Here is a 144,179-nt window from a genome sequence, read left to right as displayed (position 1 = left end):
TTTCATACTTGAAAGCATCACTATATTATTGATGCCTTATCCTTGTATATCTTTCTTCAAATGTAATATATCTCAATTTCACACAAAAAATGACCATCAAAATAATATCTGTGATTATAGATCTCATTTACTCTATAGCATTCATGATATTATTTATTTTAAAAAAATAGTTTAAATAGTATTATATGATGTTATACAAAGTCCTCTACATGAAATAACATGAACTTTTGGCAAGTTAATGGAATTAGATAAATAAATTATTAGTGGAGTCATTTATATAATAGTATAAACTATTGATAAATCAATGGAGTTGAATAAATAAGTCATTAGTAGTCAAATTCTTATATAAAACCCATGATAATAGATATAATTATTAAATATCTCTTCAATGTTTTTCTATAGCTCAAAATGATACAATATATTATTTAGTAAATATAAACTATATTCCATAACTCTTCAAGAAGATACTCTCCCTAAAATAAAAATATTTATTGAATTGATAGAATGATTAGTAAATAAATTATTAAAAATATATATTATCTCAAAAATATATAATTATTCAATATCTCTTATATATTTTTAAAGCTCTTAAAGAAGATAGAATTTCTATAGCAAATATATACTAATGCAATATATATTCAAAAAGATAGTGTATTTTGGATCCAAATTATATAATGATAGGTACACCAAAAAGCAAAGGAATAGCACAAAATTTTTTAAGCTTTAGGATAATGGACACATGTGACTCTCTAATAATGTTATGATCTTTGTTTTTAATAAGACCTTACACCTATCAAAAAAAATTCAAAACTATTTCATAAAAGCATTAGACTCTAAAAAAATTTAGAAATTTTTTAAGAATTTTTTGAGCTCATTTGTTATTTTAAAACTATTTTTAAGAAAAAAAATGAGAAGAGAATCCTCCTTATATGTTGTAAGGGATAAGAGAAGCTAAGTGTGAATGATCTTGAGGGAAAGGGAAAACCCTAAACCCTAAAAAGCACCAAAAAAAATGTCATCATGATATGATGCGAATAGGGGGTTTGGATGATGACCCAACCCCCCTATTCGCGCCATATCATGATGGCCTATTTTTTGATAGCCTTGATGGGAAGGGAAAACCCTAACCCCAAAAAAGTATTTAAAAACACAAAAAATACGCCATCATGATATGGTACAAATTAATAGGGGGTTGGGTCATATCATGATGGCCTTTTTCATGCCATATCATGATGGCCTTTTTTTATGATTTCTTTATGCTTTTTTCGGTTAGGGTTTCCCCTTCCCCTCAAGACCATTCACACTTAGCTCCCCATTTCCTCTATGGCATTAGGAAGATTCACATGCATACACTCTCAATACCCCCCCTCAATGCCAAGTGGCATTAGATTACAAAGCATAATAGGATGCTCTTCCTTAATCCACAATAAATACCTTTATAGATCAAGCTACAATAAAATGAAATATATATTCAAAAATATAGTCTCCTTTGGATCCAAATTATGTAATGATAGGTAGAAAAAAAGTAAAAGAATAGCCCAAAATTTTTTAAGCTTTAGGATAATGGTCACATGTGACTCTGTAATAATTGTACTATCTTTATTTTTAATACGACCTTATACCTATCAAAAAAATTCCCAAAAAAATCATAAATGTATTAGGCTTTGAAAAAAAATTTAAAAAAAAATTAAGAATTTTTTGAGCTTTTTTGCTATTTTAAAACTAATTTTTAAGTAAATAATAGCTTAAATTACCAAAAAATCACCCAAAAATAGCATATCATAATATGGCATGAATAGGGGGGATTGAGTCGGGCCATATCATGATATGCTATTTTTGGGTGATTTTTTGTGCTTTTTCAATCATTTTAAGTCTTTTTTTGCTTAAATTTTATTTTAAAATAGCAAATGAGCTCAAATAATTCTTTAAAAAATTAAAATTTTTTCAAAGCCTAATAACTTTATTGAATTTTTTCAAAAAAAATTTATAGGTATAAGGTCTCACTAAAAATAAGACATTACTTGGGGGTTGTACTTTGCACGTACATGTTTACTTCTCCACGATACGGAGCAAGGACCCCTACAAAGATTTTGTTGTACCACTCTCGCACCATATCAAGTCATCCATGATATGAACCGAGAACTATAGTGCCAAATATTATGCTTTGCCACGCTTGCGTCGTATTAGCTCTGTTGCTCCACAATACGGCGTGAATAGGACCTGCAGAGATTTGGCTTCACTGCTCTCCCGTCATATCAACTTATCCTCTCCGTGTCATATTGCCGATACCAATGAATAGTTTTTTATTACTCTTCTTGTTATTTTCTCTCAGGCAGCACAGTGATAACAAGGACAAAGCAGGCAACTTTCAAGGTTCCAATCTCCCCTGGAGTACCTGATCAGCCAACAAATCAATCTAGACCCTCTTTTGCTCAAGGAAGTGAGCCTTCCAAACCAAGGGAAAGAATAGATCTAGGTCTTACTATATGTAGAAGTGTTTTGGTGAGATATATGTAGAAGTGTTTTAGTGAGATATATGTAGAAGTGTTTTACTGAGATAAGGAAGGCCGAGAGAGCTTTATAGCATGTCATTCCAAAGACAACTTTTACCAAATTTGTCAATGATATTTTTGATAGATTATCAAGAGTGTTGACTAAAACTGGCCTGCAAAAGAAATTGTAGCTTGCAGCGATTCTTTCTCTTTAGGAGGTAGTTGAAGACTTTATTATTGACTTTGTGAATTATGCTTATGTTTTTGTTGCTCATGCTCATAAGATGATATGTTTGCAAGAGAAAAATCAATGAGCTTGGCCATGTTAATTATAAGAGAATGGGTGAGTTGTATGGAAAAATGATTATCAATGTTTCTTGCATTTCTCAGGAATAGGACTATCCTAACATATCGCTTGAAACAAGTCCATGCTAGTTGTTAAAAATGATATTTAATTGTTAGATTCTATAGTTTATTGCTGCATAAGGTAAGGCATTTTGACTCTCAAAATTTTTATTATATAGAATGATTATGATGTTGATTGCAAATGACACGCCTTTAATTTTTGCTATTAGCTTTAGGGCATTGATTGCATCTCTTAGCCAATAAATCTCTAAAATTATATGTATTGTTGATCCACTATTATCAATGGAATTATCTTCGAGATCTAGTTCAAACATAGCAATGTCTCTCAATGCTTTTGATTCCATCACAAACTACCATATTTTTTTTCATTATATTAGATACACTCACCATAGAAATTATCCTCATGAACTCTCTAAGTTGTATCCATGGCCAAGCCAGAACTGTTTTCTTTTTTGTTAATTGTTTATTTTATTTGATTGTCTATTTTAGTTACATATTTCCATTTGCAATGCTGGTAGGCTCGTGGACTGATGCCAAGAGACATATTCCATGGTGGATTCCGTGAGGTTTCTCGATGGATTCTGTAAAACTATATTTATTTGCCAGGGCTCGTACACAAGGTGGGTTTCTTGTGCAATAAGTTGATGGGGACGCCTATCCTTTTCGAGCATCAGATTAATTTAATGTGCACGGGGGTGATTCCACAGAGGGTGATTCCACAAAGTACATATCAAATTAATATACCATATCAATGGATGCTTGGACAGGATCCAAAAGCCCTAATACATTGCGTATTAAGGGCCAAATTCATGGGAAAGATGTGTTTATACTCGTGGACAGTGGTAGCACTCATAGTTTCATTAACAGAGCAGTCATGAACAGGCTGAAGTGTTTTCCCACTAATTTACAGCAACCATTAAAGGTGCAAGTTGCCAATGGGGATGAAGAAATTAGCACACAAGTATGCCCTGCTGTTCATATTCAGTTTGCTGAAAATTTTGGACAGCAATTGGATTTAATTGCATTAGAAATGGGGCCTATAGACATTGTCTTGGGTTGTGATTGGCTGAAAACTTTGGGCACTATAACCATGGAATTATCCTTGCTGTATATGGAGTTTGTCAGTGCGGGACAGCTCATTCACTTGCAGGGAATTCAAAATGATAGCGAATTTCAGCTCATTACCAGCAAACAACTCAAGAAGGAGTACAAGAAATGGTCCCAAATCTTTGTATTGTAGTTAAATAAAGAAAATCCAGATCAATCCACTAAAACAGTCAAGAATTCATCATTGAAAACTCTTTTAGAAGAGTACAAGGACCTCTTCCAAGTGCCCACAGCACTACCCCCTAATAGGGCGGTTGATCATCCCATAGATCTGGAGCCTCATTCAAAGCCTGTGAACAAGCCACCTTACAGATTGTCTAGGTGCGAAAGAGAAGAAGTTGCCAGACAAGTCAAAGAATTATTGGACATGGGATTCATTGAGCCTAGTTCTTCACCGTATGCTTCCCCTGTGTTATTGGTCAAAAAGAAGGATGGATCTTTCAGGATGTGCATAGATTACAGGGATCTTAATAAGATCACCGTGAAGAACAAGTACCCTATTCCGTGCATAGATGACTTGTTGGATGAGCTCAAGGGGGCTAAGTACTTTACAAAGATAGATTTGAGGTTAGGCTATCACCAGATCCGCATGAGGGCAGGGGATGAAGTCAAAACAGCATTTCGGACTGATATGGGACTTTACCATTTCTTGGTCATGCCTTTTGGGTTAACTAATGCACCGGCCACCTTTCAGAGTTTAATGAAAAAAATACTTCAGCCCTTTCTTTTCAGATTTGTGTTGGTCTTCTTTGATGACATCCTCATCTATAGTAGATCACTGAGGGATCACCTTTGGCACATGAGGCAGGTGTTTGATGTATTGAGGCAGCACATGCTCTTTGCCAAAGAAACAAAATGTTCTTTCATGCAGACGGAGGTGGAATACTTGGGGCACATCATTAGTGAAGATGGAATTAGGGCTGATCCTAAGAAAGTGCAATGTATTAAAGACTGGCCCACACCTGCAAATACCACTTCACTTAGAGGATTTATTGGTCTTTCATCATTCTATTGCAGATTCATTAGGCATTATGCCACTATTGCAGCTCCCCTGACGGATTGACTTAAGAAAGAGGCCTTCTCCTGGGATGCCATAGCTGATAAAAGCTTTAATCAGCTCAAAGAATTACTTACCTCGGCACCCATCTTGGTTTGCCCAGATTTTTCGAAAGAATTCACCATTCAGTGTGATGCTATCGGCAGAGGCATAGGGGCTGTATTGTTACAAGAGCATGGGGTTATAGCATTTGAGAGCCGCAAACTTGCTGAAAATGAGATGACCATGAATGTATACGACCAAGAAATGCTGGCCATCCTTCATGCCATTAAGAAATGGCACCACTACTTGTATGGCAACAAATTTAGGGTCAAGAGCGACCATAGGGTCCTCAAATACTTCCTCTCCCAATCTAATCTTACCCCCAAACAACGCAGATGGGTAGCTACATTGCAGAACTATGACTTTGACATTACATATATACGGGGAAAAGACAATGTAGTTGCTGATTCATTATCAAGAATGTGGGCTTGTAAAGTTTCAGCCATTACGGAACTTCATAGTGATTGGATAGAAGAGCTTCAGGAGGCCTATTTGTTAGATGCTGATTTCAACCACATTTTTCAGAAATTATAGCAAGGGCATGTAGAAGAAAACTCTCCATATCAGCTCAAGAACGGTCTCTTATGGTTTCAGGGCAGGATTGCCATCCCATACACTTCCCCATTCAAGCAAAAGATCATGCAAGAGATGCATTCTTCACCTACAGCTGGTCACTTGGGCATTTTTAAAACTTATGACAAAATTGCTAAAAGCTTCCATTGGAAGGGCCTATGGAAGGATGTAAAAGATTTTGTTTTGAGCTGCATGTCATGTCAACAAAACAAAGACAGCACCTTAAAACCAACCGGTTTACTACAGCCATTGCCTATGCCCGAAGGCAAATGGACGCATATCACTACGGACTTCATAACCGGCTTATCAGTGACCAAGAAGGGGTGGAATAGCATCTATGTAGTTGTGGACAGACTCACCAAGGCAGCCCATTTCATTCCTACAAAGATTCAATATAGTGCTTCTCAAGTAGCTAGCCAATTCATGGAACATGTTTTCAAATTACATGGCTTACCACAGGTCATTGTGCATGACCGGGATGCTAAATTCATGAGCAATTTTTGGCAGGCAGTTTTCAGCTCTATGGGCACTCAGTTAGCTCCTTCCACTGCTTATCATCCACAAACTGATGGCCAAACATAGAGGGTTAACAAGTGGCTGGAAACTTACTTGAGGCATTTCTGTTATAATGTGCAAAACACTTGGGACTTGTGGTTGCATCTGGCTGAGTTTGCCTATAACAACTCTATACACTCTAGCATTGGAGTTTCACCATTCGAGGCATTGTATGGATATAAGATACCCCTCCCCACGGTTATCTTCAATGATAAAATAAACCCACAAAGCAAGGAGGAATTGGATAAAATGTAGGCCTTACTTCAGCAGTGCAAAGTCAACTTGAAGAAAGCTCAAGATCAAATGAAGCTTTATGTTGATGATAAAAGAAGGGATGTTGAATTCCAAGAAGGGGATTTAGTGCTCTTGAAGGTGCCCAAGTCCAGATATGCCACCCTTAAGGATGGATCCAGCAATAAGTTGGCACACAGGTTCTATGGGCCATATCGGATTATCAAAAGAGTGGGAGACTTAGCATATCAGTTGGAACTACCACCATCCACGAAAATTCATAATGTCTTCCATGTGAGCCAATTGAAGCCCTTCATTGGATCATCAGTGGATTATGTTGAGGACCTACCACTGATAAATGAAGAAGGCATCATTCAATACATACCCGAGCAAATCATTGGACAAAGGGAAAAGAAGCTTCGCTCTCGTTCCATCATGGAATACTTGATTAAGTGGCAAGGTTTACCACTTGAGGAAGCTTCTTGGAGGCCAGCTTTAGTTTTGGAAGAGTTTCCATATCTATTAGAAGCATATTTGGCTGAATCTAGCTAACTATGGCCCTGTTTTTTCTCCCAGAATGATTGCAGACAGCTCTCTATTTCAAAGCAGATTTTACCATGCACTATGGAGAGCAATGGACATCATACATGGGATGAAATTACTCTTCGAGAGCTCCGTTTTGATATATGGCCCACCTCGATCGAAGTCTCCTACAGAAAGTTATGACAGATTTACTACAGCAGGGTCCTGTAGTAAACAGCTTGCTGTCCACTGTCTGCAACTCACATTCACTCAAGATACTTGGGCCAAATTTTATTTTTTATAATTTCCCAATAAGATCCATATAACATACATACCCCAATGATCCGACATACGTAATAATATCTCTTCATTCATTTGTAAACCCCTGTAATAATGCAGCAGAGTAGTACTCTGATCTGCTCTACCCAGTTAGCATAAGTGTCCAAATTGTTTATGAGGGCAAAAACCTTCGGGTGGGGATGGAATGTAAGAGAGGGGGATTTAATAATGGGGAAATACTAGCTACACTGGCTAGTATATAAGGTGTTAGGGACTTGATTTTTCATTATCATATTTTAATACAAGTCTCCTTTCATCTTCATCTCCTTCTCCAAGCTCTCATGGCTTCTTTCTCTCTCTTTTTCTAGTCTTTCTCTCTCCTCGTCACTCTCTTTCTCTCTCTTCCTGCAGTCTTTCTCTCTCTTCTACACACTCTCTCTCTTCTTATGCTCTCTCTCATGTCTCCTTCATTACATTTCTTTCACAATTTAAAGATTGTTTTGCTGCTGATTTACCACCTGGTTTACCGCCTACATGTCTTGAAGACCATAAAATAGACTTAATAGTAGGTTCTCAACCACCATGTAAAGCACCTTATAAACACAATCAGATTGAGCAAAAAGAAATCCAAGCACAAGTTGAAGAACTGTTGAGCCGAGGACTCATTAGGCCCCATAGTTCTCCTTTTGGTGCGCATGTCCTATTAGTCAAGAAGAACAATAATACTTATAGGATGTACATTGACTATCGTACCCTAAACAAAATCACTATTAAGAATAGATATCTGATCCCTAGGGTAGACGACCTCATGGATAAACTACAAGGGGCCACTATTTTTAGCAAGATAGATCTCAAATCTGCATATCATTAAGTACGATTGAATACACCTGACATTTTCAAGACTACATTTAGAACTTGGTTTAGTCATTATGAATTTCTTGTTATGCCTTTCGGTTTGACCAATACACCAGCCACATTCAATCGTATGATGAATTGAATATTTTTGAAGTATCAGAATTGTGTGATTGTTTTCTTTGATGATATATTGGTTTTCAGTAAGAATGAGAATGAGCATTGTGAACATCTATCTTTAGTTTTCAGATTGTTGAAAGAGAATCAATTGTATGCTAACCCTGACAAGAGTGAATTTTTCCAAATCCAAATTGAATACTTAGGTCATATTGTTTCTTCTTATGGTATTTGTGTTGATCCTAAAAAGATAGAGGCAATTTTCAATCGGCCAATCCCTAAAAATGTGCATGAGTTACGTTCTTTCTTAGGTCTTGCCAGCTTTTATAGAAAATTTGTGAGAAATTTTTCATTGCTTGCATTGCTTTTGAAGAAATTGTTAAAGAAAGGCGTTGTATATCATTGGTCTAACAACCAACAAAAGTCTTTTAATTTGTTGAAACATGCATTAACACATGCACCTATCTTGCAATTACCTGATTTTAAGCAACCATTCTTTCTAGTAGTCACTGATGCTAGCGAATCAGGAATAGGAGTAGTCCTCGTGCAAGATTCACATCCCATAGCCTATTCTAATTGCAAACTTAAACCTACTGAATGGAAATATTCCACCTATGATAAAGAATTGTTAGCTATAGTACAAGCCTTACGTCAATGGAAACACTATCTAATGGGATCCGAATTTGTGATCGAAATTGACCACAACAAAGTATCAAACATCTCCTTAGTCAACCATAAATTTCTGACCATCATATTAAATGGGCTGCTTTTATTCAAAATTTTCATCCACTTATCCAATATCAACCATGTAGAGAGAATGTTGTTGCAGATGCATTGTAGAAGACCAACTATCCATAATATTTCCGTTCTATCTTTTGATTCCCTTATTCTTATGAAAGATACCTATGACCATGACCCCAGTTTTCAAGCTAATTGGAACAAATTAGTTGCTAATAATTGGATTCCAATTGATTCTTTGTCTTATTCTGATGGATTTTTGTTTTATGAGAAAAGATTGTGTGTCACTGTTCAATTTAGATAATTTGTGTTGCATGAAATTCATTATCCTCCATATCAAGGCCATAGAGGTATTATTTTCACTTTAAGAACATTGGTTGAAGATTTTTACTGGCCACAAATGGAATCTGATGTTTTTAACTTTGTTTCTAAGTGTTTAATTTGCCAAAGAATCAAGTGACACTATGGTAAGCAATATGGTTTGTTAATGCCTTTACCAATTTCTGATCGACCATGGGAATATATTTCAATGGATTTTATACCTGGTTTGCCTAATACACAAGCTAATCATGATATAATTTGGACTATAGTAGATCGATTTAGCAAACAAGCATATTTTCTACTATGCAAGAAAACATTAATTGTATATCAAGCTGTACAATTATTTTTGAAGACTATTTTCACTAACCATGGTTTGCCAAAAGTTATTATTTCTGATCATGACTCTAGATTTTGTAATAATTTTTGGACTACTTTTTTTGCTAATTTGGGTACTAAGATTAATTTCTCATCTGCATTCCATCCTGAAACCAATGGGCAAACAGAAGCTACTAATAGTACAATTCTAGATCTTTTATGTGCATACGTAATTTCAAAACCACAAATATGGGATATACATTTGCATCTACTTCAATTTGCATACAATAATACACCACATACAGCTACTCAAAAAGCACCTTTTGAAATCATTTATGGACATAGATTTTCTACAACTGTCACATCATTATTGAACAAAGTTAAAGCTGTTGATGATATTGCCAATACACATGCTACTATTTTTGCTCAAGTTAAAGATATGATTGCGAAAGCCCAGCAATCATACACTAAACAAGCTAATAAGAAAAGAAAAGCCATGAGTTTCAATGTTGATGATTATGTTTGGTTACGCATTGAAAAGAGAAGATTGCAAAGTATTGAGAAACACTCTATTGTTAAATTAGCATGTAGGTTTTATGAACCTTTCAAAATAATTCACAAGATCAATGACAATGCATTTAAATTAGAACTTATATCCCAACATTGGAAGATCCATAATACTTTTCATATCACTTTACTACGACCTTTTAGAGGCCAATTACATGACCACCCTGTCTATGAAAACCCTCCTTTGTTAAAAGAAGAAACAGAAATTCTTGAACTCGAAACTATTCTAGACACTAACTTTATGACCATTAGAACTTGCTGTAGATATTCTAGATATTTGGTTAAGTTTAAAAATCATTGTGTTGAAGAAGCCCAATGGATGCACGCCCGCGATCTAAGTGCTTACCCCTCATTGCTCGCTACACATTGAGCTAATAGCAATTGAGGACAATTGTTATCCCACCCTGAGGATATGATACCAGGAGGCATATTCCACAGTGGATTCCGTGAGGTTTTTTATTCCATGGTGGATTCCATGAGGTTTCTCGGTGGATTCCATAAAACTATATTTATTTGTCGAGGCTCGTACACAAGGTGGATTCCTTATGCGAGAAGTTGACGGAAATGCATGTCCTTTTCAGGCGTCAGATTAATTTAATGTGCACGTGGATGATTCCAGGGCGAGTGATTTTGCAAAATACATATCAAATTAATGGACGCTTATGAGTTTAGAGTACACACTCAAATTAAATTAAGGTTAGCACAAAGTTTCAACCTATTTAATTCTTTTGTAGCTGAAGATTGCTAGGTATTCACTTTTGTGGATTTTATCTTATTATTTTCTAATAATTATGAATGGTTCAGTTGATGTGTAAAGTAGGCAGCAGTGGCGTTGGGTAGCACTGCACGATGGCATGAATTTAAAATGCCTAAAAAATTTACTATTTTTTTATGGATGCGCACCTTATCACTAAAGGCGTGGCACCAATATTTATTTAGGTGCGCTTATTTATTAAAGCGCTTGACAAACATTCATTATTTTATATGCTCATAGGCACTCGGTTAAATATTCCATTATTTGATATTTGTATTTGGGCACAATCCGAATTTTGGGATGTCCAAACGCTTTACTCTTTATTTTGGCAAAAGCAAACACAAAAGCCAAAAGCATGCTAATTGTAAAGTGGGCTATTTTTTATCTTGGAGATTAATAAATCTATAAATACATGCCTTGTGAAGCACTCACACGAGGCATGGGGGGAGATTGCACCCAATTTGTCTTTTTATCTTATTTCGTGCAAAATCTCTTTTGCTTTTTATGAACAATTGTAGAGTTCTTTGTTCTTGGGGACCTTCCGGCATTCACTACGTGTGCACACAACACCCGATCTGCGCACAAGTGACTACCTTCTTGGACACCACATATGAGGATATTGTTAATCCTAAAAAACCATATAACTCCATTGCAAAGTCATACATATACTTGTGGAAAGAGAGTGATTTTAAATGTATGCATGACAATAGATTCAAAGATACTTAAGATAGATGGGGTGAATGTAAGTCTCTTTCATATTGTTGGTTTTTTTAGGGACCCTTTTTCAGTTTACTAACTTGTTACATTTTTTCTCGTAGTGCTAAGATTACCCTAACTCATATATGTGGTGGATAAAGGAGCAATGTATTGAGTTGATTTTGGATAGGGCAATCACACTAGTTGATTCTGACTCCCCTCCACAAAACCATGAAACATGCATAATATATAAAAAACCTTCCCTCAATAAAAGAACCCACAATCTGATCACCATAAATAATGTCTACAAACACCTTATGAATCGCATGGAAGATTCCACTTAAGCTTTCCATAAGTTTCCATTTAGTACTTGTTAATAGAAATATATCTACAACCAAGAATTCAAATTACATACGTTATCAACTCAAGTCTTACAATGTGTTTGTTGTGAAACACGCTCATTTGGAGGCAAGTACATATCCTTAGCCATGTAAACATGTTGCAGTTTGATAAACCACCCTTCATGCATAATTTCGAAAGAAATGATACATCCCTTCCAGTGATGTTTTATATCCTCTCATTTTCTTCTTTTCACCTTGTGAGAGTCCTTACAAGAGGGCAATATGGCAACCTAATCGTTTATGCTAAAGATATTTGGCTTCCAATTTTCGTCAGCTCCGTGGCTATAGACAATGCAAGAGTTCACTAAACGAGAAGGGTGCCTTTTCTGGATGCCATACTTAAATTAAATTCATCAAGAAAGGAGCTCATCGAGAAAGATGAATGAACTAAAAAGCAGAGAAAGAAGCTCACTGAGAAAGGTAAATTAACTAAAAGTAATATTGATGCCAGGAGGCATATTCCACGGTGGATTCCGTGAGGTTTTACGGTGGATTCCGTAAACTTAGATGACCGGGGCTCATACGCAAAGAGGATTCTTTGTGCGAGAAGTTGATGGGGACGCCTGTCCTTTTCGGGCGTTTCATTAATTTAGTGTGTACATGGGTGATTCCATAGCGGGTGATTCCGCAAAATGCATATTAAATTAATAAACGTTTATGAGTTTAGAGTGCGCACTCGTAATAAATTAAGGTTAGGATTTATTTCTAACCAGTTGATTTATTTATGTAGCTGAAGACTGCTAGGTATTCACTTTTGTCGGTTTAATTGTGTTATTTTACTAACGATTGTGAATGCTTCAGTTGATGTGTAGAGATAGCAGCAGTGGCGGAGGAAAGCATTGGAGTCTAGCGGGTTTTCGACTTTTGGATTAGATTTTGATAGGCGCCACGCCTATATTTTGTTATGTCTATTGAGACATCGATTATTTATTTATTCTGATTGGCAAAAATTAATTCAAAATAATTTCATTCCTGTTGATTCATTATCATATAATGATGGATTCATGTTCTTTGAAAAGAGACTGTGCGTTACTATTCCATTCCGATCTTTTGTTTTGAATGAAATTCATTGTCCCCCATATCAAGGTCATAGAGGTATCATCTCTACATTACGTATGTTAACTGAAGATTTTTATTGGCCGCATATGGATGCAGATGTGTCTAATTTTGTTTCTGAATGTCTGATTTGTCAAAGAATAAAAAGACATCATGGTAAACAGTATGGGTTATTAATGCCTTTATCTATTCCATCTAAACCTTGGGAACATATATCTATGGATTTCATTACTGGCTTACCAAATACTAAATCTAACCATGACATGATTTGGACAATTGTAGATAGATTTAGTAAGCAAGCATATTTCATTGCATGTAAGAAAACTTTAACAGCATCACAAGCAGCACAGTTATTTTTGAAAACTGTTTTTACTAACCATGGATTGCCGAAAGTGATTATTTCAGATAGAGATTCTAGATTTTGTAATAATTTCTGGATTACACTGTTTGCAAATCTAGGCACAAAGATTGATTTTTCATCTGCATTTCATCCAGAAACAAATGGACAAACAGAAGCCACAAATAGCACTATTTTAGATCTTTTACGTGCATACACTATCTATAAACCTCAAACATGGGATACTCATTTGCATTTATTACAGTTTGCTTACAATAATACACCGCACACATCTACAAAGAAAGCACCTTTTGAAGTTATTTATGGACATAGATTATCTACACCTGTTGCATCTTTGTCTAATAGAATACAAAGTGCCGATGATATTGCTGTTATGCATAACACTATTTTTGATGAGGTAAAGGATATGATTGCTAAAGCCCAACAATCATATACCAAACAAGCCAACAAGAAAAGACAAGCCATGAATTTCAAAGTTGATGATTATGTTTGGCTTAGAATAGAAAAGCGTAGACTGCAAAGTATAGATAGACATCCAGTTGTCAAATTAGCCCCTAGATTCTACGGACCATTTAGAATCATTCATAAGATTAATGACAATGCATTCAAGTTAGAACTGCCATCACATTGGAAAATTCATAATACCTTTCATATTAGTTTATTGAGACCATTTAGAGGACAATTACCTATCCACCCTGTCTATGAAAACCCACCTTTATTAGAAGAAGAGACTGAAATCCTTGAACCAGAAGCCATTATAGACACTGATTACATGACCACTAGAACTGGCCGAAGGTACTCTAGATATCTTGTGAAATTTAAGAACCATCCTGTAGAAGAAGCACAATGGATGCACGCTAGAGACCTAAATGCTTTCCCCACTCTGTTAGCTCCACATTGAGCTAATAGCAATTGAGGTCAATTGCTATCCCACCCCGGGGGTATGATGCCAGGAGGCATATTCCACGGTGGATTCCGTGAGGTTTTACAGTGGATTCCGTAAACTTAGATGACCGGGGCTCATACGCAAAGAGGATTCTTTGTGCGAGAAGTTGATGGGGACGCCTGTCCTTTTCGGGCGTTTCATTAATTTAGTGTGTACATGGGTGATTCCATAGCGGGTGATTCCGCAAAATGCATATTAAATTAATAAACGTTTATGAGTTTAGAGTGCGCACTCGTAATAAATTAAGGTTAGGATTTATTTCTAACCAGTTGATTTATTTATGTAGCTGAAGACTGCTAGGTATTCACTTTTGTCGGTTTAATTGTGTTATTTTACTAACGATTGTGAATGCTTCAGTTGATGTGTAGAGATAGCAGCAGTGGCGGAGGAAAGCATTGGAGTCTAGCGGGTTTTCGACTTTTGGATTAGATTTTGATAGGCGCCACGCCTATATTTTGTTATGTCTATTGAGACATCGATTATTTATTATTATTTTGTATGCGCTTATGCGCCTGAATATGTTATTTCTATTTGGACATTGAGATTGGGCGTGCCAGACTCTTTGGGCACCGTCCATTAGCTTTATTTTCCTATTTTTGGTAGAAAGCAAACTCAAAAGCTAAAAGCTTGTCATATTTTTGTAATTGGGCTATTTTTGAGCAAAAAGATTGGAAATATATATTAAATACATGCTTTGTGAAGCGCTCACACAAGGCATGGGGGAGATTCAACCCAATTTGTCTCTTGTCTCATGTCGTGCTTGTTTTTACATTGGTTTTTGTGCTAAAAAGTAGAGTGCTTTGTTCTTGGGGACCTTTGGGAATTCACTACGTGAGCTACCTGCGTCCGATCTGCGCATCAAATATTAAGAAGACTAATGAAAATATATTAGGTGCCAAAAAGTTCTCAACTTTCAAAAAAATCATCATTAACTTTACAACATCTTTATTATGGCATTTGTTAGATTTTATAAGTAAATAAGGACTTCGGGACTACCAAAACATGTCAGACTTTTGAGATTTTGGCTAAAAAGGAGAAGAGAATCATGAAGTGGACTCTACTATCTCCAAAAAAGAGAAGACAAGAATACCATATTCTTGCACACGTAGCAAACTCTCTTTGGCCCTTTTCTTAATCCCGTGATTAACAAAAGTCCATTTTTTGAAGTGTTTTTTACCCTAGTTAAGACATTGTCATGCAATCTAAGAACTATTTTAGGAGGTAGTCCTAGTGACCCTGTTCTACTAGCTTGCTAGGCAGCTGTTTCTTGGAGCTTTTGTTAGTAGTGAGCCAGTTAGAGAATTTTGTCTAAGTAAAAAGAAGAGAAAATTTTGAATATACTTGAAAAATAAAAATATAAACGTGTGTAAAAAGGGATTCTAACCCCTCAAATAGAAAAGGAAAAGAAAGGAAAAACCTAAGAGCAGTTGCCCATCGCCTTGCGAGGGTGTGGTAGGTTCCTGGTGGGGGACGAGTCAGAGATGCCTTGTCTTCCTAGGGGTGGCACCTAGCTGGGAAAATACTAAGGAAAGTTGGAGCGAAAGTAAAAGTGAGCAAAAAAAACAAGATTTAAGTGTCGTCTTGCAAGGGCTTGGTAGGTTTTTGGATACCAAGTCAGGACCCTGAGGCCAATTCCATGTTTTCCTTCTTTTTACACACTCGAGTATGGAAACTTGAAGGAAGAATAGTATAAAATGAAAATATATGCTCACCAGGCTGCTATAGGAGTCCTCGCCTAGTAGGAGTTCCCGGTCTAGTTGTCCTAAGTTGGGTAGAGACTTCGGGCCACCACCTAGGATGAGTTCTTTGATGGTTCTTTTTAGCCAGTCTGTGTTAGAGCAATTGGTTAGCAACTCGCTCTGGATTTCTATTAGATTATACTGGACCTCTCCCTCATTGGTTTCATGCCTTGATTTTGTTTAAGGGGTGTAGGGTGAGAGTCGTGTTTATGCATTGTTGTGTATTTTGTGGTAGCTTGATGCTTTTTATTGTTGTTGATTTATGCATATCAATTCTAGGATTTGAGGGTTGATTCACCCTATCCCATGGTCGCCAATGAGAACAGATTTTTGGAGCCCGATTTAAGGTGTAAAAGTGGCCTAAGATGTGTAAAAAAGCATTTTTTTCATGGATAATAAAATGAGTGGGGATCGATGAGCTAGAGTTTTCCTAGATAGATTTCGATGCCATGAACCCAACACAAGTCTTCGTTCATCGATCGGAGTCTGTTTGACCCCCCATTTAATCCCTGCAAGGTTTCGCGTTATAAAGCGGCTACTGGATCTGGAAGTCGAAAAGTGCATGACAGAGGCCAAGTTGATAGATTTCAATGCCAAGCATCTAGTCTGTTTGCGATTCCCAGCTCGTTTGGCACTCCATCTAGACCAAAACCACTTCCAAGAAATGTAAACATAAAAAAACTAAACCGGTCCACTTTTAATAAGCTAGGGGCTTAACAAAAAACGTTTTTTATTCCCTGACGGGGAGCGGGGGGAGGGGGGGAAGGGTGCCTCAAATTCATCGATTTCCTAATTTTGCAACTATTGGAGATGAGAAGAATGGGGGAATTGAGATGAATAATTTCTTCGCCATGTTTCAGCACAGACCATGCACAAAATGATGCACTAAATCAAAATCTATGATTCTAGTATTTTTCTCTCCTCTCTCTCTTCTCTGAGTGCTTGTTCTCCCATGGTTGATTCTATGCCACAGAGGGGTGGACTGAGATGAAAGTATTTGAATGTGGAACGATGTTGAAGCAGTGTGGAGCATAGATCGATGGTCAGAGAAGTGTCATTAGCCATGGATGAGAATCAATGGCTTCCCGAATGTGAGATACACGTGGATTTATATGTGGTTTAATGCATAAGTGGGATTCTTCATTGTTTTATGATGTATTTTGGTTTCATATGATTGGAAACGATTCCTATTACTTGGAAATGTTTTTTTTAATCAAAAACATAAAAAAACAATTATTAATCATTTAATAATTTTATGCTAAACGCACAAAACTCGTAAATTGCGATTTAAGGCAAATCATGGATTTTGGGATTTTTGATGTGTTAATGGTGTTCACATGGGATGGAAAAAGGAATGAAAATAATTCTCAAAAATTCTAATCGAGTCACATTTAAAAATCAAGACATATCAGTATTTATTGATAAATAAATAGAAAAAATAGAGAAAGATAGAAAAAATAGAATTTTGTGCTTTGAAAATAGAAAATAATAATGTGTCTGTGGATGTATGGTATGGTTGAAGCATAAGGTTTAGCCTCAGTTTCGCCTTATCTTTATGTTAAAGTGAGTATTTATCGCTTTTTATGAAGAAAAAATACATTAAAATGCTCTCTAAACCTACCACCGAATGCAAAACTCTAAACAGTAGGGAGAGGAGAGGGTAATAAGTGCTAATTACATGTTAAATTTGATTTTTTTTAATGTACTTTGATATAGGATACGTGTTTTTTGAAAATTAAAAGGGTTTAGTAGCACAAGCATGATCACTACTGTTGACCCTATGCAACGCACCAATTACACTTTTAATGAAAGCATAAAAAGAAATAGCTTTGCACTATCACAATGTTATTTTAAATGAATAAAAATAGTTAAGCACTATGAATCATTCACAATTGCATGGCATACAACACAATGGTATCATCATGGATGCATGCCAACTATCTTTATAAACATTGACGCACGCTGAGGCTGAGGTATCCCAAACTGTAGGGTTAGTGATTCATTTCCTTTGGGGGACTTACTCAGTGAGGATTATCTTTTAACTCCTAGAATGATTGATTAAAAGAAAGGATTATGTATCATACGTGCTTTCAATATGTTCTTTCATGCAGACGAAGGTGGAATACTTGGGGCACATCATTAGTGAAGATGGAATTAGGGCTGATCCTAAGAAAGTGCAATGTATTAAAGACTGGCCCACACCTGCAAATACCACTTCACTTAGAGGATTTATTGGTCTTTCATCATTCTATTGCAGATTCATTAGGCATTATGCCACTATTGCAGCTCCCCTGACGGATTGACTTAAGAAAGAGGCCTTCTCCTGGGATGCCATAGCTGATAAAAGCTTTAATCAGCTCAAAGAATTACTTACCTCGGCACCCATCTTGGTTTGCCCAGATTTTTCGAAAGAATTCACCATTCAGTGTGATGCTATCGGCAGAGGCATAGGGGCTGTATTGTTACAAGAGCATGGGGTTATAGCATTTGAGAGCCGCAAACTTGCTGAAAATGAGATGACCATGAATGTATACGACCAAGAAATGCTGGCCATCCTTCATGCCATTAAGAAATGGCACCACTACTTGTATGGCAACAAATTTAGGGTCAAGAGCGACCATAGGGTCCTCAAATACTTCCTCTCCCAATTTAATCTTACCCCCAAACAACGCAGATGGGTAGCTACATTGCAGAACTATGACTTTGACATTACATATATACGGGGAAAAGACAATGTAGTTGCTGATTCATTATCAAGAATGTGGGCTTGTAAAGTTTCAGCCATTACGGAACTTCATAGTGATTGGATAGAAGAGCTTCAGGAGGCCTATTTGTTAGATGCTGATTTCAACCACATTTTTCAGAAATTATAGCAAGGGCATGTAGAAGAAAACTCTCCATATCAGCTCAAGAACGGTCTCTTATGGTTTCAGGGCAGGATTGCCATCCCATACACTTCCCCATTCAAGCAAAAGATCATGCAAGAGATGCATTCTTCACCTACAGCTGGTCACTTGGGCATTTTTAAAACTTATGACAAAATTGCTAAAAGCTTCCATTGGAAGGGCCTATGGAAGGATGTAAAAGATTTTGTTTTGAGCTGCATGTCATGTCAACAAAACAAAGACAGCACCTTAAAACCAACCGGTTTACTACAGCCATTGCCTATGCCCGAAGGCAAATGGACGCATATCACTACGGACTTCATAACCGGCTTATCAGTGACCAAGAAGGGGTGGAATAGCATCTATGTAGTTGTGGACAGACTCACCAAGGCAGCCCATTTCATTCCTACAAAGATTCAATATAGTGCTTCTCAAGTAGCTAGCCAATTCATGGAACATGTTTTCAAATTACATGGCTTACCACAGGTCATTGTGCATGACCGGGATGCTAAATTCATGAGCAATTTTTGGCAGGCAGTTTTCAGCTCTATGGGCACTCAGTTAGCTCCTTCCACTGCTTATCATCCACAAACTGATGGCCAAACATAGAGGGTTAACAAGTGGCTGGAAACTTACTTGAGGCATTTCTGTTATAATGTGCAAAACACTTGGGACTTGTGGTTGCATCTGGCTGAGTTTGCCTATAACAACTCTATACACTCTAGCATTGGAGTTTCACCATTCGAGGCATTGTATGGATATAAGATACCCCTCCCCACGGTTATCTTCAATGATAAAATAAACCCACAAAGCAAGGAGGAATTGGATAAAATGTAGGCCTTACTTCAGCAGTGCAAAGTCAACTTGAAGAAAGCTCAAGATCAAATGAAGCTTTATGTTGATGATAAAAGAAGGGATGTTGAATTCCAAGAAGGGGATTTAGTGCTCTTGAAGGTGCCCAAGTCCAGATATGCCACCCTTAAGGATGGATCCAGCAATAAGTTGGCACACAGGTTCTATGGGCCATATCGGATTATCAAAAGAGTGGGAGACTTAGCATATCAGTTGGAACTACCACCATCCACGAAAATTCATAATGTCTTCCATGTGAGCCAATTGAAGCCCTTCATTGGATCATCAGTGGATTATGTTGAGGACCTACCACTGATAAATGAAGAAGGCATCATTCAATACATACCCGAGCAAATCATTGGACAAAGGGAAAAGAAGCTTCGCTCTCGTTCCATCATGGAATACTTGATTAAGTGGCAAGGTTTACCACTTGAGGAAGCTTCTTGGAGGCCAGCTTTAGTTTTGGAAGAGTTTCCATATCTATTAGAAGCATATTTGGCTGAATCTAGCTAACTATGGCCCTGTTTTTTCTCCCAGAATGATTGCAGACAGCTCTCTATTTCAAAGCAGATTTTACCATGCACTATGGAGAGCAATGGACATCATACATGGGATGAAATTACTCTTCGAGAGCTCCGTTTTGATATATGGCCCACCTCGATCGAAGTCTCCTACAGAAAGTTATGACAGATTTACTACAGCAGGGTCCTGTAGTAAACAGCTTGCTGTCCACTGTCTGCAACTCACATTCACTCAAGATACTTGGGCCAAATTTTATTTTTTATAATTTCCCAATAAGATCCATATAACATACATACCCCAATGATCCGACATACGTAATAATATCTCTTCATTCATTTGTAAACCCCTGTAATAATGCAGCAGAGTAGTACTCTGATCTGCTCTACCCAGTTAGCATAAGTGTCCAAATTGTTTATGAGGGCAAAAACCTTCGGGTGGGGATGGAATGTAAGAGAGGGGGATTTAATAATGGGGAAATACTAGCTACACTGGCTAGTATATAAGGTGTTAGGGACTTGATTTTTCATTATCATATTTTAATACAAGTCTCCTTTCATCTTCATCTCCTTCTCCAAGCTCTCATGGCTTCTTTCTCTCTCTTTTTCTAGTCTTTCTCTCTCCTCGTCACTCTCTTTCTCTCTCTTCCTGCAGTCTTTCTCTCTCTTCTACACACTCTCTCTCTTCTTATGCTCTCTCTCATGTCTCCTTCATTACATTTCTTTCACAATTTAAAGATTGTTTTGCTGCTGATTTACCACCTGGTTTACCGCCTACATGTCTTGAAGACCATAAAATAGACTTAATAGTAGGTTCTCAACCACCATGTAAAGCACCTTATAAACACAATCAGATTGAGCAAAAAGAAATCCAAGCACAAGTTGAAGAACTGTTGAGCCGAGGACTCATTAGGCCCCATAGTTCTCCTTTTGGTGCGCATGTCCTATTAGTCAAGAAGAACAATAATACTTATAGGATGTACATTGACTATCGTACCCTAAACAAAATCACTATTAAGAATAGATATCTGATCCCTAGGGTAGACGACCTCATGGATAAACTACAAGGGGCCACTATTTTTAGCAAGATAGATCTCAAATCTGCATATCATTAAGTACGATTGAATACACCTGACATTTTCAAGACTACATTTAGAACTTGGTTTAGTCATTATGAATTTCTTGTTATGCCTTTCGGTTTGACCAATACACCAGCCACATTCAATCGTATGATGAATTGAATATTTTTGAAGTATCAGAATTGTGTGATTGTTTTCTTTGATGATATATTGGTTTTCAGTAAGAATGAGAATGAGCATTGTGAACATCTATCTTTAGTTTTCAGATTGTTGAAAGAGAATCAATTGTATGCTAACCCTGACAAGAGTGAATTTTTCCAAATCCAAATTGAATACTTAGGTCATATTGTTTCTTCTTATGGTATTTGTGTTGATCCTAAAAAGATAGAGGCAATTTTCAATCGGCCAATCCCTAAAAATGTGCATGAGTTACGTTCTTTCTTAGGTCTTGCCAGCTTTTATAGAAAATTTGTGAGAAATTTTTCATTGCTTGCATTGCTTTTGAAGAAATTGTTAAAGAAAGGCGTTGTATATCATTGGTCTAACAACCAACAAAAGTCTTTTAATTTGTTGAAACATGCATTAACACATGCACCTATCTTGCAATTACCTGATTTTAAGCAACCATTCTTTCTAGTAGTCACTGATGCTAGCGAATCAGGAATAGGAGTAGTCCTCGTGCAAGATTCACATCCCATAGCCTATTCTAATTGCAAACTTAAACCTACTGAATGGAAATATTCCACCTATGATAAAGAATTGTTAGCTATAGTACAAGCCTTACGTCAATGGAAACACTATCTAATGGGATCCGAATTTGTGATCGAAATTGACCACAACAAAGTATCAAACATCTCCTTAGTCAACCATAAATTTCTGACCATCATATTAAATGGGCTGCTTTTATTCAAAATTTTCATCCACTTATCCAATATCAACCATGTAGAGAGAATGTTGTTGCAGATGCATTGTAGAAGACCAACTATCCATAATATTTCCGTTCTATCTTTTGATTCCCTTATTCTTATGAAAGATACCTATGACCATGACCCTAGTTTTCAAGCTAATTGGAACAAATTAGTTGCTAATAATTGGATTCCAATTGATTCTTTGTCTTATTCTGATGGATTTTTGTTTTATGAGAAAAGATTGTGTGTCACTGTTCAATTTAGATAATTTGTGTTGCATGAAATTCATTATCCTCCATATCAAGGCCATAGATGTATTATTTTCACTTTAAGAACATTGGTTGAAGATTTTTACTGGCCACAAATGGAATCTGATGTTTTTAACTTTGTTTCTAAGTGTTTAATTTGCCAAAGAATCAAGTGACACTATGGTAAGCAATATGGTTTGTTAATGCCTTTACCAATTTCTGATCGACCATGGGAATATATTTCAATGGATTTTATACCTGGTTTGCCTAATACACAAGCTAATCATGATATAATTTGGACTATAGTAGATCGATTTAGCAAACAAGCATATTTTCTACTATGCAAGAAAACATTAATTGTATATCAAGCTGTACAATTATTTTTGAAGACTATTTTCACTAACCATGGTTTGCCAAAAGTTATTATTTCTGATCATGACTCTAGATTTTGTAATAATTTTTGGACTACTTTTTTTGCTAATTTGGGTACTAAGATTAATTTCTCATCTGCATTCCATCCTGAAACCAATGGGCAAACAGAAGCTACTAATAGTACAATTCTAGATCTTTTATGTGCATACGTAATTTCAAAACCACAAATATGGGATATACATTTGCATCTACTTCAATTTGCATACAATAATACACCACATACAGCTACTCAAAAAGCACCTTTTGAAATCATTTATGGACATAGATTTTCTACAACTGTCACATCATTATTGAACAAAGTTAAAGCTGTTGATGATATTGCCAATACACATGCTACTATTTTTGCTCAAGTTAAAGATATGATTGCGAAAGCCCAGCAATCATACACTAAACAAGCTAATAAGAAAAGAAAAGCCATGAGTTTCAATGTTGATGATTATGTTTGGTTACGCATTGAAAAGAGAAGATTGCAAAGTATTGAGAAACACTCTATTGTTAAATTAGCATGTAGGTTTTATGAACCTTTCAAAATAATTCACAAGATCAATGACAATGCATTTAAATTAGAACTTATATCCCAACATTGGAAGATCCATAATACTTTTCATATCACTTTACTACGACCTTTTAGAGGCCAATTACATGACCACCCTGTCTATGAAAACCCTCCTTTGTTAAAAGAAGAAACAGAAATTCTTGAACTCGAAACTATTCTAGACACTAACTTTATGACCATTAGAACTTGCTGTAGATATTCTAGATATTTGGTTAAGTTTAAAAATCATTGTGTTGAAGAAGCCCAATGGATGCACGCCCGCGATCTAAGTGCTTACCCCTCATTGCTCGCTACACATTGAGCTAATAGCAATTGAGGACAATTGTTATCCCACCCTGAGGATATGATACCAGGAGGCATATTCCACAGTGGATTCCGTGAGGTTTTTTATTCCATGGTGGATTCCATGAGGTTTCTCGGTGGATTCCATAAAACTATATTTATTTGTCGAGGCTCGTACACAAGGTGGATTCCTTATGCGAGAAGTTGACGGAAATGCATGTCCTTTTCAGGCGTCAGATTAATTTAATGTGCACGTGGATGATTCCAGGGCGAGTGATTTTGCAAAATACATATCAAATTAATGGACGCTTATGAGTTTAGAGTACACACTCAAATTAAATTAAGGTTAGCACAAAGTTTCAACCTATTTAATTCTTTTGTAGCTGAAGATTGCTAGGTATTCACTTTTGTGGATTTTATCTTATTATTTTCTAATAATTATGAATGGTTCAGTTGATGTGTAAAGTAGGCAGCAGTGGCGTTGGGTAGCACTGCACGATGGCATGAATTTAAAATGCCTAGAAAATTTACTATTTTTTTATGGATGCGCACCTTATCACTAAAGGCGTGGCACCAATATTTATTTAGGTGCGCTTATTTATTAAAGCGCTTGACAAACATTCATTATTTTATATGCTCATAGGCACTCGGTTAAATATTCCATTATTTGATATTTGTATTTGGGCACAATCCGAATTTTGGGATGTCCAAACGCTTTACTCTTTATTTTGGCAAAAGCAAACACAAAAGCCAAAAGCATGCTAATTGTAAAGTGGGCTATTTTTTATCTTGGAGATTAATAAATCTATAAATACATGCCTTGTGAAGCACTCACACGAGGCATGGGGGGAGATTGCACCCAATTTGTCTTTTTATCTTATTTCGTGCAAAATCTCTTTTGCTTTTTATGAACAATTGTAGAGTTCTTTGTTCTTGGGGACCTTCCGGCATTCACTACGTGTGCACACAACACCCGATCTGCGCACCAGTGACTACCTTCTTGGACACCACATATGAGGATATTGTTAATCCTAAAAAACCATATAACTCCATTGCAAAGTCATACATATACTTGTGGAAAGAGAGTGATTTTAAATGTATGCATGACAATAGATTCAAAGATACTTAAGATAGATGGGGTGAATGTAAGTCTCTTTCATATTGTTGGTTTTTTTAGGGACCCTTTTTCAGTTTACTAACTTGTTACATTTTTTCTCGTAGTGCTAAGATTACCCTAACTCATATATGTGGTGGATAAAGGAGCAATGTATTGAGTTGATTTTGGATAGGGCAATCACACTAGTTGATTCTGACTCCCCTCCACAAAACCATGAAACATGCATAATATATAAAAAACCTTCCCTCAATAAAAGAACCCACAATCTGATCACCATAAATAATGTCTACAAACACCTTATGAATCGCATGGAAGATTCCACTTAAGCTTTCCATAAGTTTCCATTTAGTACTTGTTAATAGAAATATATCTACAACCAAGAATTCAAATTACATACGTTATCAACTCAAGTCTTACAATGTGTTTGTTGTGAAACACGCTCATTTGGAGGCAAGTACATATCCTTAGCCATGTAAACATGTTGCAGTTTGATAAACCACCCTTCATGCATAATTTCGAAAGAAATGATACATCCCTTCCAGTGATGTTTTATATCCTCTCATTTTCTTCTTTTCACCTTGTGAGAGTCCTTACAAGAGGGCAATATGGCAACCTAATCGTTTATGCTAAAGATATTTGGCTTCCAATTTTCGTCAGCTCCGTGGCTATAGACAATGCAAGAGTTCACTAAACGAGAAGGGTGCCTTTTCTGGATGCCATACTTAAATTAAATTCATCAAGAAAGGAGCTCATCGAGAAAGATGAATGAACTAAAAAGCAGAGAAAGAAGCTCACTGAGAAAGGTAAATTAACTAAAAGTAATATTGATGCCAGGAGGCATATTCCACGGTGGATTCCGTGAGGTTTTACGGTGGATTCCGTAAACTTAGATGACCGGGGCTCATACGCAAAGAGGATTCTTTGTGCGAGAAGTTGATGGGGACGCCTGTCCTTTTCGGGCGTTTCATTAATTTAGTGTGTACATGGGTGATTCCATAGCGGGTGATTCCGCAAAATGCATATTAAATTAATAAACGTTTATGAGTTTAGAGTGCGCACTCGTAATAAATTAAGGTTAGGATTTATTTCTAACCAGTTGATTTATTTATGTAGCTGAAGACTGCTAGGTATTCACTTTTGTCGGTTTAATTGTGTTATTTTACTAACGATTGTGAATGCTTCAGTTGATGTGTAGAGATAGCAGCAGTGGCGGAGGAAAGCATTGGAGTCTAGCGGGTTTTCGACTTTTGGATTAGATTTTGATAGGCGCCACGCCTATATTTTGTTATGTCTATTGAGACATCGATTATTTATTTATTCTGATTGGCAAAAATTAATTCAAAATAATTTCATTCCTGTTGATTCATTATCATATAATGATGGATTCATGTTCTTTGAAAAGAGACTGTGCGTTACTATTCCATTCCGATCTTTTGTTTTGAATGAAATTCATTGTCCCCCATATCAAGGTCATAGAGGTATCATCTCTACATTACGTATGTTAACTGAAGATTTTTATTGGCCGCATATGGATGCAGATGTGTCTAATTTTGTTTCTGAATGTCTGATTTGTCAAAGAATAAAAAGACATCATGGTAAACAGTATGGGTTATTAATGCCTTTATCTATTCCATCTAAACCTTGGGAACATATATCTATGGATTTCATTACTGGCTTACCAAATACTAAATCTAACCATGACATGATTTGGACAATTGTAGATAGATTTAGTAAGCAAGCATATTTCATTGCATGTAAGAAAACTTTAACAGCATCACAAGCAGCACAGTTATTTTTGAAAACTGTTTTTACTAACCATGGATTGCCGAAAGTGATTATTTCAGATAGAGATTCTAGATTTTGTAATAATTTCTGGATTACACTGTTTGCAAATCTAGGCACAAAGATTGATTTTTCATCTGCATTTCATCCAGAAACAAATGGACAAACAGAAGCCACAAATAGCACTATTTTAGATCTTTTACGTGCATACACTATCTATAAACCTCAAACATGGGATACTCATTTGCATTTATTACAGTTTGCTTACAATAATACACCGCACACATCTACAAAGAAAGCACCTTTTGAAGTTATTTATGGACATAGATTATCTACACCTGTTGCATCTTTGTCTAATAGAATACAAAGTGCCGATGATATTGCTGTTATGCATAACACTATTTTTGATGAGGTAAAGGATATGATTGCTAAAGCCCAACAATCATATACCAAACAAGCCAACAAGAAAAGACAAGCCATGAATTTCAAAGTTGATGATTATGTTTGGCTTAGAATAGAAAAGCGTAGACTGCAAAGTATAGATAGACATCCAGTTGTCAAATTAGCCCCTAGATTCTACGGACCATTTAGAATCATTCATAAGATTAATGACAATGCATTCAAGTTAGAACTGCCATCACATTGGAAAATTCATAATACCTTTCATATTAGTTTATTGAGACCATTTAGAGGACAATTACCTATCCACCCTGTCTATGAAAACCCACCTTTATTAGAAGAAGAGACTGAAATCCTTGAACCAGAAGCCATTATAGACACTGATTACATGACCACTAGAACTGGCCGAAGGTACTCTAGATATCTTGTGAAATTTAAGAACCATCCTGTAGAAGAAGCACAATGGATGCACGCTAGAGACCTAAATGCTTTCCCCACTCTGTTAGCTCCACATTGAGCTAATAGCAATTGAGGTCAATTGCTATCCCACCCCGGGGGTATGATGCCAGGAGGCATATTCCACGGTGGATTCCGTGAGGTTTTACAGTGGATTCCGTAAACTTAGATGACCGGGGCTCATACGCAAAGAGGATTCTTTGTGCGAGAAGTTGATGGGGACGCCTGTCCTTTTCGGGCGTTTCATTAATTTAGTGTGTACATGGGTGATTCCATAGCGGGTGATTCCGCAAAATGCATATTAAATTAATAAACGTTTATGAGTTTAGAGTGCGCACTCGTAATAAATTAAGGTTAGGATTTATTTCTAACCAGTTGATTTATTTATGTAGCTGAAGACTGCTAGGTATTCACTTTTGTCGGTTTAATTGTGTTATTTTACTAACGATTGTGAATGCTTCAGTTGATGTGTAGAGATAGCAGCAGTGGCGGAGGAAAGCATTGGAGTCTAGCGGGTTTTCGACTTTTGGATTAGATTTTGATAGGCGCCACGCCTATATTTTGTTATGTCTATTGAGACATCGATTATTTATTATTATTTTGTATGCGCTTATGCGCCTGAATATGTTATTTCTATTTGGACATTGAGATTGGGCGTGCCAGACTCTTTGGGCACCGTCCATTAGCTTTATTTTCCTATTTTTGGTAGAAAGCAAACTCAAAAGCTAAAAGCTTGTCATATTTTTGTAATTGGGCTATTTTTGAGCAAAAAGATTGGAAATATATATTAAATACATGCTTTGTGAAGCGCTCACACAAGGCATGGGGGAGATTCAACCCAATTTGTCTCTTGTCTCATGTCGTGCTTGTTTTTACATTGGTTTTTGTGCTAAAAAGTAGAGTGCTTTGTTCTTGGGGACCTTTGGGAATTCACTACGTGAGCTACCTGCGTCCGATCTGCGCATCAAATATTAAGAAGACTAATGAAAATATATTAGGTGCCAAAAAGTTCTCAACTTTCAAAAAAATCATCATTAACTTTACAACATCTTTATTATGGCATTTGTTAGATTTTATAAGTAAATAAGGACTTCGGGACTACCAAAACATGTCAGACTTTTGAGATTTTGGCTAAAAAGGAGAAGAGAATCATGAAGTGGACTCTACTATCTCCAAAAAAGAGAAGACAAGAATACCATATTCTTGCACACGTAGCAAACTCTCTTTGGCCCTTTTCTTAATCCCGTGATTAACAAAAGTCCATTTTTTGAAGTGTTTTTTACCCTAGTTAAGACATTGTCATGCAATCTAAGAACTATTTTAGGAGGTAGTCCTAGTGACCCTGTTCTACTAGCTTGCTAGGCAGCTGTTTCTTGGAGCTTTTGTTAGTAGTGAGCCAGTTAGAGAATTTTGTCTAAGTAAAAAGAAGAGAAAATTTTGAATATACTTGAAAAATAAAAATATAAACGTGTGTAAAAAGGGATTCTAACCCCTCAAATAGAAAAGGAAAAGAAAGGAAAAACCTAAGAGCAGTTGCCCATCGCCTTGCGAGGGTGTGGTAGGTTCCTGGTGGGGGACGAGTCAGAGATGCCTTGTCTTCCTAGGGGTGGCACCTAGCTGGGAAAATACTAAGGAAAGTTGGAGCGAAAGTAAAAGTGAGCAAAAAAAACAAGATTTAAGTGTCGTCTTGCAAGGGCTTGGTAGGTTTTTGGATACCAAGTCAGGACCCTGAGGCCAATTCCATGTTTTCCTTCTTTTTACACACTCGAGTATGGAAACTTGAAGGAAGAATAGTATAAAATGAAAATATATGCTCACCAGGCTGCTATAGGAGTCCTCGCCTAGTAGGAGTTCCCGGTCTAGTTGTCCTAAGTTGGGTAGAGACTTCGGGCCACCACCTAGGATGAGTTCTTTGATGGTTCTTTTTAGCCAGTCTGTGTTAGAGCAATTGGTTAGCAACTCGCTCTGGATTTCTATTAGATTATACTGGACCTCTCCCTCATTGGTTTCATGCCTTGATTTTGTTTAAGGGGTGTAGGGTGAGAGTCGTGTTTATGCATTGTTGTGTATTTTGTGGTAGCTTGATGCTTTTTATTGTTGTTGATTTATGCATATCAATTCTAGGATTTGAGGGTTGATTCACCCTATCCCATGGTCGCCAATGAGAACAGATTTTTGGAGCCCGATTTAAGGTGTAAAAGTGGCCTAAGATGTGTAAAAAAGCATTTTTTTCATGGATAATAAAATGAGTGGGGATCGATGAGCTAGAGTTTTCCTAGATAGATTTCGATGCCATGAACCCAACACAAGTCTTCGTTCATCGATCGGAGTCTGTTTGACCCCCCATTTAATCCCTGCAAGGTTTCGCGTTATAAAGCGGCTACTGGATCTGGAAGTCGAAAAGTGCATGACAGAGGCCAAGTTGATAGATTTCAATGCCAAGCATCTAGTCTGTTTGCGATTCCCAGCTCGTTTGGCACTCCATCTAGACCAAAACCACTTCCAAGAAATGTAAACATAAAAAAACTAAACCGGTCCACTTTTAATAAGCTAGGGGCTTAACAAAAAACGTTTTTTATTCCCTGACGGGGAGCGGGGGGAGGGGGGGAAGGGTGCCTCAAATTCATCGATTTCCTAATTTTGCAACTATTGGAGATGAGAAGAATGGGGGAATTGAGATGAATAATTTCTTCGCCATGTTTCAGCACAGACCATGCACAAAATGATGCACTAAATCAAAATCTATGATTCTAGTATTTTTCTCTCCTCTCTCTCTTCTCTGAGTGCTTGTTCTCCCATGGTTGATTCTATGCCACAGAGGGGTGGACTGAGATGAAAGTATTTGAATGTGGAACGATGTTGAAGCAGTGTGGAGCATAGATCGATGGTCAGAGAAGTGTCATTAGCCATGGATGAGAATCAATGGCTTCCCGAATGTGAGATACACGTGGATTTATATGTGGTTTAATGCATAAGTGGGATTCTTCATTGTTTTATGATGTATTTTGGTTTCATATGATTGGAAACGATTCCTATTACTTGGAAATGTTTTTTTTAATCAAAAACGTAAAAAAACAATTATTAATCATTTAATAATTTTATGCTAAACGCACAAAACTCGTAAATTGCGATTTAAGGCAAATCATGGATTTTGGGATTTTTGATGTGTTAATGGTGTTCACATGGGATGGAAAAAGGAATGAAAATAATTCTCAAAAATTCTAATCGAGTCACATTTAAAAATCAAGACATATCAGTATTTATTGATAAATAAATAGAAAAAATAGAGAAAGATAGAAAAAATAGAATTTTGTGCTTTGAAAATAGAAAATAATAATGTGTCTGTGGATGTATGGTATGGTTGAAGCATAAGGTTTAGCCTCAGTTTCGCCTTATCTTTATGTTAAAGTGAGTATTTATCGCTTTTTATGAAGAAAAAATACATTAAAATGCTCTCTAAACCTACCACCGAATGCAAAACTCTAAACAGTAGGGAGAGGAGAGGGTAATAAGTGCTAATTACATGTTAAATTTGATTTTTTTTTAATGTACTTTGATATAGGATACGTGTTTTTTGAAAATTAAAAGGGTTTAGTAGCACAAGCATGATCACTACTGTTGACCCTATGCAACGCACCAATTACACTTTTAATGAAAGCATAAAAAGAAATAGCTTTGCACTATCACAATGTTATTTTAAATGAATAAAAATAGTTAAGCACTATGAATCATTCACAATTGCATGGCATACAACACAATGGTATCATCATGGATGCATGCCAACTATCTTTATAAACATTGACGCACGCTGAGGCTGAGGTATCCCAAACTGTAGGGTTAGTGATTCATTTCCTTTGGGGGACTTACTCAGTGAGGATTATCTTTTAACTCCTAGAATGATTGATTAAAAGAAAGGATTATGTATCATACGTGCTTTCAATATGTTCTCACGATGCATCTCACGGCCAATCCCCTCTAGGTGTAGGAGAGCCATAGAGGGGCTACGGCAATTAGTACAAGGGGTGCCCCCTATGTCTCTTTTACATGGTGTATAACACCAATATGTCTAGGGGCTCCTTGTGAGCAGTTTGCGAAGGGTTATCAATTGAACTACAAGCCATACAAACACAAATATTTAAATTAGAGGTTAGATCGGTGTCTAGCCTTCGGATGCTCCTGGTCATGAGACCGTGGGGTATTTTGGTTGAGCATAGAGGCCTGGCTAGAGCCTTAGAGCTAGTGTCGGACCTATCTTAGGTCCTGACAACAAGCATATCAAGACTTTCATTCGTTTCAAAGACATGTGCCCAAGGCAACAATGCCATAAAGATACATGCGGAATATTGGTCATAGCCAATACATGGTCAACAAATCCAAAAATAAGCAAAAGGTAGAGGCTACCAACCTTTGCATCTCTAGCAAAAACCAAACTGCCACGGGTTATCTTCCATGAAGAATCACCAAAGAATACATGGTACCTAGTATCATCCAACTATCTAGCCAAAATAAGGCTTTTCATCAACAGCGGGACATGGCATACATCATGAAGCACAAATGGAGTGCCCATACTAAATTGCAGTCTAACATCACCTATGCCAATGATATCCAATGCAATGTCATCCCTCAATCTAACAAAACCCATAATAGTACAATGGTTGTGAAACCAGACGGTGTGGGGTAACATGAAAGGAAGCCCCCAAAACAAGAAGCCAACATTGAGAGTAAGCAAATGATGTATCGGTCAACTTAGTAGCATCAAGAGATGAGGCTACAAGAATAGCTTGATGCCCTCTAACTTCAATGGTTTAACTTTCCTCTTTGGACTAAGATTTGCCATATCTACATCTTCCAAAATTTGAAGTTATTGCTATCGTCAAGCTTTTCAACATTGAAAATAGCACTATCAATTGATGAACTTGCCACAATGACTGCAAATGTTTGCAAATGAGAAGAGTATGGGCTGCTATAATTACAGCAAAAGAGACCCAAAACTAATCCAAAAGGGCAAGCAAAAGGGCGGGAATAAATGAGGGTAGATTTATCCACAAAGTATAGTCAAAAGAGTTCAAAAACAAACTATCTGCTCTCCAAAAGGGTGTTGAAAATTGTAATTACAACAATACTGAAACAAAGACATCAATATATATCAATCCAATTGTGGCCAAATAGCCAAGAAAGTAAGCTTCCACTGCGAAGGATATCTAGGTGGCAACCCAGATATAAAGAATGCAACTAGTAGTGAATGAGCATAAACCACCAGTACCAAAGGCTGCCACGAACTCAAAGTGTCGGTAAACCATACATCCCATCAGCATATACATCATGCATGTAGAAGATCTCAAGATCAATTTCAAATATTGGCCAAATGCACATTTGACTAAGTAGAGATCAATGACACTTAGTGTATAACCAATATGCATGTATACATCATTGTAAGTTTTGATGTCCAAAGCATATGAAATCAAATCAACCCACAAGCAAAGGTAAATGCATCTAATAGCATATAGGAGAGAATATATATAAACCAAGAGTCCCATTGTCTCAAAGAACCAAGCTTTGCCAAGTAAGTACAAGTACAAGTGTCTCCCATTAGAAGCAAATTGAGAATGTAAAGTGAGCAAACAAAGCCCAACACATATACATCAAAGCATTTAGGAAGCCCAAGCACAGCACAAATACATCTAGGATCATAAGTGTCCAATGAAGCTTCAATACTACCCACAATAAGTGAGTAAGCATGGAAGCTCAAAGAAACCGATAAAAGCCCAAATACATTTAATGTATCCCAAATCCAAGTGCCAAAGCATTTCATAACCATATCTAGGCTCATATATCAATGCTAGACATCTCCGTTAGACATGTAGCATAGCTAAAAGACTAGTAGGTGCAATAGGCATAAACACTTCTCAGTAAAAGCTTGTTGTCCACACTATTACAGTAATGAATAGCCTATCAAAACTGAGCCAAGAAATGTCAAAACACCTCAAGAAGCACTTCAATATATCCTCCAAGAATCTAGGCAACAATACATGAGATATGAGCACCAATAGAAGCATGAATGAACTCCAAACACTGAAGGGAAACTATCTCGAACCTATGTCTTGCAGTTTTGCTATATATAACTGCAATATTAAAGAGGTTGGGGAGCTCTTAAACGATACCCAAGCATAAGAACCAATGCCAAGGAAGAAGCAAACTATATGACAAGTGTTGGAGAGGACCAAGAAGTGTTTGATGGTGGTTGATTATCAAAGAAGAAGGCCTGAAAATCAAGTGCAATTCACGCTACCTATGTTGGTGTCTTTATTACTCCTTCTACTTACTTTAGAGCCTCAAGAAAGGCTCAATGAAGCCCCTAGAGCAAGCCTTGAATGGTGGGAACAAGCTAGCAGAAGAGAAATGGTCAATGCATACCTAGGGGACAAGAAGCCATGAATGCCATGAAACCTTGAGCTAAAGCTTTAAATCCAAGCTGAAACAATTGATGAAGAAGATCCTCAAGTACTTGCTCTAATACCAATTGAAAGGTAAGTGGAAGGTGGAAGCATAGGCGAAAGCAAGGAGAGTGCATGAGCTATGGAGGTTCAAGCAAGAAGAAGAGAGACCAGTGTGTGGTAACTCCAACAGTCACAATGTGTGACATGCCTTTCCTTATTCTATTTGTCACTATAAAGAATAAAGAATAAAGTGATAGTGATGGGCATCCACCACCACATGCAATAGTGTACAAGTGTGTGGGTCTGTATATAATAAATGTAGGTGGCTAGGCTTAGGTGGCCTTTAACCCCCAACGTGCAAGACCTATTTATGAGGTAGTCTTTGGGAGCTATATGAATGATAACAATGGCATTTTGGATGCACTCCATGATGTTGTCCTCTTCCAACTGCATGAATGGTCTTATGGGCACCATGAAGGAAGGATATAGTAGCATGTAAAGCTCCTTTGATGATGGCATTCAACACACATTGGGAAACTAGCAATTCTTTGGAGCAATTATTTTCCCATGCCTCTTCTTGAGTCCCCATAGATAAATGCAAATACCAAGTACCTCCCATGGATAAGGGGAAAGACCATGTTGCTTGTATATTGCTTTTGACAAACAAGTATCCTCACATATGCATAGACCTTAAATCCAAAATAAGTTTAGTATGTATAATGACTCTTCTTCTTCCAAGGATGAGGAGAGGTGAGGATTTCAATGGGCCTCCATATTCCTCATATCATTCATATGGGATTTGGAAGTACTTGTGATACAAATGGCACTTGCCCTATTGGGCACTAGTTAATAGAACTGTTGGGTGGACCAAATGTTGAAGAGGCAAGAGTTGTGTGGCCAAAGAGGTAGGAGTTGTGTATTACAATCGTGTCTATAGGGATTTGTGCTGATTGAGCAAAATGGTTGTAACCGTATGCAATTTAATGAACTATAAGGTGATGTAATGCAATCAATATAATGTGGAATGCAATCTAATGAGTTATCTATTCTATGCCTCAATATTCTATGTGTATTCAAAATAGTATGTTCTATGCTTATTCTATTCCTCAATTGAGCAATGAAGTAATGTTCCGTAAGTGTGCACTTCTCTATGTTAGGTTCAGATAAGTGTCAGATTAAGCAATAAAGCAATGTTCCTTAAGTATGTGGTTCTCTATGTTAGATTCCTATGTTTCTTAAGTATATCTATTCTCAATTACTCTTCTTTGGTTGTGAGTTTTCATGCACACATGTTCTCAAGGTTTGTCGACACCCCCCCCCCCCCTAGTACTCCTGTGGTTGGGCTGCATTCACGGTGTGAGCAACGCAGGTAGACACTTTGGAGGTTCCAGGATTGTTCATCTCCCACAATGATGAGGAGTTGGACAAGCATGGGATTCTTGCATCATTGCATCCAAAGTGGTCATGCCTTCTTTTACCTGAAGATCTACACCATCTCCATCGATCGCCCCTCCAACACCATGAAAGTTCATTGGTCAACAATTCTCCTTGGCAATCCCAATTGTCATCCCTTTTATCCCCCCTTACAACATCTTGATGGTGGATCAAGTACCCCTTTCCAAGTTCACGAGATCGGCATCACAGGATTTGGATGCCTTTGTTTGACAAGTCAAGGTGGCCTAATCCATAAATTTCCCCACTCAAGATTATGCATCCCATCAAGAAGCCGTGTTTGAATCCTACATGTGGAAGAAGGTGGTGGCATGAATGGCAATGGAGCAAGGTGGGCTACTTATGATGTGTCCAAGGCGGCATTTGCAAATCGGTTTCAGCAAGATCGAATGGATACCTAGAAGCTAGACTATTTCTAGAGCCTTAAGCAAGGGGATTCCACTGTCCAAACTTGCACTACCTAATTTTGGGTGCTACAGGTAGAATTACCATTTACCACTCAGGCTAATAAGCTTGTGGGAGAGATGTTAGATTCTATGTATGTCCAAGGGCTACACCATAATATCCGTAGAGCATTGGCTAGAAAAGATCCAGTAGCCAATGATTTGAATCGCCTTGTTCAGCAAACCCTCGGGTGGAATTGGTTACTTCTAAGAATAAGAAAGGGAAGGGAAAAAAGTCCAGCAACTCCACTATAATAAAAGTCATAGTTTGGATGATAGTGACTCAGATTTGAATGAGGACCCCGAGGAAAATAGTAGCAACAATGTGAAGGAATCTAAGGAGGAGGATAGAAAGAATCCCAAAAAGTCCCAGAAGAAGGAAGGGTTGTGAGTCCTCAGAGGGCACTCACAAGCCCACACCAAAAACCCTCTAATGTACCAAGTATAATAATATAGGCCACTTGGTGGATCATTATGGCTTAAATCAGTGATGGTGTGAGATTTGCAAGACTTCTACTCACACTATGGAGGTCTATCGGTATAATTCACATAGTCCATTGGCCCACACAAGGGGATGGCAAGGCACGAGATGAAATCAACTTGCCAACTGGAGTGCTCTGATACCATCAACATTGTCGACACTGGCAATGTTCTGCACTCCATCTCCCGACATGGACCATGGAGATGAGGACGTGGTTGAGGCAGTCATCAAGGTGGTGCTCCCTGCCACTATAGAAGAGAATGTTTATTCTATATGCTAGAAGGGAACTAGTGGGTGGAATGTCCAAATGCCCAAGATTATGACACTCAAAAGCAAAAAGGGCAAGATAAAGGATCCATGTCTTCAATGAGTACAATGGAAATTGAAGAACTTCCAGATCCAATAGTGAATATGATAACCCGCTCTGGAAAATAGATCAAACCTACTAATCCTTCTTATGTAGAATAGGAGGAAGTATGCCACCAAGTTGCAAAATGGTCTACAAATAGAGCTGGCCATGATAGAGGATCTGCAAGCCAATCCCTGTCTCGGGGGTCAAACAATAGCAAGAAAATTTGGGAAATCTACCAATGTCAAGAAGTGCGGCGACTCCATGGTTAGGGGCCATTCTAATGTCACCATCGACAACATATGGGTGTCTACCATTTTCAATCATGATTCCTTTGGGTCATCTCTTAAACTTGGTTTCAACATTCAAATACACCTTCTAAACATGATTCAACCACATCACCATGTTCACTTGGTGTAGGAAGTAGTGGCCATGATTGCCAAAGTCCTCTCAAAGTTAGTGTGAAAAGTGTAGTGTGAGCCGGTTCCACCAGATCTTTTGTCTAATCTAACAATTCCAATGGTTTCTATCAAATTCCAAGGCTAAGTAATCAATAACGTCCTCCTAGATAGTGAATCAAGAGTGAATATTATCATCATGGCAACCTATAAGGATTTTGGTTTGATGGATTGGGAGCCGATCCCATTTTTGGTCAAAATGGTGAATCAACAAAGAGTGTGGCCACTTGGAATCCTTCGCTCAATTTTTATTGAAGTGGTTGGAATTTCCTTATTGGTTTCACTTGTGGTCCTAAACATGAAACAGGCGGCATGAGAATATAATCATCTCCTATTGGGATGGCCTAGTTGGAGTAGGCACGGGTTGATCATAATCGGGAGGATCAAGATTAATTAGGGCCATAATAAAGTCCAATTCTCTTTGAATAAGATTTCTCCTCCACCGATAGCATTTAGGCTGGTGGTGGCAAAAACCATTGATATGTGGAGAGTTTAGATGATAATGAGAAAGCAATATTTTTGGCAACTAATGTTGATTTTGAACCCTTTTGCCTTCTAGATGCCTTATACATAAGTCAACAATATCTCAATCCTTCTAGATGCCTTATACATAAGTCAACAATATCTCAATCCACAATCTTTGGCACATCTTCCTCTGAATAAAATTATGAAGGCTACAGAGTTGGTGTTGGTATAGGTACCATAGAATTCAATTGTCCTAAAATCTAGGGACGCAAAAGCAAAAGCTGCAACTATTGTGAATTTGGATGTGATAGAAGTGTTAAGGCAAGAGCCGATATTGGAGGCCTAGCTTCAAACAATGACAAGGGTCATAGAGGCTAAATTATCTGTAGTTTACCTTGGTCCATGTGAAACCAAGCTAGTAAACATCAACACTCATTTGGATCTAGAGCTCCCTAAAGAGGTGTGACCAAATTTAAGGATATGTTTGCATGGGACTATTCTGAGATGAAGGGCCTAGATCCTCGTTTCTATCAACATCGCATCCCTCAAGAACTAGATGTAATCTCTATCAAAATGCAAAGATATAGAATGAATCCACACATGGTAAGCTAGTGAAGGAGGAGCTAGACAAATTGCTTCATGTGGGGTTCATTGCTCCAGTAGTTGACTATGCGGAATGGATCTCTCCCATAGTCATTGTTCCAAAAAAGAACAAGAAGCTTAGAATTTACGTGGATTAACGAAAGCTTAATGAAGCAACTATCTTAGATCCCTTTCCCCTGCCATATTTGGATAGTATCCTAAATGAAGTACCTGGTCACAAGATGATGTGGATTACTTAGCCCTAGTGTATTTGGTCAAGCAACAGAATGCCATAGATCATTTGTCTTGATGGATTCTTTTACTTCAAGAATTTGAGTTTTCGGTTGTGCGGGGTCCAACATGTGGTGGTTGATTTCCTTTCTCAACTAAATTTTGTTGAAGTACCGACAAGAGTGACTGATGACTTTTCTAATGCTTAGCTCTTTGTGATGATGGTGGCCAAGGATCCACCAAGTGGGCCTAATAATCCTCCATGGACTTGGTATAAAGAAATGCCAACATTTTTTACTGTAGATGAAGTCCCAAACCACCTTCTAATGGTTCTATGTAAGTGCTTGGCACTCCAAGGCAACAAGAGGTTTGAATCCATTCTGGGCCAACTTTATCATTAGACTTTGTCCAGAGTTCTACAAAGGGTGGTGCTACCAATGGAGTAGGAAGCAGTTATGGATGAGGCTCATTAAGGTGTCTCCAATGATCATTTTTTAGCAAAAGTAACAATCCAAAAGATCTAACAAGCAGCATTGCAGTGGCCTACTATGCATGGAAATGTACAAAAGTGGATCCGCAAGTGTGACTCTTGTTAACAGCAAGCTAAGGTAGCCATTGGCTCAAGATAGGCTACCGCTCCACCCAATTCTTCCACTAGACCCATTTCAAAAGTGGAGCCTAGAGTTCCTCAACTGATCAAGCTAGTGGGTGGAAGCATGGGTATTAAAATATAATTTCACCAATTAAGTAGCCTCCCATCTTTTTAAAATATATCCTTGCCCAATATGATTTTCTAGTCAAGCTCATCAATAATGATCAAGGAGGTCACTTCATCAACAAGTGATAAAGTGCCTAATAGTCTTCTTTCTAATGATTCATAAGAAATCTTCCCCCTACTATCCTCAGGCCAATGGATTGGCTAAATCCACCAATAAAACCCTATGAAAATTTCTTACAAAGCTAGTGGAACATCATAGAAAAAACTGGGACAATAAACTTTTGGCCACATTATGGACCTATAGGACTTCTTTCAAAGTGAGTACTGGTTTCTCTCCTTGCAAATTGGCCTTTGGGTCAGAAGCTATCACTCTGTTAGAGTTTCTAGTACCCACAATGCAAATGACAATTTCAAATTGACTTCTTCCAAAGGAGTCCCTACCCTTTTGGCTACAAGTGTTGGCATAGCTGACTAGATCTAGAGTGATTACCTTGGCTGGATTTTCTGGTACCCAACGTCACCCCACTAGAGTTTCTAGTACCCATCATGTGGACCATGGTTTCAAATCGGCTCCTTCTAGAGTCCCTACCCTTTCATCTAGAAGTGTTGACCTCTCCAAAGTGCATATCTTCTGCCTAAACTACAATTGCGATAGAAGCATCAGACTGATCACTTCTCTAAGAAGCACTTGTATGAACATGGCCAAGCAGTTTTGGTATGCTTTCTACCTCACAATTCTTCAGGGTAATCTCCTTCTCCACATCATCAATGGATTCTGGTTTTGGCAGTATCATGCAAATGGGATGATGTGCTCGTTTCCTCTATTGGATGAGTCCAATGAGTCTCAAGTTTCTTCTCCTCTTCAATCTGGAGATGGATCTCTTGATGAACTAGTTTTGATGATAGGTGGTATTCAAGTCCATATGGCTCTAGTGGTAGATGGCGACAGTTCGTTTTTTCGTAATACTACGGGTGACACTTATGGCTCGTCATGGGAAAAATGGTTGAGGTGGTGACCATGCATTGGTGAGACCTTTTCAACACTTGTTCCTTGGAACAATGACATACAAAGAGAGTTTTCTTTTGTCCTTATTCACATTTGCAAATTGTTGCATACAGCTCACTTTCTCTCATTGTCTCCTTACTCTCTATGTCTTGTTTCTCTCTGTGAGCTTTTCTCTGCAACCATGGTGGCCAACCAAGTTGTGTTTGACAAAGTCGTGCATGTTCTCCCTGAGTGCCTTGAAGATGTTTGTGACTAGATTAAGTCCCTATTTTTAGAGACTTTATCTTCTTGTCATGAAGCACTACACATGTTCATCCTAAGGCCAAGGCCATCATTAGTCAATTGCATCAAGGGATGGTGGTGTAGCTTAGTCATCTACACTATGAGCTTTTAGTGTAGCACATCCGAGAGCATCTACTACTGCCTTTAGATAGTGATCGTGAGCCCTTTCTATTGGTCAAATGGAGGCATTGTTTGGGCCCAAGATAGTGGGTGAAACCGTCTTAGAGATTTATATGAGGGGCACAAGGCCAAACATGATGTTTTGAAGTTCTTTCTTGGAGGTTCTATACTTGCATGAGAAGACCTTCAATGTGTCCAAGTAGGTGGCCTCTATGTTCTTCACCGACGACCACCGTCAAATCAACTAGGGAGGAGTTCTGCAGGAGGGGATGTTTCATGAATGCAACTGGGTGGCTACTCGTGCGCCCACTATTAAATCAATGAAGGTGATGTGTGGGTAGTACTTTACCTTTTTGTTTCTTCCTCTTGCTGCTAAGGACTCAGGAGCCGCAGCCTCTGGGTTGGGAGCAGTACTGCTGGAGGCTTCAAGTTCCAACATCATCTAGAATCGCTGGCTTGGGAGGTGCATGATAAACTGATGCTAATGTTGCAGCGCAACAGTCACAACCTTGGGGGGCTATTGTGACCCTATTTCCATTGATTTGGAAGACACATAGCAGTCAACTGGTGCAGGAGGTCCACCTGATGCGCCAAAGGGCAAGGCATCAGAGTAGTAGGTACCGGACCGAGATTCTACTCTTCAACAGAACATGGATCGACCCCGTCCTACCGCACCCTTGATGTGTTTGGTTTGGAGACTGGCAAGCTCAATGTTAAGACCCTCTTAGCTATGCTAAAGTGCTCCCCATGGGCTCTCAAATGGTCTCGGGAGGAATCGACATTCCAGTTTGTTGGCACAGTTTTTGGTGTGACTGCCACAACCACACAGACATTAGCATGCTTTGCCCTATGCTCGGCTCGAGCCCTATGCTTTGCTCCGGTCCCTATGTTACATTTTTTAAGGATTTTGACCCCAGAGTATGCCCAACGATGTATCGCATACTTAGCTGCAAAGATTGGGCACAATGCAAATGTTCGACAAGACCTACAGGTTGAAATGGCGATGGTGCATCAGGAGTTGGACACCCTATAGATTGGGCACAGTGCAAATGTTTGACAGGAGTTGGACACCCTACAGGTTGAAGTGGCGATGGTGCATTAGGAGAACACAGTCCTACAGGAGTAGGCTCTCTGAAGCTCCGTTGAAGTGGAGGATGACAATGGTGCTATGCCTATCTCTCCAGGCTCTCTGAGGGCTCTGCAACAGTCTTTCGAAAGATTAGATGCAGGAAGACCGAGATGAGGCATTGCGAAATTTTCATGCTAGATTGCAAGATCCTTGTTTTGCACTCCCCCCTATCCCCTCAGATGATGGAGACCCTAATGTCGATGTGCAGTCACAGCACCAAAATCTTTTGTAGACACAGGTCTCGCAGCTCCGCAGGTCCCCACATCTATGACTACCATACCCTCAACCTCGGCACCTGCCACTTCTCCCTCTGTTGAGTCAGTAGCACAGATCAGGATGGCCCTTGTCTCTAGATCCCGTTCCAGCACTCTTTGGATTAGTGAAGTTCGGTGACTCTAACCCTTACTCTGACTACTACAACTACTCGTGGGGATACAACAGGCAAAGACAAAAACAGCAATACCGGAGGAGCCCATGCCCCTTAGCGATGATGACGATTGTCCACTTCCAGCAGTCAGTTTTTGGGACATCTATGATTCCCTTGTAGGTGGCATGAAAGTTAATCAAGATCAGTCCGGTGGGCAGCAATAGTTGCCTGAGAAGCAACCAGGAGAGAAAATGTAGGGTGATGATCAAGAGCTAACTCTTGACATCAGGAAGCACTCTCAACTGGTCCAGTTGTAGGGAAGGCTAACTACAGTGGAGGCAACATCTTCCAAATGCCTCATGCGGATCTATAGACTACACGAGGACCATACCCGCCCAATGCAACGTATTGAACATCTTGAGCAACATCTAACAATGACTCGCATGGAGTAAAACCACTTGCACTATGAGGGTTTATGGACAATGAAGCTTTATGGAGTGTGATGTTTACCGTAGTATTCCAACCATAGCCTAATTTTCCACAACAATATTCCAGGCATAGTAATTTTAGGATTTGAATTTAATATGGAACCACTTACATGGCTGGAATGACATATTATGAGTAGAGAGAGGAAAGAGCAAATTAGAGAAAGCAGAGAGGAAAGAGGAGAGTGAAAAGGGACAATAGAGAGAAGAGTACAGTGTGAAAAGAGAAGGTAGCTAAAGGGAGTAGAGAGAATAGAGTATGGAGACAAAAGAGAGAGAGGAGAGAGAGAAGGGAATAAAGGAAAATAGAGAGCAACAATAGAGGGTAGCTAAAGTAGAGAGTAGAGAAAAGATAAAGTAGCTAAAGCAAGTAGAGAGAGAGTAGACTGCTCATAAAAGAGAGTAGAGAGAGGAGAGAGGATAAAGGAGAGATAGAGAGAGAGGTACTATGGTACAATTGAGACATAATAGGGTATGATAGAAAGAGTAGAGAGTAGAGAAACATATGAAGTATCTGTTTAATGGGCATGTAGAGTCATTTATGATCGGTCTAACTCTTTACTATTGAATAAAAAATGCTAAATAAACTACTTGACCACCTTCCAATCAAAGGATTGGCTAACTCTCCCCATAGGTTAGTAGTTTTAAGACACACGACTCTGAGTGGTCTACACTCTAACAGTAAAGACAACACTCATAATAAGGCCCATAACCTTTCATTTTGTGCTTCACTAAGCTACTTATGGAACACTCTATTTGATGACTTCTATATCCTCTTTTCACCCAACATTTTCAACGCTAATCAATGAAGATTTTGTGTCTTGTAAGTATGGAGTATATAAGGGCCTAGTTAGAAAGATTTAGGCACCTTTTGGTTTATTTCATACCTTTATGGTTATAGAGAGTTCCTTCTCTCCCACTATTCTTTGAGTGTATTTGAGCTCCCTTGCCTTAAGTGTCTTAAGTTAGTCATTTTGCATATCCCTCTCTTTGGTACATAGTGTTTCATGGTTAGGCTTATATCTTGTAGGAGTAAAGCTCTATTTATGTTGCTAGAGGTTAATCTCATCTCTACCAAAACATTCTTTGAGATCACAAAGCTAGTGCAAAAGCTGCCAAAGATGTAATCGAAAGTTTGTGAATTGACACTTCCATTGAGCACGCCTATTGAAATACATCTTAGTATTATTCTAGATGCCTCCACATAACAATATACACTAGTCATCATTAGAGAAGAAATCAACTCCATGCATTATCTTGTATTATATTCACACTACCTTTAGGGGTTCAAAGTGGAATCTGAAAGAATCTCAAATGAAATACCATTGAAACCCATAGCCTCCAACCAAACCCCTATATGCCCACTCAAGGAATCCTCCTTATAGACTAATAGATGGTTGCCTTCTCATTAATGGTAGCAATTTGTTGCAACACTTAGTAAGGTGTCCAATTGTGAACTGGTGTAAAAAAGAAAAAACTTTAGGGCTAGTAATGGAACAAAAAGAGGGAAACTTTACTGGCTCACAAGTGTACCACTACCTTGAGAAAACCCCCCTCCCCATATTTTATTTTTTTAATTACATGATAGATTAGAAAAATTAAAAAATCAATATTAGGCTCATTCAATTCCTCTTTATGCCCCTACATGTTCATTTATTCAAATCTCAAAAATAATACAAAATGTGAAATTCCCACCAAACGTACATCTTTTCATTAGGTGTTCTGTAGTTGGCCCCCTTACCCTAGTGTTTCCACCAATACTATCATAGCATGTTCCCCTCTTGTAAAACTATTTTTCCATTTAAGATCAAGTTGTAGATTCTCAAATTCCACATCTATGCCATCCAAGTCTTTCTTTTGAAGGGTTGGGGCAAATGATCAAACCCAACCCTTAACACCACACAATAATAGAGCAAATAATTTTTGTACAAATAATCCCTAACACTAACCAACCACAAACAAAAGCATATTAGATGAAATCTTAGTATTCCTTCTCTCAAGCAAAAGTTTTCTATCTTACACATGAAATGATTGCAAAATAGATGTTGATATTAGTTTATTTATCATTCAATTAGTCTCCTCTCAACAAAGTCTTTCTTTAGTGCTATGTGTGGGGTTGTGGAGTATGTCTTTTGGAGTAACAAATTTGAGTCCTATTTTTTTAGTACTTATGGATCTTTAAAATTAAAGATGACGTAAACACTCCACATATACCAAATGTAATGCTTTTGCATTAAAAAATTTGGAAATTTGTATATACTTTAGCACAATATTTGTAAGCCTTATTTCCCACCATCACTATTGCTTTTGCATAGACACTCTAACACATTAATTGCAAGTCTTCTTTGACACCTTGATTATTATGTTCAAATTTAGCATTTTGTTATATTTGTAAGTCTCTCAATTCATGGTAAACATTATTTTTCTCATCGTGAATTTTTGCTACTTTTTTAACACGTGTGTGATTTTCAAACTTGCTTATAGATTAAATGATTTCTTTGTCATTCAAATAACTAAAACACAGAATCTCATTTTTACATACTTTTGTTTATAACCTATACATACCTATATTTGGATACTCCTATTTCTCTTGCATTTTTATATCTTAGGTGAAATAGTGCTTTTAACAAACTGATTTTTCACATATGTAATAGTTGATACTCCCACCAACTAAATGTATGATCTCATGCTACTAGATGTTCATGTGATATTATAATGTCACATAACCTGTAATGCCAATGTTTATTTAGTAACTTTATGTGAAAATACATACATGCATTTGAAAGTTGCCTTGATTTTCAAGTTTTTTTCAAAATAATAATCAATATACAAAGAAATACAATGTACATAAATTGGATTTTTAGAAATTAAGATGCAAGTTCAATTGATATGTGATGTGGCATCATCAAACTAGGACAATCTACAAATGCTCACAAAAAATGGCATTCTAATATATTCATATCTAAAATACCAATTGGATTTTCATTATTCCTTTACAATTAAGGGTGAATTTTACAAGTATTTTAGTTATAAAATCAACATTTCATGTAGATTCTAAATAGCAAAAATTGGTTGCTTCAAGAGCTCGTCTTTATTTTTATTGGTCATAAAAAAAGTTTTTCATGCATGTTGTGGTCTACACCACAATGACAAAGAACCACATGTGGAAGACAACCACATCATGGAGCTAATAGAATAACCATATATACTTCTTAATGAGATAGACTTCTTGATATAACCTTTGTAAGAAATATAATAAGGTAGAAGTGGGGAGGCTTGTCACAAATCAAGAGAGTGTAGATATTTTTATGGTTGCACAATGTCCTTAATCAAATTAGGCCATAGCCTCATGTTTATGAAAAACCAAGGTTTCATGTCAAATGACTTGTAAAATGTAAATAAACCTTTAAGCTTTAAATAAGAATGTTCAAAGATTTGAAGGTTTGAAATCTTAAACTTCACAAAAATTTTAGTAATAAGAAATGCCATATGCGTGTATTTCAATTCAAAAAATCATTTCAATTTTTTGAGCTAAATGTTTGTGTATCTAAGAAGGCTTTCTGTGAATGCTATCACAGCCATGACTTTGAACATCCATCCCCACACTCCACCAAAAAGGTAATTGCTAATTCCCACTGTTGTACCTTGAAATGGTCACTTATATCCTTATTTGTTGCATTTCATGTTCAACATTGCACCATCAATGAAAGCCACACTGGAAAACTTCAAAGGCTCCAATGTCCCTTCGAAGTTCAACCTTTCTTCTACACATTTTTTTTGGGATACCCTTCAAACATAGTTTTAGATGCATAAAAATGCACAAGCCATGCACAAAAGCAATCATGGATGCAAATAACACAATAGGTACATATCCAACATGTAATCAAATGACACATAAATGAACCTAGATTGTGTGCGTGTGTGCGCACGCACACACACACACACATGCAAATATACACGCGCATGCGTGCACACATACAAATATACACACACAGTACATGTAGATTGATGGTGCAAAGTACTATGGCACCTAATGGTGCCCTTTAAATTATTAGTTCTTTTCAATGATTTGGTAAGCTACAAATCAATATCACATTGCAACCCCTAGCCATAGGCCCAAAAATTTTATAAATGTTAGTTTGATGCATGTTCCTTATTTCAATGTCTTTTGGGTTGAAAACCTTTGCTACAAAATAACCCATTATGATAATGTAAGCAAGCACCTTTCAAAATAGTCAAGTTGGGGGATCCAAGAAAACAAGTTTTGAACTTCAACCAACCAACGATATTACCATTTACGTTTTTAATGGCCAATAGTACACATATATATGCATTGTTATTAGGTCTATCATGCATCAAAAAAGTGTAACATTATTGGGAGCTACTTCATTACAAGTTCCCCTTACTCTAGTAGGACTTTATAAACATATGCAACCAAAACACATTCACTTAAAAGAATATGAGAAACCAAAAATCCCCACTATTAACTAATATATAGGTATTTCACATATGTAGTTGTGCTCCTAGAGAAAAAAGCATGCCTTACTATATGTAAAATGTCCTCTTAAAATGAATACAATGGTCACACGTAAAGTGTGCTTTTGAAGGTACACAAAACCCATGGATATAAATAAATGTACACTAGCCTAGACTAGAAATGCAATGTCTAATGCACATCCAACCATAGAGTCCATCAATTGAATTAGGTCATTTATCACAACTCATCTCTTTAAAATTGAAGGGCACTCCTCTCACCACCAACTTACACCCCTCTCTTTATTAATATAATGGTTGATAGACAAGTCTCGCCCCCTCCCCCCCCTCCCCCCAAAATCTCTCTCTCTCTCTCTCTCTCTCATATTGATCGATTATACCCTTCCTAGCCGCCCCATGTGAAGCCATATGTGATATACATGCATGCACAATTCTTTCTTCTATGTCTTATTGCTCAATAATAGTGTGCTCTCTATACTTAAGTCCAATCCAATGCCAATATCTATCAATTGAAAAAGTTAATCGATACCTTATAGTCTCCTTATGGTGCAGTGATCAAGTGTATTTGAGGACAAGGACAACCCATCTCAATGAATGTGCATAATAACGATCGTATCTATACAAGCTTTGTTGGATTACGAGAAAAGTTGGCATTTCACAAAATGTAGAACTTTCAAAAGATACATCTCAAGAATTTCAATTCTAAAATCTTGAAGACGAGAGTTCAACATTTAGTTCAAAAAAGATCACACGACTTTTCTAAACATCTAATCCACATTCTTTGCTTCATATGCATTAAATGATATTGAGTGCCTCTATTGGTAATCAATGGTTAGAAAATTTCCATGTTCATCACATGACCACTCATTTCTAGATTTACTTCTTACCCTCTCTACTTTTAATTCATATGTTTTTGGACAACCTTTCTCTACTTTTAATTCATATGTTTTTGGGCAAACGGTTGTCGTATAAATGGATTTCATTTTCTTGCTTATCTTGGAAACCTAGTCTACTAATTGGGTCACAAAACACTGTACAACTACTAGACCTAAAAGGTTTTCCTCACATGCAGCTTTGTGTGCGCGTGCGCGTGCGCGTGCGCGCGCGCGCGCGTGTGTGTGTGTGTGTGTGTGTGTGTGTGTGTGATGGCATAGCTTTTTGCTTTTTAAACTCTGTTTGCTTTTTCTAATACCTTCTTTCATTAAATCGAATAAACTACACTAGATAAGCAACAAACTTCAATCAATAGAAAATAGACACTACAAGGATTGACATTGTGAATTTTGCCCCATGATCCATAATCCTAGTCCCAACTTACTTCATTTTCTACTGTTTGCAGTTCACACATGCAAATGCACACACAACACAATTCCTAAATGAGAGAGACTATACCAAGAACTTCATTGAGTGCTAACTATAATAGAGAGAGGGCACCTAACAAATGCAAATTTCATCTTTTAAAAAGAAAAAAAACTTAGCAAATAATAGTTGAAAAGAGATTAAAGGTATTCTAAATTCTATTTCACAAAAATGGAGCTTCATCAATAGAGGAGAGGGGAAGCCTACATCTGGCAATGCCATGCCTCGCTTTGTACTACTCTTTTAAAATGTGAAACTTATAAAAGCATAGCTGTGTTTTTGCAACAAATAAGCTTACATTTGGAGTGCTTGGAGTGCTTAGTTCTTTCATGGCTTTAGATCTTTACATCAACCAACATCAAGCTTTCAGGGTGGCCATTTGATTGCAAATCTTCTCCTTGATCTATTAGTTTCATACATTATTAGCCATCATCAGGAACTAGGTGATCTATCAATGATCATTAAAATACACTGAAAATGAGAATAGTTAAACTAACCACAGTTTGATGCCATAAAAAAGAGCATCAAAATTAACAGTTCTCCTTCCAAATGGGAATGCTGTCTCTTGTTATATGAATGTAATAATATGATACATCAAGAGAACATTAATCCCCTTACACAATACATTGCACTTTAGCCACTAGAATACAAGGGCTCTACAAAGCAGGCTTGACTAAACTTCAGGGAAAGTGGCAGGATCCAGGTGAAGTTTATCAAAATGTCAATGGCACCACTGCACTAAGTTATTCAGGAGCTTTTGACCTCCGGACACTCCTCACCTGCACTTGCATAACAAATAACTGTGATATAAGTTTAAGGGAAGACACATTTGACATGCATGCACAAGGAACAGCTATTTTCTCAAAGCATGAGCATTTTGAAATGACCACCAACTTCAAGCTAAGTTTTCACAGGTTTTGGTGAGCCCACCTCGTGTGCTTTAAAACTAAGCAACCCAAAACCAAAGTTACTTATGGTTTATTGTTGTTTGTAAGACCCATACTTTTTTGTGTGTGAATCCCCAGTAATGCTAAGAAATTTCTCTCAGCATGAATAATGGTGATTTGAGAAAAGAACAGCATGCACAGTGAAATAAACCAATTAGAAGCGGTGTTCAAGCAAACAAACTTCTAGAAAGGACAAAGAAAGTGTCACTCTTTTGGGTGGCGTGCCTGTGCTATCCGTGGGGGTCTAAAAAGTTATACCCTACTGCTACCACTTCTGCTTACATTGCTTGGTGCTGTTGTACAGGATAAACCAATTTCCTCTTGTGGCACAACTACTATCTTCACCACATCTTTCGTTCCCTGAAATTCCCCCTTAGCTATACCAGACATGTGAATGCTGTCAAACTTCAAAGTTAGCTGGCACATTTATACTCTCATCTAGGACTATACTTACTTTTCACTGCAATGCCATCACAACATTTTCTCACAAGCTCTTCCAAGTTTTGACTACATTCTAGGTATCCTATTCAATAGCTGTGTTGCCTATGCTCTTTCCATGCATCCAGCAGCCTATCAGCACATATAAGCTCTGCTTTACTCCTCGCAAGGCTGCTTGTATGCTTCAAAAAAACTATGAATTTCTACCTGAAACTTCTGCAATTTTCTTTAATAAGTCTCCAAATAAGGTGGCACATAAAGTATGTGCACAAAACTGTGATGTTTAAATAGTATCATATGAATTTCATGCTCTAAGTGGGAAGCTCAGCACATAATAACATACCATTCTGGATACGCAAACTCATAATTCATTTGTAGGCAGTGAGCCAGATTATCTTGTTTCAAATCACAAAGCACTAAGCTTGAGCATTTACAGTAAAAGGTTGCAAGTTATTAAAGTCCTTGTCTAACTTCCAAAAAGCAGTCGAACCTGGTTTTCAGCACTCTGTGCATGGATGCATACTTCAGCAAGCATGTGCACTGCTTTAAAAAGCATAAAATCCAGTTCAAGAGATACCATTCTAATTTTTTGCACTATACTGAACAAGGTGAAATGGAATGGGTTTTCATTGATTAGATTCTACTTAAGGTATCCAGCCAGAAGGCTACAGTTTTTGAGTCTGACATAAGACCTAAAAAGTTACTAAACAACACTATTCTTCAACCTACAGTCTTTAATTAATATGACATATCAGATGGATTTTTGGGTGTGATGAATTGATAAGCTGTGTTCAGCTAATCAGATGTGGTCAATGGCAAGCTTGATTGAGATCATTGCACAAGTTGCAATTAGGACAACCGAAAACACCTGGAGCTACGCATTGAGTTTGCAGCTGTGGATTGGCTATCACTAAAATCTTGCATTGCTATAGGTCTTGCACATTTTCTTTTTTTTTTATTTTATATCACAATATCACTCATTCAACTGTCTGGGGCAGAATCTATAGAGTCCAAAATCCTTCTTCAACATTAGAGTAATCTTTCAGATGTTGCATAAGCAGAACAAACTATCAGATACTTGCACAAGCCATGACGTTTCTTCTGGCAATCAGAAAGCTAGTAAATCAGAACATTTAAACTCCTTGAGAGCTAATGCAAAATGTAACCAGCCATTGGAGGAAATAGTAAGTTAATAATAGATGTACAAGTGCATACCAAAGATTCGGATTAGCAGCTGCCTGTCAGGTTGACTATCGCAATACCAAGAAAATAACAATAGCAATCAGCACTACTATAAATATTACTATTAGCCAGCATACCTGTCACAAAAAAGAAGAGGGATGATAAAAGCTTAGCATCAAGTGAAGAAAGCTTAGACATGATCCACATATACACTCTCTTTGGGAATACTCAAAATTACTGCATGGAAAACACACACAGTTTCCTCAACTACTTAAAACTTACTACTGATGATTTTGACTTTTGGCTTTTTGAAGCTTTAACAAGTTGAGACGTCGCTTGTGTTGTAGTTGAATAGGAACTCTCAATATGAGAATCAATATCATCTGCAAGCAAAAATCTACAAGAATCAACATCCAATGGTTCAGCAGCATTGATACATGGTTTCTGCACAAAACGTAGTTGATCCCACTATTATATGATAGAAGTCTGATGGTTTGTTCCTCAAAGAAACCCAAACACTTTCATGGCATGATAACAAAAAGGCGAATATAGAAAGTATAGCTTTGGAATAAGGAGAATTTTGAACCACCACCGGTATAAGCTGTTGTACAAATGACCACAGAGCAACTAATAAAGTTAACGGACAGAGAAGCAAGATGCCATTAAACAGCTGTGACAATGATGTGTAAGACACCCAGAAGACCTAACTAAATCCATAGCAATCTGCTTTAAAGATGATTCTATCCAAAGCTCCTTCTCTGGCCTGCTGCAAGCTGTCTGCCATTCCTCCACCCACTGCTCTACCCCAATGTTATCATGCACTAACCCCTAATTTAGTCTCCTTGAAACACTCCCAAAAAGCAATTGCTGCAAAATAATTGAAAAAAGAAATGGCTTATTTTTTATACTATGACAAATGCAACCCCAATCCAGAATAGGAGTATTGTGTATCCTCAATCCCCTCATTCCAGCCAGCTATACTCAGCACTCTTGTCCTCCACTCATATTCCCACAAAACACACTTCCTACAGCTGGGAAACGTTAGAAACATCCAGGTATTTCTGAAACATAGGAAATGGCTGAATTGAAATCTTGGTCCTTGAAGATTATAGTTGGCCCAGTTTTGCATGTGGGATCAGATTGTCCTTTTTTCCCTAGTCAAATCTGGCCTATAGAGAGATGGACTCCGAGATTGAACATATTTAATAGCAACTTTTGTGATCCATGTGACATGTGATCACATGGTCCATCGAATCATTTTGAAGTCCTGCAAAGGCATGGATTGCTATTGATTGATTGCAATCTGTATGTTTAAGCAGTTTTTAATCTGTCGCATTATGCTTCTTTTACGAAATCTGCATGACAAATTGTGAAATATGGTATGTCATGTATGTAAATTGTTGATCTACTGATAAGGGCTGTGGAAATATGCCAGCCAAAGTCTCACCTGCAAAACATACAATCTGAATGATATGTGACCATGGGTTGGGCTGAATAAACAGCAGACAAATAAACAATAAAATAATTAGGTCGACCAACAACCATCCATCTCAAAGGTGGTCAAAAGCTCCTGCACATACCACTACTAAGAGATGAAAATCCCCGTTGAAGCCTGCCAAATCTCATGACCTAGAAAGAATTAGAGAAGTCCCATATCCGTCATCTTGAACATCTCATGTAGTGCCTCCTTTGTTTGCTTAACCTTCTAAACATGGTCACCTAACAGAATAAGATTCTCCATGTAAAGCACGAACAATGAGTGCCCTCCAACTGATGTGTAGGCATTCAACTGGGGATCAATAGAGGAACAACGATACCCTAACTTCCCTTGAAGGAACAAGTCTTATCTTCTTGTTCCAAGCATGAGAAGCCTGCTTGAGGGTGTAAAGGGCCTTCTTCAACCTATAAACTTTGCCATCTGATGAGGAAAAGCAAGGCAACTAGACAACATAGATCTCCCCTTCAAATTACTATTAAGGAAGGCAGGCTTCACATTCAACTGATAAACCAGCCATCTCTTATGGCTAGCCAAGGCAAGAATGGCCCTAATGGTAGCCATTCGAGCTATAGCTGCAAAGGTACCATGGAAATCCACTCCAGGCCACTACATAAATCCTTTAGCAAACCAACCGCACCTTGTGCTTATCCAGAGTTCCATCGCTATGGTATTTGGTCTTGAAGACCCACTTGACTCCAATCGCCTTCCTATGAAGGAGCCACAGCACAAGATTCCAAGTGCCATTCCGCTCAATAGCCTCCAATCCTATTCCATAGCCTTCTTCCAATGTTGTGACTACAACACCTTTAGAAATATGGACTCCCTATCCTGTATGGCACAAGTCATCAAACAACAGTTAGTACAAACAAGCTTGGTGGAATGTGCCTCATTCCTTGCCTCATTCCTCCGAGATCATTGTGGGGCATCATGTGGCTCCCACTCCTCAAGCACTCCCTTGATCCTTGCATCATGGAATGTATCATGTGCCCAACAAGGAAGAGGCCGACACTCTCCTCCTCGCTCTGCCTCTGATGAAGTCTCTTGAACATCCACTTATACTGACTCAACGGGTGAATCCTATGGTGGAGCAATCTCCTCGTCCACTATTGGTGGAGCCTGAAGAGGCATAGAAGAACTATCCATCTCTCGCCCCACTCCTCTCACTACCTCTTTCTCCCCACCTCCATCTCTGTCTCCTCTATCACACGGCTCATCTCCTCTACACTCTAGTTGTGGGGCATGGGCCCTCTCCCCCGGATGAGGGATGTGGCCTAGGAGTCTTATCTCCTCTACAACATCTTGAGGCAATTTGATGCAAGGTGGCCTACCATCCAATAGGCAAAGCACTATCCTGGGAGACCATTGTAGCATACAATCTAAAGCATAAACCCTCCATGCACCGATGGAATCCTAATGGCTCGAGAAAGGGAGCCCAATGCAAAAGTAGGGACCATAACCCTAACTGATGGGTGCCTAGGGCATCCCTCCACAACCACATCAATTAAGGTCATATCCCACTAAATCACACGCCTGAAGCTCTACCAATCTGTACTGTATGAGACAAATACTCATCGAGGCCAGGAAAATGTATTCTAATAGTTGTATCATCTCCCAAGTGTGGAATAATCCTTGCCCTCAGTCCATCTATCAAAGAAGGCAATTGCAGTCCAAACATCTAATGTGCTAGTGGCAAGCACCACTACAGATTGCTCTAGTGTGCTAAAGTTGACCTTGAATCACCCTTTCCCTAAGAGGGTTACTTTCGTAACTCTCGCAGGGGTGCCTATGAACACTGCATGTATCATGCCTTTCAATGCATGGATCGGTGGTCCGTCACCTACCGATTCACACACCACAAATGATGCCTCTAAGGTCAGCACTCCATCTCTAATGTCGAGCTCTACATCAGCATTGAACTTGATCTATGGGATAGTATCAACCATGGGAACTATGGGGGCTGCATTGGATCCCCCAAGGTAGAAGAGGAACTAGCTACTATCTCATGGATTAAGTTCTCTCCTTCTGGCTGCTATGGGAGTTCTTGTGTTGTTGAGTTTTTGGCGCTCTGTTGGGCCCGTGGCAACTCTTGTGATGAGGGAGTGAGTGACAAGGAAAGCAAGGAGGCCATTGCATGGAACAATGCTACTAGGGCAAGGGGCAGAAGCCATTGAGGCACAAGATGGCTGACCTGTTTAGCAAGTGACTGAGGGTAAAAGCAGGTGGCTGAGAAGAGCAGAAGTTTGGGCAGGGCTAAGCTGAGGGGGCTATAGCATGAGGCATCAGGAAGGAATAGCAGGAGGTAGCAGGCTGGTGGCATGCAGGTGGTGGGCAGGCAGTAAGATGGCGAGCAGCCGTGTGGCATGCAAAGTGAGAGATGACGGAAAAATGTGCATGGAGAAGCCAAAACGGGGATGCAACAAGCACATTTGACGTGCATGGAGAAGCCAAAATAGGAATGCAACAAGCACATCTGATGTATTCACAATCAGTTGGGCTGGGTTCTAAGGAGCCAATGTTAAGTGGGTCATTGTCAGCATGTTGCAGCCTCCTATTTTTCAACACAATCTCACGAAAATTTTGAACGTCTTGTGGACCTGAAGCTGCCCTCCTGCCTAGATCAAGGATGCTGCCCCCCTGCCTAGAGCAGGCTGTCGACATGATGCTGACAAAACCAGTGAGGGTGAAGCGCTGACCTGACACCACCAACAGCCCCCTGACAGCCTCCCGACAACCTGGTTTGATGCTGAAAACACTGCATAAGTCATACAGGAGATGGGCAAGTCCAGCAGTGGCAAAGGTGCAGTGTTGAGGAGCAAGAAATTAATTAATTGTTTAATGTGCAAGTTTTACTTCCATAGTATCATTGGCCAAAGTTTCAATTGAATATATTAAATTCGGAAATAGGGCCTTAGTTGGGGCTAGGACACTATAATTTAATATTTTTGGACTAAAATATGCTTTTATGCAGAAATGTGAGGAAAAAGCTGGGAAAAACATAAGTACAGTGAGTGTGCCAGTTTGGGGCTGTTGTGCTGATATTGCCGCAATCATGTGAGTCTTGGCAGCAGCTGTGCACTTCTAGAGATCAGGGCAGCATCTTGAGCAAGATTTGGGCAAGGCAAGTTGATCTGCAGTATATCATGGCGAGAGGAGGAGGAGTCAGACTATTGGGCTTCACCTAGTTGATAGGCATAAATACAATGTTATGTACCTGGAACTTATCCTGAGTAAACCACACAGAGAAACGAGCAAGAAGAGTTGACAGCAAAGGAGAGATGAATAAGACAAAGACAAATAAAAGAACAAAGGCTCAGAAATACTAAATGGAATATGAAGCACATACAAGTGGGCCTATAAAGAGGCAAAACTGATTAAAGCTGGGCTGACCTGTAGGTGTGCCATAAACTGGCTGACCTCAAATGCATGAAATGGTCAGACCTGCCCGAATAAGGCCAAAAATTTTGGCAGACAAAACATATATACTCTGTGCCCTGATATGGAGCTGTGCACATACTCTCAACACGGAACAGCCCTTTGATTACAATTAGCAGGCTTTTTCAGAGGAAAGCCTAGAACTTGGTTTTTTCCTCTTTTTTTAAAAAAAATTAAAGACAGACTAGCAAGTATATACAGCTGGGCTATGAAATATGGATTTTAAGAAAAACCCAAGATTAAGTTATTATAGGTGATACAAGAATTCTTGTATAACAACAATCGATATAAGTGAATACTGAGTTTTTCAAGGGTTTACTCTGCACTGCAGAAAGGTCTATGCTAGACTGACTGAGTAAGAAGCCTGAGCACTTCCAAACTTTACCAATACCAAAAGCAGCTTGGAAAGTTATCAGTACAGAGCTTGCTACTATTGCATACATGTTCATTTTGAATGACTAAAAGGAACAGTAAACATTGTCATCATTTTTTAAGTAAGTAAGACTAAGATGTTACTAAGGTTTGCACCCAATCAAAGGTTTTCAAAAATTTTGCCCCACAAACTGAACAAGATCAATAGCAATAAACACAAAAGCAGATACATACTACATGCTACTCATAAATCATTATCATGACAGACAGTCATCTATGTATCTGCAACTTTGCTCTTTTTCTTCATCAGACTGTTGGAAACAGGTATGTGTGGCTACGGAGCTCCTCTGTCTGTCAGTAGGATTCTGGTTGTCCCTAATGTGCAATAGCCAGCAGTTCCATCTATGTGGACTTTAAACATAAAAGCGTAATATTCAAAATAACAATGTGAGAAGGTAAATTTTCTGATAAACTCACTCACCAATCATTACACCTTGTTCATGAACCAAAACAGCAAGGTCCTTGAAAATATCATTCACTTCACCAATTTGTTGTTGAATATCTTTAATCCCTTGCTCTCGCTCATCAATTATAGCTTCATTGAAGACAGCCTCATTCTCTAATTGAATAAGCTCCTGTCTGCAACCAGAATTAATATTCATGAATGTAAACCTTCTGAAGTAGATAGTAATCAACAGAAACAGACAATTACTTCGCAGGCAAGATATCCATCGTATTACCAGTAACCAAACATTATCATGGCTATCAAGACGATATGTCCCACACATCACAGAACTATCTGACACAACTCTTAGTGACGATTTTTAAGTTTGCTTGTAGCTTGGTATGTGGTTTGCAATCAAAAACCAAAAGATGAGTTGTCATTGTGAATTGTCAATGCACCAAAACGAAAAGAACTAATCAACAATATTAGGTTACAAACCGGAAAAGCTTGACCATATGCATAAAGGTTCCCAAGGATTCAAGAGGACATGATTCATGCACTAAACATTTCTGTACAGACAGAGTGTAGCTGAAACCAAACCTCCTGGGCAGCACTTCATCAACATGATGCTGGAAAAGCAAGCAGCAATCTGCAAGTCTTTCTCTCTCTCTCTCTCTCTCTCTCTCTCTCTCTCTCTCTCTCTCTCTCTCTCTCTCTCTCTCCCCCCCATGCCAGCCCCAAACTTTTACAATCTGATTTGGCCAAACATTTTTAACTTTGATTTTTAATTAGACCCTGCCCACAGAAAAGTTCCATATTTCTGGTCATCCATAAAATTTGGATGGCCTGCTGGACCCATTCTAAGTGCATCCACACATCAATTTCCTCATCCTGCGACTCATTCAAGCAGTAAATCTTTTTTTTTAACTTTCAACCTTCTTCTTTCAGGTATGTTCGGTTTTCCAGGCTGCCATCTTTGGCTGTTTTTTGTTGCTATGTAAAGCAGCGGTAATCTTGTTAGTACTTCAGAAAGCATTACAAATACAAATGATTTGTTTGGGATGATGATGACGATGTCAACTGATTATAACTTGATGGCATGAACTATCCTACATGGAATATATGCATTATGGTTAAACATGCTTTTAGTGGCAAAAGGACTGGAATGTAGTTGTGGATATTGATGCAAGACCTGCTGTAAATGCCCAGTACAACTTAGTATGCTCACAATTATAGTATTCACTTATTTTCGACACTTAACGGTGTATTGTGAGTGGCAATCAAGAATAAATCCCTCACACAACCCAAGACACGCAAGAAAAAGGAGCGCTGGTACAAATTGTGGCTCGATGCTAACCTCTATAAACTTGCAATCTGATCAGATTGATCTAAATACCTAACTCCATGACACAAGCCAGAAGTATTCGAAAATGTATTCATCTATCCCCTGGAAGAAATAAATCGTATGCACTAAAGTATGCTTCTTAAGTTGCATCTCACTATTGACCTCAAAATACCATTTGTGTATCTTTTGTAGTAACACACAAGTTTTGGAATGAAGTCCTAAACCTCTATAAATATCCACTTAAAATAGTCTCCTCCTAAATGATTGAAGAATAAAGTATGGCCCCTTATTTGAAAGACATGCCAACTCACAAATTGTATGCGAAATCACGCCTCTGTTTTGCCAATAATAAATCCTCAGAATAACTATATAACCACTTTAATCTCGACCTATTGGCCACCACAAAATAAACCAATTCACTCTTTTTTAATTGTCACACATGTTTCATACTCTGCCCAGGGGAACAAAGTAAAGGATGGCCACGGCAACCAAGTTCGGCTCTAAGGCGCAGGTAGTCCTCCATAGCAATCACAAATCATATTGACTGCCAAAGATTCCAGCTTGCATCAGTCGCTAAATCATCCAAAGAACACTTCCAATCATGCCATCCTCTAGACCAGCTCCACATCGAATTGCAAACCCAACCCTCGCTCAAATCAGCAATCACAGAACCAGTCATTAAATAGCCTCATAGTTTCAGCTCCTCAAATTCTGATATAAATGCTGGGCAGCTTCGTTCCAAGTCAACTCTCAGTTGATGACAATCTCCTTCAAATCTGCAATTATCAGGCTATGGACAAAGCACCAAGCCTCCATATATAAGATAAATCCTCTCGTCAAATGTATCAATTCAGCTCCCCTCCAATCGTCCACATACACATTTTGAACCACTCTTTCAAACCTTACACATTGTCTCATGCTTGCTCTCCACCCGCTCAATCTCTCAAAACCAAAGTTCATGTGTCAAACCTATAAGTTGGAGTATGCTTGCTCCACTTCACCGAGATATCATTTCCAACTTATTCAAGGTAGATTTATTTTTTCGCAAAAAATCCTGACATATTTAGCCCTCCCCCTAGTCCGCAAACATTTATGTGCAGCAATCCACCTGGATCAAAGACGAAAATAATCTGACTTTCATCATGATGACCAACAAAGAAGATTTTTTGAGTACCTAGATCGAACACAAATATAATACCGCTTTCATCAATCTGCCCTATAAAGCAAACTTCTTGAAATCCTGGATCAAACACAGAAAACATCCTCTTCATCCCATCCAAAATACCTCTCTAGGCCCAAAGACAAAATAGAAAAACCTTACAACTCATATGCATATGAAATCTCCAGTCTGGTATCCCAATCAGTATACTTCAACCAACAAATGTCCATAAAAATAACCTCATCATCTCGTAGACTCAAATCCTTGCCTCCTAACTGCATATCCACTTTTTCAAAACCTGCAAGCTTTGCAAACATCTGTATACATTCAAATAAGAAATCCAAGAAATTTCAAACAAGATTTTGCATCCCTGAAGGTATGTATATACCAATAAGAACAATGGCTTCCCTTAACCTGAACTCCTCAATGCAAGAGTCAAGACCACACCTCATACCCGATATTACTTCCTCATCAAGAAGTAATTCCAACAACTTCATCAAATAATCTTCTTTGTCGCCTTGGACACCACACATTGCTTCATACATCCCACAAATACTTCGCCAAACAGTAGGAATAACCTCATCTATCAACATACGTTGGTCCTCTTCAAGAATCACATCCTGCGCTTCTTTATCTAACAAGAACATTGTACCAACTTTTTTTTAAACATACTCATGAACATACTCCAATGGATGAGAGTTTTCACAAGAAACATCCATAGCAAGTTCCTTTCCAAAAATTCCATCAGCTGAAAACATACCCTACAAGTAGAAGTTATAAAACATATCTACATCCAAAGTAGAGGAAACGATAACAAGTGGAAATTCTCCTCCATGCACATCACTTTGCATCAGCTCTTGACATACAACAAACTCATCATCATCATCACTTCCCAAACTATCCAAAAACATCTTCTCAATACTAGAAGCATCATCCAACTCCAAGGAGTACTCTTCAAGAATTCCCTCATCCTCTAGCATATAGGATAGGTGCTCTTGTCTACTTCCTTCAACAACCAACTTATCACCCCACTCTTCACCATCAACACCAAAAACATCACCACAATCATCATGGAACACCTCAACATGATGACTCTCAACATCACTCAACACATCACCAAATCCCAGAGAAACACCACAATCCTCCTTGCAATCCAAGGAATCCAAACTAATATCAACAAACATAACACCTCCTGTATCACCAAAAGATGTAGAAGACTCTTGGAAGCCCTCCCCCTCTTCTCTATCACTATCATAAACTGTCACACCTACAAAAAATTAAGCTTTCTCCAAAGCCAAAGAATAATACACTGATGTACATCTTTCCCTCTCTTCTGTATGCATACATGCTTTCTCTTCAATATACTGATCACTACTTTACGGATATACCCCATATGCCAAATCTTGTACCATTTGCCAAAGCAGATCCAATGCATCCATGTAATCCTCATAATAGCATCCCATCTCCCTAATGTCATTGAGTCTTAGCTTGTACAATCCCTGAAATTTTCTATATGACCAGTCACTCATGCTAGAACCTAGAGGACGAATAAAGAAAAAACTCTGTATAAACCAGGAGAGACTTTCCCAACTGCTGATGATATCATCCGGAAACAATTGATAACTTCCAAAGCATAATCTTTGAATCCCTGCAAAGCAAAATTCACCATATCTTCATCATCCACAATATCAAACATGCACATACGCTACTCCACATAATCCACCCAAGCATATGCATCTTCATCCAATCTCCCGTGGAGAGTCACCATCTCCGTGATCAATAGCTGCCAAAATATAGCACCAAACCACTTTCGGCGCTCCTCAGTGGGGGTACCAATAAATAATGTATCGTGAGCGGCAATCGAGAATAAATCCCTCACACAACCCAAGACACACAAGAAAAAGGAGCGCCGATACAAATTGTGGCTCGATGCTAACCTCTATAAACTTGCAATCTGATTAGATTGATCCAAATAACTAACTCCATGACACAAGCCAGAAGTATTCGAAAACATATTCGTCTCTCCCCTGGAAGGAATAAATCATATGCACTATAAAGTATGCTTCTTAAGTTGCATCTCACTATCTCCTAAATGATTGAAGAAGAAAGTATGGCCCTTTATTTGAAAGACATACCAACTCACAAATTGTATGTGAAATCATGCCTCTATTGCCAATAATAAATCCTCGAAATAACTATATAAGCACTTTAATCTCCACCTATCGGCCACCACAAAATAAACCAATTCACTCTTTTTTAATCGTCACACATCCCTCATACTCTGGGCAGGGGAACAAAGTAAAGGATGGCCACGGCAACCAAGTTCAACTCTAAGGCATAGGTTGCTTCCAACCTTCCTTCTCGGAATAGGGTGGTTTAACCTGATTAAGCACTTAATTACAGCAATAAATAAATGCACATAAAATGAATTACACACTTTACCATAACATTCTTGGACAGTAGACACCCTGTTGGCCCCAAAATTGACGCCCCTTGCGGTATTTCTTTAGCTTGCATTCAATTGGAAGGAGTACAACTCGAGATTCTTCAATCTCCTCCCACTAACCAATTGCTCTTGCTGTCATAAATGACCAGCAAGCCTTTTGGGTCATTTGCCCCTCGATTCACCCAGGACTTCTTCTCCGATTTGACCCTTGGCTAGCCAAATGCTGCCCCAAATCAATTTGGGATGGGCTGGCTCCTGAAATCCCTTGATAATCCTCAATTATCAACTACTGATTTCAGTCCCTTGAGCCTTCAATTTCTGGCACGGATCCCAAGGTGGCTGCTAAACCCTAATTTCTGCTGTAAATTAGGGTTTACCACAGAAATTACAGATCAACCCACCAAAAATAGCTGAAATCTCCTCCAAATGGCTGAGAATTGCTGAGAATGGCTGAGCATAGGCTGAAGGAGATGAGAGAATGCTGTAGAGAGAGAAAACTTTGAGATTTGTTGCGAAGAATTGATCAAAATCAGCTGCTGCCCTGCTGTACCAGCCCCAAACGGATGCACCAACAACAATAGGAGCATCAGAGACTGTGATCTTCAAGAGAAAGTGCATTAGCAGCAATTGCCAGCTTCCCAAGGTCAAGAATATGCAATCTCCATCACCAAAATGGTCTCCAATGGCTGGGAAATGGCCCCAAAATCTGGTAGCAACAGTCCAACACCTCTTCCCAACAGCTCCAAAATGAAAAAACGAGATTTCCCTCTCCCTTCAGCCCTATTTTAGCCTTTCCCCCACTTGCATGGGAAAGTTTTGCCAAGTGGCAGCTTTCTTAATCCATTTTCAGCAATTTCCAACCATTTAATCAATTTTCAGAATTAATTAATTCTGAAAATTAATTCAGCCCTTAAACCATGCCCAGAAAATTGACCTTGCCCATCCAAATATTAATTGGCTAGCCCATTTGCAAGCCAAAGTGGTCCCATGCATTAATTGACTCTTAGACAAGCATTAATCCATTAATTAATGCCTAGTCCCTAGTGTCACCACCGACACTTAATGGTCCTAGGGACAAACTGACACCAAAATTCACCTAGAATCTAACAAGTGTAACTTGTTAAAACTTTTGCCTTTGACACCCATCTTTTTCACAAGGTCCTTGGGCCTTCAACTATAAAAATAGTAGCTTGCACCTCACATGTGCAACACATGTGCATCTTTTAATTGCACATTCAAGAGAAAAGGCTGATGACAAAGATTGTGAAAAGTTTTCTACAAACTCAAAGACCAACCTATTGTAGCTCTGATTGAATCTAGATCCATACATAACTGCATTTCTCAAAGAGTGGCTATGGGACTTAGTATTACCAAAAAGGGTAAAGGAATGAGCTCTCTTTTTGTGGAAGGGCCAATTGGAGTGACTCCGGCCATTAAATGAAAAAGGTTGCAGATGGGACCTTGGAACATTTCAACGTTGTTATCAGTCTGACTCTAGAATGTGATCATTGATGTCTTTCAATGCATTCATTGGATAAGAAGCATGAAATTCATCCCAATCTGCGACCAAATTGCTCTCTCAAGGTGGATTGAGGGTCATTTTGACAAATGGAAGTTCATTGGCAACATTATAGCTCAGTAGGTACAGACAGCAGATGCATTGAGGCTATGAACAACCGCATGTTTCTATTTCAGAGAGCCTCAACCAAATGTAGATAGAGATCATTTATACTCTAAGAGGCAGACGAAAGAGATTGCATGGTGATCAGATGGCATAAGCAAGAGGCAGGAAGCTTTCTTACATACTTGGGAATCTAACAACTACTTTCCGTTAAAGATTCCCCACACTGTGGGGGCATCATTGACGGCCCAGATTGGTGGTTCTACTAGCCTTTGTGCTTGACATGTCCCCTTGAGCAGAGGGCTAAGGAGATAGCATCTCCTTATGTAGATGTTCTGTGCAGAGAGATTTTGTACTTTGTTATTTTGCCTTGGCGGTGACTATCACTCCAGTGTTTTTAATGGAATTCCTCTTCTGGGAAAGAAAAAAAGAAGCTGAACAACAACCATCATAATATAGATTTTCTACTTGATAATAGAAAAGATGGCAATTGTCCTTAACCATGTATAAATTAAAATAGTAGCAAAGAAATCTTTGGCTTGTTATGTGGCCTTTCTAAGAGTTCTTTTAATCTCAAAGTAATACTAATAATGTACATCAGCCAGAAGTTCAGAAACAAGTTGACTTCGTGAGAAAATTTCAGGATCATTTTATCAAATCTCTACTAGTGCAGCTACTACCCGCATGACCATACATGGAAGCTCTAGACCAAATCAAGTTCGGCTCGTCCCAATAATCAAAAAGAAAATAAATGAGCTTTTAGAAAAAGCATTGATTAGACATAGTATTCACTCTTTCATGCTCCAGTTCTTGTACAAAAGAATAAGAATCCCAATACAAGGAATATTTGAACCCCAATGGACTCTGCCTTTGACAAAAGAATGTTTGGTAGGTCAAAAACTACTTCATCAGCTCTTTGACAGAAAAGCTCCACAAATTTTCTGCATATCTGGTAATAAGAAAGGGCCCAAAATATTGTACACCAAGAATGGCTTGCTTGCCTAAACTAGAAGTCCTACATGGGATTTGATCATGAAGTTGTAAGTCAGAATCCATTCCACACTAAAAATGTTCTTCTTAAAAATCAACAACTAGGCAGGCAGGGGCTGTTGCTAAAACTAGAACTCAATAAAACTTAAGACTGCAATTTACTGATAAATGTCATCAGTCAGCAACTTGTCTGAAACTATAGCTTGGATATACATTTTCAAGTCATTGAGAGCTGTTGAAGAGACTAGCACTTAAACATAAAACTGCAACCAACTTATACCTTCTCTGTCGAGCAAGCAAAGCTTCTTTTTCCTTAAGTTCATCTTCAATAAAACTGGGCTCGTTTACATCCTGGCTGCATTCACCATACAATAAGATCTCCTCTGCTTTATCAAGTTAGATTGCAAACCTTGAATGACAGTGAAAACCCAAAACTTTTGCTCTGAGATCTTGCAAACTACCTGGAGGGATCGTGAATAGCTTTCGGAGCAATGGGTGCATAGGTAGCTTCTTTTTCTGCAGCTACTCTTTGGGCATTTTGAAATTCATTTAGCACAGCCTGAAAATCCTTTGCGAGCTTCGCATCACCAATTCTTTTGCTTGTCTAACAGAAAACATCATTACCATGGTCATCAAACAGGAACAGAAAACATATTACTATTGAAGGGATTGATAATGACAGACTTTGTGGTGAGAAAGGGTTTGTGCTCTAGAAGAAATTATTACCGTGACATCAGAATATTTATCTGTTTCACTTGCAGCTTTCAATTTTGCAGAAACATCTTTGGCCAATTGCCCAATGTGCTGCCTGGTCTTATGCCTGCACTTTCGTTGGGTCAGTTCATTAGTAGAGCATGGCATTTAAATGTTAAATGCTGAAAATTTACGTTTTAAGAAGAAAAATAGACAAAGAATAAGTTGGAGATTTATTACATGCAAAGCTTTTCAATTGGCAAAACCTTCCAACTAACAAATCATTGAGTGCCAAGTCCTTCCCCCACATTATAAAAAGAGGAAGTAGTGCTTTTGAATTTGTGAAAAGTTCCCAATCACAAATTTACTTGTACGGCAAGCATATTTGGAAGAAAGATGGTAGACCAAAACATAGAGCAAAGGTCCTCAAGTAGCCTTCCTCCTCAAGGAGGGTGGTAATAACCTAGTCCATCAATAATTACAGCAAGTAAATAAATCACATAAACTGAAATGCACACTTTATCACTTAAATCTTGGACAACGGACAGCTTGTTGACTAACCAAAATTGACTGCCCCTTGCAGTATTTCTTTAGCTTGAATTGCAATTGGATGGAGTAAACTTGAGATTCCTTCGATCTCCTTCTTGCTGTCTCAAACGACCAGCAAGCTTCTTGCCAGTTTGCCCCTTGATTTCACCAAGGATTTGACTTCAATTGACCATTGGCAGATCAAATTTAGCCCTAAATCTAATTGGGATGGGCTGGCTTCTAAAAATCCTGACAATTGCTTCAATTCCAGCTCTGAATTTTAGTGTACTAAGCCTTCAATTTCTAGCACAGATCCCAAGGTAGCTGCTCCCTGATTACTGCTGTAAATAAGGGTGTACAGCAGTAATCTCTCTCTATTGTCCACCAAATTTGGCTAAAATCTTCTTCTAACGGCTGTCAATTTGCTAAGATATGTTGAGGAAAGACTGGAGAAAGAGAGAGAATGCTATAGAGCAAGAAAATTCAGAGTTTCATCACCAAAAACACTTCCAATTTGCTTCTTCCCTGAGCAAAAGACCCAAACATGTTGTCGCCTGGAGCCTAGGAGCCTGGAAATGGCTGTCGCCAGCCTCGAACTGCTGTCATCTGCTGTTTATGAGCCATCTAGGGAAGTCACCTACTACTATTCCTGGCCTCCCTAAGGGCAACTATGGTCTCCCCATTGCAGGCGCAGCCTGTCCTCTCTCTCCCCCAACCACTACCCAACTCAAAACGGCTGCAATCCATCATCTCCAGTCTCCAACAGCATTTCCCCCACTTCCATCTTTTAATCAAATGCTAAGATGTCATCTTCTTCTTGCCCTTGCTATCCTTTTAAGGAAAATTCAAAAAACTCTCAAATTGTGGATCTTTGGCCAATTGAACAAAGATGTCAATAGCTGCCTTCAACCAAGCCTTGAACTGGTCATCATATTCTTCACCTCCTTGCTAGTCATTAGTATCTTGTGGCCTAGAAGGACCCACTTCTTGATCAACAACCACATTCTCTCCTCGTTGTCTATGTTGTAAGCTTGTTCCAAGATTAGGCATTGCATTTTCCCCTTCATTATGTGCATTTTCAAAATGAGATGCATCATCACTGCTTAATCCCATTTCAATGTAAGATTACATACTTGCCCTAAATGCTCAATTGAACACAATTTCAGCACTAGAGCAAAGCTTCTGACCTTGAATCAAGTGCCTCGGCCCACCAAGTTAAAAGATTTAATGGTCATTGGTATCCCAACAATGGAACCATGAAATCAGCCTTCCTCTTTGGGGAGGGTGGTAATAACCTAGTCCATCAATCATTAGAGCAAGTAAATAAATCACATAAACTGAAATGCACACTTTATCACTTAAATCTTGGACAACGGACAGCTTGTTGACTTGAAAACTAGCTGCCTTCAATATTTCTTTAGCTTGAATTGCAATTGGATGGAGTACACTTGAGATTTCTTCGATCTCCTTCGTTATCCAATAGCCCCTTGCTGTCTCAAACAACCAAGAATCTTCTTGTCAATTTGCCCCTTGATTTCACCCAGGATTTGACTTCGATTGACCATTGGCGGGTCAAATTTAGCCCCAAATCTAATTGAGATGGACTGGCTTCTGAAATTCCTAGCAATTGCTTCAATTCCAGCTGTGAATTTCAGTGTACTAAGCCTTCAATTTCTAGCACGGTGTCGTGATGTTATGAGGACACAGTGTCAAATGCATCATCATCTGACTCCTTTATTGATCTAGAGAGTCAATGTGATCTGAGCCATTAGTACTAGTGTGAGTTGCATGGATTATCCGAAAATACTAAACTTTTGGATCATTTTAGCCTATTTTTTATATTATTTATTGTAAAAAATCTGAAAAAGTTAGAAAAAGCTTCTAGATTAGGATGGCATGCAAAAAGCTAGTTGCTTTTTCAGCCAATGAGGAGATTTTCACAAGAGGGACAAATTGACGAAATCACGCGCGTCGCGATCGCTGTAAACAAGCTGAAAACTGCCGATTGAACTAAAAGAAGAAGAAGTGATCGGGGAGATCCGTGACCAGGCATCCTGGGGTTTTGCGGAGCCATCAGATTTGAGTTCCGAGCAGCAAAGAAAGAGCTGTATTTTTTATGCACGTTTTGTTCTATGAAGAATCTCCAGGAGATCTAATGCCTGGAGATTGCTTCTGAGTAGTGCAAAGATTCCAGGTTCTTTCAATACATATTGATTCAATTCATTGTGATTTGTTTTTGTAGTGTTTACCACTTGGGTATTCTCTATCTTCTCTTTCATCTCCTATCTCTACTTCCTTCTACTTCTGATCCCCTGTGGATTCGACCTTTCGACAAAAACCCCTCCGACATTGGTGAACCCGACGTGAAAGTCAACGGAAGGCGGGTAGACATGGGTGACTTATCATGAGGCATAGTTCCAACTGTGAGTTCTATGGCAGATTTGAAGCAGTTTATTGACAGGTGTTCTTGGATAATTGAATTTGGAGATGCAGATATTGGTTTCAAAAAGTTTTTATTGGACACATGTAGACAGTTGTATGAGCAACAGAAGCAGATAGAAGAGCAAGGACAAAGCATGCTGGAAGAGGTGAAGACTGAAAAAGAGGATTTGATCAGGGATTATTTTCAATGGATGACACAAGAATTGGGTTTCTTTGATGGGTCATATGCAGCAACATATCTCAACTATTTTGACATAGCGATGCAAAGGCGCGATATGCCTGAGGTACAAAGGGTTGTCTATTTTCTCCAACTGGTGCAGCAAAATCTTAAGGACCGAATTGAGGGTATACAACGAAGGCATGGTGTAACTTGGAAAGGGTTCAAGGATGCCTTGAAAGAAGAATTCCCTGAGTCTAACAGTGTTGATACGCATGTGCATGATAGTAGTGATGGAGATGTCTTGGCTACTACAGTTTATGTTGATATAGATGATACTGGGAGTTTATCCAGTGATACTTCTTTACAGGTGAATGACCATGTACATGAGGCACATTCCTTACTTGAGGCTCTGGTTTATGAGTGTTTGCAAGAAGATGTTACCCTGTGGAAGGCTTCTGATGAAGCTATAGTCGAGGTTGTCTATTCAAAGTTGGTGGTTGAATTGTTTGCTCCAGAAGTGAAAGTGAATGAGCTTGTGATTCTATGACAAGTTTACAAGAGACTACTGAAGATATAGAGATCCACAAGGAAGAGACAGAAGTGTTAGACCAAAGGACTATGCAAGAAACATCAGACTCTCTAGCTACTTGTTTGCATGCAGATGACAAAGAGCATGTTGACAACATTGAGGTATTTTATGAAGAGACAAAGGGATCCATGCGTGGTTCATGTGAGACTCACTTGATTTCTAATGCAAGTGATGACTTTGATACTGTTGCTATGGATGAGGCTTGTGCTCAAGAGGTTCCACAATATTTGGAGCAAGGTAGTCAACAAGATGAGAAGGATACACTAGATGATTGGACAAATGCATTGGAGGATGCCGTGGTAAGGGATGATGAGGACACACAAGAAATTATGAATAATTTTCTTGATGTGCAAGAGGCAGAATCATTGTTTGCTATTGAGCAGTCAGTTCTTGATACTTTATGTGTTACAAGTAACACAGGAAAAGATGCTTTGGAAGAGGAAGTATCAAAGCCAGGGGATGCCGAGAAGAGTGTGCTTCAAGAAACCATGCCTATGCCTCTTACGCAGTCAAAAGACCTTGCTAGTGAATGCAGGATGCCATTTGATGCTTTGCCAGGAACTATAGTGGATACCTTATTTCTGGATGCTCATGATGCTATGGATGGCTTGGATATGGATGATGTTCTGAAGATCTTGGATGTGAAAAATCAAGAAGTAAAGTATCAACATGGGTTGCTTCCAAATCAGTGGATTCAGAAGGAGCAAGGGTGTTGTTATGTTTATGAAGATGGGCACATTGTGAGTATGTTTATGGTATCTAGAGGGTCTTCAAAAGCGAAGCTATGTGGCTTGAATACGTTGATAAAACCGCATGATCCAGGAGAGGCGAGTTTGGATGTTGAGATGTTCCTATGTTGGATGAAAGAGCATTGGATTTTTTATCCTCGAGATGCTTTGTCTATGCAACAGTTACTTTGGAAGATAATGTTTATGGCCCTTCGATCCAAGAGGACTATTTTGTGGCGCATACCGGAGGATGCGTAGGTTCAGAGGGGGTGGATGTCGTGATGTTATAAGGACACTATGTGAAAAAGTATGGAATGCATCATCATCCGACTTCTTGAGAGTCAATGTGATCTGAGCCATTAGTACTAGTGTGAGTTGCATGGATTATTCGAAAATACTAGATTTTTGGATAATTTTGGCCTATTTTTTATATTATTTATTGTAAAAAATCCGAAAAAGTTAGAAAAAGCTTCTAGATTAGGATGACATGCAAAAAGCTAGTTGCTTTTTCAGCCAATGAGGGGATTTTCACAAGAGGGACAAATTGACGAAATCGCGCCCATCGCGATCGCTGTAAACAGGCTGAAAACTGCAGATTGAACTAAAAGGAGTGATCGGGGAGATCCGTGAGCAAAAATCCTGCAGTTTTATCCCCCTTTCGGAGCCAACGGAGCCATCAGATTTGGGTTCTGAGCAGCAGAGAAGGAGCTATATTTTTAATGCATGTTTTGTTCTACGAAGAAGCTCCAGGAGATCTACTGCCTGGAGATTGCTTCTGAGTAGTGCGAAGATTCCAAGTTCTTTCAATTAATTGTGATTTGTTTTTGTAGTGTTTACCACTTGGGTATTCTCTATCTTCTCTTCCATCTCCTATCTCTACTTCCTTCTACTTCTGATCCCCGGTGGATTCAGCCTTTCGACAAAACCCCTCTGACAACGGATCCCAAGGTGGCTGCTAAACCTTGATTACCGTTGTGAAAAGCACTTACTGTTAGCCTGCCGATGTTAGTCATGTCAGTTTGTCATCTCCGATTGTGAGCTCCAGTCAAATTCTGACAGAGACATAGGAGCTCTGGCAATTTAGGCACATTTTCTTTATTTGTTAGCTTCCCGTGTGCATTCCTAGGCCAATTACTCCTTTCCACAGTCTGCCTACACCTGCTAAACATTGTTATTGCCATCTGCGACCTTTCCGGGGTGTTCCCTATTTTTTCTAGCATTTTTCTTCATTGACCAGCATTTATTGCTGGTTAGCCAGCATTTATGGCCTCCTCTGGATCAAGTCAGCCAGTTTTTTGGTGTCTTGGCTATTTATAGCCAGCCTCCCCACTTGGCAAACACACACTCTTCAATCTTCAATCTTCCCTTTGCAAGTGCACACTCCGACTCTCCGCGCTTGGTGCTACCATCGTCATCAGCCTAAGCTAATGCCCTCACTGACGCTTTGGGCTATGTATAGGGATTGATCAGCCCATCATCATTGTATCAGTATTCTTCTTCAATCAATGCAGTATTCTTCCCTCATCTTTTGCTTCCTCTCTATCTCTCTTTTTGCTTCTCTCTGTGTTTGTGTTTCTCTTCCGTTGCGCACTCTCACATGGTATCATCGCCTAAGTGAGGACACAGTCTAGAGATTTCTTGCAGGATAGCAAGTTTTTATCGCGAAGGAGCAGCCTAGATTTTCAAAACGAGGATTTTCAACCTGTGTTTACTGCCCGAACAGGTGGTCCATTGCCCGTTTGCACCCCCAGGCAGCCAAAAGACAATCTACAAAGACCAGGTAGCAGCTTTCTCATATCAGACAGTCCCAGCTTTTGCATTTTTCTCAAAACGTAAATTTGTGTTTTTGCAGCTACGTCCTTCCTGGTATAGGCAACAGCATTTTGCTACATGCGGATATTTCCTGCTGTAGGCGACAACTTTTTGTGCAGGTGACAACTTCCTAATGGCTAGCGATAGTTGTTTCTCTGTTAAGTGCAGACTTCTAGGTGATTGTAGGTTCAAAGATGTATTTCCAATTCACGAGCTTTAATGACTCAGAGGAAGAGCTTCTTTCCAGACACTCTTCTGAGTGGAGACATGATTATAGTCGGCATGAGGAGCCCCCCATTCGCACCCGTCCCCCTTCTATTCATCTTTCACAGAAGGCTCCATCTTCAGTGAAGATGTCGTCCTTGATACCTCCGGTACAGGTGCTTGTCTTACCTTCATTACCCAAAGAAGACAAACTCGATTGTTCAAACTATTTGTTACGATCATGTAAGGTGAAGTGCATACTCGACACCTTCCATCTTTGTGCTCTTGCTTCAGATTCCATCCCTCGTCTTAAAGAGGGTCCCACAGATGAAACTCCTATGGATCATGCAGCCTTGTGGGATCGGCTCACCTCTCGAGCCCAATCCTTCCTCTTTATGATTTTGCAGGATTCTGTCCCTGTGCATGTTCGCAAGTTGAAGACCGCGGCGAAAGTGTGGAAGAAGCTTGCATCTTTGTATCAGCATAAGACGTTTGCCCACAAGATTTCCTTGGAGAAGAAGTTGCGGATGCTCAATCTTGATGATTCCTCCTCTATAAAGAGCACATCATGAAGATGGAGAACATGAGAGGTGAGCTTGCCTCTCTTGGTCAGATGATATCCTCTAAAGACATGGCTATGATCCTTTTGACTCAGCTGCCATCTCCTAGGTTCGATGTCTTCTACACTAGCCTTATCACATCGAGGACCCGCAAGACGCTCTTATGGGAGGAGCTTTCACCGCTTAACTTGGAGCATGACAAGCGACTCAATGAGGTTGGAGCCTATGTTTCTAGCTCCACCAAGGCATTTACTGCAAGTATAGATGGGGGGGAAGAAAAAGAAGGCACGTGCCAAGAACAAGTAGGAGGACAAGAAGGATGAGAAGAAGCCCAAGTGCCCACACTGTGAGGAGCACACTCATCCCGAGGAGAAGTGTTGGCAAAAGTATCTCCATTTGAAACCCAAGGAGAAGGATTTGAAGGCTGCCCAGCGACGACAAAGTCTATCTTTGTGCATGTATTTGCCAAGGAGGATACAACTCTTGCTTCTTCCACTCAGGAGAAGCCTTGGTTGGTAGACAGTAGGGCCTCTTCTCACATGACCTATAGACAGGATTGGCTTCAAGACCTAAGTGCCAGCAGGGGCACAATCACCATCGGTGACAACTCTACCATGCCTGTTCGAGGAGTGGGGACTACTCCTTTATTGCCACATAGGCAGTTTTCTTTGGCCAAAGTTCTCTGTGTACCAGATTTAGGTTTTAACCTATTGTCTATTCACACGGCTTGGGATCTGTGTGGTCTTTACACAAGATGCAGTGACAGTGGAGGATGCTTCTACAGGTACCATTCTTTGGACAAGATCCCAAACGGGCGGGCTTTACATGCTCACAAGCTTTCCTGATTTCCCTTCTATTTACACTTCGTTCCCTAGTCGTTTAAGGGGCAAGTAGTATAGGTAGCCACATCCCCGGATTACCACTAGAAGGGCTTCTACACAGCTTGAGTTGGTTCACATTGACCTTTCCAGACCTATGGCACGGCCTCCCTTGGAGAGGCCAAGTATTTGATGTTGATCATAGACAACTTCAATCATTATGTGTGGCCTTATTTTTTGGAGTACAAGAGCGACTATTTTTTGGAGTACAAGAGCGAGGCATACTTTTCTACAATTGGAATGTATTTGTGGAAACACATACTACTTCCAAAGTTCATAGCATACGAGCAGATCATGGTGGCGAGTTTACTTCTACTCTCTTTTCTCAATTTTGCAAGGACCATGGCATTCGGGTGGAGTATACCCATCTGAACGCATCTTCGAAGAATGATATACTAGAGCGTGCAAAGCAAACCATGCTAGAGATACCCTGTGGAGCATCGGGGTCTTCCTCATACCCTTTGGGATGAGGCAATGGCTACTGCGTTTCATATCTGCAACCACTCCCCGACTTGTGTTCCAGGACATGACTCCTTATGAGGCTTTCTTTAGTCAAAAGCCTTCCGTGTCTCATTTTTGCATCTTTGGGTTGCGATGCTTTTATCCATGTGGACAAGCTAAAAAGGAAGGCGTACCTTGACTCGAAGTCAAGAAAACTCATCTTCGTGAGCTACAACACTACCACAAAGGGCTATCAACTCTACGACCCGATGATATGAAAGCTTGAGGTGAGCAAGGATGTGATCTTTGATGAGACTTCGGCCTTCGAGGATACTATTGATGGTTCTATTGTAAGTGATTATCCATCATCGATTGTCCCCTCAACCCTCGGTTCCTCTTCTCCCCTCCAGGTTGCCTCTTCGTACCCCTTCTTCGTCTTCGGCTTCCCCCCTCCCCCCCCCTTCTCCTTTCTCTACTCTGGCTTCCCTACCCCACTAATAGATGGGACTACTACTTCCTCCCCTCCGAAGTCTTATAGGGGTGCTCAACCATCTAAGGGGAAACCTTCAAATGAGGAAGGCTTCCCTTGATGAGGGGGAGTCCCTATCCCAGACAGGTGCATTGCAAATACCGGAGACTCGATAGTCTCTCTCGCAATAGGATGAGCCTATTCAGATGAGCCATTGGTACCATCAGCTCATGCAGAATTCAAGTGTTTCTCGCTTTCCTACTTCTCCTAAAGGTCCATGCAAATCAGCTCGCTTATAGGCCCAGTGGAATAGTTCACTTTGTGTGAACTATGCTCTTATGTCAAGGATTCTTCATGCTAGTGAGCCTACTATAGTTGAGGAGGATCTTGCACAAGATATTTGGTGATAGGCCATGTAGGAGGAGCTCGATTCCATCGAGCGTAACCAAACTTGGGAGTTGGTTTCGCGTCCCTTGAAGCAAAAGGTGATAGGTGTGAAATGGGTCTATAAGACCAAGTACCTTGTAAATGGTTCCTTGGACGAGCACAAAGCTAGGCTTGTTGCCACGGGGTTTGCTCAGCGGCCAGATTTGGACTATTTTGAGACTTTTACACCTATGTCTACTATTCGGATTATTTTGGCTCTTGCAACCCACTACCACTAGCCTGTTTATCAGATGGACGTAAAGTCTTCCTTCTTGAATGGTGTCCTTAATAAGGAGGAGATATATGTTTCACATTCTCCTAGTTTTCTTGTGCACGGGAAGAAGGATCATGTCCATAGATTGTGAAAGGCTCTCTATGGCATGAAGTAGGCTCCCAGAGCTTGGTACCAGAGGATTGATTGATTCTTTCTTCAAAGTGGTTCCATCGATCAACTCATGAGCCCAACCTATACTTCCAGGTTGAGGGTGATATGAGTGTTTTGCTCATCTTGTATGTGGATAATCTCATCATTACAGGGTGTTGAGCTAAAAATGCATTAGCCTAACTTAAACAACCCCAAAACATGCTTAATTAATGAAGAAACCCACTTATTTTAAAAAGAAACGTGATCCTAAAGAGTTACTGTATCCCACATGCAAAATCCTAATTTGGGTACCCCAAACTTTCTATAAATAGACATGCAACCCACCACTCTCCCTTAATCTCGTTCTTGCAGGTTTCAGAAGCCATATCTCAACTACCCACACCCTGTTCGCGGAGGACATCGCGGTCAAAGCTTCCACCAGCCACCTGCTACCATTTGGTACCTAATTCTAGCCTTCCATGCATGTTTGTTGCTGTCGCCACCTCCCAAGAGCTGTCACCTAAGAGTTGTGTAGATTTTCTCTCTCCTCACGTACCTGCGTTTTTAGTCTTTCTCTCTCTTGCACTGCCATCCGCATCAAATCTAGCCTTCCTTGGTTACGTTTGCTGGTGTTCAATACTCATAGACTGCCTTTGCTGCAATTCGGGATCCATTCAGAGTACAACACACTCTACAGGTCATAAGCTCTACCTAAAGATACGAAAGTTTGAGGTTCAGTATTCACTGCATAGTGTGTTTGTTGCATGAGCACTTTATATTTATTATTCATTCACTTTATTATTCATTGTGTTCACTGTCTCTGAGTTTGCCTAACCCTAACCCTAACCCTAACCCTAACTATGTTCCAAGTTTATCAGTCTATGATTTGTCGTACATTTGGTTTCATGCTTTTTGCATTTACAGCATTTCTTCACATGGTATCAAAGCTAGGCACTCTCTAAGAAACCTTGGCCTTTGATCGTAAATAACACATTCACAACATCGCTCCAATCTCCACAGGCAAGCATGGACAAAAACGATTAGGATTGGGCCTCCCAGCTTGCTACTATCCAATCTAACATGGGCGGAGAACCATCGGACTACCAAGGAGTCCACAAACCATATCAAATTTCCCACTACAAGACTATGCGCATTACCATGCCCTATCACTGAGTATGATCTCATAAGATGCATGGCATTAAGAGGGAGTTGATAGCCCTTTACAATCCTGCATCAAATGGTGTGGCTAAAAGATATAATCGCACACTTTGTGATAGATTCAGATGCATATTTTCCATAGCTAATCTCTCGCAGCAGTTTTGGGGACAAGCTCTTAAAACTGCAATTCATGTGTGCAATCACTCTCCCAATTGTGCATTGGAAAATGGCATTCTTAAAGAGGTTTGGTCTGACAAACCTGCTTCATATGACCATTTGCGTGTCTTTGATTGTGATGCTTTTGTGCATATTCCTGTAAATCATAGGACTAAACTAGACATGAAATCCATCAAGGGCATCTTCATGGGATATGGAGATGAGGGAGAGATGAGATATAGAGTTTGGCTTCCTCAAGATAGAAAGATAGAACGCAGCCGACGTAGTATTTAATGAGGCAAAGTTGCTGAAAAATGCTACACATGGTGACCTTGACAAGAAGAAGTCAAATTTCAGCATTCAACATGAACAGCAAGCCATTCAACAACCATTAGCGGGATATTCTGTTCCTTTTGATGCTGAAAATGAGCAGCAACCTATTGTGCTACAGCTAGAAGATAATGGACATCACATTGATGCACATGATAGAATAGGACAACAAGAAGAACATGCTGAAAACAAGTTACAGCAGCAAGAAAATGCTAAAAATCAGCCACCAGGTGATGGTGTGCACATACCTAAGGATGTAGGCCCATTGCCTATCAATACAGATCATTGGGTAAGAAGGTCTACACATGTCAGAAGACAGCCACAGCGGTTTCAGTCATCTTTAGATTGCATTTTATTGACTGATGAAGGTGAGCCTTTGACATTTAAGGAGGCACGGTCATGTGAAAACAAGAGAAAGTGGGAGCTTGCAATGCAAGAAGAGATGAAGTCTCTATATACGAATAACACATGGGAGCTTGTATCTTTGCCCAAGGATAGGAAAGCTATTCCAAATAAATGGGTTTATATGGTGAAATGTATTGATGGGAAGCCCAAATACAAGGCACGTTTGGTTGCTAAGGGCTATACACAGAAGGAAGGCGTAGACTTCCAGGAGGTTTTTCACCGGTGGTGAAGATGACTATGCTCTGTGTTTTGTTTGCCCTCACTGCATCCTTGGATTTAGAGTTGGATCAGATGGTTGTGAAGCCTGCTTTTCTTCATGGTGACCTGGATGAAGAGTTGTACATGAAATAACCTGAAGGTTTTGCTATTTCAAGGAAAGAGCATTTAGTTTGTAAGCTGAAACGCAGCTTATATGGGCTGAAACAAGCACCTAGACAATGGTATAAAAAGTTTGATACTTTTATGCTCAACCATGGATTCCAACGCAGTCATGCAGATCACTACTCATACACTAAAAGGGCTGATGATGGAAGTCTTATTGTGCTGGTTTTATATGTGGATGGCATGCTGATTGCAAGAAAGCATAAGAGTACTTTACATACCCTTAAAAGGCAGCTGAGTTCAGCCTTCTCAATGAAAGATTTGGGAGCAGCTGAACACATTTTGGGCATGCGCATTAAAAGAGAGAGAGGGCAGTACTTGTTCTTCCTCTCACAAGACAAGTACATCAGCTAAGTACTTGATAGATTTAATATGGTTGATGCTAAGCCTCCTAGTGTGCCTTTACCACCATATCATAGAAACACGGAACGGTCTTTCCAGCCTGTAGGAACGGCCTAACGCGTTCCAAACCCTCCAAGGAGGAGCCAGGGAACGTTCCCTGCCGTTCACTATTCGGAACGGCCGTTCCAGGCCTATTGACCGAAAATTGACGTTTTTTCCAGTTTTTATTTTTGCTTGGGCCACACTCCTACCACATGTTCATCCATCTCCATTGCCTAATGTGCACACACTAATCTCTCTCTCTCTCTCTCTCTCTCTCTCTCTCTCTCTCTCTCCCTCTCGGGTTGAAGATTCAAAATGTCAGGACAACCCACAAGCTAATTAGGAGTCCATGTAAAGTTCAAATTTGATGCATCATCAACTCTTGCAAATCACAATTAAATTTCAGACTATCCTCAATTCCAAGGTATTCATCCATTTATATTGTCTAATTTCAAGGGAAATTGGGATAATTGGGGCAATTCAAGGCAATTTGAAGCTATGGGGGTAATCGAGTCAATTTTGGGACATTTGGGTTAATTTCAAGCATTGAGGGGTATTGGGGCAATTAGAGGGACATTCTTTGGGGCAATTTGGGTCATGCAGGGCATATTTGGGGCACTTAAGACATGTGTCGTTCCCCCCATTCCCATTCCCTGAACTTGGACGTTCCTCCCATTCCAAGGGGTTCCGTTCCCATTCTCGTTTCCCGTTCCAGGTAACTATGCACCATATACAAAGCTTAGCAAAGTTGATTGCCCAAAAGAGGATGCAGCTGCTACTGCTATGAAAGGCATAGCTTATGCATCAGCTTGTGGTTCTTTGATGTACGCCATGGTTGCAACTCATCCAGACATTGCTCATGCAGTGGAGTTGTTAGTAGATTCATGTCTAACCTTGGCAAACCACATTGGGAAGCAGTGAAATGTATCTTTCGATACTTAAAAGGTACACAAGACAAGTGTAAATGCTATGGAAAGGGTACACTAGAGTTGCAGGGATTTTGTGATTCGGACATGGCAAGAGCTCTTGACACTAGAAAATCTACCAGTGGATATATGTCTTTACTTTGGTTGGTGAGGCTATTTCTTGGTGTTCAAGGTTGCAAAAAATTGTAGCACTGAGTACTACAGAGGCTGAATATATTTCAGCCACAGAAGCTTCTAAGGAAGCTATTTGGCTTGGCCGTTTGGTCAAGGATTTTGGTCTTTCTTCATGTACTCCAGTGCTTGGTTGTGATAGCCAGAGTGCAGTATGTCTGGCTAAAAATGCCATGTTTCATGCATGTACCAAACACATAGATGTTTGGTATCACTTCATTCGATAGGTCTTGGATGATGGCCTTGTCACACTGACTAAGGTCAAAACCCAAGATAACCCTGCAGATGTTCTCACTAAAAGCCTTGCAAAGGCTTAGCATGAGCATTGCATTCAACTAGTGGGAGTTGGATAGTGCAACACTTTAGGCCTTTAAGTGGGAGATTGTTGGGTATAAAGCCCCTTTGGTGTAAACTCCCATTCATCTCGTGTGCATAAACTTGCAAGTGTGAACAGACCCTTTACTTGTACCCTAACATGTAAATACATTTTTATTCTTTGTGTATAGTGCAACACACTAGTACACTCACATTTGATTCTCTCAGCTCTTCAGCTCAATCCCTACTCATTCCAGTCTCGCATCACATAGCACTCACGCTCATCATTGAATATGGCACACTCTATGCTGTTCACAGCATAGCTCCCTGAGCACCTTTCGGTCGACACTGTTAACACTTCAATGTACATCTTCAACCGATGCCTGACAACAATGGTTCCTAAAAAGACTCTGTACGAAGCATTCTTTGACTCTCTGCATGTTATTTCTCACTTGAGAGTTTTCGGTAGTCGTGCTTATACGCACACTCCTAATGATAAGATAAGAAAGCTCACCCCTCAACCAAATCTCTTGATTTTTGTGGGCTATTCTTCTGAAGCGAAAGCTTATCGTTTGTTCAGTCCTCGAATGAACAGGGTCATCGTTAATAAAAGGGATGTCATCTTTGATGAGAGGGACATTGTGCAGTCCTTTGCACTGAACTCTTCATCCTCACCTTTGCTCCCATCATTTGAGATCGTGCCTACTGAGCCGGGTCTACTACTCGCTCCTAATCTTCCTATAGATACTTCAACTCCTAGGCCTCCTCCGCAAGACTCGTTACCTCGCCGGTACCAATAGACCATGCAAGATTTGGGGATCCTTCCATTGGATCTCACTTTGGAGGGCCCTAAAAGGTCTATTGGGCTCGCCCCTCAAGCTTCATATGCATCATCTTTTACAGCTGATTACATTGCATATTCTAAGTGAACAGTTGTCAGGAGGCTCTCCAAGACCCTCTATAGCATAAGGCCATGGAAAAGGAACTGGGTAATATTGACCAGAATGAGACTTGGACCCTAGTGGATCATCCTAGTCACAAGAAGGTCATCGGGACGAAGTGGATCTTAAGGACTAAGCTAAAGGTTGATGATACTTTAGACAAATACAAGGCTCGCCTTATAGTATGAGGTTTCAGGCAAAAACACGGTATTGACTATAAAGAAACCTTGGCACCTACTCCTTGGCCGATATCATTTCGTCTATTTCTTGCGCTCGCCGCTCACCCTGGTTGGCCAATCTATCAGATGGACGTCAAAAGTGCCTTTCTGAATGGTTAGTTAGAGAAGAGAGTCTATGTGGAGTAACCTCTCGGCTTTTCTTCCAACTATTGACCAGACTGATAAGGTATTTCACTTGCAGAAAGCTCTTTATGGGTTGAAGCAAGCGTCGAGGTCTTGGTACCACAAGAGGATGGGCGAGTTCTTACGAACTCATGGATACCAATTCTATCCCCTATGATCCAAATCTATGTGTGCACACCACTAGTGTGGGGGTCAACTATATCCTGCTATATCCTGCTATATGTTGATGATATCCTACTCGTTGACTCAAATTCTATAGCTCTTGCAGAAATTAGGGCACAACTTTGTGCTACCTTCAAGAAGATAGACTTAGGATTGTTGTCTTATTTCTTGGGGATGGAGATAGATCCAAGGAATGTATCTTTCTATCAAAGTAGAAGTATGCCCTCCAGCTAGTGGAACAGTATTGCATTGACCAGACACGGCCAGTGGCCACACCTCTAGATCCAACTGTCCATCTGCACAAGGATATCTTGGGTCTGCCTTTTGATGCTCATACATATTATTTTGTTGTAGGGAAATTACTTTAGTTTATTCATACTAGGCCAAATCTTGCATTCTCAATTAGTTTGCTTAGTCTGTATTTTAATACACCTAGAATGTCTCGTTGGATTGCTTGTCTTCATGTGTTAAGATATTTAAGGTGTGCCTATAATTTTGGACTAACTTATGGTTATGGTCTATCCTTACAGGGATACACTAATTCTGACTAGGCGAGAGATCCTCATACCAGGCTTTCTCATGGGCACGGCACCCATCTCGTGGGCCAGTCGTAAGCAGGAGATGGTGCAGCTTCCACAGCCGAGACTGAGTTTTGGGCTCTTTTCGATGGCACTACGAAGGCCATCTATTTGAGGAACTTACTAGCTACACTTCAATTCCCTTACAAGCTGCCTATAATTGTCTACTGCGACAACCAGAGTGCCATTGCCTTGCGGGCAATCCTATCATCACCCTCAATTACCATTTCACAGAGAGCAAGTTGAGCTAGGCGCCATTCGCCTAGAGTTTGTCCCATCAAGTGATAATTTTGCAGATAATCTGACCAAAGCGGTCAACCAACCGGTTCTCTAGTATCTTCTACTACGGATCAACTTGGGTACACCCTCCTCTACTTCTTCAGATTGACGAGGAGAGGATTCTTCTCTCTTACTTCTCCTTCCAGTTTGAGAGAGTAAGGTTTTCTTCTCTTGATAGTGACAGTGATGATATTTATAGATTTTCACTTTCAGACATTTCTTTATTATATATTATATGTATTATGGACATTTGTAACTTCATCTGCGCTGTCAAAATGACATGATTATAAAAAGATGCTTGGGCAAGTGAACAATTCTCCTGCGAGACCACTATTCAAGTAGCAATGTTGTATCACATTCTACTTGAGCATGAATATTTACATTCTCCCTTGCATTATCCCATGCATTGGCATTCTATTCATGTAAATATGCATTTATGCGCATTTATCACTTTTCAATTACCCTTGGAGTAGTCAACTCTAGATCCACCATAATTGTAGCATTGCACATGGCAATCTCTGCCAGCAATCTTTCTCTATGCTTGCATGTTGACTTTGCTTGTCTCGCTTGCTTACCCATCTTGCCTTTCTCTCCACATATTCTCCATATAATTGAAGCACACACACACTTAGGTATCCTTAGGCACTTATCCCAGTAGTGAGTGGGATTGTTTTGCTTGTTGAATGAAGGTCATGTCAGAGTGCAGCGGTGCGGAAGCGTAGGACTGAGAGAGAGAGAACGCAGAGAGAGAAGAGAGAGAAAGAGACAATGGAAGATGAAGATCTGCTGTATAAAGTGTGCTGTATACAAAGATATGCAGATATGTACACGGGCGCAGTGCGCTGGACTGCGTGTCTCCACCTCGACGATGCAACCTGCTGTTCACCTCGAAGTCCGCTGCAGTCTACACTGTCTCCTGTCTGAAATCTGCGAACAGAGACGGAATCTGCGCATGCCACCAATCTGTAATCTGCGAGCAGAGAAGTGCAGGAGACTGCTGAAAACCTCGGCTATAAATAGCCAGAATCTGGGCGAAAAAATCAGGCAGGTCGGCTGCATTTAATGCAGCCGACTGGACTACAGTCAGTCGGACTGCCACGTGGCAGTCCGACTGGACTGTGCAGTCCGGACAGGCAATGATCTCTAACACCCCCTCTCAGAGCCTGGGCGGACCAGAAGCCTGAGGGATCTGGAATGTCTCCGAAGTAGAGCCTGGGGAAGTGCCTTCGTAAACAAATCTGCAAGATTGTCCTCCGTCTTGCAGTACTCCACAGTGATGGTCTCATCCAGAAGCTTCTCTCTGATGAAGTGGTACTGGATCTCTATGTGCTTCGTCCGGGCATGAAAAACAGGATTCCATGCCAAGGCAATGCAACTCTCATTGTCACATTGCAACAAAGTAGGAGTCGTCTGGGGGCAGCCAAGCTCCTCCAACAATCGCGGAAGCCACACAGCCTCACATGTGGTGGAAGACGCGGCCCGATACTCCGCCTCAGTAGACAAAAGGGCTACCGTGGGCTGCTTCTTGCTACTCCATGAGATAACACCTGCACCCAAGGTAAAACAGTAACCTGTAGTAGACCGCCTGTGGTCCACATCACCGGCCCAATCCGAGTCGCTCCAACCTGCAAGTACAAGATCTGAACCATCTGTCCCTGCGGGATAATGAATCCCTAAATCAGACGTCCCCCTCAAATACCGAAGTATCCTCTGAGCAGCCTGCCAATGCACCGTCTGAGGTTCACTCATGAACCCTGCCAAGAGCCCAACAGCAAAACAAAGATCAACATGAGTGTTGAGAAGCCAAATCAAGGAGCCAATCAACTGACGATAGCGGGAAGCATCCGCCATGGGAGAAGCTGAATGGGAAGTGGCCTTCCAGTTCGGATCCATAGGAGTAGAAAGGGTCCGACAATCCTCCATCGCAAAAGACACCAAGAGCTCCTGTACATAACTCTGTTGAGAGATGAAGATCCCCCTCGGAGACTGATAAATCTCATGGCCCAATAAGAAATGGAGTAGACCCAAGTCCGTCATCTCGAACGTCCGATGTAAAGCTGCCTTCGTCTCTTGGACCTTCTGTGCATGATCACCTGTGACAATCAAATCATCAACATACAACACAAAAAGCACACAACCATCCTCGGAAGTGTGAACATAAAGCTGCGGATTGGCCTTAGAACGCCGATATCCCAATTGTGACTGAAGGAACGAATCAATCTTCTCGTTCCATGCACCCGGAGCCTGCTTGGGGCCATACAAGGCCTTCTTCAACCTATAGACTTTCCCATCTGAAGATCCAAAGCCAGGAGGCTGCTCGACATAGATCTCCTCCTTCAAATCACCATTGAGGAAGGCCGACTTCACATCCAATTGGTAGACAGGCCATCTCCTATGGCCAGCCAAGGCAAGAACAGCTCGAATAGTCGCCATACGAGCAGTGGGGGCAAAAGTATCATGACAATCAATCCCTGGGCGCTGTGCAAAACCTTTAGCAACAAGGTGAGCCTTGTGCTTGTCCAAAGAACCATCGCTAAGGTACTTGGTCTTGAAGACCCATTTGACGCCAATCACCTTCTTATTCGGGGGGCGTGGCACGAGTGACCAAGTGCCATTCCTCTCAATAGCCTCCAACTTGGCTTCCATAGCTTTCTTCCATGGTGCGGACTGTAAAGCCTCCTTCACGGAGGTGGGCTCTCGATCCTGCATAATACGGGTCATCAAACAATAGTTAGAGCAAACAAGCTCCGTAGAATGTGCCTGGTGCCTCCGTGACCGCCGCGGACCATCCTACGGTCCCCACTCCTCAAGAACCCCCTCGATCCCTGAATCACGGAGTGTGTCACGGGCCCATCGAGGAGGAGGCCAAACCTCCCCTCGTCTCTCTCCATCAGCTGAAGACTCTGGAATATCCACCGGTGGTAACTCCTCAGGGGTGACCAATGGAACAGTAGACTCTGTGTCAAAAACAGAATCATAATCAAAAGGCACGGGCTCCAAAGGAACTGTAGCAGGAGCCCAACTCTCCCCTGGATCTCCAAGAACGGGATGCTCCTCACCCATTGATATGGCCGGAACCTCCACAAACCGCACATCACGACTAGTATACACATCCCGCTTGACGGGATCATACAATCGATAGCCTTGGGACTGGGAGCTGTAGCCAACAAATATCTGACTTCGGGAAGCTGCTTCAAATTTATCACGGTGAGCCTTGGGAATGTGAACATAGGCATCACACCCAAAGACCCTAAAGTAAGAAACATCGGGCTTAGTCCCAAAGTAAGCCTCAAAAGGTGTCATCCCATCAACGGCCGAAGTGGGGGATCGATTAAGGATGTGGACTGCAGTAGCCACAGCCTCGGCCCACAAGACCTGAGGGGTCTGTCGGTGCTCCATCATGGTGCGCGCCATCTCGATCACACTGTCGTTTTTCCGTTCAAGAATGCCATTTTCTTGAGGAGTGTTGGTATTAGCAAACTCCTGGTGAATACCTTTATCTGCACAAAAATGAGCAAACTCATTAGAAACAAATTCACCACCCTTGTCGGATCGCAAGGTCATCAATCTCCGGCCTGATCGGTTCTCCTCAAAGAGAAGCCAATCCTTGAAGTGGGAAAAAGCTTCTGACTTCAATGCCAAGAAATAGGCCCATGTCATCCTGCTGCAATCATCTACGATCAGCATGAAGTACGAGCTCCCACGCAAGGACTCGTTCCTCATAGGGCCACATAGATCCGTAGATACAAGCTCCATCAGTGAAGTAGACCGCCGCGAAGCTGTGTGGGGAATGGCATCCCTATGCTGCTTCCCACGAATGCAGGAGACACATGGCTGCTGGCTCACCACTATATCCGGCAACCCTCGAACAAGCTGTCCACGTGACGCCCTCCGAAGATAATCATAGTTGAGGTGACCAAACCGAGCATGCCATAACTCTGACTGTGTCTGAGAGGTAAGAAGAAGAGTAGAGAGAGCGGTGGAAGACTTCAATTTATAGATGCCGTTCTCCTCATATCCGGATGATAGAACCTTCCTTGACCCACGATCAAGGACTCGTACCGAGTTACTATCAAACTCCACCAAAAGTCCAAGGGAGCAAATCTTATGAACTGACAGGAGATGATACCCTAAACCTGGTACATGCAAGACCTCTGAGGTATGGGTACCACCACGTCCATCTGGAATAAGCTGCATCTTACCCCGTCCTGCAATAGACACTGAAGAGCTATCTCCAATGAGAATCTGCCCACGCGAGGGTCGCAACTGAGCAACACCATCTGATGAAGGAGTCATGTGCCGGGAGGCACCATTGTCAACGATCCACTCTCGAGCCTGGGGAGCCGTCATCGCAGCATCAGAAGCATTCGGTGAAGAGTCCTCAATGACAGCTAGATGAAGAAATGCAGCTGATGAGGGTGCAGCCACCGCTCCAGAATCCTTCGTGTCCTTCTTGTTGGTGTCCTTCTTGTCTTTGTCAGGGCAATCCTTCTTCCAATGGCCAGTCTTTCCACAAATATGGCATGTGGATTCTTTGTCCTTGTCCTTGTCCTTCTTTGACTTGTTATCCCCCTTCTTCTTCTTTTGGTCCTTCCCCTTCTTCTGAGAGGCTTGACCGGTCAGTGCCTCCGACTTGGAAGCATTCTGTCCCTTTAGCTGTTCCTCTTGGTCCAAGACCATAGGAACCAACTCTTCCCAACGAAGAGTAGACTCTTGCCCCGAAGCAATAAGGGCGGAGTAGAAAGTACCGAATCGTGGCGGCAACTGGGACAATAGTGTGATCGCCATGTCTTCGGAGGAAATCGGCTTCCCCGCATTCTGAACCTGCATCTGAAGCTGTCTAAGCTTGTTGATATGTTCCCGCAACGAAGAAGACTTGTTTACGGACAAGGTCCGCATTTGAACCTCCAAAGAAACCCGCTTCATAAGGGTCATCCGGTTGTACATCTGATCAAGCTCCAGCCATATCTCCCGAGCCACCGTCAAGTGCTCGATGTGAGCTATCACGGCTGTAGTACAAGACAGAAAAAGAAAGGAACGAATCCTGGCATTCAGTTTGTCCCAGTGAGACTGAGCCTTGGCCAACTCCGCACGAGCATCGGAAGAGAGTTTGGACTCATCTCTTATCGTGAAGATGAAGATCTGCTGTATAAAGTGTGTTGTATACAAAGATATGCAGATATGTACACGGGCGCAGTGGGCTAGACTGCGTGTCTCCACCTCGACGATGCAACCTGCTGTTCATCTCGAAGTCCGCTACAGTCTGCACTGTCTCCTGTCTGAAATCTGCGAACAGAGACGGAATCTGCGCGTGCCACCAGTCTGTAATCTGCGAGCAGAGAAGTGCGGGAGACTGCTGAAAACCTCGGCTATAAATAGCCAGAATCTGGACGAAAAAATCAGGCAGGTCGGCTGCATTAAATGCAGCCGACTGGACTGCAGTCAGTCACGTGGCAGTCCGACTGGACTGTGCAGTCCGGACAGGCGATGATCTCTAACAGGTCATGGGGTAATACATCCTTATTTTCCTGTACTTCAAGGCACATTCACTCAACAAAACAAAAACTGATTTGAAAAAATCACTTAATGCTAAATCTTTTGAACAAATCACACCAAAAGCCCTCCTTAAAAAAAACACACCTTTTTTTTAAAAAAAATCACAAAGTTCATTGTTGATTCCATCCACCTTTGCAAAACTTAGTAGGCCCCTAGGCAACCGATGCACACCCTTGCTCCGATGCCTTGGCCTCTCTGGGGTGATCACTTGGGCTCCCTTGGTAAGATAGTCATTACCTCTGTAGTCTTGGTAGCTCACTGGGCAACCAACATGTACCCTTTGCCCGATGCCCTGGTTGCTTTGGATGGGACGCTTTGGGGTGGAAGAAAATATATATCTCAAGGGCTTATTTCTCGTGGCTCAGTTTTGGGCCTGAGAGATTATATTAGCCTAACTTAAACAACACCGAAACACGCTTAATTAATGAAGAAACCCTCTTATTTTAAAAAGAAACGCGATCCTAGAGAATTATTGTATCCCACATGCAAAACCCTAATATGGATGCCCCAAACTTTCTATAAATAGGCATGTTATTCACCACTCTCTCTTAATCTCGTTTTTGCAGGTTTCAGGAGTTGTATCCCTATTGCCTACAACCCGTTCATGGAGGACATCGCAGTCAGAGTTTCCACCAGTCTCCTACCATCTAGCGCTTGATTCTAGCCTTCCATGCATGTTTGCTACTGTCGCCAAGTCCCAGGTTCCATCACCTAATAGCTCTTGTACAAATTTTCTCTCTCCTCAAGTACCTACGTTTTTAGTCTTTCTCTCTCCTGCACTTCCGTTTGCATTAGATCCAGCCTTCCTTGGCTGTGTTTGCTAGTGTTCAACACTCGGAGGTTGCCTTTGCTGCAATTCACGATCCATTTACACTCTACAGCTCATAATCTCTACCTTGATCACGAGCCATACTCAGGAGGTTGATCATACTCCGAAGATTTCGCAACAAGCATTTCACGTGACGGATCTAGGAATCCTTCACTTCTTCCTTGGATCGGAGACTTATCAAATGGCACGTGGCATTTTTATTTTGCAGCACAAGTATATTTCTGGCCTTCTCTCAGAGTTTGGTATGGCCGCATGTCAATCTGTTTCGTGCCCTATAGACCTCGAGTCCAAGCTTTTGGTAGTAGGAGTTCGCCTTACTCATGTCACCCGTTACATGTGTCTTGTTGGCTCCCTCATCTAGCTTATTCACACTTGGTCAGATATTTCTTTTTTTGTGACTTTTGTCTTCTTTCATGAAGACTCCCACTCACGAGCCTTGGAGCACAACCTTGCGCATCCTTCGTTATTTATAGAGGACTCAATCCTACATGATCATGTCTGGAGAGGGGGTTACTCTCTCTGGTTGGAGTGATTCTAATTGGGCAAGTCATGTAGATTCATGAAGATCCACTACACGTCATGCCTTCTCACTTGGATCGAGAGTGAGCTCGTGGAGTAGCAAGAAGCAACCTATTGTGGCCTTTTCTTCTATAGAGACAGAGTATAAGACTTCTATGCTTCATCACATGAGGTTGTTGGATCTTCAAACCCTCCCAGAATTTGAGAGGGGCATTAGCCTACATGTGTTAGTCATGTCAGTCTATCATCTCCTGGTTGTGAGTTCCTATCATAGTTTGACGGAGACATAGGGGCTCTGGCAGTTTAGGTGCATTTTTTTTATTTGTTGGCTTCCTATGTGCATTCCTAGGCCAGTTACTGCTTTCCACAGTCTACCTACACCTACCAAACGTTGTTATTGCCATTTGGGATTTTCCCCAAGTGTTTCTCATTTTTTCTAGCATTTTTCTTCAACGACCAACATTTATTGCTGACCAGCCAACATTTATGTCTCCTCTGAATCAAGTCGGCCAGCATTTATGGCCTCCTCTAGATTAGGTCAACCAATTTTTTGGTGTCTTGGCTATTTACAGCCAACCTCCCCACTTGGCAGACACACATACTCTATTGTCTTTTGTCTTCCCTTTGCAAGTGCACACTCTGACACTCTGACTCTCCGTTCTTGGTGCTACCATCATCATTAGCTTGATCTAGTGCTCTCACTGATGCTTTGGGCTTCGTGCAGGAACTGATCAATCCATCATCATTGTATCATCATTCTTGTTCTCTTCCATTGCGCACACTCACATTTATAACAGTAATCTCTCTCAATTGTCCACCAACTTTGGCTGAAATCTGCTTCTAATGGCTGTCAATTTGGTGAGATATGTTGAGGAAACGCTAGAGAAAGAGAGATAATGTTGTAGAGTGAGAAAATTCAGAGTTTCATCATCGGAAACACTTTCAATTTGCTACTGCCCTAATCAGGAGACCCCAATCTGCTATTGTCTACAGCTTGGGAGCCTTGAAATGGCCGTCACCAGCCTCCAACTACTGTCATCTGCTGTTTATGGGCCCTCTTGGGCAATCGCCTACTACTGTTCTTGGCCTCCCTGAGGGTAGCTATGGTCTCCCCATTGCAGGTGCAGCCTATCCTCTTTGCTACAATCCACCCTTTCCAGACTCCAACAGCCTTTCCCCCACTTGCATGGGAAAGTTTTGCCAACTGGCAACCTTCCTAATCCATTTTCCAGCAATTTCCAGCCATCTAATTAATTTTCAGAAATTAATTAAGCCCTTCGTCCTTGCCCAAAAAATTAGTTGTGCCCATCACAATTTAATTGGCTAGGCCATTTTGAGCTCCAAGTGGCCATGTGCATCAATTGATAGCAAGCTGGCCTCTACCTCTCCCTTGTGGGGGAGGACGTGTCACCAGGTGGTGATACTTTTTACAGATGCTTTCCTTATTTGCTTATATAAATATTTTATTTTTCTTTTCTTTAGTTGCTGTTGCTTTTTACCCCCAGAATTCTCTTGGATTAAGCCGGGATCTTTGCATGGCCAAAAGAGGCAGCCATTGGAACAAATTGGACTAATGGTTTATTTGAGCCTTGGGACCGAATTGAATGGGCACTGAAGAATAGAATGCCAGTGTTTGGGACTGTGTGCTTAGCCACTGAAGATGGTGCAAGACAATGAGTTCGGCCAGGACAGAAGATACACATGTGAGAATGCTCACGGAAAAAAAGTCACCGTATCTGAGCCACATTACACTTTTTGATCTGGTTGCAATGATAAAAGTTGCTTAGAATAACTTGAGGAATGCAAGGGTGACCATCCCTAAAATTTAGAGAGTTACTATTTTTGGACCCCAGAATTTGTTCACATCATTATCTTCATTTTTGCACGAGGATTAATTCTCTGGTCTGTGCCCACGTCAAATTTTGCACCGATCATAGAGAATCTTAGACCGGAAGGTTTAAACAGGAAAATTGTTACATGTATGCCAGGTGTCACAATTTGGGCACAAATTCCCGAGAGAGAGAGAGAGAGAGAGAGAGAGAGAGAGAGCATTTTTTTTAAAAACGTAATATGTAAGAGGGGCAGATCGGAGAGTGAAGTTTTCAGGGTCTGAGGGCAGATTGCTGCAAGTACATCACCTATGGAGAGTACTTCTTCGTCTCTGACTCATGTACGGAGGTAGAGCTTGCTCCCTATGGTCAACTCTCTCTCTATTCTCAGAGGAAATGCTCTGCATGATGGGCTGATTCCATCGAATGTACAGTTCTGTGTTTTCTTTGCACTTCTGTTGAGGCAAGAGCCTCACTGTCTAGGTTCAAGAGCAGCTGATTGCTTCTCCAATGCAGCAACTAAAGAAAGTGATGACCACGCCACATGGAAACAGGGTTTTCAGCTCTGATTTAGTGCTGTTTGTGGGACTGTTTTACTGCTGGAATGATGCCAAGGTCAAAGGGTTTGTAGTCCATCTGGTATGGAACAGATCTGGAATGGAATAAGAGTGAGAACATGTCAAGAAACAGGTGAAAAACAGTAAATACAAAGTTCTATAGATTGCAATTCTACACTTGAATTATTGAGTTATGCTCATAGAAAGTGTTATCCTACTTGGGATGTTGTTTTGGATATGTTAGATAGTAAAAACAATAAATACAGAGTTCTGCAGATTGCAATTCTGCACTTGAATTATTGAGTTATGCTCACAGAAAGTGTTTTCCTACTTGGGATGTTGTTCTGGATATGCTGGACAGTAAAAACAGTAAATACAGAGTTCTTCAGATTGCAATTCTACACTTGAATTATTGAGTTATGATCACAGAAAGTGTTTCCTACTTGGGATGTTGTTGTGGATATGCTACTGTACTGTCCTTATGTAGCTGAAATTTGCTCAAAAAATATGAAAACCAATTGTTCACAGGTTTTATACTTTGGAACATTCCATTTTTGTAACTTTTCATCTTTTAATTAATAAGTAAATACCGAAAGGGGCGCCGGACTTCAGGGCCAATCTGATGTTGAGCGAGGGAGTGAGGTCTCTATTTGTGTGTGTATGTGAAAAGACAATGTATTAATTGAAGAAACTACCCCTTTATGTGAGTCATAGACCGGTTTCATGGTTCCATCCTCGGGATTTGAAATCTTTTCTGTAAGAATTTAAGCTCGGACAGTTTTGGGTGAAAAGGCCATACACAGGTTTTACAGAGATTACAAGTGAGAAAGACTACGAGAATTTTTCTTGGATACAGTATTTGCTGGATACACGACTAGAGAGATGGCAGACATGGACAAAGGCAAAGGAAAACTCCCTCATGAAAAAGAGAGTTCTTCTTTTGCTCATAGACACCGAAGAGAGAGTATTGGTGCACAGGTGTCAGCACCTTCTAGAACCGAGATTGAACCACAAGATGAGGAGCAAGAACAGGAGGACTTGTTTATAGCACAACTCCTCAGTATGGTTGGCTCTTTCCAATAGCTTGTAAAGAATCCTCGGATGCAAAAATTTTTGAAGTTACATAATGAGGATTCTTAGGCTGAGGCATCACATCATACCATGGAGCACTCAAAAAGGCAAACCTCTAATGTGCATGAGCATGTAAAAAAGACACCAAACATGGAGACAGGTCCAGTGCAACACGAAGCACAAGCACAGGACCAGGGAGTGAATGGTCAAGGCAGTAATGCACAAGTAGCACAGCAGACTATTCCTCCTCAGTTTGCTACTTATCCTAGTTACTTTGGTGGTGGGTCAGTTTTTCAAGCAATGGCTGGATTACCCATTGGTTATTAGGGATACTTGCCCAGAGGGCCACCAGGAATGATGCCTATTGAGGCAGTGAACCCACTTTATGCTAATATTGGTCTACAACCCGATTATCAGACTTTGCAGAGTCCTTATTTAATGCCTGGAGTACAAATTGCAGCAATTGGTTTTTCTCAGCCTATTGGGCATATAGCAGCTAAGACTGGTGAAATTAATGCTGATAATGCGCCTAAGGGACTCCCTTTTTTACAGCCACCTTTCTATGACAACCTAACACCAAAAAGTGCAAAGCCTAAAGACTATAAAGAGGGTGGTCAGGCATTAAAGTTTGAAACCTTCAGTGGTATGGAAGATAAGTTGAAAGCTTTAACATTCATACACCAGTTTGATACAGCTTACATTGGAGGGAATTTTACTAAGACTTCTAAGGTGCAGAAGGCTGCAACTTTTTTGAAAGGTAATGCTTTGCAGTGGTGGAACGTATTGTTGATGCAAGGATATGCAGCTACCACTTGGGTCCATTTTAAACAGTTGTTTGCAGCTTCATGGTTAACTAACACGTTTAAAGTAGATATCATGATTGCATGGCATGTGCGGATTTAGAAGAGTACAATAAGAAATTTTGGGAAGCACTTTTGTCCGTGAGTTCTTACAGGACAGTGCCCCTATCAGAACAAATTGAAAAGTATTGTTGTGGTTTGCCCGAAGCCATTAGGGATTATTGTACCAAGACCACAGTTACAAATATGGTACAGTTAATTGAAAATGCTGGTGTGGCAAATGCATTGTTGAAAGGAAAAGTTAACAGCTTTAAAGGCACTAAAAAGAAGGATTCTCAGTTTAAGCAGGATCCTGGCAAGAAGAAGAAGCAACTTCCAGAAAAGACTAGCTTCCAGAAAAGACCAGCTTTATAGAGAAGTCTTTTTGGAAGAAAAGTTTTCAGCAGCAGCCTCAAACTTCTTTTAAACAGGGCAAAGGACAGAAGATACCACTTTTTGGCAAATCATTTGAAGAAAAAAAGGCTTTAATGATGGTTGGGAAATGCTTTATATGTGAACAGAAAGGCCATATTGCTTCTAAGTGCCCACAACAATCTTCTAAAGATGCAGAGGATAAAGATGCGCCAAGTAAAAAGAAGCCTAGCGTTGGCTTAGTGCCTGATATGGTGGGAGATCAATCAGCTGATGATGCTACAAAATTGTGCAAAGCTTGGAGAAAGATTAGAGATTCCACAGTGCTTATTTTCTTTGATCCTGGAGCTCGTGCAAACTTTATCTCACAGACATTGGCAGCTAAACTGGATATACGTCCCGAGAAAATGGGACCAGTTGGACAGGCTGATTTGGCATGCCCAAGACATACTAAACTTGTCACCCCCATTCTTGGCAAACTCCGTATGTACATTCAGAGCTATGTGGACACAGATGAGTTCCATATTATGCCTTTAGAGGGTTGTGATGTTCTGTTGGGTATTTCATGGTGCCACAGGAAGCATGATATCTTGGATACTTACAACAAAATGATTACTCTTGTACAAAGGAGCAAGACTCATGTGTTAGATGTGAAGCTTAAAGGAGAGTCTATCCCAGTTGTTTCTACTTCTGCAATTACTTCTCTAATGAAAAATCAGATTTCTGTGTACTTAGTTTTTGCAAAGCAAGTTAATGAAGCTGACAATAATGTGTCTGTACTAGATGAAAGTAGAAGGGCTTTCTTGGATAAATTCAGCGATTGTTTCTCAAATTCGTTACCAGGAGAGTTACTCTCTGAGAGGCCTGAAGATCATACCATAGATCTTATTCCAGGGACTAGGTCACCCAATAGGCCACCATATACGGTCAGTGCAGCACAGCAGAACGAGATTGACACAAGTTAATGAGCTTTTAGAGAAGGGATTAATTCAGCCCAGTAGTTCTCCATTTTGTTCACCTATGTTGCTAGTTCAGAAAAAGGACGGCCCTTGGCAAATGTGTATTGTGTGGAAATGTACAGGCCAGAGAATTAAGGAAGTTATTGGCAAGACAACAACACGGATTATTGTGGAATGACGGTGGGGAAGCAGGAGGAATTGACACCCTGGATGAGGAGGAGTTTCCAGCTTTTGGAGACGAGGTCCAAGATATTGGTATCTCTGTTGGTACCATTACAACGTTTCATTCTCCTTCCACATCTAATGAATCTCCTCCAAGTCCCATTGAAGAGGAAAATGGAATACCTAAATTGGATTATTTTTCAACTCCTCCTGATAGAGCAACAGAAAGATTGCGGCATTTAGTGTTAGGAAGTACCGTTTTATTGAGTTAACATTTTGCCTGAAGAAATGTATTTGGCACATAAATTGCAAGGACTTGTGGCACCACTGTTTCAAGTTAAAATGGCAGATCAAAGAAGACTTCAGCCGTTGGGAATATTACAAAATCGGATTTTTTGGGTAGCCGGCGGGCTGAAGTTCAAGGTCAGTTTTGTTGTTCTCCGCATGGAAGGTTTAGGGGATTCATATAATATGCTGTTGGGGAGACCTTGGTTTAGATTAGCCAAGTTGAAGCGGGATTGGGGTTCATCTAGGTATCCATGTCTCTCAATGAAGCCATCTACTGTAGTCTCCATGAAGTGGTCTCTGTAGTACAACATTTTTGGGGGAAGGGGCTGCTTGGGTGAAATCCACGTATGTTGTATGTACAACTAGTAAAGGTCCTGCCACATGACCAAGTTCCTCTCTGTGTGGGAGAGGTGTATGAAGGGGCCTCAGCTAGCTGCATAGAAGTCTCGAAGGCTCTCCTAGGTAGCCTATCTGGGTGCATGTCACGTACTCTGTGTATGAAGCCAATAGTCTGAAAAAGGGCCTCCATCAGCATGGGGGTTGCAGCAAACTCAGCTCTAAAAATCTCATGCGGTACCGATGGTTTGCTCCGGATCATCCATGAGAGCATGATGAGACTTGTATATTAGATTGTTTCCTGAATTTCAAACAGCTCCAGCTAGACTATTGAGCACATGTGTTATCCAAAATTCTTTTGAGAAATATAAGTAACCACACCTTTTTTCGCATAAAAATTAATGGGTTGTTCTGACATGCTGGCCAACTGCTGCTGCTGCTGCCAACCTGCCACAATACATTACTCCCTGCCTGCTGCCATGTGTCACCCACTGCTCTGCTCCAGCTGATCCTTTAAGATTGTGTGCTATGGTGGCTAAAAATCATACTGGCCAACTGCTGCTGCTGCTGCTGCTAATCTGCTGCAATACATTACTCCCTGTCTACTGCCATGTGTCACCCACTGCTCTGCTCCTGCTGATCCTTTAAGATCGTGTGCTATGCTGGCTAAAGATCATACTACTGATGTACATGCTTTGCATGCAAAAACTCCTGAAATCAATGATATACAGTTCTGAAGAGTGGGCTGCATAGAACTTTCTGGACTCCATATGGACACGTACAGCTTCCTGGACTCCATGGCAATCTAGTCATATGGACAGAATACGATTGATGGAACAGCCTCAAAAATGAAGAGGACATAGTATTCAGCATTTCGTATGACACACTCTGACTGGCCCAATCCATCAAATCTCGGCACACATTTTGCTATACTTTGGATTCGTATCCACTATATCTCCACACTGACAACTCTTACCATATGAAGCAACAGAGATTTTGATCCATGGGAAACCCATGAGAAGTATGAACTGATGCATGGGAAACCCATGTGAAGCAACAGAGACTTTGATCTGTGGGAAACCCATGAGAAGTATGAACTGATGCACAACAGGAAGCAAATCATAAAGAGATTCAAGGTAGCAAGTGAGATATCAATTTTGTATCATTGTCCTTGAGATAGAGCGGACCCATCTTCTTCAAAGAAAAAACTCACATGCACTAGACTCAAGAGCTTAGGCAGATGCATTGATGCTCACATCAATTGGCTCGTCTAAAATGTCAAGTACAGTATTAGCTCAAAATAAAATTAAAAGACCATTCCAGATATTATGTTTCCTAACAAGCGGAAGAAAGAAAAAGAAATAAAGTCAAAGTAGCCCCAACATTGTATAATGCTCAGTTCGAAGACTTACAACTTTTCACGAAGTTCAACTGTATCCTTTGATGTCCCCAAAGAATTTACAAAACGCTTGAAAGTGGAAACAGAAGTGTTTATCTGAAAAATGCCAGCGGCAATTGCTTGGCTTGGATCCTGCCTAGAAGCACTTGCCACTCCAGTTTGAGAAGCCCCCCCATTTTCAAAGTCTTGGAAGCTCATTTGAGCACCTTCAACGTCACGCCTGGAACAGCGCACAGGATGAAATTGATCAGAGCTATCTAAAGGGGTTAACAAAAAAAGGCACTGAAAATCATACTGAAGGTGTTGACTGAGGACCATGTTTTAAGCGAGAATCTTTAGTGGTAGCTTGACAGCCCTAATCAAACATAGCTGGATGTAGTAGTAGGGCTGCTACTGAAAAGCCATTGAGCCAATGGTAAGTAGAAATGTTGAGCCGTGGACCACAATCTGAGCAAGAATCTTTATAGAGAGCTTGACAGCCCTAATTGAACAAGAGTTGGATGTAAGCTGCTATTCAAAAGCCATTGAGTCAACCGTAAGTAGAAATGTTGACCCACAGCTTGGACTGACACATACAAGACAGCAGTTCACCATAATGCAGTAGGTAAATGGGTAACAGAGCTTATCTCTTTCATAAGATCTGAGAACTGACACATCCTCAGATGACTAGTGCTGAAGCTAGTACTGATGAATAAAGCAGCATCACTATTAACATGTTGATCTGGTGGTGGTCTCCCACCTTACTTGCCTGTTTGCCATTAGACATCAGTGAATTTGACCATACCACATGCACACATTAGCTGGCTTGTCACACTCATTCAACATCAAGGTCACTGGCAGCTACGCACCCATGAACCTGTTGAATGTCTAAGAGTCAGGACACACATAGGCCAATTGACCTGCACGAGTCAACTGAGTCATGAAACAGCTGGCACGGCCAAATGGCTTGACTCAACTTCACTCATCTCCTGCAAAAAGAGAACTTCAGTGGTGAATGAGGTACCTTCAAAAATGGTGAGTACTCCATTCACCAGCACAAGTACTGATGATGTGTCCCGCAGCCATTGGCAGCGCAGGCATTCTCTACCGACAAATGAATCTTCTCTCTCCTCCTCCGACGCATTGGGCAGCTATATGAAGCCAAGTCTTCTCAATGATTTGCTTGCTGGTTTCCTCACCACTGCAATTTGACGGCCCCACTACTCCAAGTATATGTACTCCAGTGCATTGGGCGGTATGAAGCCAAGTCTTCTCAATGATTTGCTTGCTGGTGGCCTCACCGCTGCAATTTGACGGCCCCACTACTCCAAGCATATGTACTTGCACGTGGTGGAGCTCTGACGCAGCAAATTGCCAGACATCAGAAGGAGAGGACTTACACATCAGTGATCATTCGTTCGCGGCAACAACTAGAGAATCTAGGATAGGGTTTTCTGGTTTTTTTTCAGATGAGCTCACCTGCACTCCTATTGTGAAAACCTTGCAAGTATCAGAGAACGTGTATCTCTACACTCTTCTTCTTCTTTTCATTTCTTTTATTATCACCCGACCTCGGCAGGTATTGCTAGGCTGAACAATGCCTTGAATACGGAGCACTCAACAAGTTGTGAAACAGGGTGGGTCAATAACTAGATCTTTAGGGAACTCAATCTTTGAACTCACGGACTGAGCCAGAATCTTGCATTCAGAATGCAGAAGATGCGTCGGATTGATCTGCAACGATAATGGATGCAGGAGACGCATCGGATTCATGTGCGACTATACGATGATGATGGAGGCTCTTTGAAGAAAGGAAACACAGCTATATAATGGAGGAGGCAGGGAAGAAAGAACATACCTTGGATTGACAGAAGCTGACGACGACTAAATGTGCGATCAAGGGACTGGGGGGCTCCCAGAGGAGGATCCAACTGTCGAGGGGAGAGGAGGGGAATCATGTGAGAGAGAGAGAGATGCTCCAAAAGGGCAAAGCTCTCGCATGTGTTGGCCTGCGTGCGCGTGAAGGTGGCCCACCCCCCGGCTCTCTCTATGCCTTGAGTTTCCTCTCTCTCTCTCTCTCTCTCTCTCTCTCTCTCTCCCTCCTTTAAATAATCCTCTTCCTCCTCCTCCTTCATGCCTCTTCTTCCCTTGTTTTAGGATCCCTTTAATGCTTCCCTTCCTCCTCCACGTTCTCACAATTGATTAACAAGAGTCTCGAGTGTCTAATCTCCTTAATCCCAACAAAAACCCTTAGAGCAGTTTCACATGCCGATGTCTTTCCATGATTCTGATAGTTGGTACCTACACATGTGATGTTCGTTCTTCGGTCTGAACCACCGTTTACTTTGCTTCCTATGTGATTTGAATAACATATTGAAATAAACTATTATCATACGTTAGGATGAGAAACGTCTTATTGTAGATCGAAATGAGGTGGCAAACTACAACATAAAACTCTGGCGTGCATCTATGTTGAGAGGAGTGGTGGCTCCTCAATTCAGTGGCCAAAATTTTTGGCCCACTAAAATGGACAATCCCTCCATCAATCCGAAAAGACTATTCACTCTAGACAGACATGTGAAGATGTTGGCACGTGATCCACCCTTGAACAATGGTCCATCTCTCTATTGATTGAAGAAGAGCATCTGAAGCAACCCTTAGGCCCTAGTGGTTGTCCCCTTAAGAGGATTTCTAGTTTTCGGTTTTCACTCTTTTCATAACTAGCAAGACACGCACACTTAAGCATAACATATGGCATTTTGTAAGGGAGAAGAACAACATATCAACTTGTGGAACAATGTAGGGATTGGGTGTTTCTTTTCATGATCTTATTCACAAATGGTTCACATGTTACATGAATTGCAAGGTCGTTGTGGTGGTGACCAAGTGTCTAGTAAGAGTAGCATAGAGTAGGATAAAGCTTTTTAAATACCAATGAATCAAGTTTCTTTGCTTCCAAAGGCAGTACTTTTTACATCTTGTTGGATGTCCATGCAAGTCTTTATATCCTATAGTTGCTACATTTGTGTTAAGGATTATCATCTACTCTATTGATCTAGCCTTATATATGTTTTTTGTTGTTGCTTCTCTCTTCACATCATAGTTATCCTCAAATAGTAGATAGGTTCCAATGTCTTTCTTCATCATTCAGTTGGGCCTTCTTTGTGTTGAAGTTAGTCATGTGACCTGTGTATGCTTTGCCATTCCTCTTGCATGTTATGTTGTATACAAAGTGTTTGTCCTTTGGTCCTTATGTTGTTGCTTTGGTCTTAGATCCTAAATTTTGTTCAAGGTTGTTGCTATGCCTTTGTATTGGTTGAGATACCTATTCAGGAGCAGGAAGTAAGGGGATCCATCTTGGTACGTCCCCTATATGTACTTTTGCATATAACATTGTTATTATTAGAGCGCTTCCCTTTTTTTAAATAAAATCATATTGTTGTTTATAGAATAAGTGTGCATGTATACTCGCCTTTTTTTCCTCCAAGAATGTGCTGAGCGAATTGTTCTACTCTTTGTGGACTTTATTGTGCAATTGTTTATTAAATAGGAAGGTGATCTTTTCGATGGTTATGATTGGTTTATGGTGTTTGTGTATGTGGTTATTTTCTCTCATGAATTTGCTTGATGACTTATTGCCTTTGTCTTTTGTTCACTACTAGCGAGTGTATTATGGACATGTTATATCTATAGTGAAGTATTTTGATCATGTATACATAGACACCCTTTATTTTTATGTCCAACAAGTGGATTTATTATTTAGTCACAGTACTCAATTTTTGACTTCTCAATAATTTCTTTCAAATGCATTGTAGCTTTGTTACAATTTTGTTATTTGAACATGATATAGCATGAGTAAAAGTGTCATAGTGTCATGAAGAATTTGCAAGTCTATATTGTTCTACTTCACAGTTATTGGTGAGCATGTCCTCACATAGGTCCATGAATTTCTAGCGCATTCCTATCATTGAAACCCTCAACATGTACGTCATTGGTGGCTAGCATTGTTTGCTATCTTCATTTGGTGAGCAGTTAGATAGAATCAATGCTCTGTGTTTGATGGCTCTTTCTTGGTTTGGAATTGCGTGCACTTATCATTGTCAATGAACAATTAGAAGAGTTGTATGGAAGACTCATTATAGTTAGATTAGTTCATTATAGTAAAGTTAGTTAATGTTGAAGTGAATGTGTAGGCATTGCATTCTGTATATGTTTGATGCACTTCGTTTGCATTCATCTTGTCATTGGTAGGCCTACTCACAATACCAAAAGAGGAAATGTTAGTATGAAAACAAAGAAACATGATTACACATTTTTTTCCCACCATTGCACTTGCCATTTATGTGTTTGAAGTACCTTGGTGTTTTTCTTTGTAATCATGGCCCCATGCTTGGCATCAAAGTGCATGCTAATGGATCTAAGATGCCAATTATTCATAGGTCTGTTGTATCGGTCACACTTGAGAGCATTACATACACAAGTCTTGGAGCAAATGCATTTTTCATGCGAATGAGGGTTTTTTGGAAAATTATAGCTCCTTGCGATCTATAACTAATTATTGATTATGCGCGTCAACAATAATGTTGACTTACAAAACCATTTGGAATCGAACACCTTGCACATGTGTTTGCTTCATTGTAGAGACAGTTGCTAGTTGGTGGACTAAATTGTTACTTGGATTCTAGTCAAATATCCTTTCTTTCTTTTTTTATGCTAACAATTTTGCACATTGTGCCATTTGCAACACTTATTTATTTTCTATTATCATCACTCTTATACCAATGGCTATCTCCTCTATCCATGGAAAATTTAATCTTTTAGCGAGCTTTGTAAGGTTGGCTCCTCATTAGCATTACTTTCAATTCCTATTGAGTAGATTTCTTCTTGAGTGTAATATTTGTTGAGAAGTTGGTTGTTCTAGTTGTACATGTCATCTTTATATGTACATATTATTGTAGTTTTTTTAGTTTATACTAACCATATATATTTTGGTCTACATATTGTAGGATGTTGCTCTCATTGATATTTTATTCTTGTAGACATCATTGTATCTCTTGCTTTCTTGGATGTTGATGCCTAATTATTTATAAAATTGTAGAAAGGGTGAGTCATGTGCATGCCTAATCAATGTGTGCAAGGTGTCACGTTGTTCATGTGCCCAATATGTAGATGATATGTGATGTTATTGATTGTGCTTCAATGGCTACAAATTGGTGGAAGTTGTGCAAGGTCACCAAATAGTATTACAAGCTTGTGCTTAAATGTGACGGTCAATGATCCCTAGCAAACACCCACTATTATGGAATATTATGTCTAATGTCATTTGTGTCATCATAGATATCTCATTGATGATGTTTCATCTACCTTTCTTATTGTAAGTGGTTTCATTTTTTTTGTAAAATGATACCGAACATTGTTGTGCACAAATTGGTAATTTGAACTGGAAATGAATTGTGGTGGAAAGACTACATTGTCTAGTTGTGGCTTTCTGCGCTAACTAGGGTTGTAAGCCAAATGTTGCATTCATTAGGTAGTAGAGGATTTTTTGTTGATCTATTGTTGTGAAAACTATGTAAGCTATTGTCTTGAACTTTTTTCTAAGCTATAACATATTTACTCGTGAGGACACCATGTTGTAGCTTTGTCATGTAGTTGTTGAACATGCATTGCACGTTGATGGATTGTATTTGATGAACTAAATTTTCTAAATGATCATATTCTAGGTGCAAGCCTAGCAGATCTTCTAGGTGAGAAGTAGTTGAGTCATAGGGCATGTCGAGCTCTTGAAACAATAAGAGTCTGCATCCCACATCCCATTTCTTTGAGCTCTCATGGAGCCTAACATGTTATAGTACACCTAATATTTTAAGGAATAGTTTTTTTTTTAAAGAATTCAAAAGGTATAGTGACCCTATGTGAAGTTTGAACCTCTACAGATTGGGAACGTCCTTTAGTATTAAATAGAGTCAAGCTTGTAAACATGGCATCAAACCAACTCATTATTATCCTTGTATATTTGATGTGGAGTGCCTTTAAATATAAGCACTTAGGTTTTAGTTCCATGAAAGCTTTTTTCACGCCTACCATTGAGTTGGGATTTATTTTGATGCAAAGGGATTATATATTGATACATGAATTCAAGCTATCATTGTTGCATGTATTGACGTATGATTGGGTTTTATTTGCATGGAAAGTTCTTATATATTTATGCATGATTTGTAGCTTCTTTCCATGCTTTTCGTGGACTACTACATAACCATATACAATGTTATTACATGAGCCAGATACAACACTATTGCTACCATGATACATGTAAAAAAATTGTTTCAATACAGAATGTCATATGAGAGAGAGAGAGAGAGAGAGAGAGAGAGAGAGAGAGAGAGAGAGAGAGAGAGAGAGAGAGAGAGAGAGAGAGAGAGAGAGAGAGAGAGAGAGAGAGAGAGAGATGTACTCATGCATACTGATGGCTATACAATGGTGTTCAATCATGCTGTGCTATTGCTTGTGAAACTCTACTACAACTCTTCTAATGTTGCTACAACTTTACTACACACAATAGATGTGTCGATTGGTGCTTGCTTCTATAGATTCACATGTTGTTTTGTAGCATTATCTTAGTATTGTTACTTTTCTTTACACTTTACTGTAAAGGAAATATATTTTGTTTATTTTCACTCAAAAAGAAAGAGAAATGTTAGGAAAATTTGGATCTTCTACAACACACGTAAAAGTCAAAAACTAATCCAAGGCATGTGGATTGGTTCTAATTTTTAGCTCAAAAATGTGCTTCAATTGCAACATAGGCTTAGCGATGTTGTTCATTGAGACCATGTTGGAGAAAAGTGCATTGATATCAAAAATAGCTTGGGTGTATTGGTTGTACAAATTAAATTTGGTGAAGGCAAAAGAAGTGAGTTTTTGTAGAAAACTTTCAATTCTTCTCAAGTTCCACCATGATGGGTGATACCTAGTTCATATGCTTGATTTTGTAGATGAACGTGGCTTTGATGAGTTTATTTAACTCTTCTCTAACCTAATGCATGTATCTTGGATTCATCAAGTACGATCTTTGTTTTACTAGCTTGGCATTGGGGTTTGCTAAGATAGTATGAGTCAACACTTCAAGTGCAACTCCCTATAGGTCAATTTAACTCCAAGCATCTTGGAACTCCTTGAACAAGCTAGTAAGCTTATGCTTGTCCTTTTTAGTGAGACCCTTGCATATATACTCAGCTTTGGGTGTTTCTCCCTCTCCTACAAGGTTCACCTCCTTCACTTTTATACGTCCTTCAATTGGTTCAGTGGAATCACTTCGTCTCTTTGCACCGAACATTTTAATTATATGATCTCCTTTCTTGAACTTCGTAGCAAGCATATGCATCCAATCCTATTCATCTTTCGAGCAAGGAATGTACTTATAAAGTGGCTCAGGCATAGGAGAGTAGTTTGTATGTCTTCTAAGCATGCCAAAGATGGCATCTAGATCTTGTGTTCTAGCTCTCTAGTTTGACTCCAAGTGCATCCTTCCCATTTCCTAGAAAGACAAATCCATTGCCCTAGTCCTTAACCAATCTTGCATTTCAGATTTGTTAACCATCATGAGAGAAAGTGAAAAGGCTGTCGAAGGGAAACTAGAGCAAAAGCAAAAGAACATTGGATGGTGCCAAAGCCCAAACTTTTTTTGTCACAATGAGAATTCGAGGAGCTTAATGTTGAAACTTTGACGCCTTACATTTATAGAGTGCACATGTAATGAGAACTAGGCTCACTCTCGTGCAAGTTGTAATCATTTTTGGAGCCATAGTTTGAAGACCTATGAGTGTTGCATTAGGCTAGGTCTAATTATGCATAAAAAAGGGAAGGACCCATCAACACTCACAAAGAAGAGAAACCCAACTTCAAGTAGAAAACCCTAACCCTAATGTATAAAAGGTGAGGAGTGAATATTGTGTTCATTATAGTATGTGCACACATTGGAGTTCCACTCTTCCTTTTTTATCTAAACTATTGTGTCCATTGTAAAGAGAGAGTGTGTGTGAGTGAAAGAGAGAGAGACCCATTGAGGAGAAGCTCTTCTTCTTCCTCTTCTTCTCTATGTTCCTTTCTTATGGTGGAGCTTGTTGAGGTGGATGTGAAGGAGGTGACTAACAATTTAAGGAGTGGGCTACTTAAATTGTGAGACTACCCGCAGCTTCCATTTGTTGGACTACAACTTGAGAAGGTAAGTAGGTAAGTCTACTATAACTTGAATCCCACATGCATTCTTGGTTTCATGGAACTGAGAGGGAGAAGCTCAGTTGGTTTGGAGATAGAGTATGAACCAACTAGGTGAGGTAGTTGAGCCACAATAGATTTGAGCTCTTGGAAGAATAAGAGTGTCATTCAATGTCCCATTGTTGAGTTCTCATTAAGGCCAACATTTTGGTTTCATCGATGGGACATGGGATGGAATCAACTCACTAAGGCACTCATGTTCCCACCGTGTGGTAGAATAGGAGACTTTTGTGCTTATTAGGATGGAATAGCGAGGAACTGATCTTCCACTTTCATGCCTTGCTCACTCCAAAACATGAAATGCTAAATTAGGATATTGAAATGGTTATGTAGTTGGTTTAAAGTTTGAATAGTAATGCATAGATCATATTAGATAGAGTAAGAATCATTGAATAAGAGAAAAAAGAAATATTTAAAACCTTTATTAACACATCAATATGTTGTAGCATGGTTGTGCTTTAATATTCATTTGCTATCATTATATTTTATGCACTTCACAAATCTATCAACTATGTGTGTTGAGAAGAGGGTTAACAAAAAGCTTGAGTCTCTGTATACCTGGGTTGAGGCTACATGTATTGAATAGGTTAGCAGAGATACTATCAAGCACATATATGATTGAGTACTCTTGCCTATTCACATCAAATAATCAAAAGCACTTAGGTAGGGATAGGTTGATTGAGTAGCCTATGTAGGCTTAAATCATCGAGTGAAACTAAGAGCTAGGACCACTACCACCACTGAACACCTACCATTGACCATCTACGGGGTTTTTCATGTGGCTTTGATTGCAATGCCATCCCTTCCATAGCTAGTGCAACCATGATTGCACCCACCATACACAAATTGGCTTCGACCTATGAGCTTAGCCAAGCCACAACCTAAGCCTATGTAACTACAATTGTCTATTGAGCCATACTTGTGGCTTAAGTAGAACACCTACGAGGCCTATGTCCACCCAACCTACAAGTCATCCACCACAATCTTGTCCATAAGCCATGTCAAGATTGTGGGAGAGAAGGAAGGAGTCTCACTTGTAGCTTTCTTGCTTGCACAATGGGGGAATACACACAAAGGTGGAGGCTGAAAACAGTTTTCCTCTTCTTAGTTGTGTAAGCCAAAAGAACTCAAGTACAAAGAAATAGAAGAACCCTATATATGGGTCTCAAACCAAACTCAACTAACTAAGGTGGCATACTAACTGAGCCACGAACTAGAGTAGATAAGGATAGCTATCATGTAGCTATTATTCATGGGCGGTGTACCAACCGCGTCTACAACTGACAAGTCGGTGACATAAATACACAACGGTCACCCTGGCGTATCACGAGTGGAGCTCGATATCTCAACACTCCCCCTCGAGCTCAATCCCAATTCCTGTACACCAAGCAGGTCTCTGAACTTGCGCAGCTTCTCTGCGCCCAATGCCTTCGTGAATATGTCAGCTACCTGATCCTCTGTGCTGACATAAACTAGATCAATAAGGCCTAGTAAAACCCTCTCTCGCACATAGTGATAATGCACCTCAATGTGCTTTGTTCTAGCATGATAGACTGGGTTATTTGCCAAGTGTATACTACTCATGTTGTCACAATAAATGACAACTGGCCCATCTGTAGACTGATGCATATCATAAAGTAGCTTATGCAACCAAGCTACCTCACATGCAGCCATTGCTGCACCCCTGTACTTAGCCTCTGTGCTCGACAAGGCAACTGTAGGCTGTTTCTTGCTGCTCCAAGTGACTGCAGCACTCCCAAAAGAGAACACATATCCACTGGTAGATCGTATATCAGAAATACTACCAGCCCAATCAGCATCAGTGTATCCATGCAACTGTATCTGAACCCCAGTCTCATAAAATAGTCCATAATGTAATGTGGACTTCACATACCTGAGTATGCGTCTAGCCGCATCCAAATGTGGTTTCCTTGGAGCCTGCATAAACTGACTTACCAATCCAACAGCATAGTTCAAATCTGGCCTGGTAATAGTCATATAAATCAAACTTCCTACTATGCGTCTGTACATAGTAGGGTCTTCTAGAAGCTCACCTGCATCTGTGCTCAGCTTCACATTCTGCTCCAAAGGAACTGAAATAGGCTTACAGCCTGTCATCCCATATTTGGACAGCATGTCCAATCCATACTGCCTCTGCAAGAGCTGTATCCCACTTGGTGATCTAATCACCTCAATACCCAAGAAATAACGCAGCTCTCCCAAATCCTTCATTTCAAACTTCTGCTTCAATAGTATTTTCACATGAAGGATATCTTCATCACTGTCACCTGTCACAATCAAATCATCAACATAAATGACAAGTAGCATAATACCTTTCTCTGTTTTTCTCACATAAAGTGAGAAATCTGCCTTGGAAATCTGAAAGCCAATAGTGACAAGATACTGTCCTATCTTGTCAGACCATGCTCTAGGTGCTTGCTTCAAGCCATACAAGGCTTTCTTCAACCTGCAAACAAACTCAGGATGAAACAACATGCACATAACCTGGTGGTTGCTCCATATAGACCTCTTCTTGCAAATCACCATGCAAGAAGACATTCTTTACATCCATCTGATGTAAAGACCATCCCTTTGATGCAGCCATAGCAATGACTGCTCTTACGGTTGCCATCCTTGCAACCGGACTGAATGTTTTTTCATAGTCAATGCCATATGTTTGTGCATACCCTTTGACTACTAATCTTGCCTTGTATCTGTTCACAGAACCATCTGCATTGTGCTTCACCTTATAAACCCACTTACAGCCAATTGCATTTTTACCTTTAGGCAAAGGTACCAATTCCCATGTAGCATTTGCTTCCAAGGCATCCATTTCTTCATCCATGGCTTTCTCCCATTTTTCTTTTCCCATGGCTTGCTCAAAAGAAGTGGGTTCTGGTTCCTGTATCACTTTGACCATATATGCATAGTGAATGGCTGTAAATCCATCATATTTCAGCCTATCCACAGGATACCTAGCTCTCGTAGACCTGCGCAAAGTAGGTTCACTCCCAGGTGCTCTCAAAACATCCTTGGTCTTCCTTACTCCAGGTGTAACAATAGAAGGAATACCCAACTCATCATCAATGCTCTGTTCTGAGCCACTGGATTCACCATCCACATAAGAGTGACCTGCATTCACATCAAACATGGGCTGATCAACCTTCTCTTTTCCTTTTCGTGATACCTGCATACCACTATCTACATTACTTTGAGAAGATTCTCCTGATCTCAATCTGTCTGTCCATGGCGAAGAATGTGAACCACTGCTAGAGAACGCTCCAGGTCCACTAATATTTTGTGACTGCTGCTGTGAATTCTGTGCAGCATTACCATTTTGTGCATCTACATCATCAATCACATTTACTGGTTTATACCAGCTACTCATCTCATCAAAAACAACATCTCTGCTCACTGTAAACTTACGTGTAGAAGGGTTATAGCATCTATACCCTTTTTGCTGCAGAGAGTAACCAATAAAGATGCACTTCTCAGCTTTTGGATCCAACTTGGATCTCAACTCATCTGGCACATGTACATAGGCAATGCAACCAAAAATTTTCAAATGAGAAATATCTGGTTTCCTACCAGTATACCTCTCCTCTGGAGTCATCCCATGTATTGCTGCAGTGGGAGTCCTATTCATTATGTAGACTGCTGTAGCAACTGCCTCAGCCCAATAAAAATCTGGCAAGTCTTTTTCATTGAGCATGGCACGAGATACCTCTCCAATATGCCTGTTTTTTCTTTCTGCAATTCCATTTTGTTGTGGGGTATGACTGCATGAATATTGCTGCTTTATGCCATGCTCCTACAGGAACCTTGCAAACTCATTTGAGAGTTACTCTCCCCCTCCATCTGACCTTAGGCATTTTATCTGCATGCCTGTTTCTTTTTCAACCATAGCTTTAAGAGTTTTGAAGTGCCCAAAAACTTCACTTTTCTTTTTCATAAAATATACCCAAACTTTTCTGCTATAGTCATCAATAAAAGTGACAAAATAATGACAGCCTCCAAGAGATGCAGCTTTAGTAGTCCACACATCAGAGTGGATTAATTCCAATGGCTTCTCACTCTCTTGAACATGTCTAGGAAATGGTTTCCTTGCCTGTTTTCCAAACTGACAGGCTTCACATACCTTATGCATTTCTGCAACCTTGAATTTGGGCAATCCTCCAACAATATTTTGGGCCTGCATTGATTTAAGTCGCTGTACATTAACATGACCAATGCGTTTATGCCAGATATTAATATCTGCAACTACACCGGTCCCATGTGCAAACATTGCTGCACTCAATTCAGGCATGTCTGCATCCAACGTAAACATTCTGCCCTTCTTCTTTCCTTTTGCTATCAAGCGACCTTTATTTTTCATATCCTCAACAAAGCATCCATGAGGATTAAATCTGACCTGCAAGCCCTGCTCAACCATTTGACCAACAGAAACCAGATTCTTGGTGATATTCGGGACATGAAATACATCGGACATGTATTTCTTTTTCCCATCTTGCATAGACAAAGGAATTTTTCCAATCTGCACAATAGGATGTGCAGTATCATCACCAATCTCCACAAATCCTGGTTTTTCCATTTTCCTTGCATCCTCCATCCATTCTGCATGACCTGTCATGTGGTTTGATGCACCTGAGTCAACATACCACACATCGTTGCTTTCTTCTGCACTTGTCACAGAATTGTTCATGTGCTGCACCATAAACAAATGCTCATTTCTGTCATCACCCTGTCTACTAGAAGATGCATAATTTCCTTGTTGCAGTTTTCCATTCATGATGTCATTCTGCTTTTTATAGCAGTCTTTAGCCATATGACCCATTTTACCACAGTAGTAGCATTCAATATTACTGTTTGCATTTTGGCCTCTTTGCCATCCACCACGACCTCTTTGGCTCCCCCTGCCTCTAGAGTTACCACGTCCTCCTCCATAGGACTGGTTTTCTTGAGTTTGCTGCATATTCTGATTTCTACCACGGCCTCCAAATCGGCCTCCTCTACCTCTGCCTCTACCTCTTCCAGCATTTGAGTAGAAGACAGCTTCTTTTGAAGTTCCTCCTGAAGAAGATACACCACCATTTCTCTGATCCTCAGAAATTAGAAGAGCAATCAACTCCTCAAAATCAGGAAATCTTTCACGAACTGAAATGGATGTCTGAAACTGTGCATAATCCTTTCCTAGACCATTCAAGGTCACAGAAACTAAGTCATCATCTTCCACTGGCGACCCAATGGAAGCAAGAGCATCTGCAATCTTCTTCACCTTCATGTGGTAGTCATTGATGCTCATACTTTCTCTTTGCACATTATGCAACTCTTGCTTGAGCTGCATTTTCCTGGCTTGCGTATTTGTGCTATACATTTTTGACAAAGTATCCCATGCCTCCTTTGGCGTGCTTGCATCCTGAATATGCACAATCATAGAGTCTGAAATGTTGATAGATAGCCAGTACATAACTTTCCTGGCTCTCTCATGCCATGCTTTGAATGCCTGCATTTGCTGTTGATTGGGAACATCAGGAAGAACTGGTTCTTCTTCATTTCCTGCAACAAATTCCCAATATCCTTTTCCCATAAGGAAATTCGTCATTCTAAACTTCCATGCTTGGAAGTTGTTCTTGTCAAGCTTTTCAGTGACAATCTGTGAGAGAGAATCAAACGCCATTACAGAACACTGCAAAAAATTCTGTCACTGCTGAGAACACAGCTTCAGTCTCACAAGGGCAAATCTGCAAAACTGACGAAAGTGGTATTTGACCACACAGTCACTTCCTAGTGACGATTTTGCATCAACAAGCAAAAGGGACGATTCTGTAACTCCCAATGTCTCTGCACACAAGCATACGATGTAATTTCTACAGTAACTTTTCACCGACCTATAGAACAGTGGCTGCACAGCATAAAACTGGGCCTTTTCCTGAGTGCGTGCAGAAAACTTCCGCCTCCAAAACAGGCCCCGAAATGGCCTCAAATAAAAAAAATAGGGTCGCCGAGAGCTAAAGCCTTCTCCCGCAGCATATACTGCCCTCTTGCTTCACCGCGAAGGGCGTCTCAACCTGAGACAATGCACTCCTGCACTTTCCGGCTGTGCTACCTGCAGAGATCTGCTCCCAAAACAGAAAATGAAAGCAACACTGCTCCTCTTACCAGAACACCGCGAGCTTGGCTTGCTTTCTTGAGCTCCTTACCACAAACAAGGCTCTGATACCATGTCAAGATTGTGGGAGAGAAGAAAGGAGTCTCACTTGTAGCTTTCTTGCTTGCACAATGGGGGAATACACACAAAGGTGGAGGCTGAAAACAGTTTTCCTCTTCTTAGTTGTGTAAGCCAAAAGAACTCAAGTACAAAGAAATAGAAGAACCCTATATATGGGTCTCAAACCAAACTCAACTAACTAAGGTGGCATACTAACTGAGCCACGAACTAGAGTAGATAAGGATAGCTATCATGTAGCTATTATTCATGGGCGGTGTACCAACCGCGTCTACAACTAACAAGTCGGTGACATAAATACACAACGGTCACCCTGGCGTATCACGAGTGGAGCTCGATATCTCAACAAGCCATCCTTACAAGGCATGTGAAAAATGGCCTACAAGCCATCCACTTCCACTAGGCCTATGAGTCACCCATAAGGCCGCAGGGCATCAAATTGCTTATGAAGACACACATACATGTGGGGGCTAGTGGTTAGGGTTAGGGATGAGAAAGAGAGAGAAAGAGGCACACTAATGTGCAACAAGAGAATAAGAGATTGGATTTAGGGTTGTGGAAGTCATCATCCAGTTCAAGAGGTCCATCGACAACAAGCTCAAAGTTCAAGAGGTCCACCATCATCAAGCTCAAGAAGTACTATCTATTTTTTTGTTATTTTTAATCTTTCCTTGAGTGGTTGAGATTATCAAGATTGGGATAATAAAGTTGCATCCACAATTATGTTCACTAACATCTATCATGAGCTACTCATTTAAGACTTGCCCACTCGTAGAATCAATCCCATTACATCCTATTCCCTTGGACTCACCCACTCATAGACTCAGCCTTATAAACCCATTCACTCAGACTCAATTCATTCATGGAATTAAATTCATTAACTTGGACTCAATTTGCTGGTGGACTCAATTCACTTGCATATTCAATTCAACCCATACAGACTAAACCACTTTAGCTACTTAGATTCATGCATTTAAACTTATACCATTTCACACAAACTCAGCCCCACCTATCCCCACATCACCTAGATTCATCCCTTATACTTAGACTTAACACATTTAGATGACCCACATGGATTTGCATCGCTCAGACTCAACTTAGATGCTATCTATTTTGATTCAACCAACTTAAACAACCCACTTAGACTAGAAACACTTAGACTCAACCTCCCTCATTTAGACTTGATACTTGGACACTTAAACTCACCCACTTAGAAAAAGAACTTTGACAACACCTTAGATTGCCTCATTTAGACTCAACTTACTTATACTTACATCTCTTAGATCTACCTCTCATAGGCTCAACTTACCCTTCCCATCCAGACTTAACCTTTCAATTGACTCAATTAGGGTCATTGACCTAGACCTAAACACTTAGACTCACCTACTTAGGCCTAATCATGCTTAGACTCGGCCATTAGAACTAACCTATGTTGACCTACCCACTTAAACTTAGCTAACTTAGAGTAAACTAACTAAGACTCAAAAACTTAAGCTCAACTAATGTAGACTCATTCATTCAAACTTATTTAGACATCAACTTACTTAAGCTAATCTAGATTCTCTCTCTCTTAAACTCTACTCATGTAGACTCAGCCTCACCACCACACTTAAGGCACGCACAAACTCACTTAGACTCACTTTTGCTTAGAATCGCTCTCTTAAACTCACCTCATGTAGACTCAACCTCACCCACCACACTTAGACACATAGACTCACTCTGTCTAGAATCACTTCACTTAAACCCAACACAATCACCCTATTTAGACTCAATACCACTTCACTTAGACTCAACTTACTCTTGTCTTGTGGTCAACCAATTGAGTTTGACTATACCTATCTAAGCTCATTACATTGGATTGAATCAAAACACTTGAGCTAGAACTCACTAAGGTATACCTTGCTATGCTTGAATTAAACATTGGAACCAACCCAAGAGCACCTCAGAACTATTGGACTATAACAAGCAAGATTCCAAGGTGGATTGTTGTATTGATCCTCAAGCAACCCAACTTATAGAATTCTTAACTTGCTTGACTATTGACCTAGACTTCCTCAAGGGACAAAAACTAAGATCACCTTAGCCAAGACTCACAAGCTTACTTTATTATAGCTAATCTCTTAGACAATCAAACTTCCCTTTAAGCTTGTGGAACCAACTAGAATTAGGCTAGAAAGAAGCAACTTGCATACTTGATCTTGAGTTGTCAAGTAAGTTGAAAGTTCAAGTCATCCAAAAATTATATTTCTTTGCACATCATAAGCAAAAGGGCTAGTTGAGCACAAGAACACTAGTACACATACACATAATTGCATTGAGCATAAACAAACAAGGGTAGGTTATGCTTGAGCATTGAATCATAGTTGAAAATTTAGAGCCAATCATGAAATCTAAGTGAAAAACTTGTGGGAAAAGGCAAACTAGACAAAGAATACAACGATTGTATTAAGATAAGACTAAAGTCTCAAAGACATGATTAAGGACAAAGGGGGAAAACAACTCATAGAGTAGAGTTAAAAACATAACATAAACACACAAATAAAAACTCACTCATCAAGAGTAAAACCCACTTGTAAGAAACTAAGCACAAACCCTATAGCGAACAAGGAATTGAAACCTACAAAGGATCAAGAACATATTTTAGCCTTGTTAAGAGCTAGGAATCACAAGTGCATGTAAGTGCACAATGGATTAGAGATCCCAACTCCAATGAATGGTAGGATTCCTAGCCCCCGTGATGTACCATAGACGAGCCTAAAATTGAAGCCACCTCGGTTCCTTTTCTAAAGGATATAGTTATCCACTTCCTAGATTCTTAAGGTAATTAGACACAAGGCTAGCACTATAGAGGGGGGAAATTACATGGGAGATGTTCCAAAAGACCTATTGAAGTCATTAGATAGTTTCCCTACTTCTATAGTCTTCAATCTTATTGAAATGATGCAAGAAGCCATAGAGAAAAGAGTCCCAACCTTAAAATTACAAAAGCAAGAGCAATCTTAGCAAACTTGTGGACTTCACAATAGTTGTGCAACAATAGAGATCCAAGATGCAAAATGAAATCAATGACATTAGGAGACTAATTTAAAACGCATGTCTAGTTGGATACTCCAACAATTCATTGTTTAGACTTGTTCAATGAAGGTTATTTGCTACTTGGTATCATACCAAGTACTAAGGATTAGTCTAAGATTCCCTTTATGACCAAGCAACTAGATAAGTACATGATAGGGGGCGACCCCTATAGCTTCATAGAGCAATTTGAGCAAGTGTGCAAGGCAAAAAACCTCATGTTTGATTCAAAGAAAGCACACGCCTTTGGGCTGTGCATAGCACAAAAGGGATAAATTTGGTATATGGTCCTAAACCCCACCTAGAGATCATCATTCTCCACTCTCAAGGGCTTCGCATTATGGGTTTCACTGAAGCCAAACATGGGTATAATGTCATGGTTCCTTTAATGATGGGAAACAACAAGAAGAGTAAAACATGAAAAATTACATCTCTAAGGTTAGGAGGCTCTATAAGAGAATTTCAATAGTGGAAAGGCCAAATTCTAGGGCTATCCCCACAATTTTCATCAAGGGAATCTGTGACGAGAGAACATATGAGACCATGGGGCAATTCGGCATTGGATCGATCCAACATCAACAATATACTAGACGAAGCAATTTGGATCATCAAAGACAAGGAGTTGTTTGTAACACCTGAACACAATCAAGTCTTTGAGAGTAGTGTTGCAGAATGGACCAATGAAGTCACTGTGGTTAGAAATAGCACATTGGTTATCAAACAACAATCTGGAGGTTTGACATTGTTTTGATTTAAAAGAGAGAGTTAGGATACTTATCATACATGTAAGTGTGTAGCCTCTCAAAGTTCCTGTCATTTGGCACATTAGGAGCAGTTGTTGGAAGAAGATGAACCAGTAACCAGAGGAGATAGTATGACTTTACCCCTTCAAGATGAAAGGATTGATTCTTCATTTCAAGTACACTGGCTTAGTATCATATCACCAGGAAATATTTTTATAGTAGATCCTAATAGAGCTTGCAATTTTTCAAAAGTTGAGAGTAGTCATCCATTGTTGAAAACTCAATTTGCAAAAAATAATCATGTAGGGATGCTGTAAAATGCCACAGAGTATAGTATACTAGAGGAGTGGTAGAGAAGAAATGGACTGCAACATTTTGAGCATGATAGTTGGGTGGCAATTAAAAAAATAAAAATAAAGAAAAAAGAAAAAACACTCAAAAAACTTTATGGACAGTTTAAATGTTTAGCTTTGAGCTTTAAAAAAAAAACATACTCATAACGTATATGTCAAACCTATTTAAAGGGGGGGGGGGGGGGGTGAGGCATTAGGGGCCCTTCCCTTATTGCCAAATTTGGAAAGAGGAAGGTCACACATAAATGTGTGGAGACGCATTTGTGTTTGTCAGGCATCCCAAACTCGGATGCTTAAGGTTCAAAGTGTTGTAACAACTCCAAAGAGGTACAAGGACTTTATGCAATTGTTTTTTTTCAAAGTTCACATTTTGAACATTGTGCAAGGTGTTAGATGCTCTTCATAGAGTGTGTTTTTATAGAAATTAAGGCTACAAGAGGCATAATTGGTTGTTTATGTTGGTGTGATGGTTGTGCTGTGGTTGTCAAAAATTGAAACTTTTTGTTTTGTGTTGTATTTCAACAAAGTCAATTCCCTAATCGGCACTCCTTGCTGTCTTGTTTTTGGGTTGTGTGAGAGGCTTATCTTCACACATCGCTCGCTAAACATCTTTTTTAGTGCCCCTGCTCTGCTGCTAAGGAGTGCCATTTTTTTTTTTGATGTTGTCAAGATCTAATGAATTGTTGAGATTGTTTCCTGATGACTAATTCTTTTCCAGAACTTCATGGTACAAAAGGAGAGGATCCTCAACGATTCCTCAAAAAATTGGAGGTTGCATGCATTATTCAATGAATTATTGATTCAACCTTGAAACTCCAAATTTTGAAAATTTAATTGTTGGATGAGGGTCAAAATTGGTTTGAGGATTATGAAAAATGTAACGTGCATGCCTATCAACTATCCAAGCACATTTTAATGGTCCATCGAGAAACAAATCTAAGTGTTGCTGCCCATCACTCCCATGGAATGTTCTAGGGTTTGTCACCTAGGGTTTCCCGAGTTCGCCTCACAACGGAATGTTCGCAGTCGAACCCACTAGGATTGACCTGAAATTCGGGTTCCTAGTGGTCAAGGTCTCCTGACAGCATTCTAGCGTTGGGTTTTGGACATCCTACTTTATGCAAAGACATTCAAACTGAAGCAGACCCATGCCGCACTTGGTTCAAAGAGAATGGAAAACGAGAGAGATGCGCCGCTCAACCTCTCTGCTTGTAGGGCATAGTCCCATTCCGGCCCCCTAAAATGGCATGAATCGGGTACTAACTTAATAATACCTAAAGGTTGAACGACGGTAAAACCTTGTGAGAAGCCTCCTTGTTCTCTGGGACCACCCTGCCGTAGGACAGACCGTGATCGGGGTTCTGCCCACCTGCTTCCCTTGATAGCTTTAGTTTTCTAATTAGGTCCTATCACATTTATGTAAGACATTCAAAATCAACTTCCTTAATTAGGCCTTTTAGAGAATAGGGCTCGTTTGCATAATTTACAGCATTGACACGAAAACAAAATAAGTAGTCCTTTTGACATCAAGTTCCTTAACTTATCTTCAAGTTAATTTTTGTCTCCTACCCATACATGATAAATTATATATATATTCCCTTCTGTCCAACAAAAGTACCGATCCAAATCACATAGCACCATATTTTCTATCCTTTATTTAGAATAGGATCTTCCAAATGCCCCAGATGTTGGGCTCACAACAGTCTTCACCTCTGTTCCAGGCTAGGCAAGGGGTGTCCAGAGCTCCACCTGACCCCAAGCGGCCTAGGAGTGAAACACAATTTCTGTGGTTGGCCTTTTCACCACTTGCTCTTTGGCCCATGAATCGAGCCATGCCCTCTCGGAGTAATCTGTGGTGTGATCTTGGAGATGATCCACCTATGTAAAATATCCTTCCTTAATTAATCCTTTTAGGAATCAAGCACGATCAAGGCAATCAGCCTAATATCATCTTCAAGGAAAATATTCATTTATTTCCCCATGACTACTTGTCATTATTGACCCTTGCCATGCATTTACCATCAAACACAAGCACTTGGAATAATTATCCAAATCACATCCAACAATCGGTTTAATGCAAAAGCATTTAGAACGTTATTTGATCAATCATAAAAAACAAATGTATCCTTTTCCAACCATTGCAGGAATAGTCGCAATAACCTTTCCATCGCGTGTTTGCTCTTCCCCTTGTGATCAAAGAGTGATTCTATGTAAGAATTACCTAATGCTCCCTTCTTTCGACTGAGGTTTCAAACGTTGTACAAAACATAAGTTCTATTAATCACTTATATTGATCGATAACCCAGCCCTCTTCCCAATAAGTACAAAAGCATTTGTCTTTCCTTCGACTAAAGGTTTCCCAATCCTTAGAGCTCTCCTCTCGCCTTTGAAGATTGGGATTGTAATTCGCACCTAGCCCAATCCCTGAGTTGGGTTGATGAAGGTAGTAGTTGCCAGACGGTCCCCAAGGCATCTTAGTTTTAGCCCTTATGATTGTTATTTGCGCTAACTATGCATAACATCAAGGTTCCAATCTACTAAACATGAGCTATTAGTTTGTGTTGCTAGTAAGAGCTTGGGCAAAGCCTAGAGCTTCGAAAATGAACTTCCTTAGGCTAAATCACTTATCATGCCTTCCATCAAATGTGCAATCTATGTCATACCAATGTGTGGTGGTGGAAACACACCTATTATTGTGAGGACAGGAAGATGGCAATGCTTGAAGCCTTATATATAGTTTATGAATTTATCGTATGGCATTTAAATGCAATTAACTTTTGTTAATACATGCATTTGGAGAATTCGATCCTTCAAATACTTACGATGCAATTTATCATTTTCAATGTCCTATTCTTGAGCGGCATAATATGGCCCTAACGTGTCTCATGCGATAATCGAGCAAGTATCCATTAATTTGGAAATACATTACTTACGATCGGAACCGCAACTAGGTCGGTAGTGGTGGCCTCACCTGAGGCTTTGTCACGGTTTGTGGGATTGCCACCCACACTCGACATTCTTTTCTTGGGGGCCACTCCTAATCTTCCTTGCTTTAGGTGTAATTCCCGTAGGAATTTCAGCAGCCTCTTGAGGAAAAGAGGGGGGAAAAGCTCGCAGGATAGGGATTAAGTTTGCGGGAAAGGCAATAAAACTCGGGGAAGAAGGAAGAGGAAACACGTATGGTCACCGTTCTCTAAGGAGGGGAAGAGGGAGGAACCTTCTAGAGGGTTCTCTCCATCTCTCTTTATGTGTGTCTCTCTCTCTCTTCTTCCTCTTCTTCTTCTTCTCTTCTTCTTTTCTCTCTCTCCCTCTTCTTCTTCTTCTTCTTCTTCTTCGTCTTCTTCTTCTTCTTCTTCTCTCGCTCTCTTCCTTATCTTCTCCTCCTCCTCCTCCTCCTCCTCCTCCTCTCCTCCTTCTCTTTCCCTCTTCTTCCCTGCAGTGTCCTGGCCCCTCCTCTAAGGCTTCATATCTCCCCTTTTTTTTTACGATTGGGGGAGGGGGGGGGGGGTTTTATATAATAAGAGGGGGGGGTTATTTTTGGGGGGGACATGGAGTAGTGGTGGTCTCCCCCACCCACCACCTGTCGGTTGCATGGCGCAGCAGAAGGATAGTAGGCCTGTGGCCTCATCGACATTGTTGTCTTCACCAACTTCCTCTCCTTTTGCCACGTTGATTGCAGCTCCCTCTCCCTCGATGTTATCATGCTGACTTCCCCTTGACGTCATCCTCCTCTCACTGACATCCTCCTTTCCCCCTCCCACCACCTGTCGACGACGACATGGGGGTTCTTGGTCCACGGGATGTTGCATTCTCTCCCCCCTTAAAGAACTCGTCTCGAAAGAACCGGGGAAGATAAGCATTAATGGGGCTTAGAGCTTGTGGGTTAGGACCCACCACGCTTTCGATGTGCTACTCCGATCACTCATAGGCATGCAGTCTTTTGAAACAACATCTTATTGTATTAGATCTATCCGAATCTGGATTACAAGAGAAAAGTTTATTGCAGTTACATCTCATGGATATCTTCTAGGTTTTTCCTAAGTGTTTGGTATATTCTGGGTCGTTGGAACTTGTACACTTTTATTCCTTGTAAGTTCAAGTTCTCTTTGAGTTCTGTTGGGAGCTTTGTTTCCCCAGAGGCTCCATATCTTCTGGACTTAAGTTAGGGCAGTCTACTTGGACATGCCCTAGCTCATTGTAGTTCTGTTGGGAGCTTTGTTTCCTCGGAGGCTCCATATCTTTTGGACTTAAGTCAGGGCAGTCTACTTGGACATGCCCTAGCTCATTGAAGTGAAAAGATCGGTGGTTGGGACATCTCCTACGAATGTGCCCTAGCTCTCGGCTAAGTGGCATCTCTTATCCTAATCTCGAGAAACATCTTTGCTTGATCCAAGTTCTTGGATGATTGGCTTTGCTCGATGTAACGCATCTTGCAAGTCCTCAGACGCATTGCTTCAAGATGGTGGTTCAGAGGATTGTTCAAGGCATGGCAAACTTGGATACTTGTTGTGCAATATCCATAGGCGGTGCATATTTTAATAGGGTTACAAACTTCGAGTAGTAAGCTTCCAGGGTTAATTCCAGCTGCTTGAGCTTGAAGAATTCATTCATCCTCAAAGTTTGGTAGGTTGGCAGAAGGTATCATCTGCATACAATATCTTTCAGCTGAGCCCAAGTAATAGCGGCTTTAGAAATACCTCCGTCTTTGCACCATTGTTTCCACCACATCCAAGCCTGGCCAACTAACTTGAGTTTGGCTATCATTGCTTGATTGGTAGCAGCGATTCTCGAAGCAGAGAAATAGTGATCCATCGACTCAATCCATATCTCCACCTCTATTGCGACGTCTATTCCTTCTCCGTCAAACTCGGGTGCCTTAATTTGCTTGAGAAGGAAATTCTTCTCTTGCATGTTGGCATTCGTAAGGGCAGAAGGTGCCTAACAATTAAGACATACCACTTAGGTTATTCTGTTTAAGATATATCTAAGAACCATGCATTAATCAATCGCCTAGGGTTTCCCGAGTTCGCCTCACAACGGAACGTTCACGATCGAACCCACTAAGATCGACCTGAAATTAGGGTTCCTAGTGGTCAAGGTCTCCTGATAGCATTCTAGTGTCGGGTTTTGGACATCCTACTTTATGCAGAGACACTCAAACCGAAGCAGATCCATGCCACACTTGGTTCAAAGAGAATGGAAAATGAGAGGGATGCGTCGCTCAACCTCTATGCTCGTAGGGCATAGTCCCATTCAGGTCCCCTAAAACGGCATGAATTGGGTTCTAACTTAACAATATCTAAAGGTTGAATGACGGTAAAACCTTGTGAGAAGCCTCCTAGTTCTCTGGGACCACCCTATCATAGGATAGACCCGTTGGGGTTTTGCCCACCCGCTTCCCTTGATAGCTTTAGTTTTCTAATTAGGTCCTATCACATTTATGTAAGACATTCAAAATCAGCTTCCTTAATTAGGCCTTTTAGGGAACAATGTCCGTTTGTGTAATTTATAGCACTGACATGAAAATAAAACAAGCAATCCTTTTGACAAACAAGTTCCTTAACTTATTTTCAAGTTAATCTTTGTCTCCTGTCCATATAAGAGAAATTATATATATTCCCTTCTGTCCAATAGAAGTACCATGTCCAAATCACATGGCACCATATTTTCTATACTTTATTTAGAATAGGATCTTCCAACTCCCCAATGTTGGGCTCATAGCAGTCTTCACCTCTGTTTCGGACTAGGCAAGGGGCGTCCAGAGCTCCACTTGGCCCCAAGCAGCCTAGGAGTTAAACACAATTTCTGTGGTTGGCCTTTTCACCACTCGAACTTCGGCTCGTGAATCGAGTAGTGCCCTCTCGAGGTAATCTGCAGTGCGATCTTGGAGATGATCTACCCGTGTAAAATATGCTTCCTTAACTAATCTATTTAGTAATCAAGCACGATCAAGGCAATCGGCCTAATATCATCTTCCAAGAAAACATTCCTTTATTTTCCCATGACTACTTGTCATTACTGACCCTTGCCATGCATTTACCATCAAACACAAGCACTTGGAATAATTATCCAAATCACATCCAAAAATCAGTTTAATGCAAAAGCATTTAGGATGTTATTTGATCAATTATAAAAAACAAATTTATCCTTTTCCAACCATTGCAAGAATAGTCGCGATAACCTTTCCATCACGTGTTTGCTCTCCCCCTTGGGATCAAAGAGCGATTCTACGTAAGAATTACTTAATGCTCCCTTCTTTCGACTAAGGTTTCAAACACTGTATAAAACATAAGTTCTATTAATCACTTATATTGATCGATAACCCAGCCCTCTTCCCAATAAGTACAAAAGCATTTGTCTTTCCTTTGACTAAAGGTTTCCTAATCCTTAGAGCTCTCCTCTTGCCTTTGAAGATTGGGATTGTAATTCGCACCTAGCCCAATCCCCGAGTTGGGTTGATGAAGGTAGTAGTTGCGAGACGGTCCCCAAGGCATCTTAGTTTTAGCCCTTATGATTGTTATTTGTGCTAACTATGTATAACATCAAGGTTCCAATCTACCAAACATGAGCTATTAGTTTGTATTTCTAGTAAGAGCTTGAGCAAAGCCTAGAGCTTCGAAAATGAATTTCCTTAGGCCAAATCACTTATCATGCCTTCCATCAAATATGCAAGCTATGTCATACCAACGTGTGATTGAAACACACCTATTATTGTGAGGACGGGAAGATGGTAATGCTTGAAGCCTTATATACTATTTATGAGTTAATCATATGGAATTTAAATGCAATTAACTTCTCTTAATACATGCATTTGGGGAATTCGATCCTTCAAATACTTACAATGCAATTTATCATTTTCAATGTCCTATTGTTGAGTGGCATAATACGGCCCTAACGTGTGTCATGCGATAATCGAGCAAGCATCCATTAATTTGGAAATACATTACTTACGACCGAAACTGCGGCTGGGTTGGTAGTGGTGCCCTCGCCCGAGGCTTCGTCGCGGTTTGTGGGATTGCCACCTGCACTTGACATTCTTCGCTTGGGGGCCATTCCGGATCTTCCTTGCTTTAGGTGTAATTCCCGCAGGAATTTCAATAGCCTCTTGAGCAAAAGAGGGGGGAAAAGCTCGCATGATAGGGATTAAATTTGCGGGAAAGGCAATAAAACTCGGGGAAGAAGGAAGAGGAAACATGTATGGCCACCCTCCTCCAAGGAGGAGAAGAGGGAGGAACCTTCTAGAAGGTTCTCTCCTTCTCTCTTTATTTCTCTCTCTCCCTCTCTCTCTCTCTCTCTCTCTCTCTCTTCGATCTTCTTCTTCTTCTTCTCTTCTTCTCCCTCTCTCTCCCTCTTCTTCTTCTTCTTCTTCTTCTTCTTCTCTTTCTCTTTTCCTCTTCTTCCCTGCAACGTCCTGGCCCCTCATCTAAGGCTTCATATCTCCCTTTTTTTTATGATTGGGGGGGGGGGGGGGTGGGTTTTATATAATAAGAGGGGGGGGATATTTTTTTTGGGGGGGGGGGGGGGGACATGGAGTAGGGGTGGTCTCCCCGACCCACCACCTATCGGTTCCATGGCGCAACAGAAGGATAGTAGGCCAGTGGCCTCATCGACATCGTTGTCTTTGCCAGCTTCCCCTCCTTTCGCCAGCTTCCCCTCCTTTCGCCAGCTTCCCCTCCTTTTGCCATCGTTGTCTTTTCTAGCTTCCCCTCCTTTCGCCACGTTGAGTGCAACCCCGTCTCCCTCGACGTCATCATGCTGACTTCCCCTTGATGTCATCCTCCTCTTGCCGATATCATCCTTTCCCCCTCTTGCCACTTGTCGATGACAACAAGGGGGTTTTTGGTCCATAGGATGTTACAAACATAATCTTAGATTGAGAAATCTTATGTTCCTATGGAATATGAAGCTACCAAGCATATGTTTCTTAACCGATTTAAAGAAACCAAAACTTCCTAGGACCTTTGGGGAAAAATAGAGATTTGTCAGAACAAAGAAGACTAGACCATGAATTTTTTTGCCCTAGAGAATACACCCGACTTTGGGACTATTGAAACACATCCCTAGGCCCAGGAGAAAGAGCATTGGAAATGCTAAATATAAAAATTTTGTGAAAAATTTACAAGGAGAGGTGAGAATAAAATTAGTAATTAAAGAGCTGAGAAGCTTTTAGGAATTAGTGATGAATGCCATAGAAAAAGAAAGAAAAATTGAGAAAATAAAAAAGAGAGAACCATATAGAACATCTAACAATGAAAACAAAGACCAAAATTGACAAGGGATGGACAAAATTTTCAAATTTTAGTAAGAAAAAATACTCAATTAGCTTTGGAAGTTGAGGATCATTTGTTAAGACAAATGCAAAACATGAGATTGGGAGCATTGAGAGGTAGACCTTGGGGAAGAGAAAGTGGGGGACCTCTAGGACAGACCACTCAGGATAATTTGGGGGGTGGAAGAGGAAGAAATGGAAGAGGATATTTTTGAAGACCAATGGTGACTTGTTTTTCTTGTGGAGAGATAGGCCACATAAGCACAAATTGTCCTTATCCACCTAGAGCAAGAAGGGATATGTATCGTCTACGTCAAAACCTTCCAAATAGACAAAATGATTTTGGGATAGAAATAAAAGATCGTCCCACATCTCAAGTACCAAGGCCAATTGAAAAAGAGAAAGGGAAAAGTGCCATTAATTGTATTCTTCTAGAAAGTCAAAGTGAGGAAAATAAGACAGTTGATGTAATGCTCGCATTAAAAAGGAGGAGAGATGCTAAGAGAGATGAACCTAAGACTAGTAAGGCTAGTGAGAAAAGAGGAAGAAAGATAAAGAAAGGAGAGAAGGGAGAAGGAAATAAATCAAGAGCGCTTAAAATTTTTATCATTCTTTTGATATTCCATTGGGCGAAGGGGAAATATGATGGGTAAGAAGGCAAATGTATCTTTTTCTCAGTTAATGGAGCTATGCCCTAGGATGAGAGGATAGTGGAAAAAATTAGTGAATCTAAAATCCAAGGAAAGAAAGAGAGGAACAGTGAGACTTTTGAGTATAGAGGAGTTACCTGACATTTGTCCTATTGTTGATGCTTGGTATAAAATTCAAAACATAGGTGAAGCATATATTGATGGAGGAGCACAAGTTAGTGTGATTACTCAGGCGGCTTGTGTAGAGCAGTTTGGACTTCGAATTGTCAAGGGATCAAAGTTTCAAATCAGGCTTGCAAATCATGCTAAAGTAAGGTGCTTAGATATCATTCAGAATTTGGAGGTCACAGTTTATGGTGTGTTTATGAAAATTGTTTGCCATGTTATGCTAGTAGGTTTGGGAGCTTTTCCACTTATCCTAGGTAGATTGTGGCTTAGAAAGGCAAGTGCTATACAAGATTGGGAAAAAGGAATCATAATGATTTATGACTATAGAGGAGTAGCAAAAAAATTTGATATGGCCTCGAGAAAAGAATTAGTGAATGAGGATGACAATGAAGAATAAGAGGAGGAGAGTGATAGTTCTGAGGAAGATGAAAGTGAGGATGAGAGTTTTGAATGTGATTCTCATCAAAAGGTGTCATCCATTGTAGTGGAGTTAGTAAATCTTGAGAGAGATGGGGAGAGACAAGAGAGTCAAGAATGTCCTCATTATAGATTTGATTGTTTGAGAGATGAAGAGAAAACTGGGGAGGATTTTTTGAGTCTTTTAGAAGATTATGAGAGGGAGGGCTTAGAAATTGAAAGAAGTAAAGTTGAAGTTAAGGATTCAAATTTGTTGCCGAAAGAGATTGATGCAGTTGAGTATGGTAGTGAGTTTCTAAGTGTAGAGGGGCTGATCAAGAGAGTTTTGAGGTTATGGATTCTGACTCTTGTTGTGGTGGTTGTGTTGTGATTGTCAAAAAGTAAAAAGTTTCGTTTTGTGTTAAACTTTGACAAAGTCATTTCCATAACTAGCACTCCTTGATATCTCATTTTTGGGTTGTGTGAGAGCCTTATCTTTGCACACCGCTCACTAAACAATGCGAGCCTTTGGCTAGGTGTCCTAGAGGCTTCTGATGGGGCCAAAACTTTTTTGGGTAGTTTATGTGTCCTAGAAGAGTCCACATGTAAAGTTTCAAGGCAACCTGATCATTGGTCATATTTTTCCAAAATTTGGATACATTAATTCAAGTTTATGGATTTTTAAAAAGTTTAGCTATAAGTTAAAAGTTTCACCTCATTTTACACATTTGAGTTCTGTGTTTCAAGTTCTCACTCCTAGAAGACATGGCATGCACCAAGCAAGTGGCCCAGAGATCCCCCCCTCCCCCCGGAACTCCTGCACATAGACAACCTCATTATTAGAAGACAATGCATCTCTTGATACCAAAGACCATTCCAAAAGGTGGTGCAGGAGACAATGTAGAGTATATTGATTAGAAATAGCAGGAGGCACTTCCCTGATAGTTCAAGTGTGGATCGACCTGACAGGTGGGCTGCCCAGGCCCTCCTTGCATTATAGGAAGCTGTTGAAGCCTTCCTCATTGACTTGTTTGGAGACTCGATTTATGCAATAGTGTACGCAAGGGAGATCATTGTCAAAATTGATAGGGATCTACAAATAGTGAGGTTCTTTCGGCGATGGAGGTGTTGAGATATCGAGCTCCACTCGTGATACGCCAGGGTGACCGTTGTGTATTTATGTCACGGACGTGTCGGTTGCAGATGCGGTTGGTACACCGCCCCTGAATAATAGCTACATAATAGCTATCCTTATCTACTCTAGTTCGTGGCTCAGTTAGTATGCCACCTTAGTTAGTTGAGTTTGGTTTTGAGACCCATATAGAGGGTTCTTCTATTTCTTTGTACTAGAGTTCTTTTGGCTTACACAACTAAGAAGAGGAAAACTGTTTTCAGCCTCCACCCTTGTGTGTCTTCCCCCATTGTGCAAGCAAGAAAGCTTCAAGCGAGACTCCTTCCTTCTCTCCCACAATCTTGACATGGTATCAGAGCCTTGTTCGTGGTAAGGAGCTCAAGAAAGCAAGCCAAGCTCGCGGTGTTCTGGTAAGAGGAGCAGTGTTGCTTTCATTTTCTGTTTTGGGAGCAGATCTCTGCAGGCAGCACAGTCGGAAATTGCAGGAGTGCATTGTCTCAGGTTGAGACGCCCTTCGCGGTGAAGCAAGAGGGCAGTATATGCTGCGGGGGAGGCCTTTAGCCCTCGGCGACCTTGTTTTTTTGATTTGAGGCCATTTCGGGGCCTATTTTGGAGGCGGAAGTTTTCTGCACGCACTCAGGAAAAGGCCCAGTTTTATGCTGTGCAGCCGTTGTTCTACAGGTCGGTGAATAGTTACTATAAAAATTGCATTGTATGCTTATGCGCAGAGACATTGGGAGTTACAGAATCATCCCTGTTGCCTGTTGATGCAAAATCGTCACTAGGAAGTGACTGTGTGGTCAAATACCACTTTCGCCAGTTTTGCAGATTTTCCCTTGTGAGGGTGAAGCTGTGGTTTTTGCAGTGACAGAATTTTTTGCAGTCTTCTGTAATGGCATCTGATTCTCTTTCACAGATTGTCACTGAAAAGCTTGACAAGAACAACTTCCAAGCATGGAAGTTCAGAATGACGAATTTCCTTATGGGAAAAGGATATTGGGAATTTGTTGCAGGAAATGAAGAAGAACCAGTTCTTCCTGATGTTCCCAATCAACAGCAAATGCAGGCATTTAAAGCATGGCATGAGAGAGCCAGGAAAGTTATGTATTGGCTGTCTATCAGCATTTCAGACTCTATGATTGTGCATATTCAGGATGCAAGTACGCCAAAGGAGGCATGGGATACTTTGTCAAAAATGTATAGCACAAATACGCAAGCCAGGAAAATGCAGCTCAAGCAAGAGTTGCACAATGTGCAAAGAGAAAATATGAGCATCAACGACTACCACATGAAGGTGAAGAAGATTGCAGATGCACTTGCTTCCATTGGGTCACCAGTGGAAGATGATGATTTAGTTTCTGTGACCTTGAATGGTCTAGGAAAGGATTATGCACAGTTTCGGACATCCATTTCAGTTCGTGAAAGATTTCCTGATTTTGAGGAGTTGATTGCTCTTCTAATTTCTGAGGAACAGAGAAATGGTGGTGCATCTTCTTCAGGAGGAACTTCAAAAGAAGCTGTCTTCTACTCAAATGCTGGAAGAGGTAGAGGCAGAGGTAGAGGAGGCCGATTTGGAGGCCGTGGCAGAAATCAGAATATGCAGCAAACTCAAGAAAACCAGTCCTATGGAGGAGGACGTGGTAACTCTAGAGGCAGGGGGAGCCAAAGAGGTCGTGGTGGATGGCAAAGAGGCCAAAATGCAAACAGTAATGTTGAATGCTACTATTGTGGCAAAATGGGTCATATGGCTAAAGACTGCTATAAAAAGCAGAATGACATCATGAATGGAAAACTGCAATAAGGGAATTATGCATCTTCTAGTAGACAGGGTGATGACAGAAATGAGCATTTGTTTATGGTGCAGCACATGAACAATTCTGTGACAAGTGTAGAAGAAAGCAACGATGTATGGTATGTTGACTCAGGTGCATCAAACCATATGACAGGTCATGCAGAATGGATGGAGGATGCAAGGAAAATGGAAAAACCAGGATTTGTGGAGACTGGTGATGATACTGCACATCCTATTGTGCAGATTGGAAAAATTCCTTTGTCTATGCAGGATGGGAAAAAGAAATACCTGTCCGATGTATTTCATGTTCCGAATATCACCAAGAATCTGGTTTCTGTTGGTCAAATGGTTGAGCAGGGCTTGCAGGTCAGATTTAATCCTCATGGATGCTTTGTTGAGGATATGAAAAATAAAGGTCGCTTGATAGCAAAAGGAAAGAAGAAGGGCAGAATGTTTACATTGGATGCAGACATGTCTGAATTGAGTGCAGCAATGTTTGCACATGGGACCGGTGTAGTTGCAGATATTGATATCTGGCATAAACGCATTGGTCATGTTAATGTACAGCGACTTAAATCAATGCAGGCCCAAAATATTGTTGCAGGTTTGCCGAAATTCAAGGTTGCAGAAATGCATAAGGTATGTGAAGCCTGTCAGTTTGGAAAACAGGCAAGGAAACCATTTCCTAGACATGTTCAAGAGAGTAAGAAGCCATTGGAATTAATCCACTCTGATGTGTGGACAACTAAAGCTGCATCTCTTGGAGGCTGTCATTATTTTGTCAGTTTTATTGATGACTATAGCAGAAAATTTTGGGTGTATTTTATGAAAAAGAAAAGTGAAGTTTTTGGGCATTTCAAAACTCTTAAAGCTATGGTTGAAAAAGAAACAGGTCTGCAGATAAAATGCCTAAGGTCAGATGGAGGGGGAGAGTACCTCTCAAATGAGTTTGCAAGGTTCTTGCAGGAGCATGGCATAAAGCAGCAATATTCATGCAGTCATACCCCACAGCAAAATGGAATTGCAGAAAGAAAAAACAGGCATATTGGAGAGGTGTCTCGTGCCATGCTCAATGAAAAAGACCTGCCAGATTTTTATTGGGCTGAAGCAGTTGCTACAGCAGTCTACATAATGAACAGGACTCCCACTGCAGCAATACATGGAATGACTCCAGAGGAGAGGTATACTGGTAGGAAACCAGATATTTCTCATTTGAAAATTTTTGGTTGCATTGCCTATGTACATGTACCAGATGAGTTGAGATCCAAGTTGGATCCAAAAGCTGAGAAGTGCATCTTTATTGGTTACTCTCTGCAGCAAAAAGGGTATAGATGCTATAACCCTTCTACTCGTAAGTTTACAGTGAGCAGAGATGTTGTTTTTGATGAGATGAGTAGCTGGTATAAACCAGTAAATGTGATTGATGATGTAGATGCACAAAGTGGTAATGCTGCACAGAATTCACAGCAGCAGTCACAAAATATTAGTGGACCTGGAGCGTCCTCTAGCAGTGGTTCACATTCTTCGCCATGGACAGGCAGATTGAGATCAGGAGAATCTTCTCAAAGTAATACAGATAGTGGTATGCAGGTATCACGAAAAGGAAAAGAGAAGGTTGATCAGCCCATGTTTGATGTGAATGCAGGTCACTCTTATGTGGATGGTGAATCCAGTGGCTCAGAACAGAGCATTGATGATGAGTTGGGTATTCCTTCTATTGTTACACCTGGAGTAAGGAAGACCAGGGATGTTTTGAGAGCACCTGGGAGTGAACCCACTTTGCGCAGGTCTACCAGAGTTAGGTATCCTGTGGATAGGCTGAAATATGATGGATTTACAGCCATTCACTATGCATATATGGTCAAGGTGATACAGGAACCAGAACCCACTTCTTTTGAGCAAGCCATGGGAAAAGAAAAATGGGAGAAAGCCATGGATGAAGAAATGGATGCCTTGGAAGCAAACGCTACATGGGAATTGGTACCTTTGCCTAAAGGTAAGAATGCAATTGGCTGTAAGTGGGTTTATAAGGTGAAGCACAATGCTGATGGTTCTGTGAACAGATACAAGGCAAGATTAGTAGTCAAGGGGTATGCACAAACATATGGCATTGACTATGAAGAAACATTTAGTCCGGTTGCAAGGATGGCAACCGTAAGAGCAGTCATTGCTATGGCTGCATCAAAGGGATGGTCTTTACATCAGATGGATGTAAAGAATGCCTTCTTGCATGGTGATTTGCAAGAAGAGGTCTATATGGAGCAGCCACCAGGTTATGTGCATGATGTTCATCCTGAGTTTGTTTGCAGGTTGAAGAAAGCCTTGTATGGCTTGAAGCAAGCACCTAGAGCATGGTCTGACAAGATAGGATAGTATCTTGTCACTATTGGCTTTCAGATTTCCAAGGCAGATTTCTCACTTTATGTGAGAAAAACAGAGAAAGGTATTATGCTACTTGTCATTTATGTTGATGATTTGATTATGACAGGTGACAGTGATGAAGATATCCTTCATGTGAAAATGCTATTGAAGCAGAAGTTTGAGATGAAGGATTTGGGAGAGCTGCGTTATTTCTTGGGCATTGAGGTGATTAGATCACCAAGTGGGATACAGCTCTTGCAGAGGCAGTATGGATTGGACATGCTGTCCAAATATGGGATGACAGGCTGTAAGCCTATTTCAGTTCCTTTGGAGCAGAATGTGAAGCTGAGCGCAGATGCAGGTGAGCTTCTAGAAGACCCTACTATGTACAGACGCATAGTAGGAAGTTTGATTTATATGACTATTACCAGGCCAGATTTGAGCTATGCTGTTGGATTGGTAAGTCAGTTTATGCAGGCTCCAAGGAAACCACATTTGGATGCGGCTAGACGCATACTCAGGTATGTGAAGTCCACATTGCAGTATGGACTATTTTATGAGACTGGGGTTCAGATACAGCTGCATGGATACACTGATGCTGATTGGGCTGGTAGTATTTCTGATAGAAGATCTACCAGTGGATATGTGTTCTCTTTTGGGAGTGCTGCAGTCACTTGGAGCAGCAAGAAACAGCCTACAGTTGCCTTGTCGAGCACAGAGGCTGAGTACAGGGGTGCAGCAATGGCTGCATGTGAGGTAGCTTGGTTGCATAAGCTACTTTATGATATGCATCAGTCTACAGATGGGCCAGTTGTCATTTATTGTGACAACATGAGTAGTATACACTTGGCAAATAACCCAGTCTATCATGCTAGAACAAAGCACATTGAGGTGCATTATCACTATGTGCGAGAGAGGGTTTTACTAGGTCTTATTGATCTAGTTTATGTCAGCACAGAGGATCAGGTAGCTGACATATTTACGAAGGCATTGGGCGCAGAGAAGCTGCGCAAGTTCAGAGACCTGCTTGGTGTGCAGGAATTGGGATTGAGCTCGAGGGGGAGTGTTGAGATATCGAGCTCCACTCGTGATACGCCAGGGTGACCGTTGTGTATTTATGTCACCGACGTGTCGGTTGCAGATGCGGTTGGTACACCGCCCCTGAATAATAGCTACATGATAGCTATCCTTATCTACTCTAGTTCGTGGCTCAGTTAGTATGCCACCTTAGTTAGTTGAGTTTGGTTTTGAGACCCATATAGAGGGTTCTTCTATTTCTTTGTACTAGAGTTCTTTTGGCTTACACAACTAAGAAGAGGAAAACTGTTTTCAGCCTCCACCCTTGTGTGTCTTCCCCCATTGTGCAAGCAAGAAAGCTTCAAGCGAGACTCCTTCCTTCTCTCCCACAATCTTGACAGGAGGAACAATCTTGGTGGAGAGCAGCAAATAATAGGGGTCTATTAGTGAAACATCTATGAAATCTAGCTTTTGAAGCAATTTTGTAAAACCCTGCTTGTATTGGATCCTATGTAAATTGTTATGAATATGAATACAATTTTTGTGGCGCAACTTATTTTTGTTTAATCACTTATTATTTGTTTTATTTATTTATTTAATTTATCCTTACATGCCTTTGATAAATAAATGTTGCACATGAATTCGATAGAGCAATGTGTATTAAATTTAAATAACAAATCATGTTGCTTATAAATCTAACAGATAAGCATTACATTCAAATAAAAAACAATAATAAATGACATGTATCACAAAATACATTGCATGAAAATCCAACAACATCAATTTTCATTAATACAAGAGAAGTTTACAAAGTGTGTTACATTGCAAAAGAGACATCATTTAAAGGTAGTAACTACATCTAATCTGTCCTAGCCTTCTTGGAGCTAAGCTCCCCATGGTTAGAACAAAATCCAATCCAACTTATAGTATTTATCACAAATCCAATTACTACTACTATCTTTCCTGTTGAAGACCTCCATTGCAAGTATGTTACTGATGTTTTTTCTCCGTGAAGACATCTATATTAAATAAATACAAAAGTTACCTATCGGCAAGTTTTTGAAGGGAGGTGAGCCCTGAAGTGGAAGCACGAGCGGGAGCAAGAGCTATGGTGGAAAAAGTAAGACCAAAAGAGAGAGACATACACAATGTGGGAACTCCAATAGTCACAATGTGTGACCGGCCTTCCCTTTATTCAAATGTCATTGAAAGAATAAAGAATGAAGTGACAGTGATGGGCACCCGCTGCTTGTAATATGCAGGTGTAGGTACTGTCAGTGTAGTAATACATGGGTGGCTAGGCAGAGGCACCTTTACCCCCAACAACCTCCCACTTAAAGGTGAATCTGCCTCAGTGAGGAGTGAAAACAAAAAAGAAAAGACAGCACAACATATACATAGATACAATAGGATGAGGAAAGATGTCATCTCATCCAATGCCCTCAACCTCCTAAGAAAGGCAAAGCGCTCTGTAGAGAGGCTTTTCGTGAGCAAGGCTGCAGGATTCTAGTCAGTTGAGATCTTGACAAGGTCAACAGACATGTCCTCAATGACCTCACAAATGAAGTGATACCTCACCTCAATGTGTTTCAGCTTCACATGGAAGACCGGATTCTTGGCTAATTGGATAGCACTCATAGAATCCGAATTCAGCATAGGATAGCATCTGCAATACCAATGTCAGTAACCAAATGACCCAACCAAATGGCCTCCTTGCAAGCCTTAGTGGTGGCTGTAATATACTCAACCTATGTAGTAGAAAGGTCCATGCATTTCTGCACCTTGGATATCCATGAAACAACACCTCCAGCAAAAGTGAATACATAGCCATAAGCATATTTCCTACTATCTGCAAGTCTTGCATAGTCAAAGTCTGTGTATCCCACGACTCCTGTATCCTAGCTACCATAACATATGCACATATCAGTAGTGCCCTTCAGGTACCTCATGATACCCTTCACGGCATCCCAATGTCTCTTGTTAGGTGGAGCCTTATAACGTGCCACAACACCAACTGTAAATGCAATATCTGGACAAGTGGCTATCATGGCATACATAAGATTGTCCACTTTGGATGCATAGGGAATCTTGACCATCTCAACCCTCTGCTCATATGCTGATGGGAATAGGTATGCCATTCAGTTTAGAGTGTCCTCAATGAATGGCAACGGCAGTATTCTCAAGTCAAAAGAGAGCTTTGGGGTGTAGTGATAGCCCTTAAGTGTGATAGGGAGTATTTTATGGGAGTGTAGAGATTGATTGTCTACCTCTATTGGGCATGACAGTAAATTATTCAACTCCTGATATTGCCATGTTATGGTGGATTGCATATATAAAGTCAGTTAACCTTGATTTTCAGCATATTGCAGGTAGAGAAGACCCCGTGGTTGACATGCTTTCACAAGCAAGGTTTGAAGATGAAGAGGAGCTGATAGAAGATGAAGAGGATGATGTGATAGGTGCTAAAAACGAGTTTATGATAGCCTCATGATAGCAGGGAATGAGATGCAGCTACCGTTACTGCAGTTACAACTATTGTAATAGGGATTTCAACAATAAGAAAATAACTTACAGCCATGAAGAAGAGATGGGTAATAGAGAGAAAGCATCATCGGTGTTATGTTTCAGTGAGAACACAATTTTTAGAAGAGTTGTATGAGGATGATTGGTTGAAAATAGGCCAATATCTTAGCCTCATGACAAAGAAGGCTAAGTGGTCTAAAGCTAAATTCAAAAGGATTAAAAGAAAAGCTTATGGGTTTTTCTTAAAAGACGGATATTTATGGAAGCATGCAAAGAAAAAGAGAGGAGCTCCAATACATGTATTGGGAGATAGGGCTTCTCAACAACATGTGATGCAACCAGACTTCGTCAGTATCTTCAAACTGAGCTCCCAAAGATGCAGAGGGAGAAGATTCAATGGTCTCATCATCTGAAGATAACAACTCGTAAAATTGCTACGTGGTTCTGCCGTATACATAGGATCTGGTTTTGGCAATATGGCAGTGTTTTAGCCAATGGAATCATAGGCTGAAAGGGGAACAGAGCTTGACGTGACATACATGCCTGACCCTGGAGATGCAGATGTCATGGGAGCAAGGGCTGAGCGACTGACAACATTACCAATGATGCACAGATTGGTGGTATGGAAGATGGCTAGAAGCAACATGTAACAGCAAGAAGCCTAAGCTCTTTTCCTTTGTTGGTGGTCTCGACTACCTCATCAATCTCAACATCAGTGTCTTCATCTTCTTCCACATCCATAAGACTCTTGCCCTGATTTGTTGCCACGGTTACCTCTTTCCCCCCTTCAACATCTGCAGGGTTTGAAAAATCTAGCTTCTATGTTGGAGTATCTTCCCATACTCTATTTTTCTTGGTCTTCTTTTGGCCCTATTCTTCCTGAAGGGTTTTTTTTTGTAGGGGCAGAAATTTTTTTTGCCCCCTTTAGCCTTTAATTTCTGGAGTTTATCTACATTGAATGCAACTTCGGTGGTCTTCTGGCCACCATCATCATCACTATTGCTTACAATAGGGCTCTCCACATGATGAACCTTGCCATTAGATGATGGATCAGCTGATCCATTGCTAACAGGCTTTCCACGGAGAGACTCCTTAATCTTAGAACCCTTGCCGTCTGCTGCATTGTCATCTCCATTTGCCTTATCTTGTTTTCCAGCAGCCTTGTTTCCTTTTGCCTTCTTATGATCCAATAGAGATGCTCCCTTGCTGGCACCATCGGGGATCTTGGCATGTTTCACCCTGCGCATACATGGCCAGGGGAGCCATACAATCTATGGCTGTCTTCTGAAGTATTCGGTTCAATGTTGAGATGTCCAGACTGCACAACCCTGAAGTTGGTTGTGAAGCAGGTCCATTTGGTGCAGTCACCTTTCACAAATAGTTACAGTGGTACAAATTGTATGAAACTCAATGCTACAGATGGAGCCTCAAATCCAATTCTGCTCCCGCAGATGCATAGTCTCTTACTTCTCGTGCCTTACAAGCAGAGCTTTATTCTGTAGGTGCTGAATGTAAACACTCATGTTTATATTGAGGCCCTGGATGGGACAACAAAAACTTTTGATCTACCAGCATATTAATTGGTTTGACCTGCATTTTGTGGTGACCGTTTCAGAATTCATCAGTAGCCATTTCAGAGTTCATGGTCTGCTGGAATTGCTTGCTAACCATGCACAATTCTGCTACCACAAACTCTTCACTAAGTTTAATTTCTCATCCAGCCTCTCTGAGGACATTGTGAAGATAAAGATGCCAACCATATCATCATAGCCTGAAGCACTCCCTGCAGTTACAGTTGGGGTGATTGTGGCAAAACCTGGACCACTGGCACCAAAACTACCATAGCCAGAAGGCACCACTGCATGAGGGGCATTACCAACAGTTGTGCCTGGTTTAAACTGAGGAGGGTACTTCACTGATCCAACAGGAGGATAGCCATTATAACACCTGAAGAGGCTTTCACCTGCAAAAAGGATGGCCCATTTGAGACGTCACTTTATAGAATGTTTCCATCCTCATTAGCAGCAACATTTCTAGGACACTGAACAATTACACCATTAGTTTCAGAATAACCTCTTTTGCCATGTGCAACTGCCATGTCAAGATACATACAAATTAGTTGCTGGTTCTGAGAGGGAATTTCCAAGTATGGAAATTCAACTGTATTCAAAATCTCAGCTTGAGAAAGCCTTTGCTGCTGCCCACCATCCATCATCATTTTAGGGAGAAGCTTGCAAGTGGACAGATTGACAAGGTCTTCAGGAGACCAACATATCCTTGTTTTCCTTACAAGTGGTTGGTGTTCAATCCATCAGTTACATTTCCATTGCCCTTAGAAGTGGCAAAACCCCCAAAGATGCAGATGAGATCACTGTCAAATTCGTTGCCAAATGGGAAATGGGACCATTGTCTTCACTACCCTTGAGGAGGGAGTGCAATTTTATGTGAAAGATGGGTACTTCACTTCTGTCCCACCATCAGCAAGGCATCTGTGAAGAGGAGAGTCCATATATGTGGTTATAAGTGTGTGCAAGCACTTCATCAGCTTTCTTGGTGGCTACATAAAGGCTTGCAGGGTGATTAGTCCTATCATCTTCAGAAAATGGCACCTTCAAATTCAGGCCATACACACTACTTGATGATGCATATACTATAGCTCACTGTCTGTAGGTGCAACAGTTTTCAAGGGCTCAGTTACAACTTAGCTTGGGGAGCTTGTTTGCTACCACCAATGCTGCAGATTTGCAGATGTTAAGTGGAGAAAGCATTGGATGATAAGTCTGATTAACAGTGTGCTGTATAGAGTGAGCGACATACAATAGCAAACAGCAGTGTGCAGATTTGAATTTCAGCGGTAACACTAGGGATCTTTTGATGCTCTGATGTGACAAACAATATAGGTCAGTTTCTGGTGCTAAGCTAAATCACATATGGGCAATTTTGATAACCAAAGTATTGTACAATACGACTTTGGGCAACACCTAGGCTATGTACCTTGTCATGAGGGTGGATCATACTCCAATGGATTTGATCAGCAATATGGCTATCATGGGCAACATGATTATGGCCATTATGGACAGCATGATTATGCTTACAAGCACTCCTTTATGTAGCAACATAGTTCTTATGCAAGTCATGATCATGGACATGTACATGGTAGCTCATACAGCATTGGTCAGTAGCATGCATATGGAGATTCTTATGCAATGCAGGCGCAACAAGCCAATGATTATGACTAGCATCATGCCAATACCTATGCTCATGGACTTGCCACTCATCATATTTATGGTTAGCCTAGGATGCAAGGACACCATTGTAGTCATGTTGAACAATCATCATGCAATCTTGGGCATCATGTTTATGGGAAACAATATGGCCAAGGTTTTGGTAGTAGGCAACAACAAATAGATGTATTTGGGCAGCAGCATGAACATTTTTGTGATATGCATTCTCATAGAGATTATGGACAGCATGACCAATGCTATGGGATCAATGATCAAAGGCAACATGCTTATGACGGTTATGCGTGTGATGCGCAGTAGGGCTATTATCAACATATGCAATATGGACATCATGAATATCATTATGAGCAGCAGCCACATTGGTATGACCATCCATATGGACAGCATGAGCATTATGGTCATGAGCATGGACATCCATTTGCTGTACATGAGCAGCAAGATGACTGTGAGCAGCATGTCAGAACTATTACTGAGCTGACCGATGGTGATGAGCATGTGTGTAAATTGCTATCTAAGGCTAAACACATTAGACACCTTACTAGTGATACGATAAATGGATTGCATGCTGCGGGCTTATGCTATCGATGTGCTAAGCCAATATCTTGTAATCATCAAGCCACATGCAGGGCAAAGACTGCCAAAATACTTTTGGTATTAGAGTATTATGATACAAAGGATGGAGAAGATCTTATTGAAGACCATTTTGGTATGGGTCCACAACAAGAACTTCAGCTCAAGAAAGAAGATCATGGGCAGCACATTGATTTGGATGATCATGACCCCATGCAAGAGCCCCTTCAGTCCACAGACCTGCAGTTTAAATGCTTGGACATCACTAAGAATGCAGGGTCCATGAATACGCAACACTTAGGGGCTGATGCAGTCCATGCAATGGTGACTTCAGCCTCATATGCTTCAGTTATACAGAGCATGGTGATGCCTGAGAGGCTTATGGAAGAGCTAGTGAATACCACCATGCTGATCATGCTTTCAACTATACTTGACTTTGACCTTATGGAAGTCGATCCAATGCATGGCAGTGATACCACTTTCCCTTTTGATTCGAGATAGGCTGACCTTGACCCTCTGCATAGACTAGTACTACTCTTGAATATTAGGCAATCTTTTACTGGGTCTATGCCAAGAATCCCCCCCCAAACTATCTTTTGCCACTTGTAATGCTGTATAGAGTAGTACTTTGCAGCCCACTACTTGGCTATACCAATAAGTCTGATCTTTGTTTTTGAGGACAAAAACTTCATTTTGAGTGGGGATGGATTGTAATGAAGGGAAATACTTAGGTCAAGTTGACGTAAGTATAAAAGGTGTAAGGGACATTGCATAGGCACCATTTGATGAATATATATCTGTCCTTTCACCTTCTTCCCTGTCCTTCCATGGCTGCCAGCCATTTCTCTCTCCTCTTGTCTTTCTCTCTCTACTCCTAGTCTTTCTCTCTCCTTGTCACCCTCTTTCTCTCTCTTTCTCTCTCCTCTCTGCAGTCTCTCCCTTCTCTCCTTCTCTCTCCTAGGTCTCCTTCATTACAGACCAAGCTCGAGCTCACAAAGAAGAAGGCTCTGATACTAGTTGAAGGGAGGTGAGCCCTGAAGTGGAAGCATGAGCAAGAGCAAGAGCTATGGTGGAAGGAGCAAGAGCAAGAGAGAGAGACACACACAATGGGGACTCCAATAGTCACTATGTGTGATCAGCCTTCTGTTTATTCAAATATCACTGAAAGAATAAAGAATGATGTGACAGTGATGGGCGCCCACCACCTCTTGTAGTGTGCAGGCGGCGTGGATACTGTTAGTGTAGTAATACGTGGGCGGCTAGGCAGAGGCACCTTTATCCCCAATAGTTTTTATATGCTTTTATTATTATATGTAAGCAGTTTTTTTCCATCTATAGAATTATTAGTATAACAATATTTTCATGCACAAGCATCCCTTTGTTATTTCATATATGCAATTCTAATATTATGCAATGCTATGACTGCAGCACTAATGCTATCTCATACTATTCCATGGTTTTAGAATCTAAATAAAATTATCCTAATGTGATAAAAAACCAACAATTTTTTTTCTTAATATTCATAACATTTTAATTGTGGATTTCTAAATACAAGAATGTATTAATGTTGCAAACTTAATCTTCAAATCTATACTAGATATTTCTTTCCATCGATCCTAACTAGATGTCAACAATAATAATTCATAAAAATACTTACAATTGAAACAAAAAGTTACATTTAATCACTATAGAGAGCAATGTACTTGAGAAACTTTGTATCCCTCAACCCTAAGGCTGTTAGAAAAGAAGTCAATTTTTGGACAATAGGTGTATCTTGTTGAGATAGAGGTCTAGGATACAATAACAAAATGTAGTTTAACTTAGAATATGCATAATTTGTAAATTTTTTCTCCAAATGAAATGAGATTTAACCATGGATGAGTTAAAAAAAAAGGACATTGTATGCGTAATTCTTTTTACAAAGAAGCCCAGAGATGTTGAACAAGAAGTTGAGTTATTACAAGATCATGTTCCTTCACTATGAGATTCCTAGAGTACAAAAACAAAATAAATCTTAGGTCAAAGCATGCATATAACTTACATTGGCTTTGTCCAAATGAGTTGAAATTTAACCACAAAACAACATTAAAAAAATGACAATATACATGTGGCTCTCTTTATAGAGAAGCCCAAAGATGTTGAATAAGTTGACGTTTTAGAAAATCATTGTTCTTCAGAAGAAGTTGAGTTTTTAGAAAATTATTATTCTTTTATTTGATATATAATATTTTAATTATTAAATAATTTTAAATGTACTATAATATCAAAATATCTCTAAGTCAAATTTTATTTTAATAGTCAAAATAAATTTTATTTTAGATATGTACATTATGTATTAATTATTTGTTTAATCTCTCCATATTTCATCTATATTATATGCCTATTATTTAGTTTAATATCTTTAGCTTTTATCTTAGCTTCATTAAAAAGTAAACCCCATTGATATTTTTTACCTATCTAATAGGATAAATGTATATATATAGATGGCATAGAAAGTAATGTCCATGACATTGCTTTTTTGAACTTAAAAGTGGGCAATGGAAAGTATTTATAATCTCAAAGAGAATCTCAATAGTAATTTAACAATAAATTTGGAAACTTAGACTAGCGAAAATATTTTCTTTTTCATTTAAAGAGGTTGGCAATTATGGATATAGTAGTTCTCTCTCTCTCTCTCTCTCTCTCTCTCTCTCTCTCTCTCTCTCTCTCTCTCTCTCTCTCTCTCTCTCTCTATAGTCACTCTTTCTTTCTGTCTCTGTATTCACAAGGTTTGTAAAGTTGAAGTACTATCCTCCTCTCTTTGAGCTTTCTCTTTGAAAGCATTTTGTCAGGGATCTCTCTCTCTCTCTCTCTCTCTCTCTCTCTATATATATATATATATATATATATATATGCGTAACATGTGAGAAGGCTCACAAGGCTAAGATGTGCTTTCTCAGCTCCTCTTATACATCCTCCTTAGGCATAACTGCCTCCTAGTGCATAGACACTATTGTTGCAAATTAGTGAATGTAGTTCCAAAACTTTTGGGTAATATTGTGTCTTAGGAGAAATATTTGGAATATTTCAAAAGATTCTCTTTAAAAATACTAAAATTTTAAAATTTTTTAAAACACCACTTTTTAAAGTTAATCATATTTGAAAATGATACAAAACATCTAATTTTTTAAATCACTAATTTTTTAAATATTCAAAAAATGGATAAGTTTAATCCTGTAATGTCCCCATTACTTAGTTTATTCTAATGTGCATATACATTCCAAAGAAAAATTGATTCATGTCGCACATTTATTTTTAAAGGAAAAAGAAAAATACTAGCTCTAATTATGAAACTGACTCTCATTATGAAGATAATTGATGAGGCATTATATGCCAGTTCATGGACAAAAGACTTGGGAGACCCTCCCAAGACTAGCTTATTAAAACTGTGTTTGTAGTATATAACAACAAAAAAAGAACTAGCCTAGTGGATAGTCACTTGGCAGTTAAGCCCACTTGGGTGACGACACTACCAGGATGGGTGACCTCCTGGGAAGATTTTTCTACAAGCTAGTGGGAGTTTCTCGTATGCAGCCAACGATGCCAATGAAGCCTTCGTAGCCCGTTGCCAAGTATGCCAAGGCCAAGATGCCAAGGTCGCCGCCTAGAGTGATGCCCGGCCACGCAGCACACAGTGCGTCCTCGCCCATATGTTAGTCAATTTTTATCTTCACACGGCAGAAATAGAGTCCCTCCATGACGTCGTCAAAAACACTAAAAGAAAGCGTTCTCTCTTTGTCATTGATGATGCCATCAAAAAACACAAAAAAAGCAAGTGTCCTCTCTTCTATCCCCCCTCCACCTTTTGGCAAAACTATAAATTGAGGGCTTGGGGATGACCAAAAGAGCGAAAACAAGCAATCTTGATGAGGACAAGATGTTGATCGAGAAGGACGAGACTCTATTCCACGAGACGAAGAGACATCATTTCATTCAACCCAAGGAAGAGGATACACTGAAGGACTCTCATCCTCTTCTACAACCCTGATCCGAGAAGAGAAGACACTGAAGAACTCGATCCTATTCTTTCATACCTCTACTCTCGTCTCTATTCCGTCGTGGCCCCGAAGAAAAAGAATTCAAAAGTGGAAATTGCAAATGACCCTACTAACGTGGAAGCAACAGCCAGTTGGAGTTGCGAGCATGGGAGTCACTAATGGAGTCACGGGCGCTGATGACAACCCTTTACCAACTGCGATACTACATGTTTTTTTTTCCTAAAAAAATTATATCCAAATTCAATAGAAATAAGATAAGCCTCTTGAGAAATACTGACTCAAGACCAAGAAACTTGGTTACAAGAATTGGGAAGTTAGAGATCCCAAAATCTAGATACCCCTAGTGAAATTCCAAGAGGAAGAGTTTCCTTGTGTAAAACTCAAGTGTCAATTGCTACTATGTTTTACGTAATGTGGTAGGTAATTAGATAACTAAGAACTTCCATAGAGGGAAGCGGGTGGATGGATTCCCAACGAATCCAGTCCTATGGCAGGGTGGTCTCGGTTAGTCGAGAGGTTTCCCAAAAAACAAATGCTAGAAAGAAACTTTAGGAAGGGCCGATTTGCTAACTTACCTAGGGTTTGGTCTCAGAACCTGAACTATAAATTATCTTAGTGGAAAGGTACAGCCGTTGTGCCAGAGCATTGTGAGGGATTTCATAAATCCTTAGTTTGCTATTAGAAAAAAGCGTTGTACTCCGTGAACCAAGGGTAATGGAAGTCGCTCCTTTCGGACAAGAAGCCTCTCGAAGGACACCTTCGGATGTAAGCTAGTTGTTGATAGGTGACAGTTAGATCAATTAGGAACCTTCAGGTCGGTCATCCATGGGTAACGGCATGACGCTTCCACTGCGGGGTAGACCTAGGGTTAATCAACCAGACAAAATTCGATCATTCTGGTTAGAGTACGGATGGTGATGGTTGGAAGGTAAACTCTGAGTGACTACTAAAACGTTATCCGTTAAGAAATCAAGGCGGGTACGTCACAAAGCCATTCTATAAATTACGAAGAGGTTGAAATTTTATAGTAAGATGAGATATTTCAACCTTTTGCAAAGATTTTAACTTATTTTGAGAATATAATTTTGGTCATTTTTAAATTCAGCTCTTTGATGAGAAATGCATAACCATTCGACATTGTGAGAAAAAATTGTCATTAAGATCCTTATCATTGCATTTTGTACAACATGTGTATCAACATTTTAAAGGAAATGATATACTTCATGAGTATTATCTATTCAACAACTAGTAGCTATGTAACAAAAAAAAAATCCCTCTATATCACTACTTTTGAAATATGATATGTATTAATGTGTGCCTACAACTTCTTTCTAGTGGTGGATGAGAATAGGGATATAGGTGGTCCATGGGCATTGCCAATCAATGGGAGCCTTATGCTATGGACATAACTTTGAAAGGAAAGGTCCACTTTAGAAGTGAACAGTGCTCTTCTTTTTGGTCATTAATGAAGCCCTCCAATTTTCCAAAAATTCAAGATTTACTATAAGTAAAGTCGTATTTGTGACTACTACTTAACCTCCTATTCTCCTTTCTTGCCACTGAGAAGGTTGGCTAGTGGGTAAATGTTCCAAAGGCATGTGTTACGATGTTACATGATTTGACAATCTAACCTCTCTCAAAAGTAATGCTTGCACGCAATTAAGTTGTGAGAGTTACTTCTGATGAAATTCAACAAAGGTCATTATAAGCACCCTCAAGAGATTGTAGGTCTAAAACTTGGTGTAAAAGCGCCCATAATTTGATGCAATGCATTCGATTTTGTGAAAATTACATGCGATTTTGATACAATGCATCAAAACATACAAAAATTTTCATGTTTTTTGAAATATTTGGAGGCTTTGCATTGCCATGGCACCAACGCTGGTGGAGCTACTTGTTTATGCCATAGCATTGTTGATATTGGTGCATGATGCCAAATCATCTCAATCATGAGAAAAGCCTTGCATCAATTTAATATATAGGTCCTCCACTAGCATGGCCTTGCACTTGCCAATTCTGTAGGCTAGCTTTGGGTCTACTATGAGCTGGTGAGCAAGGTGTACATCGTAGGCAGCATGGGTCAATAATCGTCCACGCTAGTGTTTCTCTTGGAACTTTTGTGTAGGCCAAGTCCTTGTGGCACATGACCTTGGTGCCAAGGTTCGTTTGGTACATCCTTTCCCCCCGCCCACCCCCCCAACTCGAGCATCATGCTTGAAGGTGGCATTGGATCACCCACCATGTGTTGTGATTGAATGATACAACTTAAAATAATTAGGTCAATTGAGTGTTACTAGAGTTAACTACTTCTTTACAAACAAACAATCTACGAATTTCAATGTGGCTGAACAATAGTATTAGACTATTTAGCGTGCATTTATGATCCTTGACATAATTACTTTATATGCACAAGTGATTATGCTAAATATTGTTTGAAAGGACTTTGAGAATCCTCAACCAATGATAACATAAGAGGTGTAATGTTCAACTTAGAGGAGAGCTCGAGGAGAGCTAAAAGTCAACCGAGAGCTCCACTCTTTCCATAGATTTATCCATATGTAAGACTTTTTAGGGAGGTAAAATTTAATGAGAATCCACTATGATATGTTTTCAGGGAGTGGGGTTTGGGAGTGTGTGTGTGCATGCACGTGCGTGCATGTATGTGTGTTCATGTGTGTGCACACACACGAGCAAACTATATTTATTACAAAATGGGTAATTCCATGATTGCTTATTGGACCTTTTTTAATCTAAAGCATTGTACTCTTTAATTTCAATTAATATCCTTGCTATTACCTTTGCATATAATAATACAATAAGGTACTCCTTTTTATAGTGTAAGAACTAGTTATTGTCTGGTTATAAATTTTTACAAAGTGAGGCATAAGAAAGAAAGTATTTTAAAATATGGATGTTCAAAATGCACATAATAGAAAAGAGGGTGAGATTTTATGGAATTTTACATCAAAATTTATAAACCACCAAATTGTGACTTTCCATAGGTACATTATATAAATAGTACTATACTTGAGTTTGCTCTTTTTGTGTGTGTGTGTGTGTGTGTGTGTATAAATAATAAAGTAGGCATGTCAATTTTGTAAAATTCATATGTTAACATTATGTATGCATTAAGTTGGACCTCTATTTGAAAAAATTGTGACAATATGATGCTTTATGTGAAGTTGCTTTTGAAAAAATGTTAATTTTTTGTATCAACTTGATGCAGTATATCAAGTTTCTCAAATAAAATACAAATTTAAATACCAACTGGATGCACTACATCAAGTTGCCCTCACAAAGCATTACATTTGCACACCAACTTGATCCATTCCATCAAGTTGCCATCACAAAATGTTATTTTTGTATACCAACTTGATGAAGTGCATTAAGTTACCCCCATAACATGCTGCTTTTTCATATTGACTCAATGTATTACATGAAGTTTCCCCTACAGAGCGTAACAATTCCATATCCTAACTTGGT

The 144,179-nt window shown here is 40.1% G+C and overlaps 1 protein-coding gene across 4 annotated transcripts; it reads right to left on the bottom strand.

The window, feature by feature from the left end:
- Window positions 1-48,940: 48,940 nt before the first annotated feature.
- LOC148020879 (syntaxin-22-like) lies at window positions 48,941-97,971 on the bottom strand. 4 transcript variants are annotated; one of them, XM_087698677.1, is made up of 11 exons: window positions 97,727-97,971; window positions 97,348-97,602; window positions 96,893-97,226; window positions 95,903-96,109; window positions 65,058-65,151; window positions 64,793-64,935; window positions 64,612-64,686; window positions 56,807-56,964; window positions 51,306-51,406; window positions 51,057-51,160; window positions 48,941-49,235 (listed from the first exon to the last, which is right to left on the bottom strand). In XM_087698677.1, the coding sequence occupies exons 4-10, from the start codon at window positions 96,085-96,087 to the stop codon at window positions 51,092-51,094; spliced, it is 825 nt and encodes a 274-aa protein (XP_087554803.1). In that variant the 5' UTR covers window positions 96,088-96,109; window positions 96,893-97,226; window positions 97,348-97,602; window positions 97,727-97,971; the 3' UTR covers window positions 48,941-49,235; window positions 51,057-51,091. The 4 variants fall into 4 exon arrangements, with proteins under 4 accessions (XP_087554803.1, XP_087554804.1, XP_087554805.1 ...); XM_087698678.1 differs by lacking the exon at window positions 97,348-97,602; XM_087698679.1 differs by lacking the exons at window positions 96,893-97,226; window positions 97,348-97,602 and adding an exon at window positions 96,205-96,370.
- Window positions 97,972-144,179: the final 46,208 nt, after the last annotated feature.

The sequence above is a fragment of the Lygodium microphyllum genome, chromosome 18, assembly GCF_053477565.2.
Source record: "Lygodium microphyllum isolate KBCC chromosome 18, Lygodium_microphyllum_v1.1.10, whole genome shotgun sequence".
Classification (NCBI taxonomy): Eukaryota; Viridiplantae; Streptophyta; class Polypodiopsida; order Schizaeales; family Lygodiaceae; genus Lygodium; species Lygodium microphyllum.
The sequence above is the reverse complement of the archived record's forward strand: the minus strand, read 5'-3'. Positions and strand labels throughout refer to the sequence as shown.

Coding starts and splice junctions, on each gene's coding strand:
- LOC148020879 (XM_087698677.1), bottom strand. CDS start 96,087: ATGAGCTTCCAAGACTTTGAAAATGGGGGGGCTTCTCAAACTGGAGTG. Junction 51,407..56,806: donor TGAACAAGGTGTAATGATTG/GTGAGTGAGTTT, acceptor TTTTGCTTGCAG/ATGATATTGATTCTCATATT. Junction 51,161..51,305: donor AAAAGTCAAAATCATCAGTA/GTAAGTTTTAAG, acceptor TTTTTGTGACAG/GTATGCTGGCTAATAGTAAT.